Source organism: Neopsephotus bourkii, unplaced genomic scaffold (assembly GCF_033783945.1).
Source record: "Neopsephotus bourkii isolate Nb327-2 ecotype Australia unplaced genomic scaffold, CSIRO-AGI_Nbou_v1 NB_542, whole genome shotgun sequence".
Classification (NCBI taxonomy): Eukaryota; Metazoa; Chordata; class Aves; order Psittaciformes; family Psittacidae; genus Neopsephotus; species Neopsephotus bourkii.
In genome coordinates, this window is record NW_026901043.1 from 110529 (window position 1) to 249517 (window position 138989).

The 138989-nt window shown below is 46.1% G+C and overlaps 7 protein-coding genes and 1 long non-coding RNA gene across 17 annotated transcripts in view; 6 read left to right on the forward strand and 2 right to left on the reverse strand.

Moving 5' to 3' along the window:
- The first annotated feature begins 6742 nt into the window (after positions 1 to 6742).
- On the forward strand, positions 6743 to 11321 carry FTH1 (ferritin heavy chain 1). Its single transcript, XM_061350851.1, has 4 exons — positions 6743 to 7015; positions 8809 to 8955; positions 9894 to 10019; positions 10988 to 11321. Exons 1-4 carry the CDS (start codon positions 6905 to 6907, stop codon positions 11150 to 11152), a joined length of 549 nt encoding a protein of 182 aa, XP_061206835.1. The 5' UTR covers positions 6743 to 6904; the 3' UTR covers positions 11153 to 11321.
- Positions 11322 to 12830: 1509 nt separating this feature from the next.
- LOC133210954 (bestrophin-1-like) lies at positions 12831 to 21694 on the reverse strand. Its single transcript, XM_061350853.1, has 9 exons — positions 21412 to 21694; positions 20124 to 20218; positions 19302 to 19535; positions 18134 to 18288; positions 17334 to 17411; positions 15622 to 15774; positions 15349 to 15429; positions 14480 to 14631; positions 12831 to 14131 (listed from the first exon to the last, which is right to left on the reverse strand). Exons 1-9 carry the CDS (start codon positions 21618 to 21620, stop codon positions 12949 to 12951), a joined length of 2340 nt encoding a protein of 779 aa, XP_061206837.1. The 5' UTR covers positions 21621 to 21694; the 3' UTR covers positions 12831 to 12948.
- Positions 18286 to 26088, forward strand: LOC133210955 (uncharacterized). 2 transcript variants are annotated; one of them, XR_009725057.1, is made up of 3 exons: positions 18286 to 18839; positions 19451 to 19541; positions 26003 to 26088. It is a non-coding gene; the product is annotated as an uncharacterized LOC133210955 (long non-coding RNA). The 2 variants fall into 2 exon arrangements; XR_009725058.1 differs by lacking the exon at positions 26003 to 26088 and adding an exon at positions 20212 to 21129.
- A 5961-nt stretch (positions 26089 to 32049) lies between these two features.
- On the forward strand, positions 32050 to 49530 carry RAB3IL1 (RAB3A interacting protein like 1). Of its 7 annotated transcripts, XM_061350844.1 has the most exons (13): positions 32050 to 32114; positions 33885 to 33936; positions 36171 to 36405; positions 36892 to 36987; positions 38499 to 38576; positions 38888 to 39103; positions 40859 to 40978; positions 42184 to 42312; positions 42413 to 42525; positions 43580 to 43603; positions 45217 to 45316; positions 46460 to 46526; positions 46941 to 49530. In XM_061350844.1, exons 2-13 carry the CDS (start codon positions 33923 to 33925, stop codon positions 47021 to 47023), a joined length of 1275 nt encoding a protein of 424 aa, XP_061206828.1. In that variant the 5' UTR covers positions 32050 to 32114; positions 33885 to 33922; the 3' UTR covers positions 47024 to 49530. The 7 variants fall into 7 exon arrangements, with proteins under 7 accessions (XP_061206828.1, XP_061206829.1, XP_061206827.1 ...); XM_061350845.1 differs by lacking the exon at positions 33885 to 33936 and having other exon boundaries at positions 32089 to 32114; XM_061350843.1 differs by lacking the exons at positions 32050 to 32114; positions 43580 to 43603.
- Positions 49531 to 64438: 14908 nt separating this feature from the next.
- Positions 64439 to 85305, reverse strand: FADS2 (fatty acid desaturase 2). Its single transcript, XM_061350854.1, has 12 exons — positions 84853 to 85305; positions 78708 to 78818; positions 77131 to 77328; positions 76809 to 76910; positions 75818 to 75943; positions 74017 to 74077; positions 73461 to 73537; positions 73172 to 73269; positions 71724 to 71820; positions 69509 to 69588; positions 68450 to 68575; positions 64439 to 67065 (listed from the first exon to the last, which is right to left on the reverse strand). Exons 1-12 carry the CDS (start codon positions 85057 to 85059, stop codon positions 67014 to 67016), a joined length of 1335 nt encoding a protein of 444 aa, XP_061206838.1. The 5' UTR covers positions 85060 to 85305; the 3' UTR covers positions 64439 to 67013.
- Positions 85306 to 97931: 12626 nt separating this feature from the next.
- LOC133210957 (acyl-CoA (8-3)-desaturase-like) lies at positions 97932 to 110680 on the forward strand. 3 transcript variants are annotated; one of them, XM_061350855.1, is made up of 12 exons: positions 97932 to 98165; positions 102095 to 102205; positions 102493 to 102690; positions 103470 to 103571; positions 103732 to 103860; positions 105269 to 105329; positions 105452 to 105528; positions 106330 to 106427; positions 106753 to 106849; positions 107421 to 107500; positions 107919 to 108044; positions 108812 to 110680. In XM_061350855.1, exons 1-12 carry the CDS (start codon positions 97971 to 97973, stop codon positions 108861 to 108863), a joined length of 1326 nt encoding a protein of 441 aa, XP_061206839.1. In that variant the 5' UTR covers positions 97932 to 97970; the 3' UTR covers positions 108864 to 110680. The 3 variants fall into 3 exon arrangements, with proteins under 3 accessions (XP_061206839.1, XP_061206840.1, XP_061206841.1); XM_061350857.1 differs by lacking the exon at positions 97932 to 98165 and adding an exon at positions 98279 to 98446; XM_061350856.1 differs by lacking the exon at positions 107919 to 108044.
- Positions 110681 to 121244: 10564 nt separating this feature from the next.
- Positions 121245 to 127727, forward strand: LOC133210944 (acyl-CoA (8-3)-desaturase-like). Its single transcript, XM_061350836.1, has 12 exons — positions 121245 to 121463; positions 121733 to 121843; positions 122297 to 122494; positions 123570 to 123671; positions 123858 to 123986; positions 124336 to 124393; positions 124809 to 124885; positions 125346 to 125443; positions 125805 to 125901; positions 126899 to 126978; positions 127179 to 127304; positions 127610 to 127727. Exons 1-12 carry the CDS (start codon positions 121245 to 121247, stop codon positions 127659 to 127661), a joined length of 1347 nt encoding a protein of 448 aa, XP_061206820.1. The 3' UTR covers positions 127662 to 127727.
- Positions 127728 to 135944: 8217 nt separating this feature from the next.
- Positions 135945 to 138989, forward strand: part of LOC133210945 (acyl-CoA (8-3)-desaturase-like) — a 6943-nt gene continuing 3898 nt past the window's right edge. Inside the window, exons 1-6 of the mRNA XM_061350837.1 lie at positions 135945 to 136163; positions 136433 to 136543; positions 136972 to 137169; positions 138069 to 138170; positions 138357 to 138485; positions 138835 to 138892. Of these exons, the coding sequence (XP_061206821.1) occupies positions 135945 to 136163; positions 136433 to 136543; positions 136972 to 137169; positions 138069 to 138170; positions 138357 to 138485; positions 138835 to 138892 (817 nt within the window). The remainder of the gene's footprint in view (positions 136164 to 136432; positions 136544 to 136971; positions 137170 to 138068; positions 138171 to 138356; positions 138486 to 138834; positions 138893 to 138989) is intronic.

A 138989-nucleotide genomic window follows, 5' to 3' on the forward strand; every position in this document is an offset into this window, starting at 1 on the left:
ACAAGGGGTGATGGGTTCAGACTGAAACAGGGGAAGTTCAAGTTGCAGATAAGGAAGAAGTTTTTCCCTGTGAGGGTGCTGAGGCGCTGGCACAGGGTGCCCAGAGAAGCTGTGGCTGCCCCATCCCTGGCAGTGTTCAAGGCCAGGTTGGACACAGGGGCTTGGAGCAACCTGCTCTAGTGGAAGGTGTCCCTGCTCATTGCAGGGGGTTGGAACTGGGTGATCTTAAGGTCCCTTCCAACCCAACCCATTCTAGGATTCTATAAAAATTACATTTTGGCTGTGCATCCTGCTTGGAATGAAACTGCTCAATCATTCATGAAGGCTTGAACACCTACCAGTGTTTTGCAGGGGAATCCATAGAATCATAGGAAGGAGGTGATTTGTGGTGTATTGAGAAACTTCCCTGCGGTCGTTGCCTTTAGCTGGGTGGTTCTGTTTGCAAGCACTGGGGTTTTTCCCAGCTTTTTAATATCTGGAAAAAAATAAGTACAACAGAAACAGGGAATGGGAATGATGCCACCCCTTGTTTTTAAGACTCTGAATCTAAGAGGGGAAGGAAATGGGTCACACTACAAGAGACTGATGACAGTATAGCAAAGGCTGTGGATTGTGGAATGTCAATGCTGAACTGTGGCTTTTGCAGCTTAACAAAGCTTGTCTTGTGAAAGCTATGGTATGTTCACCTAGTGCACAGCTGTCATTGGATCAGAGCTTTGCAATCGCAGAGAGCAGAGTTAGGCCTGAAATTGGATTAAATGGGGCTGATACATGCTAGTAAATTCACCAAGTTCTCCTTCTGGCCATGCTGGGGAAATGGAGTTACTGTATTAACATGGTTCTTCCGCACTCTTCCCTCTAAACACATTTTTAGTGGCATGTTAAAGAAGAAAACTTGAATGCAAAATGTATCTTGAACAAACCATCTCCTGCAGCACCTCATTCAGACACACTGTGTGCAAAATGTTCCTGAGAGAACTGGAACACAGCTTAGAAACTGTCTAAAATGAGTTCTGTTTTACTTCTGTACAAACCCTTAGAGATTATTGTGTCTTCAGGGCTTACTTCCTTTAGAAGAACAGCTCAGCGTTCTAAGCATATTTCTTAGAGTAACTTCAAGTATCCTTTGTCTTTCCTAGGACTGTGTTTCCAGGAACCAGCAGTTCTGCGTAACCCAGGCATTTGTATTCTGTGCTGTTAAGTACCCAGAGCAAACCTATTGCCTAAACCCTGCATTTCCCTCATCTAGAAATCCAGGCACTGAAATGACTACAAAATGTTTCGCCCCAGGAGCTAGAGGGGGAATCTGCAGCTAATTGTGGTTCCATTTTCAGGGTATCTTAAAGCACAAGTGGAACCCAGATGTTTTCAACAAACTGGCTTTGGAAGCTCGCAGTTGAGATCGGTGTCAAGTTTCCAGACACATGACCAACCTCGGAGCCAAGTTTAGGGTTGCTTTTGTGCTTAGAGTCTGTGAGCTGAATTACACTGCGGTTTGTGGGTGGAGTGGGAGGTCTGCATAGCAAGTATTTGACTGGATGTGCAGTTTTATTTACAGGACTTTGAGCTTTGCAAAAAGGTTACTATATATTTGTTGATATAATATTCGAGGCATATCCAGCTTTCTCTTGCTCACTGGATGTGGAACAGTTGCTGTTTAACTCAGAGCTGTTATTATTCCAACTGTAAAACTAGCAATGGCAAAACCCAAGTGTTTTAAAGCTCGAGGAGAACCATTTCTATGGATGATCAATAAAACTTAGTGCATTCCTGAGCATTGCCCAACTGCAGCAAGCTCTCTCTGCTCGTATCAAGGGAGCCCTCTTGTTGAAGGTCCAGCTGGCTGCCTAAGTCACATGCTAAGTTTTAGTTCAAGGATGATCTCAGCAAAAATCCAGCTTGTGTTTTTCACAGAATCAGACTCAATGAGGTTGGAAAAGACCTTTAAGATCATCGGTCCAAGCTCAGAATTTACTTTGGGCAAATACTGTTCAGTATTTGTTTTAAAGTCATGTTTTCAGCTCACAGTAAGATCATTGCTGTTATTTGGTAAGATAGGCACAGGTAGAACGATACTAAAGAGAGTGTAAGAGTCATGGAAGCTTTCCCTTTTTTAATACCATACCCTACACTGTACCCACATTAAGATGCTCTGCTACATGGTGCTGTGCATGGCCATGTCTGTGGAAACTCACTGTAACCACGTCTTCACCTCTTAAACCCCAGTCCAGGCTCCCGAACTACTTATACTTGGCTGAGGCAGGGACTCTCACAGACAGACAGATGGATGCATACAGCAAGCATGTCAAGGGAGGGGATTCTCCCCCTCTACTCTACTGAGACCCCACCTTGAGTACTGCATGCAGCTTTGGGGGCAACAACACAAGTGCGACTTGGAGCTGTTGGAGCAAGTCTGGAGAAGGCCATGGAGCTGCTGCGAGGGCTGGAGCAGCTCTGCTCTGGAGCCAGACTGAGAGAGCTGCGCTGGGGCAGCCTGGAGAAGAGAAGGCTCCTGAAGGGGAGACCTTAGAGCAGCTCCAGTGCCTAAAGGGGCTGCAGGAAACCTGGAGAAGGGGCTTGGGACAAGGGCCTGTAGGGACAGGCCAAGGGGAATGGCTTGAACCTGCCTGAGGGGAGACTGAGCTGAGCTCTTAGGCAGAAGCTCTTCCCTGTGAGGGTGCTGAGGCGCTGGCACAGGGTGCCCAGAGAAGCTGTGGCTGCCCCATCCCTGGCGGTGTTCAAGGTCAAGTTGGACACAGGAGCTTGCAGCAACCTGCTCCAGTGGAAGGGGTCCCTGCCTGTGGCAGGGGTTGGGACTTTGATGAGCTTTAAGGTCCCTTCCAACACAAACCAGTTTGGGATTCTCATAAACACACACATGATACATGCTACTCTGCTGAGATACTCTGAGGTGTGTACAAGCAGAATCTTGGTGGATTTTTCTGCATCTAGGTATACCTTGTCCACTGACCACCAGTTCCCTGACTTAATAATCTTCTTTATATATATGGAAACATTCATCAGAGAAGCTGTGATGATTTTTGCACATTCCAGTTGTCCTCTCCAGCTGTCCTGTAAGGAAGCTAAACATTGCTGTCCCTAAATTGGCTGGTGTTAGGGTCTATGCTCTGTAAGTTGTAAACAAGAGAGCTTGCGCCATTGTCTCTAATGGGATCTTGTCCAAGGGAAAACAGAGATCGTCTTCAACAATTTGAAGCTTATGTAGGCAGACAATACGCTGCCTTTTGCCTGTGGGCAGCATGAAGGATGCCTCTACTTCAGACCAAGCAGCTGAGAGCCAACATGAGTTCAAAGCACTGCTGTGTGTGCAGCTGAGAGGATTGATCAGTCCCTGGGCAGCTGTGAGTTGGTATGTTAAAGTGTACTGAAAGAAGAATTTGAATTACCAGGCTCTTTTTCCTATCTTTAGTCTATTGGATTTCAATGAGAAAGGCCTGGATTTTCCCTCTAATTCCAATAGTTTAATAAGTAACAGTCAGGCATGCAATTAACTATTACCTACTGAAAATAATATGATTGAAAGTAGTGTGTGAAGTGTTTTAAGGTGCAACAAATGAGCTTTGCCATTAATGTGAATGTCATTTGATGTGCTGTTCAGCCTGAGTGTGGTAATGCTGTTAGCATTACTTCTTCCCAGGAATGCTTATAAAAGCATGAAAAGCATGAGATAAAAGGTGGCTTAAACCAAACCATAAGAAAACAGCATGAAATAAAGTCAAAATTAAAACACAATGTGACAGTAGTTTGAGAGAGTGAGTTGCACAGTTGATAGAAAAGGTCCGGCTATGGCTGAACATAAACTCTTGTAAGACCATCACACTGAGAACTCTTCACGTCGGTCACAAAGATACCATGACACATGGCTGCACAACCCAGTGTTTCCTCTTCTGGCCACATAAATCTGCTGTCTTCAAAGATAATGTGCATTGTGCAACTTGCAGCTGATCCAAAAAGCAGAATATAGGACTTCCCTAATCTTACTGACATTGAATCACGGGTGGCACAGGCTGTCCAAGCTACAGAGGAAATACCCCTATTATTAATGCAATTTCTGTTGTTTTGCTTACAAACTGTGCCATCGCACAGCCTTGTCATAAAACAATTTGTAGGTTCAAGGTTAGTCTTTCTGGAATACTGAGATGTACTCTGCAGTGAACCACCAATATCAACTAGGATGGAAAAACCTTTAAGATCATCAAGTTCAACTGTTATCTCAGGATTGCAGAGGCCACCACTAAACCATGTCAATAAGGACCTTGTCTACATAGTTTAACACTTCCATGGACAGTGATTCCACCACTGCCCTGGCAGCCTGTTCCAATGCCTGACCACCCTTTTGGGAAGGAATTGTTCCTAATCTCCAGTCTCAACCTCCCCTGGTGTAGCTTGAGGCCAGTTCCTCTTGTCCCATCCCTTGTTCCTTGGGAGCAGAGCCCAGCCCCTCCTGGCTCCATCCTCCTGTCAGGCAGTTGGAGGCAGCCATCAGGTCCCCCCTGAGCCTTCTCTTCTCCACACTGAACCCCCCAGGTCCCTCAGCCCTTCCCCATCACACTTGGGCTCCAGGCCCTGCTCCAGCACCTCAAGGTCTCTCTTGTAATAAGGGGCCCAGAACTGAACACAGGATTCTAGGTGCAGCCTCACCAGTGCCCAGTGTAGGGGCACAGTCCCTGCCCTGGCTCTGCTGCCACACTGGTGCTGGTGCAGGCCAAGATGCTGGTGGCTTCTTGGCTGCCTGGGCACAAGCTGCTAATGTTCAGCTCCATCAGTCAGCACCCACAAGTCCTTTTCCATGGGCAGCTTTCCAGCCACTCTTCCCCCAGCCTGTGTATACACACACACACACACACACACACACATATATATATAAAGTCAGGTTAAGCAAGAGTCTGTGCTTCAGGAGTACAACTCTAAGCTTCTGGCAAGCCTTTTCAGCCAAACACAAAGTTGGTTTGAAGTACCTGCAAGCTGGTAGAAATACTACAGTATGAAAACAGTAATGCAGGTCCGCCCAGCCATTAAGACTTTTTATCTTTACATAAGCATTTGTGTGGGAGGAGTACAGGAGATTTCAAATGTACCTGGCAGCCCGAAGCGATAGGTATGCCCCAAGTTAACATATAGATCTTAATTACTTCTGATGGTTAACTGACAGAAGCAACTGAAAACAGGAAGGCAAATGAAACCATTGCCTGCTGGTTCCTTCAGGCGTTCAGAGAACCTTGAGAAGTGCTGTTATGCTGACACAATCCTTGTGTTGCCCTTCACACGCAGACAGACGCCTGTGCAGTCACGCATAGGACACTATGCACTGCCAGGAAGGTTCAAACACCCAGTAATACCTTAAAGGAGGAACTGGTTACAAGAAACTCAATTCAAGTGTACAGGCTCAGTTAACTTGTAGTATTTCAGCATGAACGTTGGCTTAGTAAAAGCCAAGACCTTGTAAGCCTGATGTTACGAGATGATCTTGGTTTAAGTAGGATATTTCTAGCTCTCAAGGTTCCACTTTACAGAATCATACAATCATTGAATAGTTAGGGTTGGAAAGGACCTTAAGATCATCCAGTTCCAACCCCCCTGCCATGGGCAGGGACACCTTGCACTAAACCGTATCACCCAAGGCCTCGTCCAGTGTGGCCTTGAACACTGCCAGGGATGGAGAACTTACAGAACCATACAACTTACAGAATCAGAGTCAGCTAGGCTGGAAAAGACTTTTAAGATCATAAAGTCCAACCACTACCCCAGGATTCCCAAATTCAAATAATCTACTTGAAATTTCAGAAAGGAAAATAATCCAATGTTTATTGAAAATAAACCATACAAACTCGAGTGTCTGCAGTGGTAATAAAAGTGGCTGAAATAATCATTATCAGAAGGTTCATTTTTTTTCCATTTGACCTTTATCAATTACTTCTTTATTTGGTTACTCAGTTGTTCAGCTCCTTAAGGGGAGACCTTAGAGCAGCTCCAGTGCCTAAAGGGGTCCAGGAAACCTGGAGAGGGCTTGGGACAAGGGCCTGTAGGGACAGGCCAAAGGGAATGGCTTGAACCTGCCCAAGGAGAGACTGAGCTGAGCTCTTAGGCAGAAGCTCTTCCCTGTGACTGTGGCTGAGGCGCTGGCACAGGGTGCCCAGAGAAGCTGTGGCTGCCCCACCCCTGGCAATGTTCAAGGTCAAGTTGGACACAGGAGCTTGGAGCACCCTGCTGTACTGGAGGATGCCCCTGCCCATGGCAGGGGTTGGAGCTGTATGAGCTTTAAGGCCCCTCTGATGATGTATACCATTGTTTGAACTCACTATAACCTTCTCTGCCAAACCTCCCCATCAGGCCAACATCTTATCTGAAGGCAAGAAACGCTGCTTTCCCACCAGCCTTTGTGCCTGCAGCGGTGCTCGCACCCATGGCACTCCTCCCCAGGGCCACCAGCCAACCCCACACAACATGGCCGCAGGGCGCACCTCTGGGAGAGGCCTGCTCCCTCAGGTGGGGACCGAGCCCCGCGCTCTGGCGCACAGACACCCCGGGTCTCCACGCTTAGGCCGAGACGGGGGTCGCCTACACCGGCGGGGGATGGAGGCTGGGGACGCCGGCCTGCCCCGAGGCCGCGATGGCGGGCGCTGAAAGTGCTGAGTCACGCTAGGCCAGCAGAAGAGAGGCGGGAGGGCGGAGCGTGGCCGTGCGGGATGACGGCAGCGCCGGTATAAAAGCGTTCTCGCGGCGCGGTAGGCCCTTAGAGCTCGTCGGTGAGGCAGAGCGGAGCGGGTTCCTGCTTCAACAGTGCTTGGACGGAACCGGCCGCGCTCGGGCCCGCCGCCACCGCTAACCGCCTTCATCACCCAGCCGGATTTCACCGACACACACCCCACCGAAAGGCAGCGCCATGGCAGCTCCCACTTCTCAGGTGCGTCAGAACTACCACCAGGACTGCGAAGCCGCCATCAACCGCCAGATCAACCTGGAGCTCTACGCTTCCTATGTGTACCTTAGCATGGTGAGTGGATCGGCCGAGAGGAGCTCGGCCGGGGTGGGGTTAAAGGGAGAGGGGAGGTTAATGGGAAGAGGGGGGCTTCAGGCCTACTTGAGCGCCTCTGGTAGCGGCGCGGTAGGCTTAGGCCAGGCCCCATGCGGCCTCTCCCCCGGGGGACCGAGCCCGCCTTGTGCTTAGGCTCTGTTGGGGTGGGGGGAGGAACATCGCAACTTTAGTGCGAGGCCTCCCTGGGGAACGGGACGGGTATGAGGGAAGGGATAAAGGCTGCGGCTGTGGGCCTGCAGACCCCCGGCGCTGCCCGCTCTACACCAGGGTGCAGCCTGGGATCTCGCACGGTGCCCCGGTTGGCCGGCGGGGAGCGGGGTTCCGAGTGCCGGGTGGTGCCTGCAGGAGCAGCCACGCTCCTCCTCCCCCCATCGCCTGAGGGGCGTTCTTAGCCTGCCTTGGGGGTGGGGCGGCCGCTTGTTTCCTATAGGTGAGGCCTTTATCTCGGTGCCGGGCTGCAGTTACACGTTAACCGCGTTCCGTCCGTTGCCCTTGGCGGACTCGTTATCAGCACAGCTCAGCAGCTTCCAAGCGGCGCTGCCCTTGGGGCTGGGCTGGATAGCAGGAGTTGAGTAACGAAGCGATTGGCACCTTTCCCACAGGCGTTCTTGTCTCTTGAGGCGAGGTTTTTCATAGTCCATAGTGTTTTGAAATGAATCAGTAGGAATACGAGGCTTCCTTAGCTCTGTGCTCACATGCTTCACATGGTGTGCGATTCTCATTTTAGCTATAGCAGAGATGAGTAACTTTGGTGTAACCAGCAGGTCTGACATCTGTGCAGCAATCCTGGTGCTTTAGATGTTTAGGTAACTTGAGACTTTATGGTGATACGGTAGTATGTTCTGGCATGGAGTTGTAGGGCTTCACAGCTTGATTCTGTTACCATGAAGGTCTGAACCTCATGAGTTGAATGTAATTATGTTGGTGGATGATAGTGGTACATAAGTACCCAGTGTGTTTCCTCCAGCCTCCCAGGCAAGCTTCTGATTTAAGAGCAGAGATTTCTGCAGCAGCTTGGTTAAATAACTGGCATCCGATACAAAGCTTCTGATTGAACCCTGCCTAATGGCTCTGACCAAAGAACAAACAAGCAGTGTGATGTCTTCTAACTGCTGTTACAGGGTTTTGGCTTTAAAAAAAAAAAAATCAAGCAGTCTTGTACTTGCTGTTGAATGTATATTTTAGTTCTTTTTGTCTTTTATATGTGTTCCCCCCAAAAAAAATAGGAATTGTACTTCATATTCTAATCCGTCATAATCCTGGGGAACCACAGGAGTTTTATTACACAATTACCTTGAACTCGGTCACGTTTGGTATTGCAAGTCAGAGCATCAGTTTGTGATCATTGTAAACAAACTCAGGCAAACAAAAGGAGCAGGAACATTCTTCCTTCTTGAAAAAGGCTTTTCAAGTCTGCTGTATCTAAGGCATTTGATTGATGCTCAGAACAGTAATCTTATGGGGTGCGAGGTTTTTTTGTATCTTAAGAACTGAACCAGAAAGAACATTTATTTGTGTTCATGGTAGGCATACAAGTTAAAATTTAATCCTAGTTAGGAGAATGTAACTTTCCCTAAAGGAAGAGTTTTGCCAGCCTGCCTTGATGTCAGTGCTGCTGCTGGCCTTAGACTCCAGCCACCCTGAAAGCAGCGCTGACAGGGGACAGATCTGAAGTTGCAGTATGGATTTGACTTTGTGTGGTTGCTGGAGTGAGGCCTGGGGGCTTGACTGTATGAATTCTTATTTTTCAGTCCTACTACTTCGACCGGGATGATGTGGCTCTGAAAAACTTTGCCAAGTATTTCCTGCATCAGTCCCACGAGGAACGTGAGCATGCTGAGAAACTGATGAAGCTGCAGAATCAGAGGGGCGGGCGCATCTTCTTGCAGGACATCAAGGTAAGGAGTGGAGCTATGGGTTGTCCTAATGTGGAACTAGGCTTGTTGCCTGTCTCCATGCTAGAAGGGGATTAATTTCCCTGCGAGTCCTCTCCCAGAAGCAGCTGACTGTACCTAAACATACTGCATTGCTGTGATCCGTGTGGCACTCAGCCCAAAATCTAGAGATGGGTAGTAAGTTGATAATTGGCTGACTGGCCAATAGAAGGTACTCGTGTAAGAAGAGGATGCCTGGCCCTAGGTGGTTTGCTGTGGGGTGAGGGTAACTAGAACAGAACTGGTTCACCTACCTTAGATTTAGTGGTGTTAGCTATGCTTGTTTTGTAGAGAACTCAACTGCCTTGTCATAGGAACATAAAATGTCAAGTTTGCCATTGCTTCTTAAGCTCACTGCAAGGTTTTGTGAATTACTTTAAGGAAATAATTTGGAACAGCAGAAAGCAAGTAGTGTTGTAAAGCCAGTTTAGTGTAACATAACTCTTCATGGGGAAAACAGCAAACAAAGCAAGTGATGGGCTCGTGAGAAAGATTCCATTGCTTTACTAGTGAGTGAGTGCTTGGAAACACCAGACTACTAGGCAGTTCTGAGCTGAAAGTTAGACTTGCCTGCCCTGCTGTCTTAACTGCTTTTTTTCTGTGACTGTGGCTGCTGGCTAGTTACATAGGCAGATGTTTAAGCCATTAGGTTTTAACAGGAGGAGGAAAGCAGTAGCTCTGTTAGCTGTCTTGCTTACAAGAAGAGAACCTGGGGAATGGGAACAGGTCTGGGACATGCAGTCCTGTTCCCGAGTGTGCACTGTGTGCCTGCCAAATGTTTGAAGATGCCTAAATGCCTGAACTTGCTCTAAACAGGCTTTGAGACTGATCTGAAAGACTTCCCTCCCTACTGGTCTGTGGGTACTTAAGAGAAATTATGGTCATGTGCTTTCCCCTTCTAGAAGCCAGATCGCGATGACTGGGAGAATGGACTGACTGCAATGGAATGTGCCCTGCACCTGGAGAAGAATGTGAACCAGTCACTGTTGGAGCTGCACAAACTGGCAACTGAAAAGAATGATCCACACGTAAGTGGATGCTGGAGCTGAGAATGGAGCTCTGCAATTGTTTGTCTGATAGTGTGGGAATGGTGGCAAGTTTTGTTTCCCTGATGTTACTGAAGATGGAAAAAGTATGTGAACTGGTGATATAGCCTTTCCAAAGGGAAACGCTGAGGTGTTGGCTTGTACCTTAACCATTTGGTGTAGGATTGTTGCCATCTCCTTCAAGGACTGCTTGCAGTGTGTTAGGGTGCCTGGGCCCACCTTACAGAACAGTAGGTGCATGGCTTTGTGCAAGCCCCTCTGTTGCTCACAGAACAGAGAGCTCTTATATGAACAGCATCTTGAAGAGGAGAAATACATAAAGCTCTACAGAAAAAGTCTTGCTTTTGTGGGGGATGAGTTCTGGCTTTAAACCAGTGGATGCCTATAAAGGCTTTCTGTCATAAGGCTTTTTTGTCATCAAATTTTGGAGCTGCTTCTTCCAAATGTTAAAAGCCCTGACACTTCAGAACACAGTACCTGAAAACACAGCTTTCTTCACAGATGAAAGTTACTGGCAAGCCTGGATTGAGGCTTCTTAGTATCAGGAAGGGATTTGTCATAGTACTCGTAGGAGTGTCCTGCCTAAGTTTTTAGGGACTTTTAAAAAAGAAATAACATAGCTGAACCATTCTATATATATGTAAATCCTCATGTGACGAATTCAAGTGCTGTGCAGTGGGAGTTTCTAAATCCGTTTAGTGACTTTGCTATTGCCTCCCATGGGGAGGCTTCCTGAGCTGATGTACTGCAGAGTTCTGGAGCAAACGTGCTGGCTGAGCCTGCACACTTGGTTTGGTCTTGTTCTGGCATTGCCAAGGTACAACTAAAGGCTGCAGCTTTCAAATTGCCATTCTGTGTCTGTAGAGAGGATGGGTAGGATTTCAGATCCTGCTGCAGCAGGATAAGCTGTTCCCAGGGCTACATTCCAACTCTTTTTCTCTCCCTTTCAGTTGTGTGACTTCATTGAGACTCATTACCTGGATGAGCAGGTCAAAGCCATCAAGGAGCTGGGTGACCATGTGACCAATCTGAGGAAGATGGGGGCACCAAAGTATGGCATGGCGGAGTACCTCTTTGACAAGCATACCCTTGGGGACAGTGACCATGACAGTTGAAGTCATGGCAAGAGCTGCCCTTTGGGTTTCCGTGGGACTCCACTGTCCAGCTGTGCATGCATTTCCAACTGTCTAGATAAACAGTTCTTATACTCTGTACCAAATATCACCCCTCTTTTCTCTTGTGTTTTGTGTATTGCCCTCCATCCAATAAAGTGACTTGGTTCAAGTTGGATTTTGCTGTTTCTCTTGGTAGCAAGAGGCCTTCACTCGTGGGATTGTGCTCTGTAGTTTCTTTTGTGACAGTTAGCTTAAGCTGGTCATGAAGGAATCAAAATCATGGAGCAGTTAAAGCTGGGAAGGATCTTGTCATCATCTAGTTTCAACTCCCTGCCACAGGCAGGGATACCTCACCCTAGACCATATTGTCCAAAGCTCTTTCTGACCTGGTCATGAATACTGCCAGGGATGGAGCAGGGACGGAATAATACATTCCTTCCTACTTATTTTCTTACCTCTTATTAGAGGGATCAGGTTTTACTTGCTTTGTGCTCTTACAAAAATAACTGGATTTCCAATCTAGTGGGACCCACTGCAGGAGTTTCTTGGTGATGAAAGTGATCTAAATGCTTTATTCAAAGCTGTTGCCATAAAGCACAAGGAAAGCTTGAAAATCTGGCCTTCCTGAGCTTGTCCCTGTGAATTTAGATAAAGTAACTGAAGGGGGGAGGAGGGTGTTGGTGCCTCACTTGGCATTGTGCCTGCCTAACAAATGGTGCTATGCTTCTGAGTGGAGAAAATGTCCTGTGAATCCAGATTTGAGCTCTGCTGGCACCAGGCTGAACTGGAACAGCAGTGTTGGAGGAACTGCCTTGCTGACGATATCAGCAGTTGCAGCAGGAGGTGGTGGTGTTTGTGCCAGGGTCTGGCAGTACTGGGAAGGCAGTGAGTGGGCAGATGTTGGGGAGGGATGTGGGAAGTGAGTTTGTCACATGCCCCCTGTGAAATGGGATGCTTTCAGCTGTTTCTGAAGACAGAAGTAGAAAAATTTCGGTTTTTCTATTCTTAACTCCTATTGTTGCATGGAAACTAAAATGAGGAAATGAAGCAGATGGTCATGGGCTTCAGCCTTGCTTTTATTTTGTTAAGGAGGACGGTAAAACCCCAAAGCTGTATGCTTTCTGCTGCCGTCCAAACAACTTCTTCTCTGAGCATTGTCAAATCAGTGGCAGATGTGATGTGGAAAAGGAAGCAATGTGTAGGGCAAATCCTGTTGCCTGCAGCCATCTGGTCTGGTAGACACTTGCCTTGCCTTACTTTTCCAGAACTGGAAAACACTGCTGGGAATGACATCAAGGCCCTGTGAGTCTGCCTCACAAATGGTGAGTCTTGCTTCAGTCTGTTTCCCTGGAGTATCTTGTCAGTAGTGCAAGTCATGCCTGAGACTTGTAATGGGTGTTGTGACACACTAACATAAAGCTCACATTCCAATTCTTGCTGTGGTGAGGAGGGGGAGATGTCCTTATTAATACTCTGTTTTGAGCTACACTTGCACTCCAGGTTCTTCAGGCTGGTACCTGCTGAGACACTGCTCTGCTGTTGCGTACCTGCAATACTTTGTACTCAAAGGTCTTCTGCTACAGATGTAGAGGGGTTTTTGGTGGTTTTATTGGTACAGCACTGAAGTTGTGTCTGCTACTGTACCTGATGCCAGTAGCAGTGAGTCTTTAGTGCTGGGCTTTAGCTCTATGTTCCAGCAGTAGGTGGTTTGGCTGTGTTGCCCTGTTTGGGTGAGTGCCAGTGTGGCCAAGTGTAAAGATACTGCAGTATCTCAACAGAACTGTGCCTCTTGCTCTCTAGCTGTACTGGTCCATCTGCTCTTCACATGTGCTTTCACTGGTCTCCATGATCACCTCCATCAGCCCCACATAGTCACCTTCAGCTAGAGAGATGCCAGAGTCATTGGGGGATGGACTTTCAGCTCGTCTTGTCTCTTTTGTAGGGGGAGCATTAGTGCTTCCATTTCCAGTGTCTCTTGTGTTCCTGGAAACCTCTGCTGGCTGCTGGTCTGCAGCACTGGCTGCATCTTCTAAACTTAGGCTGCGAGCATCAGGACCCATATTCCCCATGTGGGACCTCTGCAGCACTGGGGATGTTACAGGGGTGAAGGAGAAGCAGAAAGAGGTGCTGCCTCCAGGGGTTTTGTTACTGGGGGTGTGAAAGTGCTCAGAATTGGGAGTAGGTGATGCTGTGCTCTCCAGTGATAGCCAGGGAGGGTGGGAAGATTTCAAGCTCTTCAGGCTCTTGAAGCTACCCTGCTTCTCATAGTCTGGGGACTCTGCCAAGAAGGGGAACTTAGGGCTATCCGATGCTGTGGACTGAGCTCCTGGGCTTCCTGTGGTGATGCCTTCTTTGCCTTTACCGTAAGGGTTGCTCTTTTCTTCTGCTGTTACAACCAGTGAGTCAGAACCTTTGCTTCGGTCTGTTGGCCAAATAAATGTTTCCTTTGCACCCGAGCCAATGGAGCTTTGGCTCTTATACACATCACTGACTCTGGAAGGGGAGGTACTGACAACATCCCTAAGAGAAGTCGAGCACGCAGCAATGCTGGAGAGTGCAGGAGGCTTCTTGCGACCTTGGCGTCTAGAAGGGAAAATCATAGGGATAGAGCTGATGGGTGTCTGTGGAGCGCTGTAGAAACCAGGTCTCTCATAGAATGGGGTTGTCATGAAGGCATCAAACTCTCTTAGTTTTCCATCTTCACTGTCCCACTGTTCCTGTGAGCTGGAGTCTCCTCTTGGCTGATTGATGCCGCAAGGGCTTCCAGCCTTGCCCATGTCCTGGTATGTGTAATGGGAGAAAGGGGATGTGGGTTCTCTCCTGCGCAGCAGGTTCATCCGGGAAGAGGACCTGGAGAAGCTGGGTGACTGCACACCGAGAAGGCGGCCCAGGTGCCCCAGTAATGGTGTGGAGTGGTTGGCCTCCTCATTCTCTTTAATTTGCTCCAGGGGCTGGAATTCCATCTCTTCTTTCTGCATGCTGGGGAGAGGCAGAACAGGCTGTTAGGTTGCCACAAAAAGAGATGGGTTTTGGGGGAGAGGCTGCATGCAGCGCCAGTGGCAAGCATCTCTTTCCTGTGCTGTTACTAGATGTGTGTCAGGCCCCCCACAATAGGGATGCTCATGGTAGAGAGTATGGAAAAGAGGTCAGAGGCATCCTTATAAGTGGAGGATGTTGGCTATTGTCTTTGGACAAGCCTAAAAGTCTCTTAGGGTGAGATTTCACAGACTATGGAGGAAAATACTATTGCTTGCTCTTACTCTCCTTCACAAGATCTGCTCTAAGGTGTAAAGGCAGAATGTTCTGACACCCCGTGGCTGTGCTCACCTGATATCAAAAGTTGAGCCAAGGAATGATGGGCGCTTGTACTCAGCAGTGGCTGCAGTGTAGGGGGGCTGGGGATCAGGCTCATTCCAGTATAGGTCCTTCTCCAGAATGGGTAAATCCTGGTGCATCTCGTCCACAGCCATAAGGGAGACCTGCAGGGGACAGCAGAAGTGTCATAATGGGGTAAGCAGCATTACACATAGAATCAGGGAATGGTTTGTGTTGGAAGGGACCTTCAAACTCATCCAGTCCCAACCCCTGCCACGGGGAGGGACACCTTCCACTGGAGCAGCTTGCTCCAAGCCCCTGTGTCCAACCTGGCCTTGAGCACTGCCAGGGATGGGGCAGCCACAGCTTCTCTGGGCACCTTGTGCCAGCGCCCCAGCACCCTCACAGGGAAGAGCTTCTGCCTAAGAGCTCAGCTCAGTCTCCCCTCCGGCAGGTTAAAGCCATTCTCCTTGGCCTGTCCCTACAGGCCCTTGTCCCAAGCACCTCTCCATGTTTCCTGCAGCCCCTTTAGGCACTGGAGCTGCTCTAAGGTCTCCCCTTAAGGAGCCTTCTCTTCTCCTGCTGAGGGGAAACACTGAGCTGTCCCCCATCACCCTCATATTTGTTGGGAAGCTTTACACTCTCCTGCTCTCCTTGACATCTCCGTTTGGAAATCCTAGGCCCCTTCTTAACATGCAGCCACCTCAGGAAAGCACAAGAGTAATGGGCACTGCTTCTCCACCCATTGAAGGCATGGGAAGTGGATAGTGAAGGTGTTGCAGAACTTTGCACTGATAGGGCTTGCTGAAGCCTTAGGTGCACTCCTGCCTTGGTGTTCCTCTACAGGTGAGGGTCATCAGAGGACCCTGCCTTCACTTTACCTGCAGGTTCCTGTCGATGAGCCAGTTGGTTTCAAAGTCATCATCATCCTCTCCAAAAGGGTTGATGAGCTGCTCAGCTACCTGCATATGGAGAGAACATAGCAAAGGTCACCATGGTCATCTCCACCACTTTCCCCACTGGAAGAAGGCCTGTTGGTCAGAGTCAAGCATGATGTACCTTGAACAGAGCAATGCTGTTCCTCCCAAAAGGGATGGTTTAAAGCAGGAGGCTGGGTCAGATTCGAGCTCCAGATGTAGTTTTCTTGGACTTACCTTTAACCAGCCAGCATAGAAGAAGAACTGCAGAAACGTAAAGACGGGCACAAAGAGATCTAGTTCATGGCCAGGATATGCTTTTTCTGGATCCAGGAACTGCCGCCCGATCAGACAAGCCAGGAAGAAGCTGTAAACAGCCACGGTCACCACCTGGGAAAGATGCCAGAGGAGCTTGTGTTCCCAGCCTTTCTCTTCAGTTCCACCCCACACATCTCCAAACAGCAACAAGCTGCTCCTGGATCTGTAGCCTTTTGAAAGCCTTGGATTCAGTGATCATAGCATCAGACTGGTTTGGGTTGGAGAGAACCTTAAAGAGCATCTGCTTATGACAGGCTTCTCCTCTGCTTTCTGCAGGAAGATGCATTTTGACTTTAAATATGCTCTTTGCCCTTTGGCTGTTACGTTGCTATGTAAATATGAAATACACATATGTAACATGAAATACACTGTATTTCATTCCATCCTGTCCTTGGAATGACATCTGTGTAGGCATCACAGAAAGAAAGCAAGTGACATCCTGGAGGGAAAGAGCTGAAATGACTGACACATGGCTGCCTGGTTGTTCTGCTGCCGAGGTAAGGGGTGCTGTGAACTCTTTTCATTCTTGTCCTTGCCTCTCCTGAAAGCTATCTCGAGCCCCTCGTGGCTCATCCCACACTGTCAGGGCTGCTCCTTCCTTCCTGGTCCTCAAGCTGGACCTTTTGTGTATTCACTTGCTTGCATGCCCAGATTTCACTGAGCTTTGTGCTTTTCTCTGCAGTCACGGGACTGGAAACTTCCCCTTTTCAGATTAAAAGCAGCTGAGGCTTTTGCATGGTCTCTACATGCAATGAGAAAGAGGGCTCAAAACAAAACCACCCAGCATCACGAGACTCTCAAGCTAGCCATGGAGTTCCTTGCAGGGATGTTGGTGATGGGCAGGATAGAGAGTGCGTGGAATGACAGTGTGGATGAACACCCATAAAAAGAATGGGTTGTGTACTGCAAAGATGTGCTATGATATTGCTTTTTGCTCCTAATGTGCAGAACAAAGGCCTGTACAGAAATAGTTTCCCAGCGTGCTCCCTATTTAACCTTCAGCACCATGTAAATGGAAGCTGTTCCCATTTCACTGTGCAGTGCATTAGTGTTATCTGAGCAGCTGGATCGTATCTGACAAAGGAGCCAAAGCGTCTGTCTGGGTTGGCATCCAGGGAGCTATTAGACACCTGAGAACATGCACGCAGCGCTCACACACGTGGCATGACTCCATCAGAGCTGCCCTGCCTGCTTGGAGCAGCTTTGCTTGGCAGATGCATCTCAGCTCTGCTGAGTGGAAAGAAACTGATTTAGGGATGTGATCCCTGCAGCATGGTGCAGGGAGTGGGTCTGTGTGTATCTGTGGTTTCCATGCACCCATGTGGCACACATCATGGTTGGGTACTCCTGGACAGTGGGTTGCTTTAAGTTAGGGAAATAAGGGCTAGGTGTGTGTTGCTGAGTTACATATGTGAGAGCACCAATGTGTGTAGGGGATGGTCCATGTGTGGGTGAGGTATGGGCGTAAATGGGGCAGTGTGTGCAAGCAGGCAGTGGAGCAATGATATGTGATATGGTTTAGTGATGGTTTTGGCAGTCCTGGGGTAATGGCTGGATGTGATGACCTTAAGGGTCTTTTCCAACCTGTTTGATTCTACGATTCTACAATAGGTGTGGGGATCCCTTCTCACCTGAGTGTAGACCAAGGGGATGCTGATCCAGTCATACCCATAGAGTCGCCCACACTGGCTGCGCAAGGTGTTGAGCTCCTGCAGTGTGGAAAAGGAAGAGCCTGTCATCTCCTTGCTGGGGACACTCAGCATCTCCAGCTTCACTGCCCTCCATTGCTCCAGCCCATTCCCTCCTACTCATACCTCCTCTGGAAGTTGGGGCTCAGCCTCACCCCAGCAGAGCACCAGGAGGGTCTCAGACCTGCCCTGGAGGAACTCATAGCAGAGATTATCTCCTCCCAAAATGAGCAGCCAACAGGTTAGGCAAAGAATAACTCAGGAGTGTCCATTTCTCTCTCCTGACTACACAGTGAGTCTGGATAAGTAGCCCAGAGGGAGACATCTCACTCCAGGTAACAGAAAGAATGTGGCCTTCTTTGCACATGAATACCAGGCAGGATGATCTCCTCTGGACCCTTTTCCTCTAAGGCTGTGCAGGGGTGGTTGCCAAGTCTTGTGGAGCACGCCCACACTATGTGGAGCATCCCAGGACTATCCAAGAGTTTTCAATAGTGAAGTTTTCCAAACAGACCTTGTTTTGGGGGATGTTTTTGACCTCTCCTGGTCTCTTCCAGATACGTGCTTCCTTGTGGCTTTCCATCTGTATCCTAGAGACCTCCAGTGTAATATCCTTAGGGGCAGGCTTGGCTCACTGTCCTACCTTACCATTCCTATTCCTTGCCTGACTCTGGAAATCCCTGCAGTTCCACAGAGGGTCCCAGGTGAGGATCCCAGATAGCTGCCTGTTGCCTGGCACTCACATTCAGGATGCCTTGGAGCAGCACGCTGTCCCGGATCCTCCCCTCATTCCTTGCCTTCACAGCCAGGTTGGAGAACCACACACACGGGATCCAAAACTTGTTGTGTGGGGAATTCAAGCTCTCAAACTTCTTGTGCTCTTCTGGTGTCATGAGGCCTGGATGGAAAAGAGTAGATGGGAGAAGGATGGCTGTAAAGGGCAGAAAGAAACGGATCCGGTCTGAAACAAAAACATCTAAATCTCAGGTGGTCACCTTGGCTCTCCTTAAAAATAACAGGGAATACTCAAGCACTCAGCTTTTGGGAGACACATAGAAGAGGATGAATCTTGTTAAAACCTTGAGTTATAGAAGTGTGAGGGGCAGGCTTTATCTCATTTCATTTCAGAAGTCTACAGCACATCTGACCAGATCACAGTCAACAGGGAGATAAAGTACTGCTGAGGGTGCAATTGCTTAGTGTACATAGATGTTTGTTGAGAATGGGGTAACTTGTGTCCTAAAAGTGCCTGTTTCTCTCTCTGAATTGCAAAGGGAAACCAGTTGAGTAGGGTTCTAATTGACATCTCCCTTTCGGGAGGGAAATGTCGTATCTTGAGAAGCATCTTCAGAGAGGATTCAGGGAGCCCAGCACTTGAGGTCCGAGGCTCCAATTCCTACCTGCCCAGTGGAAAACTGTTGCCCTGAGGGAGGATGAACATTCCACTTGGTAAGGTCTGCTTGTGCGCTGCTGTAGATCTGTGCACAGGGTCATTTACTACAGAGAGCTCTTCTCTTCCTGCTTCCAGAGCAGGGTGAGCAGCTCCTAGTGAAGTTGCTGCACCACGTTATCCTAATCTGACCAGCCGGGGCTACTCTGTGACCTGCAGCATATCTACATTGACAAACAGGAACTTGGCACTCTTCTTACATATAAAAGCTTGGATAGAGACACTTCATATTTCAAACAAACCTTCCAGCCACTCTTAGGAGCATGCTGTGAAATAGGGAAACATCAACCATTGATCATTTCAGTAGAGCAGAGTGAGCATCACTGCAGACATCAGCTGAGCGCAGTGCAGCACTATCCTATCTCCAGTCTGGAAGTCATGAAGCCCTTTCCAAGGCTCTTTGCCCCCAAACCAGCACCAAGGTGTTGCTGTGTGGTGCAGAAGGCAGGACCAGCACTGACCTGCCCTCACCACGTGCTCCATGCTGGGGAAGCGCTTGTAGACAGCGGTGCTGACTGAGCGCAGGATCAGGACACTGCACAGGTTGCTGTAGCGCATGAGGGTGCGACGCAGGAGCCGCCCATACTCATCCTCCCCATCCACATTGCAGGAAACCAAGTTCATGATCCGGTCAGGCCATGGGATGCTCTCATACTGAGCCCACCAGCGGGACACCACCAGAGCCACGTAGAAACCTAGAGGTGAGCTGAACACGTTAGCTGTTCTGAAGGGGTGGGAGATGTCAGTGCTTGTGTATAGGATGTCTGGTGCTGCTCATACAGGGATGGATGCAGGCATGATGGTGGTGGGATACTGGCACAGGTTACCCAGAGAAGCTGAGGCTCCCCCATCCGTGACCGTGTTCAACGGCAAGTTGGACAGGGCTTGGAGCAACCTGGTCTAGTGGAAGATGTCCCTGCCTGTGGCAGGGGTTGGAACTGGGTGAGCTTTAAGGTCCTTTCTAACCCAAACCATTCTCTGATTCTGTGCAATTCAGATCTCCAGGCTGAAGTCAGAGTCTGGATTTCATGGTTTATTTGGTGCTACTTAGTGCCTGCCCTCCTGGCAGAGCCTGGACCATGTCAGCACATCTGGCCAGTGCAAGCTGTGTACTGGGAGCATACCCCATAGTTGTGACATGAAATGATGCTTGGGGAGGTTTGCAAAGGCAGAGGGAGGGATCTGCTGAGTGAATCTTGCCTGCCTGCAGAGCTATAGCAAACCAGGGAGAAGAAATGCTGCCTCTTTCCCCTCCCTGTCTGTTCGCAGACAGAGCTCCTTACCCAGCACAAAGGACACAGGGATTAGCTCAGCATAGCTGTTGCAGTAGAGCGCCAGCTTCTCAAACATCAGCCTTTGGCTCTCATTCAGGATCAGCCTAAAAGGAAGAAACAGAAGCATCATTCTCAAAGAAGAGTCTATGCCTTGTTGGGCCTGCTGAGGTATAGGAGCCTGGCAAAGGAAGCCAAGGATGTGTAGTCAGAACACTGTCATGCCATGCCATGAGGATGCTGTGAGTGAACGCTGCTCATGAGCCCACCTCCCAAAATACCCTGCTGACCAGTCCAAAGGAGCCAGAATGGTCACTGACAGGTGTAAGTGATGCAGGTTGATGTCAGGGACTACCACTTTTTTCATACTCAGTGCTGTGTCGTACCAAGGGTTTGACACAGAGCTTGGGTGTGCACTGCAGTTCACTTAATACCCCACAAAATGTGAGCCCAAGCTCTGCTCTTACGTGAGCTCCTGTCTTTTTCTTAGAGCCACTTCCCTGCTTCTGTGCTGCATTTGTGATCAGCACAGAGCTCCCTCTTTCCTCATCAGATTTTCTTTTACAAGGGCCTGTAGGGACAGGCCAAGGGGAATGGCTTGAACCTGCCAGAGGGGAGACTGGGATGAGCTCTTAGGCAGAAGCTCTTCCCTGTGAGGGTGCTGAGGCGCTGGCACAGGGTGCCCAGAGAAGCTGTGGCTGCCCCATCCCTGACAGTGCTCAAGGCCAGGTTGGACACAGGGGCTTGGAGCAAGCTGCTCCAGTGGAAGGTGTCCCTGCCCGTGGCAGGGGTTGGAACTGGATGAGCTTGAAGGTCCCTTCCAACTCAAACCAGTCTGGGATTCTATGAAAATCAGAGTGGCCACAGTTGCCTCATTACAGATCTGTGGTCCCAGGGCTGATGTCAGCTCTCAGAAATGTACCCAAGGCATTGCCTGTTGTGTAACAAGGGAAACTCTTGCCTAAAGCTCCTGGCTGTGGGCCATCTCCAGGACCAGTTCAATCATGGTCTCCATTGATCTACACATTCTCATTCTGTAGGTAACCATCAAATGCACCTCTTAATCCCAGAGAAGAGAAACTGTGTTACTTCCCAGGACAGAAAAAGGAGATTTATCAGCTGCTAAGCAGCATTGGAGCCATGAGGAAGGACCTTTGCTCCTGTACATGGGGTTGGTGAGTGGCTGGCCAGCTCTTCTTCAGCAGCATCACTATCCCAGCCCTGCACTGCTCAGTTGTCCTACTCCAGGACAAGCTGAGAGTGAGGGATTGTGTTAGTGTTAATGTACAAGGAGGTTTACCTGTAGACAAGACTGATGGTGAAGTAGAGAGAGATGAAGATAAGGAACTCTGAGTAGAGCAGTTTGTAGATACTTCCTTTCCATTGGAGCAGGAGCTGTGAGAAGGTGCCTAGGCGGGCGTCAGCCACACGGTTGGTGTATGTCACTGTCATCACAGATCCTAGTGGACACAGAGTGAGCAGATGATGAAGCTGCCAGCAAGTTTGCATAGAGGGAGGAGACAGGGACACTGGCAAGCAAACCAGATCGAAGGAAGGAAGAAACAAGTTAGGATCAAAAGACAGGTAAGATAAAGTCAGTGACATAGAGAATCAGGAGGAACCTTATGGTATGTGATGGATTTGATGAGCTTGCCATCATTTTCCTTGTCTTTGAGCTGCATGTGAACTGGATATAGTGATGGAGAATATACTTTCTCGTGGATTCCTTGGTTCCTAGTGTTTGATGGTCAGCATTCAAGTGGGGGTGGGAGGTTGGAGGGGACAAAGCCCACACGTAACTCCCTCCCACAGATCCCACCCCCACAGTTGTTTAAGATTAATTCTCAGCATCACAAACTCCAACGTCTCTTACCCCATTTATTTATTTTTCTTAAAGTATTTGCTTCAAATACGTTGTTTCTGTAACTCTACTTGTTGGGGAAAAAAAATCACCCCCAGAAAAAAACACCAAATGAAAGCAAAAAATCCATAAAGGAGAGATTTCTTGGTACTGCTTCAGATGAAGGTACCCCTGGAGATCTGATAGGTTTTGTAGTTCTTGCCCAACAAGTATAGCTGCTAAATATAGGCTGAGGGCCATACCTGAACTATGCTGGTCCCATTCCCACAGGCAGAACAGCTCTCCCTGTTAGAGAGCTGAAAGATGGAGTTTGGCCACAGGTTCCAGGAGCTTCACCCCCCTTTTCCTTCAACCATCCTTTGTGCAGTAAATCACAGTGGATGAAAAAAGGCATTCAGGCTTGTGAAATGCTTCCCAATCCCCATTGTAGCATCCCCATTTCACTTCTAGTTTAACCTTAGATAAATAGAATAGAGTCATAGAATCAACTAGGCTGGAAAAGAGCTTTAAGATCAAGTCCAACCATTACACCAGGAGAGTAGCCAAATAATTCTTTATCAGCAATTAATAATCAGACCAGTTAATATAAATCACCAGTTTAATCCATGCCAGGCAGGGAGGTGAATGATCCCTTGGTTTAGAAATAATTATCCAGTGTGAAACTATTGGTATCTCTATTGGAATTTCTATTATCTTAATAGGTTACCAGGATGTTACGCAGACATTGCTATTTAACAGAAGCAATAATGTTAATAGTTATGGGACCTGAATGGTGGAGACAAAGAAGCACTATAAGGGACAAACCAGACCTTACTGCTCTGTAGGAACAGTTGAAGGCAAGTAAGTTTGTGTCCATGCTCCTTGTTTAAGCATCTTAGAGAAAGACCTACACTTAGCAGGGGGGAAACTCAGGTCCCAGTGAGCTGGTGCTGTGAAATAAGCCAGCAAAGCCTATATCAAATAGCATCTTTGTCCCGCCTTTGGCTTTTTGGTGCTGCTCCTCCTTTGGGATTCCCTGTCTTAACTCCCCCCAAGTCCCCTCTCATGGTTATATCGGAAGAGTAGAGCTGGTACCTGCCCTGCCTTGTTTCCATACATATTTCTGGCCAGAGCATGGGGCTTAGACCTAGAGATTGCACGTATGTATATGCTTAAAGAATGCTGGCTCTTCCCTCAACACTTTGGGTCTTGGAAGTGCTCAGGGAGACTCTTCATTGCGTAAGTCAAATACAGATTCACTTTTTACCAAACATGGAAAACTTCAGCTCCTGTCCATGTAAATAATGGATGTCACCCACCTCTCTGCTGTTCTGCTCCAGTATGGGATATGGGGCTTTTCCCAGTGCTTTTTCCTCCTGCTCTGAATGGTTAAGGCACTCCCCTGCCTGCCTGTCTCTGTGGGACTGCCCTGGAATGCCACTGGCACACTCAAAGCACCATTTGGGGTTGAGGTACGTGATGGGATGTGACTCACTGCAGCACCAGCACTGCCACACCAGCAAGCTGTGGGGAGGAAGCACCATCAAGAGCCATCCCCTGTGTGGTACCAGTACCCCAGGGAGCTGCTGCCTGCCACTGCCTGATCTGTCTGGACTAACCATTGCTCCTGAAGGTCAACTGACACTAATTAGACAATGGGAATCCTTCAACAACAAGCCTGCATCAGGTGCGTTACCCACCACATAAGACAGCAAATAGACATGAGCAGAGATGGGGAACAAGCAGATGAAGCAAGAGGAGGTCATGGGTAGGCAGAAGGATAGACCTTGAAGGAATCTACCTGCTCTCAGAAGGACAAAATACTCACAGTCATGGGCTCTTGAGCTGCACTGGAGCCTGTGGAGGTTTGGTCCCACACATGTCCTCGCTGGGTCCTTTGTGGCCCACGCCACGTCCCACCTCCTCATGCCCCCTTGGCTCATAGGGGGGATTGAACCTGACAGACACGGTGTGTTAAGGAGCCTGAAACCCACTTGGGAGCTGCAGCCGGTCACTTGATGCCATAATCCTTCCTCGTTACAAAAGAGACTCTGTTGTCTTTTGCCCTGTTCCTTTCTAATCTTCTGAGTAAGCTCTGAGTGTTTATAGAGGCGGCAGGAGCAGGGGGAGGCAGGGCTGGCTGCTCCGAGCCGCTGCTGCTAACTCCTGGCACAGCCATGGGGGCGGCCAAAAGAGAGGCATTTTACCTCTAATTCTTTCCTGTTTGGTCCCTTTCCCCAAGCCACAACCTTACAGGAGCCCCAGGAGATTAAGCAGGGATGGAATTTTCCACAAAGGCCATAAAACCTGTGCCTCTTGGGGGCTGCACAGCTCTCTCTTCCTTAGGGAAGCTCCTAGCTTCTTAGGTTGGTGGAACTCCTGGTCCGTGCTCTGCCTGGCTGCCAGTGGATGTATCTCTGTACCTCCTCACTGTCCCTGGATGAGTTTGCCATCTCTTCCAGCTGTGGTTCGGATGCTGGGGACTTCCACCCTGCCACTGGCTCCCTGAGGCTCTTCCCATGTGTTCACTTTGGTTTTTTACTTGCTTCTCCAGCAGTGCTGGGGAGATGTCACTGCTCTTTCCTGCACGCCATCCTGGGAAACGCTGCTCCTTGCCTTTGTCCTTAAGCATCCACCAAGCCAGGGAACTCCTTGCCTCTGTCTCTATGAGGTCTCAGTCCCTCTTCTGCTTTCAAGTTGCTGCTCTGAGCCTGAATCATAGAATGGTTTGGGTTAGAAGGGACCTTAAAACTCATCCAGTTCCAACCCCTGCTACAGACAGGGACAGCTTCCACTGGAGCAGCTTGCTCCAAGCCCCTCTGTCCAACCTGGCCTTGAACACTGCCAGGGATGGGGCAGCCACAGCTTCTCTGGGCACCCTGTGCCAGCGCCTCAGCACCCTCACAGGGCAGAACTTGTGCCTAAGAGCCCATCTAAACCTGTTAGCTTAAGGCAAGCCATGGCCCTGTCTCACCACCCAGATCCAACTTCATAAGCATGGTCCTGACCCCATCCCTTAGCCAGCTGTGACACTGTGGAGAGGAAGCTCAGGTCTGATCCATGCAGGTAAGACTCAGGCTCCTTTGAGAGGCTCTGTGGGCTTTTATCACATCTCTTTCCAGCAAGCAGGCAGCAGAGTCTCCAGTGAAATTAGGTGAAGAGCTAGGTCTTGTAACAGCCAGCTTTCCCTTGTGCTAGTCTACGTGCCTGTATCTTTGACGCTTGTTTAGCATTGGCAGCAGGGATCAGTTTGTGAAAACTGTAGGTTTCTCCTTTCTGTGTGGCTGAGTGCAGACGAGGGGAGGGTCTTTTTTCACTGCCTGGTATCTGTCTAATGTGGGTTTTCTGGTGCTGTCCTGAGGATTGCTTTCAGTGGTGGGGAGATCTTTGTTTAAAATGTGAGACTCAGTTTTACAGCAAGAGGAGGTCACACCAGTGACATCCAGTTTTAACTGTGCTGTAGGCTCTGGTATGTAGGGCTTCCTCTAGTCCTGATTCCTTTCTGACAAAAAGACCTATGGAGATCTGAATTCTGCTAGTCTCTGGGTAGAATCTGCTCTGTATTGGATCCCATGATATGCAGAAGGACATGGGCACACATCTGGTGGGAGTAAGCTATCACATCTGGCCATGCAACTGAGAGGTTGCCACACTATGCGTTAGGAGAATGGGTATAACTGCAAGGGGGAAGGATGGTCCTGGAGCACTTGGCCTTACCAAGATCCTTCCTGCAGGAAATCTCTTAATCCCTGGATGTGCTGCAGCTCCCTGGCCCTGGAGTCCCCCTACCATGAATGACTTGCTCTGGGTGGGTAGGATGGCAAAGCAGAAAAGGCAGCATGATGGTTATACCAGCATGAGATCCAGACCTGGTACAAGAAGCATCAGCACCTCATGAGAGAGCTCAGTGCCTGAGCCCTCATCTCTACACATAGCAGGGGACAAAAATGGTTCAGGTGACACAGTTGCTGGAGCTGTTGGGAACAGTTGGGGTGTTCCTGAGGCCTCCAACATGAAAAGACAAAACTTCGTATCTTGGTCTTTATGGCAGGATGCACTGGCATCTGGGGGACTCTGCTGCCCTCCTCTGAGAGCAGCTCAGCTGGCAGTTTGTGTGATTCAGAGCTGCCCTGAGGACAACATAGAATCATAGAATGGTTGGGGTTGGAAAGGACCTTAAGATCATCCAGTTCCAACCCCCCTGCCATGGGCAGGGACACCTCACACTAAACCATGTCACCCAAGGCTCTGGCCAACCTGGCCTTGAACACCGCTGAAGTATTTGTGGAATTTAATATGGAAGTGAACAACTGAGGGGCTTGGATCTCTTTTCACATCCTTTGGGGCCTCAGTCCTTGAGGAAGATGCTGATCTGAAAGCTTGCCTTGTGCAGAAGCAGGGGAGGAAGCAAGGAGGTGCTGACATCCATCCTTAGCCTCACAGCCCTGGAACCATTCTCATTTTCTCCATTTTCCAGATGAGTAGGGATGCTGGCACCAGAGGTGTCTCTCAAACTGACATTCCACCCCGGAATCTGGTGTAATTATAAAGAAAAGTGGGAAGTATCTGAGGAGGGGCTGTTTGACACAGACAGGATTTACTGAGCTTTGAGCTGGCCATGAATGTTTGAAGAGAATGCAGTGTAGTCGTTTCTTTCTTCAAGGGCTATGGGCTGTTCTGACACAAGGAGGGGATAACTTGCTGCTCTAGTGGGAGAAGCCACATCCCTGCCAGCCTCACTGCTTTTTACAAGTGTCTTTGAGGTATTTTTCCAGCTCTGTGGCTAATCTACAGCCATCTGGTAGCACTGGGCTCCCTACTCCTGTGGGGCGGAGTTGGCATATTCATGTATAAGCAGCCATGTGGGATGGCACAGACCAAGATGTGGGATGCCTGGGAATCCTGGACAAACCACTCAGTACACAGACAGACTAACTGTACCTCATAGCCTTTTACTTGCCATCACTCCCTGACACATCTAGTTATGTCTTTGCCCAGGAGAGATCAGTATATGAGCATGACATCCCTCTAGTGCTCTGAAGTTTCAGTGCCAAGCTCTGTATCTCCCTGCAAATCCAAGTCAGGGACCAATCAGGGGCCTGGAGGGTGATAAATCCTTCTACCTCTGATGTTCCATAGTTCAGTTTGTAAGACATGAAAAGAAGGAAGGAGTCCTTAGTAAGGTCCCCGTTTTCTTGCCTTAGCTACCATGGTGGGGATTAGGTTCCACATGTGTTAGTCCTGGGTGTCACTTGTAGGGACTGCCTGCTACCTCCTTGCTGATGCTGTGGGAAAGATGCAGGACTGAGAAGTTTCTGGCTGGATAAATCAGCCAGCAGAAGGGAATACCCTCCTAAAGAGCTACGGGGCAGTCCTCCTTTTGCTTTGAGCTTCCCAGCTGCTCTTCTTCCTTTTCCATCTGGTGTCTTTTCCCCTGGGTTCAGGCTGAACCCCTCCTTCAAAGGATGCTGCTGACCATGAGGTTGCTCTTTGTTAGTTGTGTGCAGCTGAGGAGCAGCAGTGGGTCTGCTCAGGGCCATGATGTGGCTGCCCTTAGCAGCACCTGATGCATCTGCTCTTAGCAGCGTGTGTCTGAGGAATACAGGACCTCTCTGCCCTGCTCTTCTGGCTTTGTTGCAAGCTGAGCATTGTGCTTTTTCCATCTTTTCTTTTCACCCTGTTTCCTGGAACAGGGGCTGCACTTTGCTGGGCGATCAAGGCAGATCCATGAAATTGGAGATCTTAGACCCAGAGATCCCAGAGGACTTTTGCTGAAGCCCTTCCAGGCAGTGGAGCAAACACTGCACAGCTGAGGCAGGCAAGAGGGAGGGGAGAGAGTGGGTGGATGAAGCCTGGAGCTTTAGGCCATTTGTTTTCATTCCCATTTTCATGGCAATAACATCCGGACTGGGTGTGCTGGGTCAGGGGTGTAGCCCTGCTTTCCAAGTCTGAGATAATCCCTGTTTCTCTTTCCCTTCCCACCCTGGGTCTGGTTTTTCCTTTATTCCTCCCTTCTTTTTTTGTTAGTTTAATGTAGTAGAATCTGAATCCATAAGCAGACAAGGCAGCCCTGAGGAAGCCTGAACACTCTCCTGTGACTGGGAAGCATCTGTGTTGGGCAGGGTGTCCCAGCCAAGAGCTGCTTCTGTTCTTCAGGGTGGTCTCTCACCTTGTCTGAACCAAACTCAGGACTTGGAGTCCTGCTTTTCATTTATGACTCATTCAGAGGAAGATGTGGGCACTCTGGGAGGGAATATGAAGGATCAGGATGATGTGGAGGCAGAGAGGTTGCTGTCCACAGGAGGCAATTAGGACAACCAGAAACAGAGCCCACCAAATGGGAGTCCCTGCTTTGCTCTGGGGGTCCCCTGGTTGCTCAGGGCATGTGTCTGCCTCCACACTGCCTGTGCTGAGAGGAATAATGTGGGGGGATTCCAGCAGTGACAGGGGCCTATCACTGCTCATGGTGCTGGAGGAGATGCAGAGCTGGGTCTGAGGACCCAATGGGGTGCCACAAGCATATCCCTGCATCTGAGAAACCCAGAGGAAGGACTTGGGGGGATCTTTCCTGCATGGAAAAGCTGTGGAGAGCAAGGGACTGGACCAGACTTGACTCTCAAAAAGATACAGAAAGCATTAGCAAGATGCTTCTTTGGCTGGAGATGTGAGGATGAGAAATGAAAGGTGAAGGTCAGGGAGGTGGGTAGCTTGGCTAGGTGGGTGGTGGATCTGCAGGAGGGATGTGAGAGAAGTGGGGGGTCAGTGGGTGCAAGTGATGGACTGAAGGTAATAGAAATGGGGAAGGTATGGGGGGGGGGGAAAGTATGGCTAAAAATGCCTGTGGAAGCGGGGAGGTACCATGTCAGGGCTTTCACAGCAGGTATGTGCCATGCTGGGAGACTTGCAGGAGGCAAAGTGGATTTCATGACACTTCATTACACACAGTGATTTGTTCAGCTTCCATGAAATGTAACTGGAAAATGATGTGGGTACATCCATGGTGTGAGATGAGGGTGCCGGGTTAGAGCTTCCAACTGCACTGAGACTTGAAGGTTGTCTGGTGGTTTGTTACCTCTTGGAAGGAGAGGTGAGAGATGGGTCTGTGTCTCACCAATTGCTGGGATGGACACTTTGGGATGCTTTGCAACACAGCCAGCCTTGTGCTGAGAGCATGGAGAAGGCAGCACTTTTCCTTCCTCGAGGCAGCTTGCATAACCCTCAGCTCAGGTTCTGCTCTGCAGGGCCAGCCCATTCATCTGGTTATGGAGAACTCTCACGTCTGTTCAGGCTTCCTCAGGAGCTCTGCCTGTCCTTTGGGGCTGGGAGTGAGGGGGAGCAGATCCGCTTTCACCTTGTGACAAGTTATTTTTGCCAGTGGCTGGCATTCGGCATCTCCAGCACATCCCCTCTTCACGCTTCCTGCCTGCACTATCACTTCGGGTTCTTCCTGCCTTTGTTGGATCCTGGAAGCAGCTCTACCTTTCTAATCTGAGGACCCTCCGTCCCTGCCAGCCAGGCCTTGGGAGTTAATCATTACAAAGATTAATTACTTCTGGTGCTGTCTTGCAAAGCTGAAGATCTTTCCCCTCCTCCCAAAAGTTCCCTGAAGATAACAAAGGTTACAGCCATTGACACAAACCTCTCAAACATTTAGTTCAGAGCATGGGGTTGGCTGGGACAGGGAATTGCTCCCCGCATGGTACTTTGCAATGGATACAAGGAGCTCCACGTCTAACTTGCCTGCCTTTGGCAGTGAGGCAGAGGATGGAGTAGCTGACTCCAGGCTGGGAGCTGCCCCTATGTGTGAAGGCCTGGAGGAGATACCTGGAGGAAAGCCCAAGGCAAGGTAGGACACAATGGGAAACCTGGGGAAGGACCAGTCAAACATATTCCATGGGTGGTTTGTATGGGACCAGGTTTTGGCCCATTGGAGGCACTGCCTCGTCAACTGCAGTGAATCCAGAGGTGATCGTGGGATCCACTGTGGGACTGGGGTAAGAGCAGGAGTGGTTTGCCTGGTTTGTTCCCAGCAGGCACACACGCCCTGGAGTGCTGGGGAGGTGGGAGCTGCTCAGTGCTGCAAGAGGCAGTTGTCTCTCTGCCTGTAGGTAATACTGTAGGTGAACTACCTAGAACTGTAGCTCCTCTTGACTTCAGCAACAGGCTGTGGAGTGGATCGGTCCTTTCCAAATGCCCCAGGAATCACCTGGAGCTGAGCCTTTTTGCCCCTCTGTGCTAGCAGAGCAGGGCAAGTGAGGAAAAAGCATTTTGGGATGAGTGTGCCCTGGGCAATGAGGCTCCTCCATGCGAGCTGGTGATGCAGGGGGTAAAATGGGTGGGCAGGGAATAGTGTGTTCGCACTGCTTTGCAGAGAGGGTGTAAATCAGTGAGGACACACGACTGCTCTCATCTGCTGGGAGAGCTGCCCTGCTCCCTCAGCCTCCTGGAAGGATGCACCAGCTGAAAATCAGAGCTGCAGTATCCAGTGTTCAAAGCTCAGTAACAAGGAGACTGAGTTGTCTCATTCACACCAGGTTATGGGAAGCCCAGTGCTTTCTGTGAATGGGGACTTTAAAAATCCTGGTCCCATCTTGCTGCTGCCCATCACTAACAAGCCTTTCTCCTCTTGGCCAGGTTTCTCCCATCCTTTCACCTTCCTGTGTATTATCACTTCTTTACATCCCAGATTCCCTCACTGTATTGGGTTTGAGTGGCAGTGATGTTGGTAGCACCTCTGGGATAACATAGTAAAGAAGTGGGGGTGAAGCTGCACAAAGCAATTGCAATGGGAGAGGAGAGTGAGAATATGTGAGAGAAACAGCTCTGCAGGCATCAAGGTCAGAGCAGAAGGAGGGGAGGAGGTGCTCCAGGTGCCAGAGCAGAGATTCCCCTGCAGCCTATGGTGCAGACCATGGTGAGGCAGGCCATGGAGGTCCACAGTGAAGCAGATGATGGAGGACTCTCCATGGGGATGGAGGTGGATGTCCAAAGGAGGCTGTAACCCTGTGGGAAGAAGCCCACATTGGAGCAGGTTTGCTGGCAGGCCTTGTGAGCCCGTGGTGGTGAAGAACTGTAGCCTGGGGGAAGAAGGGCTCATGTTGGAGCAGTCCATGGAAAACTGTCTCCTATGGAAGGGACCCAGTGTTGTGACAGGGGAAGAGTGTGAGGAGTGCTCCCCCTGAGCAGGAAGAAGAAGCAGAGACGGAGTGTGATGGACTGGCCGCAACCCTCATCTCCCTGTGCTGCTCCAGAGAAGGAGGCAGAGAAAATCAGGAGTGAAGTTGAGCCTAGGAGGAAGGGAAGGATGGGGGAAAGGTCTTTCTGGATTCAGTTTTTATTTCTTACTGTTCTCTGATTTGATTGGTAACAAATTAAGCTCCCTTCCCAAAGCTGAGGCTGTATTGCCCATGACAGTAACCGCTGAGCATTCTCATTGCCCTTATCTTGACCCAACAGCCTTTCATTATGCTTTCTCACCCCCGTCCAGCCACCCACTGAGCCCAGTGCGCTGTTTCAGCAGGAGCAAGAGGGTACGCTCTGTGCTGGGGAGGGGTGGTGTGTTTATGGGAGCTGGCTCTGTGTGAACGGCTGGCTGAGCACACACCTCCATCCACTTGCATACAGCTGCTTCAGCATCGCAGCGAGGGTGCCTCTCTATAGTGACAGCACAAGGATTAATGGGTTAAAACTGAAACAGGGGAGATTTCGGTTGGAGATAAGGCAGAAGCTCCCCCCTGTGAGGGTGCTGGGGCTCTGGCACAGGGTGCCCAGAGAAGCTGTGGCTGCCCCATCCCTGGCAGTGTTCAAGGCCAGGTTGGACACAGGGCCTTGGAGCAAGCTGCTCCAGTGGAAGGGGTCCCTGCCCGTGGCAGGGGTTGGAGCTGGAGGAGCTTTCGGCTCTTTTCCAACCACGACTCCACGTACCCCGGCCTCCCCCCGCTCCTCCCTCCCGGGCCCGCGGGGCAGCACTGCGCAGGCGCACCTCGATCACGGCTCCCCCCCCTCCCGGGAGCGCGTCCTTCAGGCGGTGCCTGAGCGCCGGGGCCGGCTCCGGGCATGGGGGGGACGGCGGCAGCGGTAACGGCAGCAGCAGCAGCGGCAGCGGCAGCGGCAGCAGCTCCTCCTCCACACTGAGCGGCGGCGGGACCCAGCATGCGTCGGGGGTAGGTCCGGGAGCCGGGCTGCCAGCGGAGGGGCGGCCGTTAGCGGTGGAGCCTGAGGGGGGAGCGGTTGGGCGCTGCGGGCCTGCGGTGTGTGGTACTCGGGCCTGCCGCCCCCCGAGCGGGGTAAGGGGGGGGCGCCGGTGGCTCCGCGGGGCCGTGCTGGGCACGCGGGTGTTGACACTGGCGTGTGTGAGGGTCCCCTCGGGCTTCCATTGGGTTTGCTGTGGTGGTTGTTAGCGCTTCATGCCCTTGCACAGCCCTAAACCCGACGGCTTCTCCGGTCTCGGTGCTCTGCAGCTATGGTTGTGCCTGTGGTTGTGTGGAAATCAAGAAGGGAGACGGGCTGCCCCATTCCTAGCAGCGTTCAAGGCCAGGCTGGACGGAGCAGCCTGCTCTAGTGGAAGGTGTCCCTGCCTATGGCAGGGGGTTGGAACTGGATGAGCTTTAAGGTTCCTTTTCACAATCACCAGTCTGGAATTCTGTGACAGAATAAGGACATGTCGTGTCCCTCAGCAGCCCTCAGGTGTAAGAACACAGTGGGTGATTGCTGAGGCAGATACAAGAAATAGAAGTTAAGTGTTAAGCTAAAATAAAATGCTACCATATGCTCTGCCTAAAGCTCCTGAGAGGCCCTTTACCGAGCTCTTAGTGGGGTGGTGAGAGATGCTGGTGCAGGGTGGCAGCAATCAGGGGTCTGTCCCCCCTGGATGGAGCACTCAAGTCCTCTTTGCAAGCTGGAGGGCAAGAGTTTAACCTGGAGACTTACGGGGCTGTTTGTAAGGGAAATAACCCCGTTGGATCAGCACTGCAGGAACATGTGGGGCCCGCTGGAAAAAGTGCAGATGCTGCACATTTTTTTGCCTTTTCTACAGAAATGAGTTTTAGAAGGTTGTTGGGGTTGTTTTAGGGTTTGTTTTTTGTACAAGTTTGCATTTCTTGTGTCAGTGTAGGACATTTAGGATATAAAACATTTTTCCATGAAAGACAGCCGACAGCAGCAGTAGCCAGAATGTGCCTGTACACGGTGGTCTTTTGGTCTCTGGAGCTTTGTAATTCAAAGCCCCAGCTGGATACTGGAGATGGGGCTTTGCTGGGCAGGAGCCAGCGTAGCCAAGGCCCTTGTGGGGATTCTGTTGGCAGAGAATGCACTATTCCGTCATAGAAATGATTTTTCAGGATAGGTTTTTAGGTCCCTTGTCATTACAGAGTGTGGGTGGGACTGGTCCAGTTTTCTTCCACAGTGCATGGAAATACACTGGAATACCTGTCTCCCAAGACAAACAATTTTCATCCGAGAACTTGAGAGTCATAATGAAACAACGAGGGGGTTTTTCTTCCTGTTATGTATGAGTTAGTTTGGCTGTCTTAGTAGTTTAGTGGAGTGTTAAAATGTCCCTTTTCCTTGCTGCTTGGTTTTGAATCTGGCTTTTCCTCCGTGCTCTGATTGTTGCTTCCTTCTGATCACAGAAGCTGGAGGTGCTAGGGCTGGCTGGGTCGCTTCTGGTGTATTTCCTTTCTAATGCAGGAGTACCTGGAGGGATGTGTTCTCTGCAGCTTACTCTGTATAATCTCAAAAGTCCACAGCAGAGCGAGCTTCCACTATGCCACCTGAGAGATGGTTTAAGTGTTGAATAGACCTCTCTGTTTGCCATGCTTCCCATGGCCCGTGGCAGATCCACTTCATGAATTGGTCTCATTAAATCTCCACGTTCCTGTAGTGTGTTTCATTCCTTCCTTTGGGTCATTCTTTTACTTACTCCCGTTTCCTAGTGTTTGGAGCCTTTGGAGACCTCCTCATCCTGCTAGCGATGTCACTGTTTAGGTAAGTGGTGCGTGTTAACTAATCTTGACCTTTCTAAGCCATTTCATTTCTTCTGTGGAGTTCTACTTTTCCTCTGATTAACCAGATGTGCCAACAGAACAGCCTGTCTGGATGGAGCAGGTACTGCATGTCTTGGACATCATGTAGTTCTCACTTCTGTGCTCTCTTGCACCTCAAACTGTAGATGCCTGCCCAGTTTGGGAGTTCCTGTTGGTCATGCTTGCTCAGTCAGCCTTAACCCTCCATGTTTGTGCCTATCGCTTTTTATCAAGCAGTGCCAGCATGCTGAATAGCTCAAGGTGAACTTTGCTTGGAGGAGCTGTCTGTCCTTTTTCCTCTGGCCAAAACCAATTTTATTTTCTTGCCTTTTCCCCAACACACCCTTTCATGTTATCTTCCATACTTCCAAAGTTAGTAGTATCACCCAAATGAGCCTCCTTTTCCAGATCTTCACAGTGAACGTTCAGTGAAAGCAGGTAAGGTCAATGGGACATTAGTTAGTTTCTGTCCTTTCCTATGTTCTGTCCTTTCCATATGCTGTATGACCATCCTTCTGGTGCATCAGTTGCATCACACTGCAGCAAGGGTCTTGTGCTCTTTGTCTTCCAAGAGTTCAAATAGTGTTCCATGCATGTTTTTCCACGTGCTTTCCTGTGGTACCTGAGTTGAATTAGCTGCAAGCTGCTTTTTCTTTCCCTCTTTGGAAGATGACTGGGAACAGCTTGCTCATGGACAGCTTTGGGGGGTAGAAAGGGAAATAAGGGAAAACAAGGCTCTTCTGTGCTGCCCATGGCCAAGCAGATAAGCCCAGTGTGGGGCTGGAGTCAAAGGGAGGAGGGAGGCCTGGCTGGAATACAAGACGGAGGGCAGGTTTAGGAGAGGAAAACAGATTGGGAAGAGGGGGAAGTGAACCAAACCAAAAGAAGGTGATAGCTTCTCTGCAGGAGAAGGTAGTGGAGAAGAAGCAGTATCCGGAAGGAGTGTGCAGGAGGAGGGGTTGGTGCTGTACATGAAAGAGGATAGCACCACAGCTCAGCTAAGGCTTGTGACCCAGAGATAACCAGCAGCAGGTTAATCTGTACTGCAGTGTGTGGGTCAAGCTGAGTGGCTGGGCATGATAGAAAACTTCCATGTGTGCAAGACTTGATCTCTGACTTCAAATGACAGGTGGCTGCATGAGGACATTTCATTGCATGAAGAAGGGGTGATGTACACGCTCAACACAACACTAAGATTGCACTGCCGTGTCATGCAGGAAATAAAGCCTATATTTTCCTCCCATAAGACCCCATCAACTACAAAGCATACTAAATTCATCAAGCTTCTTCCAGGGTCTGTGTTAGTCTGACAGTTGGCAAAGTCCTACTGAGCACTAGGGAAAAAGGTGTCCTGAGTGACTTTTCTGTTTTCTTCTTTCTATTTCATATCTACTTGGCAGTCACTGAAACTAAAAGAACAGGGCTTCATCTCAGCTCAGTGGAAATAACACTTGTTTAAAGAGCTCTGTGGAGGACTCTGGTGGGAAACCAATGGTTAAAAGTAGATTTCTGCAAAACAGGAGCAGGAGGGAGAAGAAGGTGGGTTTGTAGTGGGGGGATTAAGATCTGTACATTGATAGGGAATGGGAGAGTTGTACTCACTTTTTTTTACTACTCTGCTTCAGAGTGTCTCTGAACTTAGGTCTACTGAGCGTATAGTTGCATTCAAAACAAGCCAGCTGCAGAGGGTTGCTCTCCAAAGCAGGTGAGAATGGGATTCCTAGAGTAATTGTCTTTACTTCTCCTGCTTTATCCTGAGTTAATAGTATCTGAGACATGCTGGTTGAGGAGGATTATGCCAGGACTTACTAATAGCATTGTGTTGCCTGCTAAGTTTTGTGCGTCCAGTATTACTTGTGAGGGAGTACTCACTATTGAGAAACCAGCCCTCTTAAAAGGAATGCAGGCTGGCGTCTCAAACTAGACTTGGTGCGATTCTTAAAGATCCCAGGATAGGAGTGGAGGTTGCCCCCAAAGTCTTTATTTTAGATCATTTCTTCTGTTGCCAGGCTTGAAGCAATCCATGCCAAAAGGCTAAAGAAGTGGTGCAGCTGCTGCTGCCTTCTTCATCCACCATCACCTTCGCTGCCTCACCTGAGTGCCTGTGAGAGGCTGGAGGTGAAGACTGGTGTTGAGTGTTAGAGGAAGGCTATAAATCAACCCCATATAAAGTTTCACTGTGTTGGTAACCCACAGCCAGGCCAATTTTGAGGAAGACAGCCAGAAGCAACCAGCTATTGGACACTGGAAGCCACTAATGCCATCCAAAGGGAACAAGGAGGAGCCAGAGACTGGATGCCAGGATGCTGTAGGTGTGGATGGGACCCAGTCCACTGAGCAGCTCAACATGTCACGTCTACGTAGCTCTTCAGTGGAAATCCGTGAAAAAGGGTCTGAATTCCTGAAGGAAGAGCTGCACAAAGCACAAAAGGTAAGGCCTAGAATTAGTGAGAATACTGAGGATGGTGGCATAGATTTGAGCAGTGGGGATGTTCCTAGAGGTGATGCTGAAGGGAACAGGGTCCGAATGTGGCTGTGCCACTGTCTGGATCAGGCAGAAAAGGACAGAGATTATGCTGAGGTGGCCATAAAGTGCTTTGGAGCAAGGTCATGAGTTGCATGACCCAAAGCCTCTGTGCCAACATCCATATTTCCTCCTGGAAATCTGCTGCAGAAGGAAGTTGGAGGCAGGGAGTGCTTACTATGGAGCCTCCCTGCTAATGGCAGATAAGCAATTCCAGCCTGAAAAGCCTGCTAGAACTTGGGGGGAGACATGGAGTGGGGTACACATGAGTCTTAGACCAGGCATCCATGCTGTGGTGGAAGGAAAGGTTATGATTGACAAATGGGGGCAGGCAGACACAGCACTACTGGGGCTTGCTATGAGCTCATGTGTCTCTCTCCATTTCCTCAACAGGAGCTGAAGCTGAAGGACAAGGAATGTGAGAAATTATCAAAAGTCAGAGAACAACTGGAGCAGGAACTAGAGGAGTTAACAGCTAGCCTATTTGAGGTCCCACCCTCTTCCTTTTCCCATAATTTCTTAAACTAAGCTTATATCTAACTCCTTTAAGACAGGCTTTCCCTGAACTTCCAGCCATCTCCTCCCACAGCTTCCTCCTCCTGTTTTTCTTTTCCCACTTGGAGAAGTGGTGCTGGGCAGTGCTGCAGGCACAGCCTCAGAGCAGGGGCTTGTAACTTCTCCTAGGGAGTATTTACATGCATTTCTTTTCCCTTCTAGCAGCTGTGGGGTGGCATAAAGAGCACATTAGTTATAGGTCTCCATTTGGTAGCAAAAACAGATGTGGGGATGGTTATAGCTGGAGCTAAGCATAGCTCTCTGCCCCTCTCCTATGTGTGCTCATGAGTCTGGACAGCAGTTGCTGTGTAATAGAGATGATTCCCTGGCTCGTGTCAGCCCTTGCTTGGGGTGGGAACAAGCTGGATGTCCTCATGTACTCTGCTCCAGTGATTGTTCAGAAGGCCTGTTGGTTGGGTATTTCTCGTAACATGATTCTTACCAAGCTCTTGCCTGACAAGATCCCATTTACCATCAGCTCTAATGTCTGGATTTGACTGAGCAGCAAGGAAAAAGCCAGAGCACATCTGTACCTTTGAAACATAGGCTGGTGCTGAGTGTGAGGGCCAGGAGAGCATCCCCTTCCTGGAAGCTTGGTTTCCTGAGCTCAGGGTGAACATAGAGGTAATGTAGCTGAGGGCTGTTCACTTCCTTTGGTGGCCTTGGACAGCAGGGAGGCTCCAGCTGGGCTTCAGACCACTCCCCTCATCCTGTGAGAGATGCTTTTAAGCTGCCTCTGCCATTTGGTCTCCACCTGAGCTACAGCTCCTGCTGTGTTGCAGCCATGCACAGAGCAGTGAGGAGCTGGCTGGTCTGCAAGGGAAGTGGGAGCAAAGTGCAGTAACAAGCAAGAGCAGTGACCTCACCAGTGAGGAGCCAAGATGTGGAGCCGCAAGTCTGGATCAGGATTAGTGCCACAGACAGAAACCAAGGTCATAAAACAGTCCAGTGATCAACCAGCAAGTCTCCTGTGACTGCAGTGACAGCATAGGTCTGAGGTTGAGTCAAGAAGCCAAGCTGAGTCAAGTTCAGAGTTGCAGAGGTATTGGACTGGGTGCAGACACAACTGCTCCACAGCAGTGATGTAGCATAGGTGGGTGCTAATCTTGAAGCCTGAGCTTTAAAGTTGTTCCCAAGGGCAAGGAGGGGCAGGCACTTGCTTCTCCCTTTCTTCATAGCACCTCATATCGGTGAAAGAGATGACCTTGGATTTGGCCAGCTAAACTCTGTAGTTAAGTCAACTATGCACTCCAGACTCTGGCACTCAGAGCTTTCTCTGGGAAATCCTGGGAGAAGGCTGTTCACAGATAGCAGAGTAAAACCCTTGGATGTGGCAGTGATGTCTGTTCCCCTGCTTGCTTGCCCTGAGCATGTGATACAGCAGAGCTTTGGCCTGGCTTTGAGTTGGGGTTGCAACAAGCAGACTCAAATTCTCTTTGGTCCAGGAAGCACACAAGATGGTGAGAGAAGCAAACACTAAACAGGCGGCATCAGAGAAACAGCTGAGGGAGGCACGGGGGAAGGTAAGAATTCCACTCTCTAGGTCTTGATCTCTGTGCTAGGTTGGCGCCATCCCTGCCCAGCCTGGCCATGATGCTTTTTGGCTGGAGGAGATTAAAGTCTCTCTGAGATGCTTCATTTGCTCTGTTCCCTCTCCAGCAGATGCTGATTGAGGGGGGTAAATGCATCTTTGCAGCCTGCTGCTGATCCAGGTCCCCTTTGAGAGATGGATCAGGGGATTTTAGCTGGATCCCTGTAGCTTTAGTGTTTAGTGGGGTGCAGCAAGCTCAAGCTCAGGAGGTGCTGAAGGTGCTCTCTCGCCTTGTTTCCTCAGATTGACATGCTGCAGGCCGAGGTAACAGCTCTGAAGACATTGGTCATCACATCAACACCTTCTTCTCCAAATCGGGAGCTGCACCCTCAGCTGCAGAGCCCTTCTAAAGCTGGCTTCAGAAAGGGCCATGGGCGAAACAAAAGCACCAGCAGTGCAATGGTCTCAGCTGCCAGCCAGAATGTGACTCCAGAGCCTGTCAGCCGTGAATGCAAAGAGGTGGGTGAGGGCCATTCACTGCACTGGCCTTGGAGCCACTGTTGTCACTGTGCACAGGGAGCTGTGTGACTTTTGCTTTGGGCTTCCTGGAGAGCTCTGTGGTTTCAGTGTTGGGGAAAGCTGTTTGTGCAGTAATGTGGCTTGTTCCCTAAATTTGTGCTGAGGCAGGCTCTGGAGGGTTTCCATTTGTGGAGATTTCCTCTTCTGAGAAGCATGTTGAAGGCTGCGTCAGGACAACTGCTGGAGGAAGCAGCCAGGAGATCCCTGGAGGGCATGGACAGATTCAGGAGTTGCTGGGCAGAAGACAGTTGCTTGCTGCACCTTGGCAGTTGAGTCCACTGCCTGTTCTGGTGTGATTTGCTGTTGTTTCTTCTGTCTGCCTGTTTTGGCTTGGACACCAGGACACCTCCATCAACTTCTAGTCTCTGTCACTTGCTCTTTTCTTGGGCATTTCACTGTTCTTACTCTTCTTTGCAGAGCATGGTGGAATTATATTTAGTTCCTTCCTCACTGGAAGGAACTGTGCAGGAAAGTATACAGAGCATTTGTGAATATCTTTCAAACAAACCCTGTTTAATTCCCTTTGGTGATCCTTTGATAGTCCCCCACCTGCTGTGACCGTGGGTGTAAGTAATGCTTCTTCCTGCTAGCAGGACCTTTCCATCTGGGTACTTTCCATTAGCCAGATGTATTCACAGCTGTCCTGGGGAGCAAGAAAGAAAATGAATGAGAAGGTGGTGGGGGAGTATGTCTCCCTAGTGACTTTTTGGGTGCTGCAGCCTGAAGAATTGTTGAGGGAACACAAAGGCACCCAGTCATTTAGTTTGCGTGTGAACATATGCAGAGCGGCCACTTGTGAAATGAATGCTCTCACCAAACAAGACTGTGCTGGCAACACTGGTTAATGTCTGCTTTCGGCAGTGGATTCAGTGAATGTGCCTTGTCAGCTTCTGCACGGTGCTCTTGGTAGAGTTTTGCTGAAATGCTTCAGGCAACATTGGCTATAGCCATTGCCCTGAGACAGCAAAAGCCATGAGAGATGAAGATCCTTTAACTATTCACAGGCAGAGAGGAACAAAGGTTATATGAGAAAGAGAGCCAAAGGAAAATGAGTTTGATAACTGTGAAGGCTTGGTTTCTAGTGGTCAGATGTGGAACAGTCCAGGTATGCTGGAAGCTGCAGTCAAATGCAGTCAGTTAGAAGCTACTTTGAGGGATGGGATGAAAAAGGTTTTAATATTTTTAAGGACCTGTGAGCTCTCCCAGTGCTACCCATTCCTCCATTCAGAACAGATTTGGGCCTGTCATTTGTGTGGGCAACTTCCACATGGTGCAGATAACCTGAGCTTTAAAATGCCAATTCCAAAGTGACTACTAATTTTATGTGTCCAGGATGGGGTGCATGTGTTTTTTTGTTAACTTGTTAATTTCTGTCTCTCAAACTCCTTAATGGCCTATGTGAGGGTGATAAAAGGGAACCTGGCATTCAGAGAGTTGGTGCTCTGTGGAAAGCACAATGCCATATCTTAAACTGAGCCTAAAAATGTCAGAATTTGTTCCAGTTTTGCACCTCAAGCTGAAGACAAAAGGTGAGGCTTGTGACCCTGTGATTTCTTAAGCATTGTGCTTAGTTCCCTGGGAGAACTTGAGCCTTTTTTTGTATCTTCTGGTTTGTCTCATGTATGTTACTTCACTTTCTTGCCTGTCTCTCTAAACCTTTCCCTTCACTGTCTGTCTCTTCCTCTGCCCTCGAAGTCTGGGTTACCTGCTCTTCTCTCTCTGCTCCTCTGTTTCATCCCTGGGAAGGCAATCCACATCACCTATGAACCAAGCTGGCAGGCCTTGGGGGCAGATGCTTCCTCGTCCTTGCAGCAGGTAACCTTTCTGGTCAGCAGTGGCGATGGGTGGGATACATCTACCCCTCACACTTCCAGCCTTTCAGTTCCAGCTTCCTTTTATGCTAACCTCCATATTTTGTTTTCTTTTTGTTTTTCTCCATTTGTTTTTCCATCTTGTGGCTCTGAAGCTGTCTCCTGGTGCCAGGTGAGCAGTGTCCATAGCATAGAATGAATGTGCTAGAACCCAGACCTATTTTCAGCTTTCTTCACTCATGTTCTTTGTATTGCTCAGCAGGGTTTCTTTAGTTTGTTTTTCCTTTCACCAGCTTTAACAGGATTTGCTGGCCTTTTAAGGAGAAGCCCTGTCAGTCAGGTGGGTGGTTTGGCTGCTGATCCATCCGGTATTTAAATGCCAGGTCGCAGAGACTCTCTCCATCCAGACAGACATGGAGGAAACAACTTTCACAGGGGATGGGAGCAAGCTCTGTCCTGAGTCCCATGTCGCTGAGTAGTGATAATGCTTGCAAGCCCAAGGCAATGAGCAGATATTAGAATACGGAAAGCTGTTCCTGTTCTTTGAGTTCCCTTTGAGAGAGCTCTTTTCCTACACTCAGCTTGCCTCTGCAAGCCTGTATGGCTTCCCAGTGTTCCCATTACTTCTGCAAGTCCACAAACACCAGAGTTCTGGGCTTGAAGTGGTCTTTAAAGGGCTGGCATAGCCTGTGAGCTCATTCTTGGGCTCACTGACTGTAGTCCTGCTGATGGCTGTTTATTCATAGCTTTTTCCAATTCATCTTTTTCTGTAGCAGTCTTTCCTTTACAGAAGGGTTCTGCCTCCTGAGTCCTGGGTGCCACCGTGCTTTGTCATTCAGCTGCTCTCATCATTCCTGCCATGGGCTGAGTGAGCACTTGGTCTGTTTGGTGGTTGTGTTGTGCCTTTCTTGTAGCAGAGGTGCTGCCTCACCCTGGAGAAAGATGGGATAGAGAGGTGCCTGCAGGTTCCTGGCAGAATAAGCCCACTATGGCTGTGTCAGTCTGGCACAGAACTCCTTATGGGAGGGAGATGAAAGATGATTGGAGCAAACCATCTTCTCCTCAGACACTTCTGTGGTGTCTGAGCCTTTCTAGCTGCCAAAGCAGATGCTTTGTAGTTAGGTTACCTGCATAGTAAAAGAAACCTTTTGATACTATATCTCTCCACTCACTTGCCCTCTTCCCACTCCTCTTGGACACTTGCTGCAGGTCGACTCCATTTTATTTGCTGAGTTCCAGGCCTGGAAGGAATCTCCAACCTTGGATAAATCCTGCTCCTTCCTGGACAGAATTTATCGGGAAGATGTAGGACCTTGTCTGGACTTCACTAAGCATGAGGTGAGTGTTGGAAAAGCAGGACAAAAACTGCACAGCATCAAAGTTACACCTTTATGGAGGTGACCTTTGCACATTCCTATCTGCTTTCTCTTTGCTACAGCTGTCGGAACTGGTGCGAGTGGCTGTGGAGCAGAATACACTCACCATTGAGCCAGTTGCTTCTCAGACACTGCCTGTGGTGAAGGTGTCAGCAGAAGAGTGTAGTGGCCCAAAGTAAGGAACTATGTTTATGCTCTCTTGTCCTCTCTGCTACTCGTCTCTTTGTACCATCTAGTGGAGTTTGGCCAGGCCTTGGTCAGTCAGCTGAGGTGAACAGTTAAAAGGGCTCAGCTGAGTGTTCTAGCCTATGACCAGTGGTAGTTCAGCTCCATGAGAATGGGAATTAGCTCAGTTGATGTACTGTAGATGACTGTTTTGGGAGATAACCTAGTGATATGTTAATGCCCTTCGCTTGGGAGAGGTTTGGATTTTTTCCCCTTAAGGTAGCAATTTGTTTAATGTTCTCTTGAAGGTGTGTTTGTGCATAACTTAGGGTGAAAGAATTAAGTCAGAGCCACAGAGTGCTGAGGCACTGGCAAAGGGTGCCCAGGGAAGCTGTGGCTGCCCCATTCCTGGCAGTGTTCAAGGCCAGGTTGGACGGAGCTTGGAGCAACCTGCTGTAGTGGAACATGTCCCTGCCCATGGCAGGGGGTTGGAACTGGATGAGCTTAAGGTTCTTTCCAACACAAACCAGTCTATGATTCTATGATTATCTCATGTTCTTGCATCTTGTGAGGTTTGAACTCACCTTGTGCTCCTGACCTTGCTGGTGCACCAGGTGGGTTTGAATCTAGGTCAGAAGATACCTCCTCTTGCTGCATATCATCTTTCCCACTTTACCATCAGAACTGGAGCTATGGCTGCTTCAGAGCTTGTGTGACTGTATCTGATACGACAGACAACTTGAGATTTACTCAAAGAGGAGGAGCTTTAGCAGACATGACATGGTATTCCGTTGAAGACAGGGGATTTTATTCAGCTACTGCATTTAAGTTCAGTCAGGGCTCTCTCTTTGTTCTTCCCTCCCTTACCATCAAGCATGTTCTAAGCTAAGGTGTTTTCTGTAACAGTAAATGCTGCATGCAGGTTTCCTACTACTCTCCTCTGCATTTTCTGTCATCTCTAGGCAAACTGTTCCGTGAGTATGTGTCAGGCCTGTTCCAAGAACAACCCATCCTGTGTTTATCCTTATTGGTTTCCTTTGATTTCTTTTCTTATGTCTTCACAGTGGGTTCCGGTCACAAATTGTAACGTAAGTGAAGTATTTATTTTTCAGTGAGTGATCAAAGATCTCTAATCCATTAACAAGTTACTAATTTAGTGCCATTTAGAAGCTTTGAGGCTGGAGCTGAACTAAGCTAACTTTTTAACCCTGTTTAATTTCCACCCAGACACAGGCCAGTAAGGAATCTTGCTATTGGCAATAAATGCCCAAAAGGAATTTGTTCCCCTTTGTTTCCCAGTCGCAAAACACCAATTTTTATGACAACTTTGGACATGCTGTGGACCATGTCCAGGGGGCTGGAGCACCTCCCATATGAAAACAGCCTGAGACAGTTGGGGCTGTTCAGCCTGGAGAAGAGAAGCTGCATGGAGACCTCAGAACAGGTTCCAGTGTCTGAAGGGGGCTACAAGGATGCTGGAGAGGGACTCGTCATCAGGGACTGTAGTGGTAGGACAAGGGGTAACGGGTTCAAAGTGAAACGGGAAGTTCATGTTGGATATAAGGAAGTTCTTTACTGTGAGGGTGGCTTACAGCCCATGCTTCCACTCTTAGCTCAATATTGGCCTCACTAGCAGTGGAAAGCAACCACAGAAATGTGCTCCGAAGCTCTCTGAAACATTTGTCCCTGTGCTTTTTTCTCTTCCATGACCCACAGTGCAATTTTTTTGCAGCAGGAGAGTGATTGCTCACTTCTCCTGGTAGGGCCACTGAGTCTCTGAGGAATATGGTGATGACTGTGCAGCAGAGTGTTCTGCTTTACTGCTTTAAGTGGTAATAAAGGAAGGGCAACTGGCTGGTGCTGGGATCTATTTGACTTGCAAGTAAGGGAATGAAAGGGCAAGAAAATAAAGGTGTGCTGCAACCTTGGTGGTTACATCTCTTGGTGGTCTCCCTGGGAGCTGAGTTGTCTTGAAAAGACTTTTTTTCGCTGTCTGAAATCTCCTTACAGTTGTGAAGCCGAGCTTCTTCCGTGTCTGTGCAAGAAGGGGTTGCTTGTTCGTAGGAACTACAAGCCTAAGTGAAAGTCTCCATGAAGTCAGTAGAAAGTCACTTCATGTGGCTTCAGCTAGAGCAGGTTCAAATCAGGCCCAACTTAGTAAGAGGAGTCTGGCATAAAGACTGTAGTGTGGCTTGTTTTGAGCTCTCAGCATGAGCAATTCCTGCTCAAATGCTGGATTTACCTGTTTTGGGACTAGGTTTGGTCCTCAGCCAGCAAGTTTGTGCCCCATCAGGAAAGCTGAAGCACCTGAGTGGAACTCCTTCAGCAAAAGCCTTGCCTGGAACACAGAGATGTGCAGAGACTGGAAGACACTTGTTATACTCTGATGCAGCCTCATCTCATTAATGTTTTCTGTGGTTTTGTCTTGGGCTGTCTGCCAGGGAAAGGATACAGCCTTTGCTTGGGTGTGGAATGATTCATGGTTCCAGATATTTAGCCTAAGGCCTCCTAAACTTGCCATTTATGGAATCTTTCTAGGAGCCAAAAGCTTGTATCAACCATGGGATTTTATTTCTTCAGTTGACTGACACAGGTCTGGCTTCTGAACTCCCACTTCTTCCTCTTGTGGATAGTCTTGAGGCTGTTGAATTGCTGTGCAGTGGATTGGTGAAGGCTGAAGTGCTTCTTCCTTTGCTTGCAGGAAATGTGCTCTGAGTGGCCTTCCCAGGACCTGCAAGCACCGCATCATGCTGGGGGATTCTGGGAATTACTACTACATTTCACCATCCTGCAGGGCCAGGGTAAGTCCTTCACATTCCCAGTGTGCCGCAGCCCTTCAACAGTGTTCCAAGCACTGACATGAAGATGCTCTTGAGGGTCAGCCCTCAACCTGGCAGAGACCTGTGGGAATTGAGTTTGTTCCTGAAGTCGATGTGGATCTTGATCATTGACAAGGGTGCAGGTTTCAGCCCTGCCTCACACTCCGGTGCTCTGCCTTATGTTCCTTCAGGCAACCTGTTTCCAGTGTGCTCACTTTCCATGGTTTGATTCAGTACAGGGCTTTGATTGTTTTGCTTTATTATTATGTTTTAATTCTCCTTTATAAAACACGGTAATTTTCTGCTCTTTAAATGCTGGCCCTTGTTGCTGTTCCGGTACAGATCAGTGACTCAAATAGTTGGGAGAACAAGCTGTCCTTTCTTTGGAGGGAAGGGAGAAGATGATTTGTTAATATTACCATTGAGGCTCTGATTCAGTGGAGCATTTTGGAAGTTTATTCTTTCCTCAGCTACATATCAGAGATCCTGCAACATGTGATTATTTCTGAGTCAAAAAGTTGGGTTTTGTGCATGGACTTAGGATTTTTGTCACTTGCGTTAAGGTAACTAGCAGTCACAGAATCATAAAATCATGGAATGGTTTGGATTGGAAAGGGTCTTAAAGCTCGTCCAGTTCCAACCCACTGCCATGGTCAGGAACACCTTCCACGAGAGTGGGGTGCTCCAATCCCATCCAACTTGGCCTTGAACACTGCAGGAATGGGACATCCACGGTTTCCTTGGGCAGCCTGTACCAGTGCCTCACATAATGTATCACTAATGCCCTTACCTCCCTGCACAAACCTTTAGCTCCAAAGATTTTTCTTCAGTCAAATAAATCCTCTCTGAAGGAAGGTCATGGACTTTACTGCCACATTTAGGGATTACTGATGTTTTACATCAGTAGTAGTTTGGAGTTCTTCCACAGTGTGTCTCATGGATAGTGTAATATCTTGGCATGGGATTGCAGATGCCCAGAGTTTTGATTTTGGTTTGTTTAAAACCAGCGTTCTTCCTATCTCTTGCCATCTGCTGGTACATAGTACTATTTCTCAAGTGCTCAACACTTAAGAGCTCTCCTACTATAGCTGACTCTTCTTTCCCTTCTCTCCCTCTCTTCCTCAGATCACAGCGGTGTGCAACTTCTTCACATACATTCGCTATATCCAGCAGGGCTTGGTGAGGCAAGATGGTAAGAAGGGATAGTAGCTGGCTATGGTGGGGATGCCTTCTGTGGGCCATTGGGAAGAATTGGGTCCTATTATTAAGAGGTCCTATTCAGTGTGACAGGAACTCGGGCCACTTGGGCTGCCCTGAACTCCCTGTGTCTTTGGAAATGGTTAAATGATAAAAGCATGAGTGGGAATAGATTCACCTATTCCTTGCTCATCAGCTTGTTGGGAACTTTGCCCTGGGGTGCAGCTGGTGAGGGGTGATCTGATGGGCCTGTGCTGCTGGGTGTTTGCTTCCCTCAGTCTGGGATGAGCCTGACTGGGCTTCACTGTGAGCATAGCATAACATGAACTGTTATGTCCAGCTGTCCATTGCTTACCGATGTTTGGTGTTGATTTTTCCTTCTCTTCCTCACACTCTTTTTGCTTTGCAGTGGAGCTGATGTACTGGGAGGTCATGCGGCTCCGGAAGGAGATGTCTCTGGCCAAACTTGGGTTTTATCCCAGTGAGATGTAAGCAGAGGCCTAAGCATGGAAGAAAACTGGTCCTGTATGAACAGCTTGTCAAATGTAGTCTGCCAAACAGATGAATGCAGTGCCTCTCCTGCAACGGGCCTTACTTGCTCCTTGCCTTTCTCTGCATGAAGCTGATCAAGGAGCAAGAAGCACAAGTTCCACCTTCAGCTGTCCCACATCTCGAACTGTGAGCAGACTGCAGCTGCCATGCTACCTTCTCAGAGCTGGGCTGGGCCTGGCTGCTCTGGGGTGGCCGCCTATAGACTGTCCTCTATGGAGTCTCCTATATGCAGTGTATATCCATATGTTTGTTTTAATCTTTTGTTTTTATATGCAAGCTGCTTTGGCATAACCCGAGGCCAGCCCTGGGCAAAGCAGGAGTCCTGGACCTTCTTTGTAAGCAAATCTTTCAGGACAGATGCTGGCTGTCTGTCCATCTGATCCACTCATTCTTTGGGGTGGAGGGTGCTGTGCCCAGCCATACACTTAGGTCCTGCTGACAAATTACTCCCCTAATGGCCTTGTAAATGCCAGCAGCACACAATCTTATGGAGAGCCATGAACAGCCTGTTTCCAAGTACTTCCTGGCTTCTTTTAAAGGGGCTTGCAAGAGAAGCTTTCTGCCAACTGAGTCACAAAGAGGGATTTGTTTCTGGTTTTGGCTTGCGATTTGGCCCAGGGTGATCCAGGCTGGGGGAACAGGCAGAGCAGGGGCCAGAGCTGTGCACCTGAGGCCTTCAGCAGAAGAGAGTGAGCTTGGAAAGCCATAACTCTCAGCTTGGCTGCAGTCAGTGCAGGATCTTTTCTCCTGCTCTAGAAAATCTGCTGCAGTTGCCACAGGCAGATGCAGACCTTGATGTGTTGGTGCCAGTCCTTGGTGCAGAAGTACCCCCATGGTGCTCTTAGAAACCTCACTCACAAAGATGTCTTTGAGGTGTTCTGCTCTGAGGGATCTTTGGGCAGTGTTGTTCCCAGAGTTTAGATAAAACCTGTGGTCCCAGCCTGGGTTCTTCATGTCTCCAGAAGTAGCATGCCCAGGCTGGACAGTCCTGAGGCCTTCCTTGTATGGCTTTATACCTAGACATGCATGTCCACTGAGAAACCCAGCTTCTGGGCTCCCATCCCCAGTAAGGAAATCTGAGACATCTTTGTGTGCACATGAGGGATGTGGCTGTGGTTCCCATGTGCCTCAAAATGTTCAGGGAGGGATGTCATTAAAGGTGTTGGAGGCCCGCTACAGCTTGAGCTCAGACCCAGGCTTGGCTGTACAGGGATGTGTTAAAGCCATTACAATGTTTTGTAGCCAATTTAGCCTTTTTTTGTCAGCGACTCTGGAATCTGCTGAGCCACCACGTACCCTGGGGTTTTCATCTCCTGTGGCATTTCTGCAGTCTTGGCTGTCCCTCTGCCATCATCGTAACTCTCATCTTAGCAAGTTGGTGTCCAGAGCCACATCACCATCCTCAGCTCCAGTCAGTTTCATCCTCTCCTGAGAGATGCTTCAGTAGGAACTCTGTATCGTCAGTGGAAAAAAACCTGAGCTGCTGTGTTTCTGTTCAGTAGAGGGAGGAATAGACAGGGAAGGTGAAAGTTCTGGTTTGGAATCTAATACAAGGACAGATTCACAGCAGAGTTGAGAAAGCCTTCCTGTAGAAGACCCCCATGAGCACAAGCTTTGCTGTCACTGAGCACACTCCCAGGATGGTGCTGGGTTGCTCCTTATAGCTATACTGGCACATGGTATTGCTTGCCAAGGTTTAGTAGCCATGTGAAACTTGATATCCCCAGAGCTGAGAGGACACACTGCACAATACATGTGAGTATTGAATCCATCTCCTTCAGCTTGGAAAGGGCTGACCTCTAGGACTGAATTCTGAACATCTCAGTTCTGCTTTTGCTTCCCATAGCTGAGTGCCCTGACTCATGCTGCTCACCCTGGCTAGACGAGTGCATACATCTGCTACTCTTCACCAAAGGAGTATAATGTGGAGAAAAAGCCTGAAGGATATGTCTTTGGGTAAAAGTTTGGCTGGTTCTTGAGCTAGTGATAAGCCTGCATCTTTTGGTGGTGTCTGCAGACCTGTAGCACTTTAACATCACCTTTCCAGAGGAGAAAATCCTTCCCCAGCTGCAGATTCCAGCTCAGGTAAATCCTATCCCTGGCAGTTTTCTCCTTGTATCTGCTCCCCCTGACCTGATCTCTACATGTCCTGTGCCATTTGCTACGGCATTGCACAGCAGACATGGCTGCATTGCAGCACTGGGAATGAGATGATCTTTTTGTGTAGATGTTTTGGTTTGAGGGCTATTCCCCCTGCCTCGGTGTCACTTTGTAAAGCACTTTGAGGTGAAAGGAGCTGAAGAAAAGCATTGTGTAAGGTTGTCTTCCATTTGAAACAAAACAGAGCAATTTACAGATTAATATGAAGTCACTCCATTAACAGCGGGATGGTTGCACCCTGCTCTTTATTACAGGAAAATAAACTTTTGCTATTAACCTCTTTAAAAGTCTGGTTGCAGTTGTTGGGTTGGTTGGGACACCTGTGTTTGGTAGCCAAGAGAAGAATCAGGTTTGCTGGCATTGTGCTCTGTGCTTCTGCCACCATTTGATGGGACTGGGGTTTTAATGCTTCTCTTCATCAGGTTGCCCCTTTGGTAGCTGGTTGCTCCCTGACTTCACCCAGGGTCTAAGTGACTGTTTTGGTAGTGAGCAGAGTTCTTCCATGGGTATTTCTACATAGAATCATGGAATGGTTTAGGGTGGAAGTGACCTTAAAGCTCATCCGATTCCACCCCCCTGCAATGGGCAGGGACACCTTCCACTAGAGCAGGTTGCTCCAAGCCCTGTCCAGCCTGGCCTTGAGCACTGCAGGGATGGGGCAGCCAAGTCATTCAGACATAAAGGAGGAAACCAACTGGTGGTTGCGGAGCAGGGAGAACTCTGGTGGTGTCTGCACATCCCGCCTGTGAGCAGAGCTGCCAGGAGGGCCACAGCACCCTGTATGGATGAGGGGCTTCAGGGAGGAGGTGACAGCCACCAGGACCAGCAGCTGATAGGATGGAGTTATTGGAAGGGTTGTCTAGCCAAACTCTGATCTGTGCCTGCACATCCCTTCCCTGATGGGTCTAGAATGGGCTGCTGCTGTGCTTAGGTAACTAAAGTTGCTCTGTGCTTTTCAGCTCCTGGGCTGTACTGTGTTAAGCAGCTGGGTTGTAAATTGGGAGCTGTGTCCAGAAATGGATTTATTATATATTCTTATTGGTCTTATTTATTTTTATTTTTATTTATATATTATATTCTATTTTGGTTTTCTTTTATTTTAATCCTACAGAGTCTATTATTAACAAGTAATACAAGAATCTCCAGGATAAATTCCCTCACTACTCTGATGAAGAGGAACTGAGGAAAGCTGGGTAACTCCACCTTTGGTAGTCATGAACGGATACAGGAGGACCTCTGATGCTTCAAATAGCTGTTGCTAGAAAAACATCATTCACTGACGGTAGCATAGATGTTTACAGTGTTTAAATGATTCATTTGAGAGTGCTGGTGCGCTGGTACAGGGTGCCCAGAGAAGCTGTGGCTGCCCCATCCCTGGCAGTGTTCAAGGCCAGGTTGGACACAGGGGCTTGAAGCAACCTGCTCCAGTAGAAGGTGTCCCTGCCCGTGACAGGGGTTGGAGCTGGGTAAGCTTTAAGCTCCCTTTCACCACAAACCCGTCTGGGATTCTCTGATCCTTTACGGGGTGCAGCCTCTCTGGTTTGGTCCTACCCTGTGCAGCGTGGCCAGGCAGCCACAAGAGGGCGCAGGCAGACCAGGCAGGAACTGTCTTCCCTCCCTATCCACCCTGCAAGAATGGAGCAGCTCCGTGGTCCTGCTTCGCTTCTGCTCCTTCTGTAGAGGCATCAGACCCGCTGACCTGTCTTCTGCAGCCTCTTAATACGTGTGTTTCTGCAGCCTGCCTCCACTGCTGGCAAACGAAACTGATCTTAGATGGGCGCTGTTTTCCTTAGGTATCTGGACAATGTGTCTGTGATGTGGAAAGGATTTGGATTTCTTTAAGGGCTTCTTGGATAAGCCAGAGGAACATTAAAAAGCAATGGCCAGGTAAGGGATTGTGAATGTTTTCCTCTCTGAGTCTTTAGGTGTAGTGTCCTCACTGGAGTCAGTCGGGATTGCTGTTAGGAAACTTTCCTGTGGCTGGGAGCTGAACCATGAGGTTGGCTCCTAAGCTTCTATGGTCTAAGCAGACATCACCCTGTCACATATCCCTACTGCCCACCTCTTCCACCAGGGCCTCCCTGCTGTTTTACCTCTAGGAAATAAACCATGGTCCAGTTGCCAGACCCTCCTCATGTCCATTGAAGAGGGCCTTTGGGTCCTCTTGTATGTGCTGCTGTACGAGCAGCATTCCTCCTTGTGCCTGTTTCCCTCACAGTGTAGGGCCTGCCAGCCTGTCCTGAGCCAAAAAAGAGCTTCAAAGAGCTTCAAACAACATTGTAATGTGTTTAACTTGCTTGAAACACAACAAGCAAAACCTTTTGAGAAGAATTTGCTTCTCTTCCTCTCTTCTTCCTATATCCCTTTCTCTGCCATAAAGTCTAAAGGTGATTTTACATCACGTCTGGAGTTCTGTGCCCATAAACCAGCCTTTGTGCAATCCCCCTTGCGTTCTCAGGCTCTGTAAGCATAACAGCCTGTGTGTGTGACCTTGACCTCTTTTTGGAGCTGATAAGGGAAAGGGCAAATGAGAGCAGAGGGCCTGTTTGCCCTGGAGATGCTCTAGTAACTGCTAACTGTAGGGCCAGGCAAGGCTGTGCTGTGTAGGACAGTGCTCCTCAGGCATCCCTGTGATAATTCATGCAGAGAGGCTTGGCCAACTTGAGAAATGATGGTTTGCAGTAGTACTATAGGTGCACCAGGACAAATGTACTTACAGCTGGATTGTATATCCATTGTGCCACCAGCATCTTCATGAGCAGCTTCTGCTGCTTGTTAGTGTTGTCAGTAACCAAATTGGCAGGATATGAGGCATTTTGGCTTGGCACCAAAACACAAATAGCCTGGCAGTTAGAGCAAAAGGAACCAGAGATCTTCCTGTGGCTGTTTCCTGCACCAGTTCTAGTGTAAATTATTCTGGTGGGTGCCAGTTCAGCTGCCTGTCTTGGAGCTTCAATTCTCCTATCCATTAAACTGGGAGATGATTAGTTTCCACCATGAGATGGATATTTGGGGCCCACCACTTCAGCTCTAGTAGGACTGATAAGGTGTGTGTGTACCTGATATATTTGTTCTACCTGTATGTGGGGCTCTGAGCATTTGTGAGTGTATTCATAGCTGGGAGGATAAGGGTCTGCAGGTCCAGGATGAGGCTTCTTGACCTGGACTGCAAAGGAGTTTGCATTTGGAAGAGAAAAGGGGTGTTTCATATCTCTGGAGGTTAGTATTGTGCACAGTGAGGTGCTTTTAGATACTTAGATGTTAATACATGCTTAATGCAGAATCTAGGAGTTTTGAAAAGCAAGAAGAGAGAAACCAGCATAAGGGATGTAGAGATCTGGTAGCTCATGGCAATTCCTGGGTTTGCTGGTCCTGTCCTTTACCCTACCCTCAAAGTTACTCCAGGTTTGCACAGGTCTGTAAATCAGGCTGTCGTTGCACAGTTGGTCAGCCCGTCCCCACATGCAGAGAGATGGGTGTTTCCAGGAACCAGCAAGTGAAACACTTCTGTTTGCTTCAGGTGCAGTCAGGGAAAAGGTAAAATGTAAGCAGATGGCTTCAAAAGAGTCAGCTATTTCAAAGCTTTCATGATAACTAATAACCTTCCTTTATGGTGAATCTACCAAACCAGGGAGGATTACTGCAGCTCTGTGTCAGCTATGGGGAAATTCCATTCATTTCGGACATTCAAGGAGCATGGCCCTACCAGGAAGAAGTCAATGTCCTGGCACAACTATAAACATGCACGTGGCACTGAGGGCTTGTCAGCCCTGCCAAGGTAGACATTCCTTATAGGAGCAGTCCCTGTGGTGCCACCGGTGCTGGAAGCCAAGAGATCAGTATTGCTGTTTATCATGTCAATATGTCCATGTTTGTGCAAGGGTTATGGGGCTAAGATGGAAGCTTGACCTTAGCCAACCTGTTAAGGCAGATGGACTTTGTGCTGGTTTGCATAACATCTGCAGGACCGTCAGAAGCCAGAACAAGTCCCCAGTGGGAGTAATTCCTATTTGTAAGAGTGAAGTTGGATAGCAAGATGCCTTCCTGCATGCTCTGTGGCTGGAATCGAATCCGGTTCAGCAGTGTCAGGGGAGAGGCTGCTGCTCAAGCTTTCCATTTAATTCCAGATGTCCCTGCTCACTGCAGGGGGGTTGGACTAGAAGGTCCCTTCCAACCCAAGCTATTCCATGATTCAAGAAAGAAATCCCTGGGCAATTATACGCTTATACACCCATCCCTCACATATCTTTTAGTTCAACAGTGATTTTTTGGTCTGGGATCTCCTAACCCCTTCTTGGATTCTTTCTGTGTCTTCACACAGGCAGGCTGTTATCTGTTCTTACCATGTTGAGATGCAGCTTCTGCTGATGGCTGTAGCTTTCTTAGATTCTTGTTTGTGCTTCTTGTGCACTAGTTTATCACCAGAGCATGGGACACTGAAGTCTTAGACCTAGGATAAACACAATTTAGCAACAACTGAAACATCAGTGTGTTAACAACGTTCTTCTCCCACTGAAGACAAACAAGAGCACCTCAGTAGCTTATAGGAAAATTACTATGAAAACTAACTCTATTCCAGCCAAAAGCATGTCTGGGTGAAAGTCACAGCTTAGGGCCTAAGGCTTCAGTAGATTTAGCTGCTTATTCTAAGCAAGTAAAGCTGAGCAAACAGTACATTATACTGTAACTCTAAGTGACTCAAACTATTTAAACCTACTTATTTAAGCTAAATAACAAATATCTCTCAAGGAACAGTGAAATAGAATTATTTAAGTTAGAAAAGACTTTCAAGAACATCAAGTCCAACCATAAAGCTAACATTGCCAAGGCCACCACTAAGCCATGTCCCTAAGTGCCACATCTACGTGTCTTTTACAGATCTCCAGGGATGGTGACTCCACCACTTCCCAGGGCAGCCTGTTCCAGTGCTTGGTAACCAATGCTACAGCTACTGTTTGACCTAGCACTTGCTGCTGGAGTGACTAGATCAAGCAGAAGGTTCCAGTGTGTCGTTACTGACTTTGTGGTGAGGTTGACAGGGCTCAGTGGACAGTGAGGTCCCGTACAGAAGGGCTGATATATGCCACAGGGACATGTGGTAAAGCAGCTGCAAAGCCTGTGCACTCTGGAGCTTGGAAAGCAGAAAAGGATCTTCAGCATCCTCTTCACTGCAAGTGTACAAAGAGATCAACCCCTCCTTACTGATCAAGTAATAGTATATTCGATGTGTGAAATTATGCCTCTTGTAGGTGAAGATATGGGACTGAACTGCACAGGAAAAGCTGATTACTTGATACCTGTGTGGTTACTGAAGTTATCTGTAGGATGGAAGTGGTTCACAGCAATTTGTGCAGGAGTAGTAGTCAGCCCTAAAACAGATTTTTAGGTGGGACTCTTTCAGAGGGAGCTGTGAAAAGGAAGCTGAAATAGAAGCTGGAGGTGGTCCCTAGAAAGCTTGGCAGTGAGAACTCTAGCACTTGTTCCTGTGCTCCTTAGAGAGCTTTCAGTGATCTCCATGTGGGCACACAGAACCTCATGGGCTTTTTAACTCAATGTACAGCACTGGAGACTTTGTTATGCTTCTACTTGAGTTCTGGGCCTGCAGGTTTTCCTCTGGCAGATGTAGACATGGTATTTACTTAAGGACAGCTCTTTGCCCTTAATTCCCCTGGCTCACTGTGCTAATTCTGCTCTGTTAATCACCTTAGTAGCCAGTTAAGGTGCCTCATGCCAACAGACACGTAAGTTAGTCACGGTTGAAAGACACCTTTGCTCTTTCTGCATCAGAATTGCAGCGGGGGCTGGAAGAGGTGACTTGTCCATTGCCTTTGATGACCTTACCCTTTGTCAGGCCACCTCCTAAATGTCAGTGGGTGAGGATGATAAGGAATGAGGCATTAATCCAGCTTTCAGTGAAATTGGTGATGGTGCAGTGAGCTTGACAAATGTTTCAGGGGCAATTGCAGCAGGACCCACTGGTCTCAGAAGTGGATGACGGGAGTGCTTTTGGACAGGTAAAGTGTTAGGACTACCCAAAAAGCTTGACAGCTTGACATAGAACCGTAGAATGGGTTGGGTTGGAAAGGACCTTAAGATCATCCAGTTCCAACCCCTGCTATGGGCAGTGACACCTCGCAACTAGACCATGTCACCCAAGGCTCTGTCCAACCTGGACTTGAACACTGCCAGGGATGGAGCATTTACAGAAGCTTTGAGCAACCCATTCCAGTGCCTCATCACCCTCACAGTAAAGAACTTCTTCACTAAGTTAGCATCAAGCTTAAAGACTCTTTTACACTAGGAAAACTAACAGAAGAGACACGAGGACCAAATCTGTTCAATAACACTGAAATGATATACAAGGGCCTGAGAGAAGACATCATGTTTACTGGTTAGGTTGTCTTTTCAGCCCCCCTATTCTTCTGACCAGACCATTGTATATCCATGGGTTTAGTGATACTTCACTCCTGGTTTGCAAAGGGATTCCTGATGTGACAACTAATTTAGACATATCAGACACTACTACAAGCTCTTTAAACCCTCAGTGTCTCTGTGAAGTCTTGAAAGCTTCCCTGTGGCTCATAGTCCTCTGATTGTTTTGGCTTGGGCTGGTGCTGCTGGGTCCATGACTGAGCGATGCGATAAAGCTTCCTTCCTTGTAGCTGATGGTTCTTTCGTTTCACATGCAATGCAAACATCACAGGATGTTTGCACAGAGGGAAGAAAACTCCAGGGGTAATTGAGTCCTGCTCGTCGCTGGGTTACACTCGTGTTAGGTCAGGCTAGTCAATGCTTTATCCAACTGAGGTTTAAAAACCTAGGAGTAATGTTGATGTTGTCAGGGGCACTGTCACTACCTTCTCTTCATTATGCTGATTCTAAAGGGCTAGCTTTACACATTGAAAATACACACGTATCTTAAACCCTCTTTCTGCAGCATGTGCACTACCACTCTGTGATTTATCTTAGCACATCTGTGGGAACCTTTCTGAGGTGCATTTACAAAATATTTAATAGATACCTGAAAACTGTCCTTTTCTGTTTAGAGATGGTCCCAGAAACACTGCAGAAAGGAAATTGCTTCTTAAGCTCTATCCATTTGTGTGGATATTTGTGTGTGATTCATTTGTGCATCACAGAGCAGACTGATGCAACGTCTCTTTGCTTCTTATATATGGATAGAGACAGAAATGTTCATAGAACCATAGAATGGTTTGGCTTGGAAGGGTCCTTTAAAGATCATCTAGTTCCTGACTTGCCCAAGGTGAGAGACAGAATCTCATTCAAGCCCAGACATTTTGTTATGAGGCAAATCGTTGATTTTTTGCAAGGATGTGGAAGAAGTCATGGAGCTGGAATGCTGCAATGAACATTGGAGCTCTGAAGTCATCCTTGCCCTCTAGTGATGTTGGATTGCATTTCAGTTACGTACCTTTACCAAATCAGATGTTTAATTATAGCATGTTGTGAGCTTCAGCGTTTGTATCATATATCTCTCATCAGGAGACAAGAATGAGCAAGGGATTGGGATTGGGATTGGATTTGGGAGCAGCACCTTTATTTCTGTTCACGTTTTATTCCCCCCTCCGCAGATGATAGTGAAGAATAGGCTTTGCTGCTTAGGTTCATTTAGGATCATGAGTATGGCCTAAAGGTCTGTTGTCTTAAAGGGTGATCATATCAACTCAGAGTGATTTATCTTGAGATGCTTATAGGACCAGCCAGAAGAAACCACCTGAGATGCTGTTGGTTTCTCCAGCTGAGAAATCAACAGCATCTTTTGCAGATTCAAAAACCAAATTTTCAGGTTCATCAGGCATCCTTATGCAAGGATTATTATTTTTACATATACAGTTTTCCTAGACTAACCCTAATGGTAATATCAATATAATTACTCTGCTAAGCACATTCTGGTCTCACCTGATACTTTTACATCTTCATGAGTAGTGTCTCCCCAGCTCACTCACACATCTCTTCACCAGAGGTGCTTTCCTGATCTGGGATGATGTTTGGCACAGAAAGGACCTGAAACAATTTCAGAAGCTGCTATAGAAGACTTCTGTCAGAAGGGCAATGAAATGGCATAGACAAGGGCAGACATGAAACCCATGGAGGCTCCCAGTGAAGTAGGGTGATTTGGGTTGGACCCAAAGAATAGCAAGCATTCTTTATAATTAGAACCATGCATGTTGGCTTTGGCTTTGTACGGGTTGCTACAGAAATAAGGTGAGGGAGGGAATCACAGAAGAGAAAATGCAGTTTGGTTCCTATGTTTTACATAAAGGAGGTCACTGCTTAATGCAAGGAAGCTGAAGAAGAAGTGAATCAAATGAATGAGACAAGTCAAGAAGCCTCACCCATTTCAACTGGGCTGTGTGCAATCACAAGCAATTATTGAGATTCATCTTCTCATTGTCATATACTAACCCAGAACCTGGCCAGTAAGTTGCATAGCTGTCTAATTGTGCTAAAGAACTGATGCTTCAGGCAAGGGTGGCTCTTCCATGGGAGGGTCCTTCTCACTGACATTTTCCCACTCATTTCCTGAGGGCCTTGAACTTCTTTGACTTGATTGAGTAGCCTGTGCTTGACATTCAAGCATCAGTTGTTAGCAGTGGGTGGAAGAGCTCTGTTACAAAACCCAGGGTATTTAGGAAAACAGTCATCATTTGCAGCAGTGGAGCTCAGTTGCAACCAGGCAACTTCCACAGGGGTTAGAAAGCATCCTGAGCACTGGATGCCTTCATCTTTTGGTGGCTTGAAGGTAGCCCCACGCTATAAAACCCCACTTTCCTCCAAACTGACTGGCTATTTCTGATCAAGAAAAGCAGCAGAAGTTATTGTAAGCTTCTTGTAAGTATTTCTCCAACAAAACTGGGCTTCCCACCAGACAGCTGGAGCTGGGAACACGTGCTGTCTAATTCTGAAGCATGACGGATGGTTTTGTCTCTCTGGGGTGCTAGGAAAGGCATTTTGATAGAGATAAAAGCTGTAGTCCAGGACTTGTTCAGCAGCTAAAGAAGGCTTTGAGTCTAATGCCTATTTGCCTCCTCTCACAGAGACTAGAAAAAGCATTGATTGAAGGTAAAAAGTATACACATATTAATTTTATGATTTGATTTTACATAGCTGTCAACACATAGCCCTCATTATCGTAAAAGTCAATTTGTCATCAATAACCCATAATCCACAATCCATTTGCACCATGCTATTGCAGGAAACAACCTTAACATTGCATGCACATTACAAATTGGCTTGCATATCATAGGATAGTATCTCAGATACAAGGCTTTTCTTCATTTCATCTTGCTGGTCACAGCTGGGTGTTTCTGGTTTGCTTTTGCTGGAATGCATTTTAGGAGCTGTTTCCCTTGCCAACAGGCTTTCCATCCCTGTTCCCATTGCCAGTAGTCCTAACCCTAGTTCTTAGCAAAGGGTTGAATGTTCTTCTGTGAGCTGGAGTGGCTTCGTGAAGAGAACTCATTGAAGAAAATGCACTGTTTAATAATGAAGTGCTCACAACCAGGTTTTTGTTTGTTAATATAATAGATATGCCATGGCAATAATAATTGTACTGACACTTTGTGTTATATTTATAGGGAAAAGAGAAGTAGATGGTGAATATATTGAAGCTGCTCTTGTGGATCAGTGAACTTTTGGACTATTATCACTGCATTTTCCCACAAACCCACATCAAAATGGATTTATGCTTCTCTTGTGAGACCTCATTTGGAGTTCTGTGTACAGTGCTGGCGTCATCAACACAAGAAGGACATGGAGCTGTTGGAACAAGTCCAGAGGAGGCCACGAGGATGATCAGGGGCTGGAGCAGCTCCTGTATGAAGACAGACTGAGAAAGTTGGGGCTGTTCAACCTGGAGAAGAGAAGCTGCATGGAGACCTCAGAGCAGCCTTCCAGTATTTGAAGGGGGCCTATAGGGATGCTGGGGAAGGACTCTTCATTAGGACTGCAGTGATAGGACAAGGGGTGATGGGTTAAAACTCAAACAGGGGAAATTCAGGTTAGATATAAGGAAGAAGTTCTTTACTGTGAAGGTGGTGAGGCATTGGAATGGGTTGCCCAAGGAAGCTGTGAGTGCCCCATCCCTGGCAGTGTTCAAGTCCACGTTGGACAGAGCCTTGGGTGACATGGTTTAGTGTGAGGTGTGCCTGTCCATGGCAGGGGGGTTGGAACTGGATGATCTTAAGGTCTTTTCTAACCCAAACCATTCTGTGATTCTATTATTCTGTATCTTTATTAAGGATTGCAGAAGACTGGATGTAGATTAAACCTTTGTTATGAATCATATTATCAGAGTGCACTGCTGTTGCTCAAAGAAACAAGGTGAATTTAGGCAATTCAGGGACCAGTCCATAATCCATGGAGAAAAGATTCCTGTGTAGAAAAGATAAATCCCCTACACTGTAGCCCCAGTAGCATAGTTATACTCAGACTCAGTAGAATCCTCACTCTGAATCAGGAACTAAATGAGTTTATCCTGTAGCTCTCATTGGGGTAATGATTTTCATATTGTTTCTAGTCAGTGTTTAGGAAATAAAGCCCACACCTGTCCTAATTCTGTCAACAAATGAAACGTGAAAATTATGACTTCTGTACACAAGAGACCTCTTCATAATCGTCTCCTCCTCCCTGTCTCATTCATCAGCAAAAGGCTGAGCAGCAGCATAAACTTCATGCTCTTTGAAAGGCTTCTTACCACCTTTTTGAATGGGCTCTGTAATGTCCTTCTCTTCTTTTCCCTCTCTTCTTACCATCTCTTCTTTCCCCCCTCTTGTCTTCCTTTTGATAATGGCATAGTAAGAATCCCATAAAACATTCCTCATGTGTCTTGTTTGACATTCCTGGCTGAGCTCCTGGCTTTGATGGTGACTCCCCCCAGCTGAATCACTGCATTCTTGTCGTGGGGATGGTGGGGCTTCTAAAAACACACACTTTCAGTAGAAAGTGGCTGCAGATTGTCAACCCAGTGATGTATCTGGGGGTCATGGAGGATCTTAGTATCTTCTTTCCTGGGTTCAGAGGGAAATTAAACCTTACTATGCTTGAATGGTAAAATTTCCATGATGCTGAAAGTGCTGTGTTTCTTGCCACCCCTGTGTTTAATAGATCTATCCCAGGACAGTGCTAGGGTTGCTGTTGGGGGAATGGTTCACCTCCTGGCTTGCTTTTGAATTCTGGACTTCTGTATTATTCCCTTTATACTATTTATATCATTGTTTTCAAGCAGATGATGATTCTGTGTCTGGAAATGTGAATGGAATATTTGCCTTACAAGAGGCTCGCACCTTCACCCATGCCCTACCCTGTAGAAACTGCAGGAGAGAGGGACAATATAAGCAGGATGCACTATGGAAATGTTTCTCTGTTGTACTTGAGGTATTCAGACTGATTTTTCAAGCTGCCCAATAAGATATATGATAATAGAGCACAAATACTGAGCTAAAAGCTGAGGTTGCAAGGAGGGAGTTTGTGACAACATATTCTTGCACTACCTAGGTAAAAACTGCATGCATGATCACTGTGAGCATGTTTCATATCACATTGGTGCCACATACTAGGTATGCTGTGAAACATACAGTTTCCCAAGGCAACTGGAATTGGGCCATTGCAGGGTAAGTAAGACAGATGGGCTTCTTAAATCAATATTGCTCATGGATGAAGGCTTCTTTATAGATCTTGCCAATCATAAATCTCTATTTTTTAGGCCATTAACTAGCTTAAAATAGAGCTGGAACTGATCAGCTCAATGCTTGGCATATGATTAACATAAGAATATTTCGTGCATTTTATGTTGATTTCATGCCTTAGATTCCTTACTATACATCCATTTCCTTTCTTACATTCCTAGCATCTGTGTGCTAATTTCAAGGGAGGGAAGGAACTGAAAAGGCTTCATTTCAATTAGCCCATAAAAAGTTGCTCCTTGCTCCCCTTCAGGCCATGATGACTTTGGGATGCTCAGAGGTTCTGGGAAGAGCTGCACTTCCAGGGAAGGAGGCCAGGTGATATATCAACTTGTAACAGCTGATTTTTGTATAAGAGTTCCCCGTGTTTGTATTAGGAGAATGTATTTAGTCTGGGATCAAATGAAAGACCTCATAACAGGACCAGATAGGGTCATTTTCTGTTGAGTTCTATGACTTCTCATTGCATGCTTTCGGTGCAGGATGAGTTTACCTATGAAGCAATTAATGTGTACTCTGGGAAACTGTAGCATTGATTTAAATGACAGATAAGCACAGCTTGGCCTTTCCCCGACTATCATTCTGTCTCGTGACCTAGGAGAGCCTCCGTGCTTCCTACTCACAGCATCGCTCCGTTGTTGTTTGCTCCCCCAGTGATACGGTTCAAATGGGTTTATTTGCAAGAACTAACAGTCTCTCACTTGTGTTAAAGCCTCTGGGCTGACCTAAAGCCCTCTGGTGGTGGTGACCTAAAGCTCATTGATGCTGTTGACCTGGAGCCCACTGGAGATGTTGACCTAAAGCTGGCTGAAGCATTGGATCAAGTTGTTGGTTAGAAAAACTGCTTACCAAACCTCTGATAGAGCTAGGAATGGGCAGAAAATTGAGCTTTAGACAAATTGTAAGATGTTTCTATGGAAGGTTTCATATCAGTTTTGTTCTCAGTTGCCTCCCCAAATGGCCTGGAGACAGAGTGTGAATGGCTGAGCAGATCTTTTTATTACTGGGATCTCCTTTCCTTTGGTGCTTGTTCATACAAGATGAGGGTAAACAGTGTTATTGCTCCTGGGCTGTGTGAAGGCTGATAAAGAAATCTATCTGTGCTATAAAAGTCAGTGTTATAAAAGTAATATAATTAATTTCACCCTGTGAAGTAGAAAAAGGACTTTCCACAATCACTAACTGACAGCTCCTCAATAAAAACCCCTAGTTAGGAAACCAAGGGAAACCACAATCAGCAAATCTGATCCCAATTCCTTTTCTAGGGATTGCTTCCACAGTGTTCTTATAGTTCTTGGTCTGGGATCTGATTTTGAACTGATTAATATAGCAATTATAAGACTAGAGCTGAAACTCAGACTTGAATCACTCTTTATGCCAAATCCTACCTTGACCCTTTAAGAATTCTGAATTTGAGCATAGTATCTTGATCTCAGGGCCAGGCCTGCATGGTGAAAAACACCCTAGAGATGTCCTAGCTAGCTTAGTTGGCTTCTCCATGCTACCTTCTAGTGGGTTTATATTGCAGAAGGTGCTCCAAAAAGAAACAGGTTCTTAAAGCACTGCAGTGATGCTGGATGTGACTGGAAAAACCATGTAAATCATTTTTATGGTCAACAAATAGTTATGATTTTATTGAGCAGTAGAATACACAAGAAAAAAAATTGTTCTTTTTGAGTTACTTATTTCTTTTTAAGAATTAAATAATTAGGAGCTGTCCTATAAGGAATGTGGGGCTGATGTTTTAACAATTCATAGAACACATTTGAAATGTTAGGGCTTTGTTAGGAAGGCTTCCTTGGGAAGGCATCTACTAGAAGAGCCCATGGCTAGGATGTTGCAGCTTGTTACAGAAAGAAAACGATGTCTTTGTCTTTAATGATGACCTAAAATCCAGCTGGCGTGATCAGCCCCAGTAGAAAGGAGTGATGGTGCCTGGAGATACGTCCTGATGAGGCTCTGCTGGTGCTCTGAGCCTCCCAAGCCCTGTTTCAGTAAGTAAGTTGGGATCTCGGACTCCTCAAATCCATGCTTAAAGGAAATAAACTGTGAGTGCCCTCATTCCCATTGTGCCTCTGCCTGGAAACACAGGGCTAGATTTCTAGTTAGCTCACAAAGCTGGCACAGAGCCAGTGCTGAAAGTCAGGGCCACAGCTTTGACCTACCTCAGCCAGTGCAGGAGAAGCATGTGCTCTGTGGAGGACTGAAACCCTTTATTGAAGGGTGCTGTGTGTGTTACCCTCATCGAGGGTGAGCTCAATGCAGGATCCAGCTCACAACAAGGTGTCTAGTGATGTTGCCAGCCTCTGCCAGCTCCTTTGAGCCTGTGCTCTGTCTTTCTTGCCTTGTCTCTAGCATAAGCTGTTATCCAGGCAGATACTAGTGATGAATGGGAGAATATGGGACACCTGATTTCAAGTTGCTTTTTCCTCTCTCTCCAACCCCTTGGTATTTTTACTCCCACTCTATCCTGCATCCTTCCCCAGCCTGTTCCCTTCACATATCTCCATCTCTGTACTTTTTCCCCAAACACATGCCTATTTCTGTGCTTCCCAAAGCTTCTCTTGCCTTTACAGCACTTGCTTCAGTTAATGCCTTTCTCTTCCAACTCTCTTTGACCATCCTGGTCCTATAGCTTCTGCTCCAGTCCCCACTAACAAGAAGCAAAGCCAGTTCTTTCCTGCCTATTGTTTTATCTGCCCTGAAATAAGCTCTGTGTTTCCAGCTCATGGCCTCTCTCCATTGCCAAGTGCTCCTGTAGCCAATGATTTGGTTAAATAAAACCTGGCAGGCTCCCATGATTTCCAGCTTATTACTTTGTTGTTTGTGTCTCATTACAGTGCAAATGAATGACCTTTATCAAGAGAGAAAGGGTACAAGATTTCACCTTGTTATTTTCAGAGAAATTAGTTATAGTCCTCAGAAAGCTGGGAAAACTCGACTGAAATAGCTGTGTTTATATCATTTTGATGGCTAACTAACCTATAAAGGAACCTCATGTGTGATGGATTGCTGTATATTGCCCACATTGGAGACAAAGCCAAGCAAGCTTGTGGAACTTTATATCCATCTAAGTTTGCAGTTTTACTGACACTTCTGGAACATCTCCTGTAAGCCTGATGTCACTTTGGTGCTGCTTCAATACAACAAAGCAGATCAGGGCTCTTTGTCAGGGATCTGTTGGACCTGCTCCAGTTGAAGGATGGAAACTTGCACATCAAGGCATGTATGAAACAGCTCAAATTCCAAGATAGAGGCTGGGATATTTTGGAGGAAGGGGAGAAACTATCTGAGCCAGAGAGCTTTTGCCTGAAAAAGTAACCAGCATCTTCCATTTTCAGCAGGCACACTTTCTGCACATAGAAGTTCAATGAGTAAGAAAAAGACATGGATAGTTACAAAGGGTTGGTGACCTGTTCTTTGCAGAACAGACCTTTTTCCCTTGCAATAGCAAGGACACTGCATGACGCTTGGAAATCAGTTCTGACCATTACATTGCACAGCTTTTATTTCTGGATTTGAGCAACTGAACATTTTTCATGGGAAGGGAATTCTTCAAGAGTCTGAAAGAAGCAAATAGCTGGGGCGAAGTTAATACCAAGACCTTTCCTGTCCCCCCTTTCTTCCCTTTGGAATCTTCTGCTAAGGTCTAGGGAAAAAAATGCCCATTTAAGAGCTGGTCTTTCCTTCTGCAGATCCTTGCAGCATGGTTGCTCTCCTTGAAGGTTTCAAGTTCTTCCAGCCATCATCAGTAGCAGTTTCTGCCTTCTGTTCGGCCAGATGGTTGTGTTGGGAGTTCTGGGTTTATAGCAGAAAACCAGTCCTTACAGTAGACTGGTCAGTGGCAAGCAGCAAAGCCAAGCTGCTAAAGCAGGACTCTTTACCCAGGCTGAGCTACCAGTTTCTCTAGGTATAAAAAGCAGTTTCCCATGAAGAAAGGTAAGAAAGAGAAGAGGGGAGAGCGCTAAAGAGGAAGAGGCATCTGTATTAAGAAATAAGAACTGTAGGGGTGAAAAAGGATGAACTGTCAGAAAAATAAGCTGAATATTTAAAAGATTGCATGCTGATGCTACTGTGTGCTTATGGTCATCCTTGCTGGAGCAGAGACAGGGAGATACATTCAAGGAGTCAGAAAGAGATGCATATATTAAGGCAGTCTTCACGTTAGCCACAATTCCAGGCTAGCTTGTTATTGCCTGCCTGGGATATCACAGCATCCAGAAGGATGTTATTGTTTATGATATTAGAAATCAATTCTATAGTTTGCTCAAAGTCTGTTTGAGCTTCAGACACCCCGGGGACAGTAGCTTTTCATCCTAAGGATTCCTAGTTACCTTCAGGTATTGCCAGCTTAGGGGTGGGTGAGAACATCAGAACAATCCCTCTACAAACCTTAAGTATTGTTAGCTGAAGTTGCAGTCCTGCCTATGAATTTCCCATCTATAAGAAAATATATCATTTCATCTTATCCTCCAAAGAGGGCAGGGAGGGAATCCATTTATTGTTTGAATTGGCTAGCTCCAGTCTTGGGAGTTCTCTCTCTTCAAGAAGCATCTTGCTGATTCTGTGAGACTCTGTTAGCATTCAAGGATTTGCTAGAGAAGATCCAGTTTCAGAGCTGAGCAAAGCAATGAGGCGTGCAAACTCCTAACTTGAGTATCCCTATTGTGTATTTTGAGTGAGCAAGGAGGCAGCTGTTGGAACTGGAGACTGCTTTTGAAACCATGGCCCCTTAGCATGAGCTAACGGGTGTGTGTGTTCTGTTGTGTTACAGCTGAGTCTAAAGCCCTTGATTTACTTGGGATCAAGTTGCCTGTTAGAGAAGCACCTGGAAGCTGTTATACTGTATCTCCTGATAAGCCATGAATGGATTTTGGTAGTTAGGGGTTGGGCAGAAAACAGAGTTTTAGGCAGCATGTTAGAAGGTTCTCCAGAAGGTTTCATACCACCAGCACAGCCTGGTCAGTTCTGGTTTCAGAAGGGCCAGGTCAAAGGGTTGGGCAGCAACTCCCTTTGAAGGGAGAACTCCTTTTCTTGGCTGATTGTTCCCAAGAGAGGGGTAAACAAGTGCCACTGCTGCTGGCCTCTGACAAGCAGGAACAGGCATGGTCTGTGCCAGGCATGTGCAGGCAGGCGGAACCATGGGGCTCTGCAACACACTGAACTGCTCTGGTGTGAAAAGACCATTTGTGGTTACACTGGAGCCATCGCCTGCAATTAGTAAGTTTTCCTTCTATGACTTATGTTGGTCTTTTGTGTAATTTATTGACAACCATAATGCTATGCCAGAGCTGGTGCTCATTAAAGAGACAATGTCTCCTAAAAGAGACATTTTGCTGTTTAAGCCCCAAAATCTTCTGTGGACCCCTAGAAACAGGGGCTGGTTGTAAAAATACAGCTATATTAACCCTGCTGAGAGGTGATTAGACATTAGTTGTGCAGGGTCAGTATCACAGCTTTTACTAAAGTGATTAGAGAAAGGAAGGAGGGAGAGAAAGGAGGAAGCTGGGCTCTGGGCAGGGCTGATGGGCATCACAGCCCACCTGAGCTCCCTGTTGTGACGGTGGGCATGGATCCTAGATAACAAAATGAAACTCTCCGCTGAGCAATTCTTATACACAAAAGCAGGAAAAAGGAAAGAGGCAGAAGCTGACTGGGGTGTCCTTGGATTGCAAATGCTTACTGAAGCCTAACAACACTCGTAAGAGCGTCTGAATCATGGGCTTGTGTGGTTTAGGTAGAATTAGAATGAATTTGATGAACAGAAGGTGAAGGTTGGATATTAATGCCCCTTTTTAAACACTTCTTCTCTCCATCCTCTCCCAACCTTCCATTTTGTGCAATACTGGCATCATTTCCCCCTCTGAAGCACATTTTAGACCTGTCTGGATTAAACTGGTTGCCTGAGCCCGTCCCCAGCAGCAGCTGCCAAGACAGGAAAGTCCCCTCCAACTGTGCACACAGATTTAGACTGAGATCTGAGAGTAAAAGACATGTGTGTGATTTCCCCCCCATACACCCCCCATCCCTCCCTGTCACTCACACCTCCCCATTAAGATTCATGTTCATTTATGGAGGTAAGCATCCAGCCATAGATCTCCAGATTTCTTTAGGGACCTGTGGAAAGAAAATGAATAAAAGTTTTTCTGGTGTGTGAATCTTGCCTTTGTCCTTTTTTCCCTACAAAGAAGCCTGTAACTGAACTTGAATATGAGTCCATAAGACACCAGATGTCTTTCCCCAGCATAGCAAGAACAGCCAAAGTGAGCAAGAACTTCACCTGATGCCCACTCTGTTATTCATGGTCCCTCTGGCCCTGAATAAACAGCAGAGCAGAATTGCCTGTGCTTACCATGTTGCACCTCTGAAGGTGTTTCCCTGCTTCCCCCTGGGAATTCCCATCTGCATCAGTTCTGCAGGTATTATGTGACAGATCTGAGCTGATTAGTCCCCAAAAGTCATAGAATCATAGAATGGTTTGTGTTGGAAGGGACCTTAAAGCTCCTCCAGTTCCAATCCGCTGCCACAGGCAGGGACACCTTGCACTAGAGCAGGTTGCTCCAAGCCCCATCCAGCCTGGCCTTAAACATTTCCACTCTGATAAAAGCCTTCAATCAGGGCAAGTGATTGCTGAGGTGGTTTGTCAGAACTCTTGTAGGGAAGTGGGCACTATATGGGGGGATGCTGGACATCACCCTGCTGGGTCCCAGTGTTGCATCCATCGTCCTGTGCTAACTGGATGAGAAGAGCAAAGGAGGTTTTGAACCAGTTTTCAGCTCTTCTAAGTGGTGGGGCCAATCAGGTTAATGTGTGTTTGCTCAGAATGGTTTGCAAGTGGAGATCTGGACTGCAGAATACTTTCTCATGTTCCCTATCATGAATTACTCCTCTTGGAGTAACTGAGACAGAAACATTAACATAGTCTGCCTGGCAAGGGCTATTAGATTAGTCTTCAGCTGTGCCTATAGGGAATAGACCATTGCTGCCACAGGGCTTGGATGGGAAGTAGCATGGGCTGTAACACAACTCATTCCCCTTTGATTCCTCTCATTTTGCAGCCTGAAGCTATGCTGCCAGCTCCTAAAAGCAAGAGTCACCAGGTGTCAGAAGAGCATTTACAAAGAGTCTCTATTAGATCAGGTTAGCACTTATCTAAACACCAAGTATTTGGTACTTCGATAATAGTACTTTGGCTGCAAAAGCTGCTCTGGGGGGACAGTTTCTTCCCCCATCACCTATTGAAGCAGATTCCCTTCTGCTGTCACCTGATGTTAATCCACTAAATCAGTGGAGCTCTGTCATTTCTGCTGTGGGTCAACACTACTGTGGCTGTTCCTTGGACTATGATATGAAGGTTAGTAACCTCATGACACCAGATTACAACATACTGCCATGGTATTTCTGAAGGTTCTATAATGTCCTCAGTTCTCTGTTCTAGAAAACACAGGATGTCCACGGAACAATGAATTACAAGCTGCAGATGATACTAGAAGGACCTTACCCAACGACATCTACGAATGCTTTTCCAAGAGACTTCTCCTCATATTGGACTCCATACTTGGCACATAATGACTCCACCAAAGGTTTTACCTTCCAGAGATTGTGCCGTGGCATTGTTGGGAACAGGCTTGAATAGAGAAAAAAGAAAACAAACCTGAGAAGACACAAGAGACCGAACCCAAGGGATGTGGCTGCCTCCTCATAGAAGCTAATTATTAATGCCTTTTCCTTAGGCTGTATAAGCAGACAAGAGAGGCACAGAGATACCAATGCCTTACAGTCCTCTGTTTCAAGGAGGCTTGTGAAAACTGAATGCTTTGATTCTCCTGCCATGCCTCAGAACAAAGCTGTGCTCAAGAAAGACAATGAAAGGCAGTTTGTGCTGGAGAGGACACTCCAATTGCAATACAGGGGAAGCAGGAGTACGGAAACAGTGCCAGGTTACTGGGATCCTGCCCATTTCCTTGAGGAAGTCCTAGATGTTTCTTGCTGAATTGAATTCCCAGTGACCTCCTTTCCCACCTTTGGAAGCTCATGGAGCAGAGAAGCAGGTAAAGAAGGATTTGGGATCACCTTGCCCTGTGCTGTTCAATGCTCTTTTACATTCAATGTTGTCACTAGCAACAGACTGTCCCTATGGCCCTGGTTTTAATCTCTCTCCTGGAAGCTGGTGTCCAACAGCATGTGCACTCCCACACAGATGCCAGATGCTGTAAAACACTGAAGTGCTTTAGGGGAGAGGAAGCTGGATATTCAAATTCCAGCAGTTAGCTTAGAATTTGAGTCCATACCGTTGTAACTGGTAGATATGTACCACTGACTCTCATTTAAACCCCAAATTAAAAGCGTGAGAGTGAAAGCTGAAGTACTTGGTAGCAGGAAAAGATGTCACGTCTGTAGTAGCAGCAGACTATGACCCGCAGGATTCTTGGACTCTCTTTCCTTGGCATATGGTAGCACTCCAAAGATCCTGCCCCATCCCACACGTGTGTCTCCCTCCCCTCATGTCCTGTGTTATGACAACCTGGTAGTAGCCAAATGATGCTGGGTACATACTCACTGGTGCTCAATTTGGAAATTCAGGTGCCCAGTGAACCAGTCATTGAAGAAGGACTGCTCGATGTTGCAGGTGGCTGCCATCTGGGAAGGCAAGAAAGCAGCCGTGATGAGTAGTGAAGTCTCACCCTAAAATCAGAACAAGCTCCTCTCTGCCTGTGGCAGGGTGCTGATGTGGGTCTTACTGCACTGCCAAGCTGTCAGAGTGCACAAGACTGCTGCTGTGAGGTAGCTGGTTGCAGCAAAGGGAGCTTTAATCCTCCTTTCAGGGCTTACTGACAACTGTTGGGCTGGCCATGGTAAAAGGGGCAATATCAGGAGCCACTTCATGGACATTTGATGACAAGTAATTCAGCAGCCCAAGTATAGATTTATAAATCTCAGCCCCTTTCCTTTGAAAATCAGATGATTAACAACAGTACCAAGGTGGAAAACAGGAGGACAGTACATGGACACAGAAAGCTGCTTTCCAAATTCCATCTAGTTATTGCTCACTTTGCCCTAAGTACAAGGTCTGAATATTCTGGAAATCTTAACGACTCTTGCTATTAATGATGGTAAAATTACATAATCTTGCTTAAAATCCTCTTTTACTCAGAGTGGCTAAGCTGTGATTTTTACATCATAACCATAGGACATATATGCTCCTCACCCTTTCCAAGATGCATCTTAAAACCGTATCAAAGAGGCTTATCTCCCTCTATCACAAACACATTTTATCCTTCTTTCCCCATTTCTCTTTCTTTTATAAGCCCCCTCCCCAAATCTCTCACTCTCACAGCCTCTTTACCTACAAATTCCGGTTGCATAAGGTGCTTAAGCAAAAGCTTAAGGTGAACATCTGAATGCACCCAAGCCTTCAGTGAATCTATTCACATGCTTAATTTAAAACAAATGTGTAGGTGCTTTCCTAAATAGCTCTTTTAGCACCTTTTGTGTGTGTGTGTTTTAGCATATTTAGCAAAAGGGAGAGAAACTGACTTTGAAACTTGACCTTCAAGGCCCTGTTAACAACTAGGAATAGTAATTATATACTAGCCAAGAAAGATGATTTCTTCTCTCAACTCAGTTATACCGAATTCCTACTGCCAGTGCCAAAGTTGCTGTCATTATCCTCTAGGTCTGAATAGGACTTGGAGCACTGTAAATAAGAGGTATCCTTTCAGCAGGGTGGATTTATCTGCCCCTGAGGCATTAAAACCAGGTAGAAAGCATCTGGTTTTCATTTCAATCCTTATTGCTGAAATATAAACTTGAAGAATAATTTGAGCTCCCCTTCAGCTTTGATTTTTGTTGGGGCTCTTCTGTTTGCTCACATGTATCTGCTGAAATACACCACACAGGAAAGCCAGGTCATGCTTCTTGAACCTGGTACTGCCTCAAATATAAAGTAACATTTTGATTGCCAATTTAATTGCAGAATTTTGGATTTCAATGTCTTGATCAGTATTGCAGGCTCTGAGAAGAACATCTTTCTGGAAGGCACCATGGAGAGACACCATATACTAGTACCTGGCAATAAAGGTAACATATAGAATCATAGCATAGTTAGGGTTGGAAAGGACATTAAGATCACCCAGTTCCAACCCCCTGCCATGGGCAGGGACACCTCACACTAAAGCATGGCACCCAAGGTTCTGTCCAACCTGGCCTTGAACACTGCCAGGGATGGAGCATTCACAGCCTCCCTGGGCAACCCATTCCAGTGCCTCACTACCCTCACAGGAAAGAACTTCTTCCTTATATCCAATTTAAACTTCCCCTGTTTAAGTTTTAACCCATTACCCCTTGTCCTATCACTACAGTCCCTAATGAAGAGTCCCTCCCCAGCATCCCTATAGGCCCCATGCAGCCTTCTCTTCTCCAGGCTGAACAGCCCCAGCTTTCTCAGTCTGTCTCCATACTGGAGGTGCTCCAGCCCCTGATAATCCTCGTGGCCTCCTCTGGACTTGTTCCAACAGATCCATGTCCTTTTTATGTTGAGGACACCAGAACTGCACACAGTGCTCCAAGTGAGGTCTCACAAGAGCAGAGTAGAGGGGCAGGATCACCTCCTTGGACCTGCTAGTCACGCTCCTTTGGGTGCAGCCCAGGATACGGTTGGTTTCTGGGCTGTGAGCACACACTGCCAGCTCATGTTAAGCTTCTTGTCTGCTCTCTATATGAATCTCTAATCCATTTTGGGGTGAATCAGGGGTATCCTTTCCCTTCCCAGTTACCTGAGAGCTAAGCCAGTCTCTGTGCTTTTCGGAATCAATTTCCATTGGAATGTGATTCATCTGCGTGACCCACACAAACCAGTGACTCTCCAGAAACCTTCCAAACAAACAGGCAAAAAAGCAGAACAATTTATATTGCAGATGAGGATAAGAGGTAAATAGAGTGGGCTTAACAATGTATCGTTCCTGTGATGGGTTTCCCAGAACCTGGAATTCTCAGAACTGTTTTCATCTTTCCCATTGCTTGATGGATATTACCGTCATTTCAAAATCCACCTGCCCATTGGTGTTAGCTTTCTGAGTGCTGAGCTCAGCACACTGGAGCTCCCAGCTTCCCTTTGCTCTCTCAATACTTACAGTGTTAAGTCTTAACTTTGCCCTGGCCTGGGTACCACCTTAGAGCAGCTTGTTTATTGCTTATGGTATATAATTGCATTTTATGATCTGTATAGTCTACAGAAATGCCCTTTGTTCACTTTATCCAAAGCAGTTTCTCTATGCTGAGAATTAAATGTATGCTGACAAAGTAGTTGTGCAGAAGCATCCTTGTTCTAGTCTTTGGGCTTGTTTCTGACAGAGCATTTGATCTGAATTTGCAATTTTGCCTCTTGTACTTTTAGCTTAATAAAAATAAGGAAGTTTTGGGAATAATGGGTCAGTTGTAAGATTTTCAGCTTGATTTCAGACTGAAAAGGTTGGCTGGGCATTTCATGTGTGTCTTTTCCATCTCTTTTCCTTAGTTCCAAAGTGTTTTGAAACTGTGAAAACTGAAGGTACAGACATTAGATCTTGTGAAGGCAAAAGTTCTAATATTGTGAAGGGTTTTGTACATTTGTCGTAATTTCTTTTACTCAAAAAAGATACTTTAAATTTTGGCTTGAGAAAATGTTTTTCACTGTGATTAAATGTTCCCCTTAAAACTGGTGCTGACTGTGGGACTAAATGCTATCCCTTAGTACTAGCCAGTGTACAGGCCATGCAGTCTTCTACACTGGGAGAAGCAGTGAGCATTTCTTTCACAGGGGAAGCACATGCAGTGCTCAGGAGGGATCTTGAATCACCTTCCCAGTAAGCTGGGAAGAGAATGGCCTGAGGCATTCTGGAAGGGTCCAGATTTGACCAAAGTGGAAAAAAATGCATATGTGTGTCGGGAACAGGCAGCATGTGGGAACAGGGAACACGGAAAGAAGGGAGAATCCTGGCTAGACCATCACAAGGGAGAAGACGCAGGCAGGGAAAGATGCTGAGCACCAGAACCAGCTCTGCTGCAGGGAGGCAGAACTGGGAGATGATAAGAGGAAAGTGAAGCAGTGGGAATAGCAAGATAACACACAGTGAGGTCAATGACTGCAAATAACCTAAAAGGCCTGTGGGGTACAGCAGAGCTGAGCCAGTTCATCTGGCAATGGAGGGAGGGGAGAGCAGCAGGGATGCCCTTTATCTCCTACCTGACAAAAGTGAGGAGAAACAGGGATCCCAGAACACCATAGAATGGGATGTATGTGATGAAGTAGCGTATGTAGTAGCTCATGGCCCAGGCTAGGTCCTAGGGGAAGAGAGAAGACATTAGGCATCATTTTGCCTAACTCGTATAACGTCCTTGTTGGTGAGGTTAGGGACAATGGGTAATTAATGCACCAAAGTGTGATTCCTGCCCACTGGCCTCCCTCCCTACTGAAGTGTGATTTCTTATGAGCCAACCAGACCCCATGAAGATCTAAGGCACATTTCACTCACCGCCCAGAACCTGTGCTTGATCATGGTTGAGACGATTTGGATTTGGAAATACACAGGGATGAGCAGGGGTGGGAAGACTGCAAAGCAAAAGGAAAGGTTTTGGGCATCAGAGGGGTGGAAAGGTGTGTGACGTGAGTGAGCAGTGATATAGGACTGCGTCTAGGGAAACCTAGGATTTCCTAGGGTTAGGAACTAGTTCTGGTTCTGCCTAGCACTGGTGAGAGCAGTGAAAGGTTGCCTTTCTGTGAAGAAAGGAGGCTCTGCTGCACACCCGTTCATCTTGACTTATCAAAGAGCAATGGCAACATGCATTTTTCCCATGGAGCTTCTTGCACAGAAGTTATTTCCCAGTCTTAGCTGGGAATTGCCATGCTGGCAATGTTCAAGGTGCTTGGGTATCACTGAAGAATACACTGAACTGATTTTGGGATCTGCTCAGGGTATAGTGGTCCTGAGGATGAGTTGAGACTTTAGGAGTTGCTCTGCTAACATAGTAGGGGCTGGAAAGGTCCACTGGAATTCAGGGAAAAAGGAAGAGTGCAGGGCAGCTACTCACTGAGGAAGAAGTACTCGTGCTGGTGATTGTAAGGCAGGTACTTCAGCTTCTTCTTGCCATACTGCAGAACACAGAGAAGAAAACTCAGGCTTGGATTATGACACATGAAAGAGATGATTCTCTGCAATACTTCTTTATTTATCGAGTGGAGAGTTTTGCCTAAATTCCCATCACCACTTGTTTTTGTATGGTTAGATACATCAACTTTGTAATTGTGATAGGTGGAAATCTCTTTAAAAAGTCTTTTAGCTTGATATGAATATAATTTCCATTGTATTTTTGCAGGTTCCCGTTTCTTTTCAACGTCTGCTCTCCTAATCTCACCTCCATAGTGAAATACCTGCAGCTATACTTAAGTGTCTGCTTTGAGCTGCAGGAGTGATCACAAAAGGAGCTAATGCACGGAGAATCTGGATTGCTTTGAACCTGCATTTTTGCTTCCAGCGTAACAGCTTCTCCATGAAGGTAAGCCTTATAGCACCAATACATCAGGCACATTAGTCACTCTGGTCTGGACTCTGAAAGGCTGTTTTTTTAGCATTGTCTGAAAAAGGGGTATATGCAAGTATGAAGGAGTATTGGGATAGACTGATGCTGGCCTAATATTTCATATATTTTATAGGAAGAAGATCCAGTTTTCCTTGTCATAAATGTTTATATCCTTAGATTTCCTTTAAGTGCTGCAACCATGGTCTGCTTTTAAACCCAGTTATCAGACACAAAATTTACCAATGGGTTGTAACCACACATCTAAGAATGCGATATTGATTTACATCTTCCTGACAGGGGGCTTTTTTACACCCCAGGAGAAGGCTTTCATTTTAGTCACATAGAAAAGCCCTTCTGCCTCTTGAATATTCTGTATGCAAGACATTCTCTGTACCTGTCCATATACCAGTGTGTATGTCCCCTACATGTGTCTGGAGTTACTTTTGCAATAGTACAAAAGCTGGCTGAGAAACCCTTAACTTTTTATGTTGTATTCCCCTGTGTTGTCTTCGCTGCAAATGTTTCTGCGTTTTGTGTTCTTTGGTTTGTTTGTTGTTTTTAAAACCAGAGATCTTTGTTCCACTGTAAAAAAGACCATGGATGATACATGGTTTAAGTGCTTTGTGTAGTTTTTTATAGAGTAGGTAGTAAATATGTTGGCTCTAGAAGGACAGATTGAGTTGAAATCCCTTAAACAGCCTATTACTCCATGTGCACCATGTCAGTATGTAGTTAATGTAAGAAAGGAAGAAGTTATTGCTTATGAAGCAACATCCCTTTAACTGCATGGCAAAGGCTTCAGTGGGGAGGACCTTGTACAGATTGTTGGGGGCACAGCAGGGCTGACTAATATTGGAAGATATTTTCTGTGGAGATGGAAGATCAGTTTTGGAATGTTGTTGATGAAGTACTGAGGAGCACAATATTTTCCTCTTATGTTGGTATTTCAAACCAATGGGATGAAGTTGTCTTTAACAGCTTTCTACTTTCTTTCCAATCCCATCTTCACTGCTTTTCCCAAGCTATCCTATAAGGTGTTCTCCTGTGGTCAGTATAGGAAATGAATAGGGAATGATACAGTCAGTCTTGCTCTTCAGACCAAGGTTTGGGAGGGTGTGATGGCAAACTCCTATCGGACAACATTTCATCAGACAGACGAAATCCCTGGATGAAGCATTTCCCTTTCCAGCATTCCTGTAAGTCTTGACTGTAAGTCATGTCTACCAACACTAGCCAGCTCCTGGTTTTGCACAAGCATTGTATGAAGCCCTTTAGAACAATGGTTTTCCATGGTTTACCCCCTTTCCCTTACCTCAACAGGCTGTGTATCTCCAAGGACAAAAATATGCAGCATGTTCACATCTGGGTCCTTCTTGAATATGTTGGGCTTGGCGTGGTGTTGGAAGTGACGATGGTTCCACCAGTTTGCAGAGGCACCCTGGGCAGATACAAGACCATGGGAAACTACAGTTCCTCTAATGGTAGGATTACTCATTCATTAATATAAACTACAGTGGTGCAACTCAGATTATGGCCAAACTCTTACTCGTTTTTGAGACAGTAATAAGCAGTAAGTGGCCAAGGTGTCAGTTGCTGTGAGACTGATGGATTCAGAGGGCTGCCTTACCCTCACTAGGGATCATCCAGATTGAAAGACGAGGGAATAAATACACTCTGAGTTGCATGTCACCATAGCTTCCCACATGTGAAGTTGTTATTAATAGCTGTTATTAGTTGTGATTAGTATTCATGGAATCATTTAGGTTAGAAAAGTCCATTAAGATCATCAAGTCCAACCATTAACCTGACACCACCAAATCCACCATTAAACCCTCTTGCTGTCTTACTAATTATCGTTCTGGTTTCCCTCTACTGGAACCAGACAAAATGGAGTGGGTTTGAGAGAATGGGCAAAGCTGTGTCCCACCCTCTATAAGCTCCTCCTGAAGGCAGATGCTGAAAAGCCTGGAACGAGGATAGAAGTTCTGAAGACATCTTGAATGGATGGTGGAGAGCATGGTGAAAACATGACAGGATGTTAAAACAGGGGTTTATGCAATGTAATAAGCTTTGTCCTCAAATGCTATAAAGTGGTGCAGTTCCACTGAACCTTGTGGAACTACTGTGTTCTGTAATAGCTATGATTAGGATCCGTTATCTATTCTGCACAACAGCACCATGTGCAGTGGTCTGCTGGGCATCTCCTCACTATAGAAAGACTTAGAGCTGCCATTTCCTACGTTAACCTAGTCAAAGTGACTGCAGTTGTTTCCACAGTGCACTGGGTCCATAAAGTCCTTTACCTTCAGGTGTCCAATGACAAACTTGTGGAGGATGTGGTTCCAGGAAGACTTCTTAAAGACAGAGAGGTGTCCAAAATCATGTTGCAGCCACCCTGCCTGGGCCTAGGATGAAGGGAAATCAAGTGTTTGAAATCAGAGTTACGCACAAAAGGAAATTGAGATAGAAGACTAATTTTGAGTGTAACCTGGTACCAGTGTGCCTGGCACCACAGTGACAGGTATGTTGGGAATGGTTTTCACTGATGTGAATGTTCTGCTCTAGTAGCTGGCCTTCTCTGAATGATTTGAGGAGCCAATATGCTCGATGCCCACTATTTCTCACCTGGGAAGTTGTAAGGATGCAGGAGAGGATGAGAGTTGTGATCCAGCCATTACCAAAGTATGAAACCATTAACCAAGCCAACACTTCCATTACAATAATATGGCCCAAGTAAAGAGAGAAGAACAAAGGATTTGCTCTGAACAAGTCCATGTCCTCTACTGTCTTCCTCAGGGTCCGGAAATCCTCCACCAGCTGGGACTGCAAATAGACATGGAAGACACAGTGTGAAGCTTATAGGTAAATCTGAATGAGCCTAAGGAAGTCTAAGGCTAAATTCCATGCTAAGCATCCTGGCTGCTTTTTGTGTTGGTTGGCTTCTCCAGAAGTAAGGAAGAACATGCCTCCATATTCACCCTGTATTCTAGCTTTTCATAGCAATTCCCTATGAATAAACATCCTGGCTGGTCTGAGCCCATATCCTGACCTTTTGCACCTTGAGCTAAGAGAGTAATTCAAGCCTTCTGCTGTGAATCAGCAGCACTACCTGGCAGTGTTGAGAGTTACATCAGCTGATGACTCTCATCTGAATGAGCTTTACAAGTACTAAAGAGACCACTGGAGAAAGAAAGAATGTGGTCCTATTACTTATGCATAATTCCAGAGCTCTAATGATTAGCATTCAATATCAGAGCACCCATCATCTATTTAATATGTGGGTCAGGTACTACGCAATCATTCAAGAAGAGCATTCCTGGGTTAATGCACCATTGTCTCTTCTACTGTGAGTGGTACAGATATATCATAATCATGGCTAGTCACAAACAAGGGGACAGGATTGAATTTCACGGCAAGAGCTAATCATGCCATGCTCTGTGCCTGAATAATGGATGAACAGACTGTCTGGGAGGGATACAGAGCTGCCCTGAGGATGCTGAGTGGGAAAAAAAGGGTACTTGATGGGTTGCTGCTCCTTAAGCACAGCCACCAAAATGAGACATTGCTTCTCCTAACCCATAAGTGCCTACTGCTCATGCCATGCATGGCACAAATGTGGCCACTCTCCAGAGCTTTGCTGGTACTGGTCTCAGCAGGATAAACCAGTTTGAGTCTCAAATACGTGTTTTCCTAGGAGCTAATCTGTCAAGGGAGCTGCAGAGTGAACAGTGAAGAGATTCAAGTCTTGTTGAGGTGCTGAGCAATTTGTTTGGAAGCCTTTTCAGATTCCCCTGCCTACTCTCTTTTCCCCATAACAGGCAAGTGGTGATATGTGTTTTAGAGCTCAGTCATCAGGGAGGGAACAGCAGAAGGGACACCAGGAGGTGGTGCACATTTCCCAGTCCAATTGTCTCAGTTCCCATTTCCCTTCAGTATGAGATCAAGTCAGCCTGGACTCCTGGATTGGGCTACTAGAAAGGGAAAGGAAGGCTTGTACAGCCAGTCTGAATGTGTCACCTCCCTTCCACACACTTTTAATCTATGCTGGGATGTGCATATTGCTACATGGAGATGTTCAGTCATGGACCACTTTTCTCCCTCTCTGGAGCTTTATAATCCGCCTCTGACCTGGAGGACATCCCAAAAGGAACAAAACAGGGAACATGCCCATCAGAACCCCCAGCTCAGAAACAAATACTCACGTTTTTATCTCGGTCCTGGCTAGGTTCCCCTGGAGCAAGCTCTCCAATAAGTAACGGCTTGAGAAACTTCTGCACCAAGGTTGGGTTGATGTGGAAAGCCTGGAATGCATCCTGGAGTGGGAACAGGAGTAATTGTGTGAGATTCAGGAGTAAGCTGTTGCTTCCTACTTGCGTCATTCCCATCCATATCCAGCACTGTCCTCTGCAGTCATCCCCACTATGTTACTGTGAAAGAGGTGTGTCAGAGTGGCTTCCACCTCTGTTACCATTGTCAGCACAGCACTTCTACTAAAGGCTGACAAATTTGCCTATCTACTAGCAAGCAAATGGTGAGACCTGGGATGTTACCTAGCCATATGGTGAAAGGCACCACAAGAAATGTTTTCTAAGCAACTAAATACCTAAATCCTGTTAATTCCCTTAGAAGGCAGTAGGCAGAGAGGAATTTGTGCAAATCCCCACAAGGATATAAATACCTTTTCAAAGTCTGCTGCCTGGAGGAGGCAATTCAAGAGAGGGGGTGACTGAACCTGGACATGACTGCAGAGACATAAAGTATTGCTGGATGGTTTGGCCAGACCTGCAGAGGCACTAACACACCTAAGGAAAAAGTGGTGACTCCTCATTTGGAGAATGCCTTTCTCCCTTTGTTCTCTAAGATGAGTAACCAAATGCTACCTTAACTTTTCTTTATTCTAGAACCATATTCTCGATATACAGGCAGTTCCACCTCCATGCAAGTCCAAGTAAAACGTCTTAGAAAGGAATCAACCCCAAAACTCTGTTTTATACCAAGCTTTAAAGCAATTGCTTTAAAGTGCTTGTTATCAAGCTTTGCAGTGGCTAAGACCACATGCAAAAAGAGACCTACACCATAAAGCAACTTTCCTCATACTGTCAATAATGCTAAGCAGGTTGAAGAGATTACAGCTATCAATATGCATTATAAGACTTCTTGTCATTTCTACAGTGCTGTGGTATATGGCTGCTTGTCCCTATAAAAGGCTCATTAATCTTTTGCAAGGCTGCTTCTATATTTTCTATTCAGTGAATGCCTTGAATATTGGGTACATTTTACTGAAGCCCCTCCAACATGTGATAAGAGACATAAATAATGTGTTGAGTTTCAGCAACAGAATCTAATTGGGGGATGAAAGTTAAGGTTGAGGAAACTTGTAAAATAAATCCTGTGCCCATAGAATCCTGAGGCTGGAAAAGCAGGAAACACAGCTGGAGTATTATTTTCCTTACATATTTTCAAGACTTCTAATAGGGAAGGACAATGCTTTGGTTGCAGAGTCTTTTGGATCCTGGCATTCATGAGTTTGCCTGCCTCTTCTTTTTCTGTACTCCTTCCCCTTTCCACACGTTTTTTGCCTACCTATGTCCTTCAGATGCCTGATGGAAGCATTTATTTGATGCATCTGCTGCTAGTAGTGAGATCTTGCCTACCCTCCTTTCACATGGCTTGAATTCTAGTCGCAAATACAGTGGTAGGAACAGAAAGTTGACCAAGATCAGAAACTATTACTCTGTCCATGTCCTTTTCTTGACTATACAGAACTGGAGTTAACTCTAGAAATTCACCTAGGAGAGGTATAAAGATGTAATTCCATGTGATGCTGACTGGTACATCAAAATCAGCCATAAACAGAAGTAAGGAGTACCATGCTTCAAGCCTTTCCACCTTTATCTCACTGCCTAACAACTGCAGAGACCAACTGAAATCTCATTTCTGGCTCTAAACACAAACTGGTCAGTATTCAGTGTTTCCACCTTACCCTTCTGAGAGTTGACCTCCATCAAAAGTCTGGCTCTGGTGTTCAAAAACACCAGCCAACAACCTTGGTCCCAAAGTCCACCAAAATCAATAGGAACTTTCACCTCATTCCAAGACTCTGGATTGAGCTTTGGAATAATACCCTGACCATAGAACTTTTGCTGTGGGAGGCATATAAGGAGGGAGAGTGAAAGCTGATCTCAGCCATTTAACTTAAAGAAATGATATATGAGAAGTTAGAGCTGCAGCACTAACAGGCGGGGGGGGAGGGGAGGGAAGAGCTACTACAGGTGCAAGAGAGAAATAAAACCCTGGGGAATGGTTTAAAGATTAAAAAAGCCATAAAATGCCAGAGTTTGGGGGAAGAAGGACGGGGGGGGGGAGGGAATGTCATTTCAATGAGAGAGGCAAACTGAAATACCAGAAATGAAACTGAAGTGCACTTTTTCTGTAAAGCACCAGGTTTTCCTCATGCCAGTACCCAAACTATCCCCTTTGAGAACCAGTTTAATAGACAAAGTGATCCCTGTTGCCACAGGGAGATGTTTGGATCAGTTTGCCCATGTTCTCTCGTGAGGAGTGCGTCACTGGTAAAACTTAGCCTGGCACAAGTGAGACTTTTTGACTTCACTGGGTTAGCCTCTGGTGTTACTTCATTGGTGCCAAAATGAATGAGCAAAGCTGTTTCCAGAGCTGCAGGCAACTGGAATTTCCCATCCAAAGAAACGCTAGTCCCAAGTCACCATATTCCTTCTCTACTTTGAGAAACGTAACTTGCTTTACCATGATTTATGCATACTTTCCCCTCTCTGGTGCTACTATAACAGCCCATCTGAGGTTAAGGAACACCATCTTCTCCCTTCTACAGAGGGGATAATACACTAAAGGCCTGACTTGCACAAAGTTACGACTGATAGCAGACCAGCCTTAAGCCTTTCTCACTAGCCCTTCAGTTACTGCAGCATTTCAGCTCTCGGACCCATAAATGCCACTGAAATGTGTGAGCAGAATGAGTTGGAAAGAGCTGACTGTACCTGCTGCAAGGTTTTGCAAATTTAGGGCAAAAAAAGGGCAAGAAGGGGAAAGAGGGAGAGGGTGAACGCATAAGAAGCATTAAAGAATGTTGATTCAATATTATTTAAACTAAACAAAAAGCCTTTGGAGGTCTGGCCAGGTATTGCCTGGAGAGCTCACTGATTCATATTGTGTAAATTGGGGTTGACTCAGAACAGCAGCTTCTGCCTGACCACCTAGAAGGTATTTTTGTCTACCTGGGGCCTCCCTGCCAGTACCCATCTGTTTTCTAAACATGTTTATAAATGCTCTGACATGACTTTCCCAGGGGGAGTTCTGCCTCTGAACTCAATTCCTCACTTTTTATAGGTGGGATGAAAAGTAAAGGTTGGAACTGGTCAGAAATGCCATCATGCACATCAAAACACAGTTGTTACTCAAAACTACACTACTATCTTACACTTCCATCATAAGCTTGTGCCATGAAGGAAATGCTGGCAGCAGGAAAGTTTTACCTTCACTGACAAGTAATACACATATATGTCAGTGATACATGCAGAGAATGGGCTTTTCCAGTATAGCCTCCAAGCAGGAGAAAAACATCATCTGAATACTCTTACCATCATCACACAGGATTGCTTTTTACTAGCTATATCTCATGCACCTCCTTCACTAATAGGTCCCGAATATAAGATACTACCTGAATTTTGAAATTGTCTTCAGTTCTGTTCTAGAGGAGATAAAGAGCAAAAGGCATAAGATAGTCTTTGGGAAGTGTCACATGATATTTACACCTGACCTCCCAACTTTGTGGTCTACTGGCTAATAAGCTTTGTATTACTGAGGTATGAACTGTACATGAGCATTTGAAGTGCTTAGTGCACTCAGTACAAGGATGTTCTTTCACATCCTTGAACATCTCTGGAACAGAGAGACTGCAAGGTGCCTTTGCACACTCTTGACTTCATTTTCTGAAGGCAACTGTGCATGATGTGATACCACGACAGGTTGTCCCAGAGTAGTATGCTGTCTCAGGGTGTTAAAGTATGGCCAAAAATGAATAAACGCTCAGTGTTGTTAGTATGTGCAGGGGTAATTCATGCATAAGCTAGCATGGAAACCCCTAACCTGAGCTGAGCATGCAGAACATGACAGCTATCCTGGAAGCTTCTCGGTTAGCTTGTCCTGTGAGCATCCTGAGATGAAGTAGCTCATGTATCACCAAGAAAGACAGAGTGGCCAGGCACAGGTACCGAGCTCAGTGAGTGTTTCAGTGGGCAGCTTGTAGTAGATGGATACACCCTGTCCTCTAGGGGACTGGTAAATGGACAAGATGCTGAGGTTTTACCCTCCATTACCTAAAGGGAGCCTAGAAGAAAGCTGGAGAGAGGCTTTTTACAAGGGCATGTAGGGACAGGACAAGGGGGAAGGGCTTTAACCTGAAGAGCTCTGATATTAGGAAGAAATTCTTCAATATGAGGGTGCTGAGGCACTGGCACAGGGTGCCCAGAGAAGCTGTGGCTGCCCCATCCCTGGCAGTGTTCAAGGCCAGGTTGGACACAGGGGCTTGGAGCACCCTGCTCTAGTGGAAGGTGTCCCTGCCCGTGGCAGGGGGCTGGCACTGTGTGAGCTTTAAGCTCCCTTCCAAACCAAACCAAACCATTCTATGGTTCTATGTTTGCTGGACTAGAGGTCCTAACTGCACATGATGCTGAGGAGAATCTGAGAAAGATGGAAGCCACGTACGAACTAGGAACATAAACATGTTCAACTGAAGTTTTATCATTGCTTTTTCCTCCTCCTAAACTCCTCCAGTCGAGATATCTTGCAACACAGAATTAAACTTGTTAGTTAAGCCTTGACAGGGTCAAGGCCAAGGCTTTCTCACTCTGAATGAGAGACTTCTTTTTGGCAGTAAACTGTTATTCACCACAGGGAAGCTGGAAAACAGATGCCAACTTGGTTTCAGCACTCAGAGCTGTGATTAACGATTTCAGAGTACTCTTAAGACTATGCCTTCATAGAGTGTGCTCTTGAGTATAGTGGGATGCAGCCTACATTGGGAAGGTGGATCTGATGAGGGCCAGCAGTAAGCAGAATCAGAAACCTGTGATCCTTGCCTGGTAAGGATTGGAGACAAATGCAGTAGCAGATGCTTTTTGGTTTCAAGTGGAGATACTGGAGTTAAATTCTTGGGGATAGGAGTCAAACTCCTTTGGTTTCAGCAAGGCTGCATTTAAGCAGCTGAAAGTAAAACCTGGCCTATCTTTTTGAGGGAGAAAGCTATTCATTCACAGGATTTACTGGAAGAGGGACAGGAATACCAAAAGGCATCTCAGGAAATGAATGGAAATGAATGCTTCAAGGAAACGAATGGAAAATAGCCACAGATGACAGGCAAATGGAGACGGATGGAAAGGAAAGGTTAGTAAATCTTGCCAATTAATTCTGCCACACACAGAGCCTCCTCCTTGCTAAGGTGTTAAGAGCAGTGGGGGATGAACAATTAATGCTGCAGCTTGGCCTCTCCTGCCCTTACACAGGTATTGGAACAGCTCCCAGGCAGTAGGCATTTTATTAACTAGGGGCTAATAACACCCTGGGGAGAGAAGATGTTCCCGGATGCACTTCTGAACAGGGTGCAGACAACAATCTGAGGCAATTTGTTCCTTTTTCAAGGGGTTCTGTTTGGATGGGTTTGTTTGTTGGGGTTTTGAAGTTGCTAAAACATGAGGCAGCTGAACTCAGCTAGGAAGAGCATTAGCGAAAGGCTGGGTTTTTTTTGCCCTTTTCTGTAGAAACCTGTAGCTAAATTCTCCAGAGGATTCTCTCCTGGGGTAAAAAATAAAGCTAAAAAGCTCCTTCTTTTAAACCTCAAGCTCACTCTCCTCACAGAAACAACTTTGAAACACAGCCTAGCCTCTCCTTAACCCTTTCTTGTGCTTGGCTGCTGTGCATCTGCATGTCATAGGTTACACACTGAAGAAGGGGAGATTTGGGATGCTTCACTCCTGAATTTAGAGCTCCAGATACAGCACAAACAAGAGACAAAGACAAAACAGCGAGGCTTAAAGCAGAGCCGAGCAATCTCTACCGACCAGGTCTTGCAGATGCTGCGAATCGCCATGGCTCAAGCCAAGGAGCTGCATCCATTTGGACCAACCTTTGCGCTCCTAAAAGCAGCGAGGGAGATGAGCTGGGTGTAGAGCGAGTGTTAGAGAGGTGGGGGGGCAGAGAAGCAGGCGGCTGGCTCGCTCCTTGGGGAGCACCGGGAAGGCGGTGCCCTGGCAGGGGGGATGCTGCTGAGCGCCGGGATGCAGCCGCGGGAATGTCCGTGCGTTGGGTCCTTACCGTGGCATCTTCGCCGGCCCAGTGGCTGATCACTCGCTGACCCCCCGGGTGTCTGTTTGCCCACTTGGTGACATTATAAACCTTTCGCTCTATCACCAGCCACTTGTCCGTCCTCGCGTTGTGCTTCTGGATCTCCTCCCAGGTGTAGAAGCGGAGCTGCGCCTCCGGCTCCCCCGACCCCCCTCCTTTCTCCCCACCTTTCCCCATGGAGCCACTTGCTGCTTTGTCTTCTCGCCCAAAAAGGAAAGGGTGTAGAGGGGACACACGCAACCTGTCCCTGGCTCTAACCAGGAATGCGTTTGCTGCGCGGTTTAACTCAGCTGATCGCCTGCCGTCTCCCTTCGCTCATGTCCTCCCTCCTCTTTGTCTGTCGCTTTCCCGGCCCCCGCCGTCTCCCCGCTCCACCGCCTGCTCGGAAGTGCCCCCTACGCTGCTCCTCCCGCACTGATGCACTTTCTCCTCGCACATAGCCCCGTTTAGTGGGAAGCTCGGCCCCTTCCCCCCCCCCCCCTCGGCATTCCCCCCGGCACCCCCCCGCCCCGCTCGGTCCCGCCGGGGTTCCGCCGGGATCAGCAGAGCCCCGCCGCCAATCCCGCCGCTCCCGCCGCCGCGCCCGGCCCGGCCATTGGCCCGGCCCGATCTGTCGAAGGCTTCGCACCGGGGAGGGCGGCAGGGCTGGGGGGGGGGGGCACCCCTCTGCTGCTGCTGCTGCTCCTCCTCCTCCTCAGCTTCTCGGCCTCGGGATTTTGGCTCCTGCTTTGAAAAGCTTCCCCCCGCTTTTGTTTGTTACTTTTTTGTTTTCTTCTCTATCCCATCCCCCCCCAACCCCCGTTTTCCCGGTTTTTTCCTCTTTTTTTTTCTTTGATTTTTCTCCCCTTTTTCTCCCCCCTTTTTCCCCTTCCCCCCTTCTCCTCCGTTTTCTCCCTTTTTCTTCCTTTCACCCCTCTTTTTTCCCTTTCCTTTTTTCTCCCGTTTTCCTCCTTTCACCCCTTTTTTCCTTTTCCCGTTTTTCCCCTTTTTCTCTTCTTCCCCCCTTTTTCCCACTTTTCCTCCCTTTCTCCCCTTTTCCCTCTTTTTTCCTTTCCCCCATTTCCTCTTTTCCCCTCCCATCCCCCTTTTTTCTCTTTTTCTCTCATTTCCCCTTTCCCCCCTTTTTTCCTCTTTTACCCTTCCCCCTTTTTCACCCTTTTTCCGTTTTCCCTTTTATTCTTTTTATTTCTTTTTTTCCCCTTTTTCCTCTTTTCCCTGTATTCTTTTTTCCTTTTTCCCTTTTTATTTCTTTTTTTTCCCCTTTCCTTCTTTTCCTTTTCTCTCCCCCCCCCCCCTTTTTTTTTTTCCTCCCAGAACTGTCACCTCACCTCTTTGCTATTGACCTTAGGAAGCAGATTGTTGCTACTCCGCCTGGAATTAGCGCTGTTTTGCTCTGTTTTGTCATGCTGAATTACCCACCGGATGGCTGTCAGACCTGACAGCTTGCTTTTGTTAGAGGGAGAGCAGTTTGACAGCAGGCGAAGCTCGAGAGCTCCTGCTTAGGGCGATGCTCTCATTATCAGGTGGGACTGTGCCATCTTTTCCTTGCCTTGGGGCAACTTTATTATAAACCAATCTCTGTCATTAAGTTACACAAGGTGTTGTGGTGCAAGGGCAAAACCAATGGCACAGGATCTCCACTGCTGCCTTTTTTATGCCTGAAGGTACCTGTAGTTGCTCTCCAGGGCAAGGCAGTTGTGACCCAGAGCTCTCCTGGCCATAGGTGTCTTTTCTTGTGACCATTTTGCATTAATAAGTGGAGTTTTTATTAATCCTTTCTGCAATGGCTCTGGCTGAGTCTAAGCAGATTTAGTATACAAGATGTTAAAACGTTTTGGGGTACTGACTGCATCCCCTAAGATCATTCTGTTGTATGATCAAACCTTAGGATCAGAGCAACACTGCCTTCTGGTAGCTCAGACCTTTATTTAATCTCATCTTTCAACAGGACTATGTTTCGACCTGGAATGAAAATGCAGGGGAAGGAATTCACGTAGTCCAGGATCCAGTGTTTTAATTCACACTATTTGCTCTCTAGCCCACTATCATATCTTGTTGCTGAAGGACAGCATAGGATAAGAGACCACCTCCTCCAGTGAAACCAGAAGTGCCTCCGGTCCTGGTGCTGCCGTGCTTCTGTCCAGCCCCAGCCATAAACAGTCTTTTCCTGTGGCGCGGGGGTGAGGAAAGCCAGAAATGAAAGGAATGTTTTCCTAAGACTTGCTAGTTTTATTTACCTTGGTTCAAAATAGACCTCCAACAAGGACAACAATAAATGTCAGCAAGACACTACATTAAGGTGGACCTGAAGCTCATTGCTTGTGATGTGGGAAAAGTTTACCTGGGAAGTTTCTGTCCTGAGTTCTTTGAATTCTAGGATTTTAATCTTATAGGAGACTCTGCATAGCATGCTGGATGCTTTAACCTTTGTAATGCTAAACGTGTTCCCTCCGTAGCCTGCTTTTCCCTTGTAACCACACACCTGGACCAAGTTTTCCTCAGGGCCTTCCACAGATGCATTTGGATGTGTTTTTCTGCCTTGTTTCTCCTAAAAATTGATAACTATGGGTAAGAGAAACATCCTTTCTTACATTGTATTTTTACCCTTTGCTTCATAGCTTTTAGTTTATAACTTTAGAACATGCTAGATAATACCATAGATAAACAACTTACATATCCAGTATCATGTGTAGGTTACATGTGCACAGAACATGCAATTTTTGCCCCTTATGAATTCTGCTCCAGTGACTGCTAGCATCATCTCAGTAATGAGTTTAAGTGGGTTTGGATCAAAACTGTATTGTTACTATTGGAAAACTGCTCTGTGGATTCCCTGCTCCACTGTAGAGAACATCCAGAAGACAACAGTTTTCTGGAAGACCCCATTGTTTCTGTTCCTGGCTGGCCACTGGGAAGATGGTTTTCCTTCTCTCTCATTTTCTCTCCTTGTTTTGGCTGTGATTTTGTTTTCTTTCTGTTTGGTTTTATTTGTTCGGGTTTTTTCATTGAGGTTGGGTTTTTTGGTTGTTCTCCCCCTTCTTAAAACAGCTTTGAGGCCCATGTATGCCATGAATTCTGTATTCAGATATATATATATATATATATATATATGTTCAGAGCAGCCCTGTGGAAAAGCACTTAGGGGTGCTGGTTGATGAGAAACTGAACGTGAGCTGGCTTCAGTGTGTGCTCACAGCCCAGGAAGCCAACCATATCCTGGGCTGCATCAATGGCAGTGTGACCAGCAGGTCCAAGGAGGTGATCCTGCCCCTCTGCTCTTGCGAGACCTCACTTGGAGCATTGTGTGCAGTTCTGGTGTCCTCAACAGAAAAAGGACATGGAACTGTTGGAACAAGTCCAGAGGAGGCCACAAGGATGATCAGGGGACTGGAGCACCTCCCCTGTGAAGACAGACTGAGAAAGTTGGGGCTGTTCAGCCTGGAGAAGAGAAGGCTGCGTGGAGACCTCAGAGCAGCCTTCTAGTGTCTGAAGGGGAACTATAGGGATGCTGGGGAGGGACTCTTCATTAGGGACTGTAGTGATAGAACAAGGGGTGATGGGTTCAGACTGAAACAGGGGAAGTTTAGATTGGATATAAAGAAGAAGTTCTTTCCTGTTAGGGTGGTGAGGCCCTGGAATGGGTTGCCCAGGGAAGTTGTGAATGCTCCATCCCTGGTGGTGTTCAAGGCCAGGTTGGACAGAGCCTTGGGTAACATGATTTAGTGTGAGGTGTCTGTACCCATGGCAGGTGGGTTGGAATTTGATGATCTTAATGTCCTTTCCAACCCTAACTAGTCTATGATTCTATATATGTACATATATAGTTGTTTTAGGGAAAGATCTATGTTTAGTGAATTTAAACAACTGTACTGGAGATATATTTCTCAGTCATCCTTGTGGAACCCCTTTGCAGTGGCTTATGGACTCCGAGCAGTCTGCAGCCTCTGGTTGAGAATCAGTGCAGATAAAGATCTATCACTGTTTTTTTTTTTTTTTTCCAGCTGTAATTTATAGCATATCTATTGGATGATGTGGATTACTTTAATATTTCCACATCTGGCAGCATTTCAGAACAAGGCAACAACTCTTTCTCTGTTGTTCCTGCAAAGTAAAAGCATGTACATTTGTAAACTGGTGAATCCTGATGATTTTCCTGCTAAAGGCAGCTGGCTATCTGGTTTCTGTGACTATGCTGACAGGGACCACAGCTCTGCTTTGAGCCAGGAGGTTATACTGGTTGAGTTGCAGCGCTCTGGAGGTCCTTTGCAAGCTATATGACTGTATAATCCCATGTAGAATAAGACTGCAAAACTGAGGAATGTAGAGATTTTTAAGAAGATGGAGAGGGCTACTGGACAACATAGAGAAAGCACTAAGAAGCCATATAATTGATTATTTTAGGCTGCATTTCTTCAAGCTTCACTTATGGTATTTTACTGTATGAAAGTAGGGAGGATCCACTGCAAAGGCAGATATTTGGGAAGAAAATTAACTTGCAAATTCATGAACTAGTTTTATTTGTTCAATGTCCTCATTAAAGGTTGTGTCCTCTATGTCCACAGCTAGATTCAAAGCCATGACTTCTTTTAACTAGTAGAGATAATGGTACGTATGATTGGTAACTCACAGTGTTGTCTGATGGTCATAGTCCACCAGGTGACCGCTCCACAAGAGCAATGTAATAGTGTTATTGAAACTGGCACCTATTTTGTAGACAACAAGCTTTATCAATCAGTCTATGGAAGTTCATACTTCAGAGCTGGTTACTTTAGCTGTGGGTAATCTATACAGGGCTGGCTACATGTTGAAACACTGGGCTTGAGCAGTCTATTTGCCTGAGCAAATCCTCCCTCTTGAGAAATGAGTATGGAGATGGGTATATTTTGGAATTGGCTCATGTTAGACAGACACAGGTGTAAAATCTGCATGCAGAACTCCCCAGCTGGACATTTCACATCAATAACTGTGTAATAACTTAGTGCCAAGTCATCAAAAGGTGCTTATCAAACCCCCGCCGCTGCTATCATCTTCTTGCAGCACAGCCTGTAACGCTGTCAAGGCTTTCTGCAGCACTTATTCTAGGTTTTGTTTGGCTCCGGGGACACAAACCAGCCAAGGCAATGAGAGGAGAACAGACTCTCTTCTGTGGCCAAGTAGGTGAAAGGCTGCATTTGTTGCATGGTGTAGCTCTAACGGCACAAAGAGCTTGTGTAAGGGACATAAAAGCCCAGAGTTTCATCGGGTAGTCAAGAGATGGCAGGGAAAGAAGGTGAGAAACATAACAGGAAATAAAGTGTGGGAAAGGGGATATAGAGAAGTGTGAAGTGGAAGGATTTTTGTAGGGGGCACACATAGAAGGGGTATGTCTGCCTTCCAGGTTCATGTAGAAATACATAAACTAGTGAGGAAGTGAAGGACATAGAATCATAGAATCTTAGAACAGTTAGGGTTGGAAAGGACATTAAGATCATCAAGTTCCAATCCCCTGCCATGGGCAGGGACACCTCACACTAAACCATGGCACCCAAGGCTCTGTCCAACCTGGCCTTGAACACCACCAGGGATGGAGCATTCACAGCTTCCCTGGGCAACCCATTCCAGTGCCTCACCACCCTTTCAGTAAAGAATTTCTTCCTTATATCCAATCTAAACTTCCCCTATTTCAGTTTTAACCCATTACCCCTTGTCCTGTCACTACAGTCCCTAATGAAGAGTCCCTCCCCAGTATCCCTATAGCCCCCCTTCAGATACTGGAAGGCTGCTATGAGGTCTCCACGCAGCCTTCTCTTCTCCAGGCTGAACAGCTCCAACTTTCTCAGCCTGTCTCCATACAGGAGCTGCTCCAGCCCCTGATCATCCTCGTGGCCTCCTCTGGACTTGTTCCAACAGTTCCATGTCCTTTTTATGTTGAGGACATCAGAACTGCACACAATGCTCCAGGTCTCACAAGAGCAGAGTGGAGGGGCAGGATCACCCACTTTGACCTGCTGGTCACGCTCGTTTGGACGCAGACATCTTCCTGGTTAGTCTGGAATGGGCAAATTGGTATCTTTACATTGTGTAATGCATTGATTCATTAATGTCAAAGTAACTGAGATTCCGAGGAAAGTGTTTAGAAAATATAGTAGAAATCACAGGTTTTGTGTTTGTCATCTTAACCTTTTATTGAGTTTTATATACAAGTTGGTAAGACCACATAAGATTCTTTTCATCTTTTAGAAGTCTCCATTAACACCTAGAGGATGACTTTGATAGTGGCACCAGCCCATGACCAGCACATGGAAATGCACTACAGCTGTGCAGTAATCCGTTTGGATTCAGGGTAAATCATACGTTTTCTCCAGTTTAAGAAGTGTGAGATCCATCGTTGGCCGCTTGGTAAGGTCCAATGGTCCCATGGCAAGTGGTGGCAAAATGAGGCAGCAGGAGAGAGAAGTGAGCAACGAGTGCATGGGAGGGATGTGGAGTAGGTATGTGAAGGCAAAAAGAGATGGGCTAAAAAAGAAAGTGGGAACTGAGGATATTGGGAGAAAAATAGAGTGAAGATTAGATTTAGCTGCATCTTTAGTCTTTTAGCTACTTTTAGTTACTCTGCCAAGGAAAAATATACTTAAGCAGAGAAAGGACCCCCACTTTCCCTTCATATCACTAGAAGAAAAGACTGAGGAACTCTGAACTTGGGTTGAGCTGGGTGAATAAAATCAAACCTAGTAGGAGACAACAAAATGACATCCTGACTGGGCTGGAGAAAGGGATGCTAGAGCATGGAGGTGGGGGAACACAATGGTTAGGCAGGGATGCTATTGCAGTATCACTTTAACAGAAGTAAACTTCTTCCCCATCCCTTAAGGGCAGACAAACTCTTCCTTCCATCTCTGCCCTGAAGCAGATTTCTAGTGCTTGAGATGCAATCAGTTAATGGCTCTGAGGAGGAAACATTCTTGCTCATCACCGTATGGAGCAGATGGGTGCATGAAGGATGATGTAGTTCTGCATATCATCAGGATATATGATTCTGTGCCAGAGGAAGCTGACTCAAGCAGAAAGACACCCAAGGTGCTGAAGTAATGAGCACTAATTTACCCAAAGGTAAGCAATAACTACTGTGTATTTCACTGGATGAAAAATGGCTTGGGCCTTCAGGATGGTGTATTCTTCCCCTGAAGAAAGAAAAAACAATTATCAGTTCCATGAGGATATCATGGCTCTTCAGAAGAAGAAACTGCACCTTCTTCGAGCGTCTTGAAACATATGCGTGCCCAAAAGGAAAACTCCATTTGCCTTTTTCAAGAGAAGGGAAAGACCTTTTCCCTCATGTTAATATTTAAAACTGGGTTCTCAGGCTACAATAAAATATCTTGATCTCCTTTCTATGTGGAAAGTAGTTTGGGAATTGTGCTTCCATTTCAAAATGATTTAGGAATCTTAAACTACATTGTTTTCAGGTCAATATGAAGCCCCCAAGAAGGCTGGCTTGTTAATAATACTGTTTCTGAGTGACAGTGCTCCCAGTTTGGAGCTTAAATGTCCTTTCATAATACATCTGACTGCTATTGTGTCCTCATTGCCTTTTGTTCTTCTGCCAGCCAGCAAGAAAGGTTCTTAGGAGCAGATATTTATACAGCACTTGGTAAAACAGGGCTGTGACCAAGGCTTTAAGGTATTCAAATCTGAAATTAATAATTAGATAGCAAAGTGATAGTTTCATACAAACTTAACAGTCATCACCCTTGGAGTGCTGCTGTGCTTCCACATTAGCCCTGGTAAAACCATTTTACTGCCATTTGGGTCCTTGAGATTCCTTACTGGACAAAATGCTATTTGTGTAAACAGATTCCCACTGTTTATTAACATGTGCTGAGTCTATCTGCAACTTCCAGGATACAGAAAGAAAAATCAGGAAATCACTTGTTTCTGGACAACAAGTACTTGGGTACAGAGGAAATACCAGAACCAGTTTATTTTCAGTCTAGGAGAGACCTGTAAAACAAAAAGCGGTAAATATTTTCTAAGTCAAACCCAGACAAATTAAACTTTAAGACTCAACATTTCATTAGTTAAGCAGAATCAATGCTAAAATTAATGCAGAGCCTTGGGCTACATGGTCTAGTGTGAGATGTCCCTGTCCACGGCAGGGGGTTGGAACTGGATGACCTTAAGGTCCTTTCCAATCCAAACCATTCTATGATTCTAGCATTATGTTTAAGTCAAGGCTACATCCTTTTCTGAAGCACATTTCAATCAAATGCTGCTTACCCTGGTAAATGAATTAATTTCTGTTTCTTATCTTACGGAACATTAAACCATTAAAAGCCCTCTGACCTTTATAAATCTGTTAAAAGAAACATGAATGTCTTAGAGTCACTGTTCAATCTTTATATTTCAATGGCATTGGAGTGTAACTATGATCAGAAATATGTCTATTGAAAAACACAGTTTTTTATATAATTATGTTTTCATATATTCTGTATAGTATTGGTAATTTTTCTTCGTTCGCTCTGATAGATAGCTTATGATCATGTGTACTAGAGTTGGCTAATGAAGCTGATATATTTAAAGCAAAGACAAAAATGCTATATGGGATGTGTTTGATGGTTTTTTACTCAGACATATTCTATAATCTTGAGTTGGCAACACATTTTCTAGTCATAGGAGGGTGGCTGAGAGCTGTCTTAACTTCCCAAGGCAGCCAACCAACAAGCAAACAGAAATTTCCATTGTACTTCCATCACTAGAATGAGTTTCACATTCTGTCGTGGATCTTGTGTTGGCTGTGTGGGATTATCAGGCTCAAGGCACATAGTGGTCTGGATGCCAAGGAAGCAGAGTACATAATCACACTTGTTTAGTATAGAAAGCAGCAGGCATTGCAAGTACCCATCAGGACAATAAGAAGTGCTCTGTTCCTAATGCTGCCTTGTCAGTGTAATCTCATTTATAATGAAAAGTGCATTCTACTGATGTTCTCCTGTTATCACCAGCTTCTTTCCTTTTCTTTTTACTCCGATCTTGCTTTCAAACATGAAAAACTCTAAACAATTACTGCTTTATTTCCTCAGTTACTAATCTGAATTTACATCTTTTAGAGGACAAAAAATATACTTCTTTTTTTATCTCAGCAACCCCATCCATTACATATAGTGATTCATGGTTGCTTTTTCTGGCAGGATGTAAACTCCTCTCAAATCACAATCTTCCTCTGGTTGTCCACACTACAATATATTCATTCTTTCCCTCTATCATGTATATTTTTTGCAGCTAAATGTTAACAGTCAGTTGTTAGGGACGAGTACTGGAGAAAATACTCCATGCAGTTAAAAGAGGCTGAAGAAACACGGTTTGTATCCCAAACCTTATTGTTAGTATCAAGTGTTAGTAATCCAAACCAATAGTTCAGGGACAACACTAACTCATTTAGTCCAAATTATTCGACTATTACAGCTCATTCCCAAGAATGCAACAGTGGACAAGAAGAAAGGAAATATTTCTGCTATCTACTCCTTTTTTGGTGTTATCCTAATCCTTCCAATGCATGTGTGGATCCTAAGCCTAATGCTGGAGTAGTGTTATAGTGAGATACCAAGAGTTTCCAGCTCTTCCCTGCAAGGAATATGAAGCTAAAATTGGTGTCTTCCTCCTGCATTTGCTTCATCAATGTTGTTTAAATTGCACTGGGGACAGCCTGCATCTTGTAAATCTTCACACTGTAATTCCCATACACCCTGCATCTTAAGCTTTTCTTAGGCTGGGCAAAAGCCAAGAACTGATTCTTCTTTTAGACTTTGCTATTTTAAACTGATTTTCAGTATTTGCTGATTTTCTTTTAACATATCCTATTTTCTGTGGGTTCCTCCCTCCATTATTCTAACTCATTCTCCCCTGCTCAAGAAGGTAAAATAAAGACTGCCATCCTTTCAGTCCATCTCCTCCATTTCTCTGTATTACTAGTTTGGTCCCCAGATGTCCAGGGACTTCGTGATCCCTCACCCACCGGGTCACTCAGGTATTTTAAAGTATGCTACAGGCAAATCATGGTAGTGACATAAAGAGCTTTAGTACATTTTCATTGTCTTTTGGTGATCCCAGGTCATCTATGATGCTAAGAATGAACTGCAGCTTAGATCAGAAGACTGAATCAAAAAGCATCTCATATCTCCCCTTGGATTTTCAGTGATCCTTAATAGCTTAGGAAGCTGGGTCACAGCTGGATTGGTAGTAAGGAGAAATAGAGGTGGAAGAAGTGGAGGTAAAGCAAGGAGAACACTGAAAAGAAGAAATGCCATTGGAAAAGCAAAGGTTGACTCTGTTTATTCCAAGAGTGGCAGCTGAAGGCAGGGTGCTAGTGAGTGTATAATGGCAGCTGGGTTTCCCTTGCTGTCTTTATTACAATGATCTCATTCTTTGTAATAAAGTCATTCTCACTGGGCCTCTGTGAAACCCTGTGACACCCTGAACATGACAAGTACAGGAGAACCAACCAGTGCTGTCAACTGGAAGCCTGGAGCAGGACACAAAAACCTTCACTGCTTAGAGCTGGATGATTCAAGTAGGCTCCATGACATATTGGGCTGAATCACCTACTGAGGTGAAAAGAAACAGAGCCACAGATTTGATGTCAGAAGAAGCTTTGAAGATAATTCCAAGGGTTATTGTATAATTTAAGGGAAGATCTGTTAATAAGGTGTTAACAGCCCTTCTAGCTTCTGGTCCTGCTGAAATCAGAGGAGGTATATGAGGAGAGCAAGGCAGCAGCTTGCTCTTGTTTGTACTTGTTTGGAACAAGACTTGCAGACAAAACTCAGTGGTGCTTTTGGCTATTGTTAAGATCCCTCAAAGCAAGTTTCCAAAGGTTTAACTTGTTTAGGAAGATAGAGTTTGGTGGTTTTCAATGTGGTGTATAAGAAAAAGAAAACTGACCAGTGCCCCCTGTATTCATGATGAAAAGTCAAAATGAAAATATCCATTAGATTTAGGACAATGATTTCTTGTGTGTGATAGATAACAAAAAAATGCTAGAAAATGAAATTATTACTACACCATTCTGAATATAATGTTTGAATTTTAAATGATGCTAAATATTAATGTTTTCCATAGCGGTGTTTGTGAGATAGTCAGCAGTCAACAAACAAAGCAACTTCATTTTTGCTGAGATGGGGAGAGAACCTTTTCTTTCATGGAGGACAGTGCAAGTGTGTAGAAGCAGGGAAGCCTCACTGGATTCATTAACTGTGCCATTGCCGAAGGGAGGGAAATATAAGATGTTTTGCAGGCATAGAATTCCAAGCTAGAAAGAGGTGATGTAGCGATCAGGTGATGTTCAGAGCAAGAAGGGATGCAGTGTGGTGGTTCTTTGTTTCTATGGTTACATTCAACTGGAATTGCTCTAACTAGGTCAGATCGGAAGGTGTGAATGAAAACAAAGACATTTGGAATCAGTAATGAGAGTTCAGGGAGAAGGCTGTGGCTACTAGGGAAAGCAAGAAGGGAGCAGAATGTTTAGGGAGGCTCTTTAATGTACATTTGTAATATATAGGGATGAAGTTCCACAAGAATGGATCTATTTTATCTTCATTCACTCTTCTAGGATTATTCAGTAGTCTGTTGTATGAAGAATCATCTGCAAGTGTATTATGTGATATACCTGTGGTGACACCTTTCCCCCCTTTGGCTGCAAATGAAGCTGCTGTAGGAACAGAAGCAACCTGGCAGCTGAAAGGGAGAGGTAGGTCAGCTGGAAGAGTGTGTGTGTGGGGGGATTTGCTGGAAAGAGGAAATGAAACCAAGGGCAGGGAACATAAAGCATCCTCAGCCCACAAGTAAGGAGAAACAGGTTGTGGAAGTGGTCTAAAAAGCAAATTCAGCATGAATTGTGATGCAGAGTCTATGCATTGTTCCTCTGTTGCTGGCTTCGCTCCTTGGCTTTTCTCCTTGCCCCAGATCCTATATTGGGTTCATGATAGAATTTTCAGGCTGTGTCTTCACCTGCCATGTAACACTGACCACCAAGCCTCTCTCCTTTCCAACAGTGAAGTCATCAAGGACCAGCCACTTGATATTTTGGTCCCTTTTCCACATTTCTTGCCTTCTTATTTCTTATATTAAACTGCTTGATGTTCTTGTCAGCCTGCTCATCTTTCTTACCCTCCAGCGCTCCCCCGCCCCTGTTTGATACAATCAGTAAATGTATATAAAGGTGCATTTATCCCATTTCCTTGGTTGGAAGTGAAGGCATTGCAACAGCCTTGGCATCAGCATAGACACCCTTAGGAATGCATCTTGTAATGGGCTACTTTTTGAGGAAGGGAAGATGATGAGGTCTATAGGGTGCCCTCAGATTGGCTCAAATCATTCCCTCCAGTGCCTACAGCTGGATCAATGCTGTATTACAGCCTGTAACTATAGAATTATAGCATGGCTTGGGTTGGAAAGGACTTAAGATCACCCAATTACAACCCCCCTGCCGTGGGCAGGGACACCTTCCACTAGAGCAGGTTGCTCAAAGCCCCTGTGTCCAACCTGGCCTTGAACACTGCCAGGGATGGGGCAGCCACAGCTTCTCTGGGCACCCTGTGCCAGCGCCTCATCACCTTCACAGGGGAGAAATCCTTCCCTATCTCCAACCTAAACCTCCTCTGTTTCAGTCCGAAGCCGTCACCCCTTGTCCTATCCAGACCCTGATACCCAGTCTCCAGCACCCTTACAGACACCCCTGGGACACTGGAAGGCTGCAGACTGACAGCCGGGCAGCTGCCTGTTGCAAGGGGCCGAAGTTTCCTCCTTTTCCGAGGTTTCCATCACCAAGCTCCCCTCCGCCCCCATCTCCGGTCGCTGCGACTTAGTAGCACGGCGGGGCTGTCCTGGGGGCCCGGCAGCCGCCACAGCCCATTCCAGCCGGGGGGGCGGGCACAAGGCGAGCGGGGCCCAATGGGAGCGGGCGAATAGAGGGGAGGCGGGGATTGAGGGCGTGGGGGGCCAATGGGAGGCGGGCCAGCGGGCCGGTGTTCAAGAGGAGGTTGGGAGGGAGCGCGGGGGGGGTACTCGGGTGGCGGTGCCGAATCGGACCGAGCGGAGCCGAGTTCGCCGCAAGCATGGAGGACTCCGCAGCGGCCCCGGCTTTGCGGCGCTTCACCTGGGAGGAGATCGGGGAGCGGAACGGCCGCGGGCAGGCGCCGCAGGAGCGATGGCTGGTGATCGAGAGGAAGGTGTACGACATCAGCCGCTTCTGCCGGAGGCACCCGGGGGGCTCCCGGGTCATCAGCCATTACGCCGGGCAGGACGCCACGGTGAGGGCCGGCGGGGGGGGGGGAAGGCAGCGGTGCGGCGTGTCCGTGCTCTGGCTCTTGCAGGGCATCCCGGGGAGGGAGGAGGAAGAGGAAGGGGCAGAAGTGCCTCCGCCGGGCTGCCGGCTGCGAGGGACACGCGTGGCGGAGGGTCGGGATCGAAATCCGGTGGTGGAGCCGGGCCAGCCGCTGGTCTGTGGCCACCGGGGCATGGTCCGTAGTAGCCACCCGTAGCTCCGGTGTGCGGAGCTCCATACTGAGCCGTTTCTGACTGGTTTTACACGGTAGCGTTGTTGAAGAGAGTAACTAAACCGTGCACGAATACGGTGTCTGCAGCCTTCGGGGGGGGGAGCCTAATAGTTTTTGCATACTTACAGTAAATAACAGTACTGTGCTTTTATACACGTCCAGTCACAGGCCAGGGCGGAACAGAAACACCCGAGGTGTGACTTACGGTGTCACTCATGGTGACACTGTGGTGTGCAAGGATGGAGCTGTTGTTTGCAAGCGTACGAGCGTGTTCAGCCTCCCCTTAACTTAAAAAGCCCAGCGTAGTGTCTCCAAGGGGTGGCACTAGTGCGAAACGTGACTGAAAGTCGTATTGCAGCCTTTAAAACAAATCGTTCCTGTCTGAACACCAGTGAGTATTGTGAAGGGGAGGAAGCGGCGGTGCAATTGGCAGTGCTAATCTGTCAGTGTATTTCCTTCCTGTGTCTGCTTGTCTCTTTCACCAAAGAACATGCATTTCTCCTACTGGAACCAAAGGCAGGTATGGGATGTGAAGCTACCTCTGCAGTGGTTTTGATGGGCTATGGTTCAGTCCAGTGTTGTCCCTGACCAGAAAGGATGGAACTTGAGATGTAGTGCCTTCCTTTGCTGTGTATCATTTCAAGCCAAGGATAATAAGGGAATCTGAGCATACTTCATGAGGTCAGGATGGGCCACAGTGGCCACCACACGGGCCTGAATGAGCACAGTTAGATGGTGGGATTGCAGCCAGCTGCATTCTTTAGGCGTTATGTTCTGTGTCACTGCTGGGTGCAACTGAACTGCTGACCAGTGAGGAATCTGAGCCAAGTAAATTCCAAATTTTCCAATAGTTTTGTCTTGGAAATGAATAAAGTCAGGTTTATAAAAAAAAAACCCCAAACCAACCCACCTTCCCCAAAAAAAACCCTAAAGACAAAAAAAAAGAGGAAATTAAACACAGCCCAAAGCACACTTTTAGTTTGCTAAATGTCCCGGGGGTGTTCTGATTTCTGGAAGGTGCATCAGGTCCCTAACCTCCCTTTGGGAATGCGCTGCCAGGTTTTACAACCTGCATGGAAAGGATTGGTCTAAACGTGTGGTACCATCCTCCTCTGATCTGCCCACATACTCCTCCCCATTTTTTTTCACTCTTCCATTGAGAAAATGCAAATGTAGTTCCCCCTCTCCTCTTTCCCTCCTTTATTCACATAAGCCTGAGCAGAGAGGATGCTACATCTGAAATGCAACAGGGCTGACCCGGAGCTGGCAGCATCAGCCACTTTTTAACCTCTTTCTTGACCAGAAATCTTTTAAAAGGACAATTTACTCTAGGATCATGCAATAGTGACATAGTAATTGATAATGCTGAACAGTGCATGCGGCAGGAAGCTTGCAGACTGATGCACAGTGGGCAAATACTGCCTTAGGGAAGAAAAGCATCCATATAGGCTGAGAGAGATTGTAAAATGTACGCTAGTTTGGACACTGGGAGAGGAATATGCAAAAGGGAGGTTTCCATAGGAAGTAGATGCCAAACTGCCATGTGTGCTCAGGGGATTTGTAATCTAAATGTAGTGATAGAATCTACAGTGATAACAATCACTAATGAGTTTTTTCTTCACCTGGCTGCCTGGTTGAGGTTGACATCACATTTAAATGGTAAAAGTAACTGATTTCCCTAAGAGGGTCTTTTGAGTGGTAAGAATGAGAATGGCCTTGTGAAGGGAACCAGATGAGGAGCAGGAGGCAGGTAGCAAGAAAACAAATCTTTTCTAGGAAGGTGTAGCAGAGTGAGCATTGGACATTGCCAAGGAAGTGTGTTTGGAACAACATGGAGCTTTTGAGAGATTGATGTGGGTCACCATCACCTGTATGTGTCCTGCTTGCCCTGTTATTTTTCCCCGTTCAGCTACCTGACCCAGTTCTTGTGGCAAAATCTTGGAGCAGATTCTCCTGGAAGGCACGCTAAGGCACATGAAAAACAACAAGGTGCTTGGTGATAGCCAGCATGGGGGGAAATCCTGCCTGACCAATCTGGTGGCCTTTTATGATGGGGCTGCAGAACTGATGGACAGCGGTAGAGCAGTTGATGTCATCTGCCTGGACTTGTGTAAAGTGTTTGACACCGTCCCACACGACATCCTTGTCTCTAAATTGGAGAGACATCAATTTGATGGATGGACCACTCGATGGATAAAGAACCGGCTGGATGGCCGCACACAAAGTGTTGTGGTCAATGGCTCAATGTCTGGCTGGAGACCTGTAACGAGTGGTGTCCCTCAGGGATCAGTGTTGGGACCGGTCTTGTTCAACATCTTCGTCGCTGACATAGACAGTGGGATTGAGTGCGGCCTCAGCAAGTTTGCCGATGACACCAAGCTGTGTGGTTCGGTTGATACGCTGGAGGGAAGGAATGCCATCCAGAGGGACCTTGACACGCTTGGGAAGTGGGCTGATGCCAACCTCATGAAGTTTAACCATGCCAAGTGCAAGGTCCTACACCTGGGTCGGAGCAATCCCAGGCACAGCTACAGGCTGGGCAGAGAAGAGATTCAGAGCAGCCCAAGGAGAAGGACTTGGGGGTGCTGGTCGATGAGAAAATGAACATGAGCCGGCTTCAGTGTGCGCTTGCAGCCCAGAAACCAACCGTATCCTGGGCTGCATCAAAAGGAGTGTGACAACAGGTCGAAGGAGGTGATCCTGCCCCTCTACTCTGCTCTCGTGAGATCTCAGTTGGAGCATTGTGTGCAGTTCTGGTGTCCTCAACATAAAAAGGACATGGAACTGTTGGAACAAGTCCAGAGGAGGCCACGAGGATGATCAGAGGCTGGGGCACCTCATATATGAAAATAGGCTGAGAAAGTTGGAGTTCTGAGTTCAGCCTGGAGAAGAGAAGGCTGCGTGGAGACCTCATAGCAGCCTTCCAGTATCTGAAGGGGGCCTATAGGGATGCAGGGGAGGGACTCTTCATTAGGGACTGTAGTGACAGGACAAGGGGTAATGGGTTAAAACTGAAACAGGAGAAGTTTAGATTGGATATAAGGAGGAAATTCTTTCCTGTTAGGGTGGTGAGGCACCGGAATGGGTTGCCCAAGGAAGTTGTGAATGCTCCATCCCTGGCAGTGTTCAAGGGCAGATTGGATGAGGCCTTGGGTGGTATGGTTTAGAGTGAGGTGTCCCTGCCTATGGCAGGGGGGTTGGAACTTGATGATCTTGAGGTCCTTTCCAACCCTAACTATTCTCTGATTCTATGGTTCTGTGATTCTGTGATTCTATGATTCTATGAACAACTCACCCCTTCTTCCTAGTCACACTTCTGTTTCAGGATACAGGGCTTGAGGGAAACTAAGAAACTAAAGACAAAACAGAGGTAGAGGAATGTGTTATTGAGATGATCCATGCTGAAGTTCAACAGGATATGAGATTTCCAGATTCAGAAGCAATAGGGGTGTGATCCCATGTTTCTTGGTGACCTGTACTTAACAGCACCCAGTTAGAAAATGGTAACAGAGAATTCAGTTTTGTGCAATCATTTATGGTGTGAAGAAACAGTAAGGTTTGTGACAGTAAAACGTGGTTCAGCAAGCTCCATTAGTTAGGTTGCTTTCTGCTGAGTTCAGGGTATCTTTGGTGCCACTGGAACGATTGTTTTTCTTCACCCTTTTCCTCTATCTGTATTTCAGGATCCTTTCACAGCGTTTCATCTTGACAAGGCACTAGTACGAAAGTATATGCACCCACTCTTGATTGGGGAACTGGCACCAGATCAACCCAGCTTTGAGCCCAGCAAGAATGTAAGTAACTTAAAAACTTAGTATTTGGGTTGAAATAGTGCTATTTAACTTCTCCTTCTGGCAGCCAGAATTCCGTGTACGTAAACCAATAGTATTTCCTGGATTCATGTGTTGGTATGAAGCTTCCTCTTTATGTTACTATTTGTAGTGTTAGTGAAGATTTGTCTTCAGGCGACCCTCAGCTTTTCCCTATTGCCACAATAGCTCCTTGAAGAGGGCAAACTGAGCTCCTCTTTGCGTTCCTGAGGCATTTTCAGGCCACCAGATACTCTTGGGTCTCCCCACAGAAACAGCTGGTAGAAGATTTCCGTGAACTCCGTGCGACTGTTGAGAAGATGGGGCTTCTCAAACCCAACCACATGTTTTTCATCCTGTATCTCTGCCACATCTTGGCATTGGATGTTGCAGCCTGGCTCACCATCTGGTATTTTGGAGCATCTACAGTGCCTTTCCTCTTCTCTGCAGTGCTTCTAGGCACTGTCCAGGTAAGCAGCTAGGCAAAAAGAAGCCCTAGAAGGAGCAAAAGCCAACCGTTTGGGACTTCAGTGCGCATTGCCATAAGCACAGGAGAAATCTTTGTGGACTTCCCAAAATCCTGCTTCTCCCTGAAGGGGCAAAATTACAGTGCCACAAGATGCTTCTTCGTTAGAGCAGGCTTTACCCTGCTTTTTCCTTCCTGTAGTCCTTCAAAGCCCTCCTTATTCCCAGCCTTCTTCATACAATGAAAGCCACGCTACGCTTCTGAGGTCCCTTGTGCCCAGAACTCCAAGGCACTGTGTCAGGGCCAAGCCACAGTGTTCCCATGGGAACTTAGTGTGAGTTAGAGGAGAAGGCAGAGCAGCTCTCAAAGCCCCAGCTATTTTTCCAGTGGCCAGCTGATCCCCTTGGAATTACAAGTACTGGGAGGAGACAGCAGCAAACTGTCTTAAAGGAGACTTTGTTGCTGATTTCAGTGCAGTTTTGTAAGAGAATAAATGCTGTTTCTCAGCTCCATGTCTTCTATTTTGTTGTTTTTCCATGATATTTTCCCTTCCTCATGAAAACCACTATCTGGGACTAAAAGTCATCAGGCAAAGTTTGGACTGCACTGATACATAATAAAAGAGAAGTGTTTGGATTGGGTCCTAGAAGTGGAAATGCTCTTGCTATCCAGGGGTATGTTGCAAGGAGCGTGGGAGCAGGAGAAGAGAAAGCCCTTTTCAGATGCAGAGCCTTCTTTTCCCTCAGCAGCACCGTTTGTTTTGTTGTTGTTTTTGAATTCCAGGCCCAGGCTGGCTGGCTGCAGCATGATTTTGGACACCTTTCAGTCTTTAGCAAGTCCAGATGGAATCACTGGGTGCACAAGTTTGTGATCGGCCATCTGAAGGTGGGCATTCAGTGCTCAGAGGGGCTGTTAGAGCCTGGCCTGGGATGCTCTGCGGTCAAAACTAGTCTCAGTATAAGAAGAAAGCAAATGCAAATGGGGAGGGAGGAATAAGGACAGAAGATACAACTTTACAGCACTCTCTTCTCACCCCTTCCTACAGGGAGCACCAGCCAGCTGGTGGAACCATCTCCACTTCCAACACCACGCTAAACCCAACTGCTTCCGAAAGGACCCTGATGTTAACATGCACCCCTTATTTTTTGCTTTGGGAAAAACACTCTCTGTAGAGGTGAGACCTGGTGAAAGCTGGGGGGTTACAGGGTTACGATTCCAATTTGGAAAGCTGCAGAGAGCTTGGAGACTAGTGACTAGTTGGTTTGGTCTCTGTGACTGAGGTGCAGCTTGGCATTAATGGCCTTTGAAAACCAAGACATTAAAAGACCCTGGTGCATCTCTAGCTTCCGTAACATACTTAATGTTGCAACTTGGGTTGGTTTTTTTTTGTCCTTTTCCCTAATACAACCTTGCTATGGGTTGAAATCTTCCAAATTTATTCTGAAGGTTAAAAGAAATCATCAGAACTGCTTTTGTAAAATGAGAAGTACCATCCAGAAAATGGTTGGAGTTGCCCTCCTCTTTCATGGGATATTACTTTGCCTCCCACTAGTCCCTAATATCCCTTAATACTTCTTTAATACCTCTGAGATTTTTATACTCATAGAAATAGAAGTTATTTTGCTATGTTTTAAAATAAGAATGAAGTATTTGTCACAATTACAAGTTCATACTTCTCTGATGAGAGACTTGCAGCTGTATGAAGATAAGATTGCAGATAGTTCTCTTTATCAGGGCCAGCTTGACTAATTGTAGTGTTTGGGAAATGAAGCAGTGGATGACAAGCAAGGACTAGTCTCAGTCTGACAGTGGGTGTCAGACTGGATCCCATACGGAGTCCAACTCTGTTTCTGGTACAGCTCTGAAGTTAACTGAATGGCTTCAGTGTTTGCCAGTCCTTAAAAGAACTGGTTACATGAATTCATTGTGACACCTGCCTTAAATGCTCTGATTTGCACTGAAATTGAGGGTGGGCTGCTGTTTGGAGTTGTTTTGGACATGTACAGGGATGCAGTGGAATTCCTCAAGGAAGTCAGTGACATGATCTGTTATGTTTCTCCAGTGAGCACTGAAAAGTTAGCAGTCTCAGAGGGAGGATAATGTATCCACCCCTGTTCCTGTGGATACAGTTTAATGTCTAGATGCTCATTTCTATGCCTTAGAGATTAATTGCAAGTAAGTGTGAGTTCTGCACATGGTCATGTTTCATCTTCATTAATAATAGCATAGATTTTTCTTCTTTTATGAAGCTTTATATTGGCAGCAAACTGGTCCCAGGGCCTCGTAGTTTTCGATTTCAGCGTTGTTAGACAAGTGTGCCCTCTGTAGGGAAAGAGCTTCCAGTGCATGTTTCTGTCTGTGGTGCAAGGGGCTACCCAGCCTCTTGTGCATCTGAGGCAGGGACGGAAAATCATCACAGACTGAAGTTCCAGGGGATGATGAAGGCAGTGGCATGGTTTGATAGGACATCTCCTTTAAAGCTTAGGAAGTGTTTAAATATGCATTGCTTCAAAAGCATAGGTAGAAGTGTATGCACAAAAATCTTTAGCTGTCTTCACAGCCCAATTTGCTTATTTCAACAGCTTGGTGTACAAAAGAAGAAATTCATGCCTTATAACCACCAGCACAAGTACTTCTTCATCAGTGAGTAACCCTACCCTTTCACAGTTCTGTGGACAGCATTCACGCTACCCCTTCCATTTCCAGTCCGTTTCACTGGGATAAAAGGGCACAGTTAATGTCTGCGATCCATTTCTCCACTCTAGTTGGTCCCCCAGCTCTGGTGCCTCTCTATTTCCAGTGGTACATATTCTACTTTGTGGTGCAGCGGAAACAGTGGGTGGTAAGTTAGCTCCATGTTGCAGATGGTGCCTTCTCCTTGTTTTATAGGTACATTTCAGTGGAAGAAATTGGCCATTCTTTTTCTTTGTTTTCCCAAACCAATACAGTAAAAACTTATGGGCACAGAAAAAAAAGGGAAAAGTAGCAGAAATCAGGGATAGGGTGGAGGAGGATTCAGTGCAAAATGATCTATTAAAAATCAAGTAGCTTTCAGGTAGCCTAAAACTGAATCCTCACAGTTCAGTGTGAAGTGGAATAGGGGATGTGTAGTAGACTTTCAGAGCTGTTAGGGGGATAGTTTGTTAGGGGGAAATGTAGGGCTTTGAGGAATAGTATGGGTTTTAGAGACTTTGGTAAAAAAACGCAAGAAAAAGATGTCTCCTCTCTGAGATGTGGGGGTTAGAGACAAGGCATCTTCCTGGGAGGTGGGATGGTCACGAGAAAAGGGCCATGAAGGTAATAAGAGATTCCAAGACATACGAAGAGGAACAAAAAAGGACGAGACCTCTTTATTCTTTTAATTGTTGCATTTTGGTTTTCTCACTCCTTGCATCCTCTTTAGATTCAGAGGAAAACATGATGCTTTAGAGCATGCCCTCTCTAGTGTTTGCCCCAACCAGGATAATTCCCAGGCACAGGGATGCCTGGGGAGGTCCGTGGTGGCTGCGTGTCAGATTGCTTTGTGGTGGGGTCAGGAGATGGGGGGAGAGAAATCTTATCAGGAGAAGATGTTATGGAAGGTTTTAAAGGGAACAAGTAAGCCTTCCTCTTAATGAAGTTTTATCTGTTCCCTATGCTACAGGACCTGGCCTGGATGCTGACTTTCTACATCCGATTCTTTCTCACCTACTTTCCCTTGCTGGGGGTGAAGGGTATCCTGGGGCTTCATCTGTTAGTCAGGTATCATTCAACTTCTAATTCCTTCATTTTCTTTATCTGGTTTATATTGATCCTTTGTGTCAGCTTTTATTCAGCCTCCTCCTTATCTCTGCTCATTGGCTCTATTCTGTCTCTTTATGCCTTTTAGCATAAAGAGGTTGTTGTCTGTCAAGCACGTGTCTTTAGAAGGTGTGTGCAGGTCTCATCTGCTGATCAGATGTTTGGGGTTCCTAGTGTTCATCTTGTCAAACACTGACTAGCTTGTATGTGTACAAGTATTTTGCACTGAGTTGGTACAGCATAGGTGTGAGATCAGTAGTGGTTTTGTGTGTGTTTGTATGCCCAGGTTTATAGAGAGCAACTGGTTTGTCTGGATTACACAAATGAATCACATCCCGATGCACATCGATTATGATAAGAATGTGGACTGGTTCTCTACCCAGGTAAGACCTTTCCAAAGCCCTGTGTTTTCAAATGTGAGAGTTTATAGTTCTGGGTATGTAATGCCCAAGATCACAGAAATGATGGGAACTGAGAGAGGAAAACATGAGCAGCTTGTCCTCACCATATGAAGTGAGTGAGTAGTGCAAAAAAGAAGGTGCAGAGGTAGGATGGAGGCTTCAAATGCTGAGCACAGAAGCCTCAAGGAAAAGAATTAGGGTTACTGTAATGCTCTTCAGATAGAGAGCTTTTCATGTATGAAGGATCCACACCTCTCTCTGTACAGTTTTATTATAGTTCTGAAGCCATTACATAGGGGTTTTTAAGTGAGAAGGGTGAAAGTCAGGGTTGTTATGGCTTATCTCACTGACGTGGTGAATGTTGTTCTCCCAGATTATGTCCTTAACAATAAATACATCCTGTTGACTGGAGATAGCTTTTGGAGTTGCTGTATTCAGCCAGAAGGCATGTGATAATGAGGAACTTGTGCCTGTTTACCATTTGTTGGCACGTATAAGAGGAGGGACATTCCCAAAACAAGACTTAAGTGTTAACTGTACTTTTTCCTTTCAGCTCCAGGCAACCTGCAATGTTCATCAGTCCCTATTCAACGACTGGTTTAGCGGACATCTGAACTTCCAAATCGAGCACCAGTGAGTTGAAGCACAGGTTGGGAATGTGAGGGGATTTCAAGGAGTGCTAGTTCCACTGGATCTGAAAAGCCTATACGGGTCCTGTGTCTCTTATCAGCTAATACAAGAACAAAAGATGATGTGGGTAAATACTGGGCTGTTTATGCGGGGATGGAATGGGAACTCCAAGTGATGGGTCAGAATATTTTTGGATCACCAGTTAGCACCAACACTACTTCAGATAGGGCACAGGAGTGAGAATTACCAGCCTCCCAGGTAGTGCAGGTACTGCAGTGACATGAGAGGGACACTGCAGAGCACTGATGGTTGTGGGCACAAGGGGAGGTTGAAGCAATCCCAGGCTGAGGCACAGAAGAGGAACAGGAATTCTGTGGGATGATGGTGAATGCCATTGGATCACCATATTCTTTTCCCACAGCCTTTTTCCAACAATGCCTCGACACAACTACTGGAAGGTGGCTCCTCTGGTGAAGTCCCTGTGTGCCAAACATGGTATTGAATACAAGTGCAAGCCATTGCTCACCGCCTTTGCAGACATAGTATAGTATGTATCAACCCACTGCATTCCCTAGGGAAGGGTTTTCCAGTATTCCAGAGTGAATAAGTGAGGGACATGGGAAGAGGAGGGGCAGCCAGCTTGGATCACAGAAGTTCTGTGAAGAGCTGTAGACAGTATGACTATGAAAGGGCTGGAAAACTCTTCAGCTGTGGTGCTGGTTCCAGTAGCAGCAGATGGAAGGTGTCAGTTGGAGTGACCTAATGGAGAGCTCCTTTTCTTCAGTTCTGAAGGGTCAGTAGGATGCCAGGTCTGGTGCCTTTGTCTCCAAGTATGCTCCAGGTTAAAGAGGTGTTTTCATAAAGATGAGTTTGAATATTCATTCATTCATTCATTCATTCATTCTTCTTTTATTCCTTTGTTCCCCTCCTTGCCTCCCAGATATTTCTTACTCCCTTATGGAAAGTCATCTGCCTCTCTTGTGCCATACTCTCTCCTTTTATTTTCATATTGTTTGCTTCAGCCTTCCAGTCTTTGATGTAGCCCTAGTGCTTTAGTTCTTCATCTTTCCAAGGAGCTGTAGTCTGCATTGCCTTGCTGTGAAGATCTCTGAGCACCCTGATCTGGTTGTCCCTGCTCATTGCAGGAGGGTTGGACTAAATAACCTTTAAAGGTCCCTTCCAACCCAACCCATTCTATGGTTCTGTAAACTCCTTTGCTTAATCTGTAGATGGGAATACTTCCCTCAAGGCTCTGTTCTCTGGATGCTGTATTTCATTACCTGTTTCTAAGGAAATGTGGTTCTCTCTTGGCAGCTCTTTGAAAGATTCAGGGGAGCTCTGGCTTGATGCCTATCTACATAAATAAGAAGCAGTGTATCCCTGCAGAGGAATTCCCCTGCCCTGTTGCTTCCTGTGGTGGTCACCATGAAGATACTGAACAGAGGAGAGAGAACTGGCTAAGCCAGATGTGGGGAGGTGGCGCTGCTTAATTCCATTGATGAATGTGATTAATATGATTTTTTAAAATATGTGGTTTTAATTCTTCTTGTGCTTCTTTCATTCCACTTCTCTGGTGCTGAATTAGGGGGGAAAAGCTGAATGGAGGAGGTTATGTTCCACCAAGCTGGAGGCAGTTTTGGGACTGGGAACAGATTCCTTTTGGTTTGCTGATACTTCATTTGCTGAGTGTATAGGAGGGGTGTTTCTTATCTAACATAGGCTTTTGTGAGGTGGTTCTCATTATGAATGTAGTGGGAAAGTTGAGACAGGATAAAATCAAAGAACATGGGAGTTGGTGAAGTGTGGAAGCCATAAGGAATTGGGTAGGTACAGTATTTTCAGATACCTGGATGTAATTTAATGATGACAATAGAAGCGCCGAAACCAAGGGGCAGTGGGGAGCATGTGAGAGGCCAAACCAATTTGTATGTGTATGGGTGAGGAGGAAAAGGTGCAGGCAGCAGTTCTTTAGGAATAAGCATGAGGAAAAAGAGCTAATTAGAGCCCAAATTGAGGTAGAGAAATGGAAAAGTGGAGGTTATTCCACAGGCATGTTGATGTGCGAGCTCAGCATGCCACATCCTGTGGGAATGTTGCCCTCTGCATCTCTTCTGTGGTGAAAGCCTCTGGGTTATTTGCCCATTTCTGACCTCTCATGGTGTCTTTGCAAATGGTTTCCACAGTGCCATACTTCTGACTGGTATTGAACCCTTTACTGGAAGTCAGAACATACAGAAATATGGCATGTCCCTACAAGGGTGACTGAGGAAGAGAAGGGGTAATCGGTGTGTGGTCATCTGAAGCTTCACTCTTTTGAACCTCTGAACTGATGAGTGATTTAAATGGAGAGAACTCGTGACTTCTGGCCCATGGAACATGACGTGTTCCTATGCACTGCAGGCAAATTTAATGAAGTTGTGGAAGTGTTGGGGCTTGGGGTACTGTTTAAATGTGTTTTTCAGTCACAGAAGTCAGTGGGCTGCATACCCATAGGCACACAATAAGCCAATACATGGCTGGTGTTTCTCTTTTGGATGATGTGCCATCAAAACCCTGGCAGTGTTCCAGACCCGGCTGGACGGAGCCTTGGGTGGCATGGTTTAGTGTGTAGTGTCCCTGCCTATGGCAGGGGGTTGGAACTGGATGATCTTAAGGTCCTTTCCAACCCTAACTATTCTATGATTCTGAAACACACCCCAAGAGGGAATGTGCTGTGTGATTTACTGGAATGTGAATTAGCTTTACTGCATTTCCTGGTGTCTTCTCCTTTACTACACCCACGTTAGAGATGCCAACCCAGGATATAGCACTAGTGAAAACAGTTCCATCACCCTGTTGCCTCAGTAATAGGTGGCTTAGACTCCAGAAGGGGTGGGTTGATTTTGACAAAGATATGGTACCTTTTTCTGATTGTCATGGTTTCAACATCTAAAAAGAGGATGGCTTGTGAGGGAATGGAAGAAATGCATTTTCCCAGGCCAACAGTGTTAAGCACAGAATAAAATTGTACCAGAAATAGTAAAATAATCATTAAATCATTGATAACTGTTGATAAAAACCATAATGAAAGTGGGCCTTAGTTACTGTTTTACCTTGGTTTTTTCCTGCTCTGTTTCTTTCCCACTTACTATTAGAACTGTTGATGGAGGAAACATCTAATAATAAAATTCATTATCTTACCAATTGTTGCTGTCATCAGAGTGCAATATGTCTGTGTAAGAGCCTGTGCTGTCTAAAACATGGAACAAATGCCTGTCTACACCTGCAGAGAGAGAACTGTTGTAAACCTCGTGTTTGGTGAAATAAAGAGCTGTTCTGTAAGGTCTTAAATGCAGCAGGCAGTCGGCACTCAGGTGAAGCTTCAGTGGACTGCCAAGCATTCCCTCTAACCTTGGAGTGTTGACCCTCAGCCACAAAGGGCAGCAAGACTTGTTATGCTAGTCAGGAGAGCTGTTTAAAATCTCAGCTCCATAGGGAGCTCTGGTCCCAAAGGCTAGGCTCTTACAGGTGTATGGAGAAAGCTGCGCAGGTGGGGAGCTGTCTAAGGTAGGCAAGAGAAAACACTGAAGACAAGACGGTCTTCAAAAACCCTCTAGAGAGATTTCATCTCCTAACCCATGTTTCCCAACTCTGGATAAAACCATGCAGGCTGTCCTGGTAGCAAAAATGCTTCCATCTTGTGTTGTGGCCAGAATTGCTGGTTTTGAGATAAAGTTTAGTCCTTTCATTCTGGGGCTTGGTGAACCTTTAATTTGGACATGCAAATGGAATGGTTTCACCAGGCAGGGAAGGCACTTTCTTTGTCAGAACAGGTTTTCCATCGTCTGATAAGAGGGGAACAGCCTAAACTGTTTGGTTGCTGGATGCGAGTGCTGTAGCCATGAGGTGACTATAAAAGTAGAGTGTTCCCAGCGTGTTTTGAACAGAGACAGCAAGACTTCAGCTCAGTTCATGAAGCTTTGAGCGTACTTACCAGATGGATTGTTTCAAATAAGGTAAGTAGAAAAAGCACTGCTTGTAGTTTAGGTGAGCCATGAGTTTTAGCAATGCTGAAGTGCTTGATGTTGCCCAGCAAGTGGCTTTGGTTTAAATGCCCAGAGTCAGAACATTCAGTATCTGGGTGTTTAATTTTGAAAAGTCAAGTAAATTTGAGGTACCTCCAGGGCTGGGATGATCTAAGAGTTAAGTTTGGAAGAGAATGATGTGTCTTAAGTTCCACTTTGGTGCCTAAGACTTCAGAGACTTGTTTTCTCTGCTGCAATGAAGAGAAAGCATCCACAATACAATAAACCAATTGCATGACTAACCAGGAAAAATAGCACATATGAGCCAATCCACGGTCCTAAAGGGTAAGACCAAGAGGGGACCTGAATCAATGTAAGCAGATCTGCATATGCTGAGGGTGCCAGAAGTTGTCCAGGTATATGACAGCTTGAGAAATAAGCTGTATGCCAACTTCTGCAGTGTCTGAGAGTGCTCTGGGCTGTTTGTAGTGGCAGATTATCCTGACACTTGTAATATTGAAGTTTTACAACAATCATAGAATAGTTAGGGTTGGAAAGGACCTTAAGATCATCCAGTTCCAACCCCCTGCCATGGGCAGGGACACCTCACACTAAACCATGGCACCCAAACTCTGTCCAACCTGGCCTTGAATACCACCAGGGATGGAGCATTCACAACTTCCTTGGGCAACCCATTCCAGTGCCTCCCACCTTCTCAGTAAAGAACTTCCTCCTTTATAATATGAATATAATACAGTGTTCAAATAATGAATATATATGTAATAATATAATACAATATTCAAACAATGAATATATACTATAGAATATATATAATAATGATTATAATACAATATTCAAGTGCAAATCCCAAACTTGGAGCTCTGGACATACACCGAGATGCATCTTTCTGGAGCAACACCAGCCCCAAGTCTGGCATTTGATGGAAGCCAGCTGGCTTCACAGTTCAGCCTTAAAAAACATGGGACCTGAACGTAGAAATAGCCACAAGGTGGCAGTCAGGAGTTGGAAGGGAAGGAAGTCATCCAGCTTTCCTGGGAACCTGAAGTGTGAGTGTTTAAGGCTTCAGCCTTGCTATTAATCCTATTTTTCTATTCACTTAAAGAAAGTAAAGACGAAATGAATATATAGCTTAAAGTGACTTTTGGCTGGTATGAGAATGGAGCTCCTACAACTCACTAACCAAAGTTATATCCCCATCTCACCCTCCGCAATAAGTAAGACTATATTAAAAGGACCTGTGCATGTAAGCAGGAATAACTTGTTAGGCCTTTCGTTTTTGGGTCGTTATTTTAGTTCAGCCTAAGCACTAGGAAATGAAAGCATGGTAAGAGAGGCTGAGACAGCTGGGGCTGCTCAGCCTGGAGAAGAGAAGCTGCATGGAAACCTCATAGCAGCTTCCAGCGTCTGAAGGGGGCTACAGGGATGCTGGAGAGGGACTCTTCATCAGGGACTGCAGTGATAGGACAAGGGGTGATGGGTTCAGACTGAAACAGGGGAAGTTCAGATTGGATATAAGGAAGTTCTTTACTGTGAGAGTGGTGAGGCACTGGCAGAGGCTGCCCAAAGAAATGATAAATGCTGTATCCCTGGTGATGTTCAAGGCCAGGTTGGACAAAGCCTTGGGTGACATGGTTCAGCGTGAGGCACCTCTGCCCATGGCAAGGGGTTGGACTGGATGTTCTTAAAGTCCTTTCGAGCCCAAAACATTCTGTGGTTCTATATCAAGTACAGATTTAATAAACATGAAAATTCCTTCTCTCTGAAGATGTCTGTGGTCGATCAGATCATGAGGTAGGTCAGACTCATTCATCTGCTGTTGGGCACTGTTCAAAGCCAAGTGTCCACTAGAGTGGTAGTTCTGAGGTTTTGTGTGTTGTGCTCACATATCCTGTACTTACACACCACAGGTGTGGCAGGTTAGGCAACGAAGTGTTTGAATTACATGGTGTAATGAGAGATGTAATGAACAGGATGTTAAAAAACCAAAAGCAATTGGCACTGTAGCAAAGCTTATTTAGGAATGGAGACAGAACATTTACACTCAAGCTGAAGCCTGTTAGCCTTCAGCCTCTCCATGATTTAGATGCTGGGAGAAGATATCATTCCCAAAGATGATCAAAGGACAACAAATTCATCAGGCATTTGCATGGGGTCTTAAAAACGCAGTCTGAGGTTCATAAAGCTTTGAAGATTATTCAGTAAAGAGGAGCATCATTGCCCACAGAGGTGGCTCCAGCCCAGAATAAATGACTTTTTTCAACTCAGGGAGGAACATTTTCAACACTGGAATAGTTGGAATTATAAAAACATTTGGGTGATGTTAAAAGTGAAGGGTGATGGGCAACTGTAAGAGTAAAATGCTGGATTTTTCCCCTTCCTAACACCTGCTCATGTGCTGTTAATGATCTTGCAATCCTTGCCCAATCCACGTGTGTTTTCTTCCATTATCCTGAGTTTCCAAAGAGACGAACTGTGTGGTTTACAGAATTTCCTCCTTAATTTGGGAAATTAAGGTGAATGTAGATCCATATGGTATAGATAACGGATGCAGCTGAGAAACAGGATGAATTTGTTGCTTCCCAAGATAGGTTCTTTTATAATGAATGTAAAGAGATTTCTTAACAGGTCAGATATAGAAGACTGATGTATTAATGCAACACTACTGATGGGTGGCGAAAGAAGGAGGATTGCATTACACTGGGAGAGAGTTCATTGGCATGAATGTGGTTTCTATGTAATTTACATCTGTCCCTGCCCATGGCAGGGGGTTGGAACTGGATAATCCTGAGGTCCTTTCCAGCCCAAACCATACTATGGTTCTACGCTCCAGAGACTCACATTAAGTGTTCAGAAAATGGGCAGGAATTTCTATGGGGGAAGTTCTGAAACAGCAATAACAAAGAATGCAGCCATGACTGCTTATAAGAAAGGCTGATAATGGTGGTGTCCTTTAAGCAAAATAGTTTGCTTCTGTGAGAAGTAGCACTTGTAGAGTTGAAGGATCAAATGATACAATGCATTTTTCAGGAAAATCAGCTTATAAATATACCACAATAAATAAAATATCTAATGGTGCAAATTTAATATTTTAAATGCTTGTCTAAGGACAAAAGGTTGTTTTCACTAATACGTGTTTCTTGGTGTGTAAGAAACTCCTACAGCCACTGAAGGTGGCCTCTGAACAGCCCAAATATGTCCTGTATTAATGCCAAAGGCAGTAACTTTCTGGGCAGACAACAGGGCCTCAGGACCTTTGAATCACAGGATCATTGAGGTTAAAAGGGATATCATATATTTGTATGTCAGATATCGGGGTCATATGTTCTGACCTATAAGTACTAAGGTTAAAAAGGGGAATGTTTTACTCAGGTGTGGTGTTTGCAATACAAAATTACTATTGAAGATACAGGGCAGAGATACAGGAAAAGCTAAAGGTTTAGGAAAGTTCTTTATTGTAAAAGAATAAAACTGCCGGAGCTCCTTGACACCAATGAAAGAAGAGGCAAAGGGTGATGGGTTCAGACTTAAACACGGGAAGTTCAGGTTAGATATAAGGAAGAAGTTCTTTACTCTAAGGGTGGTGAGTCCCTGGCACAGCTTACCCAAAGAAGTGGTAAATGCTCCATCCCTGGCAGTGTTTGAGGCCAGCTTGTATGGAGACTTGGGTGACACGGTTTAGTGTGAGGTGTTCCTGCCCATGGCACAGGGTTGGAACTGGATGATATTAAAGTCCTTTCCAACCCTAACAATTCTAGGATTCCACACAGAAGGTACAAATTCATAGTACCAAGGTTCAATAATATTCTATATAGCAGGAGCAGTGATAGATTGTCCACAAAGGGAAATAGCAAAATTCAAGGATAACCTAATTTTCCATTAGACACTCCCTTGCAAACTGTAGCTGTTGTTTGCTTTGACTCAGGAAGAGATCAGGACAGTCTTGTGGGCAGTATTATCATAATTAGGTCACCTCCTCTTAACAGACCTTTGGGATGAACGTGAGTGCTTCTAAAGCAATCATTTTGATACACAGCCAGATAGAATGATAACTTCTGCTGGCAAAAGAAGATGCAAACGTCCTAACAAATGAGTCTGAATTCCTTTTCGGGATAATCTCACAATCAGTTATTAAAAAAAAACAAGATGAAGTAATAAATGCTGGGTGTAGCCGAAGTAAAAGAAGAGGCAGATGAAGAAGCTGCCAATGAGCTCAGGTTATGTCTTGGTCATTTTGAGGTTCTGTTTATTTTATTTCTTCTTCTCCTGTCATTGAAGAGGAAGACCAGAAACATGTGACTTCATTTGAAACTGTGGTTTGCAGTTCTGGTGTCCTCAACACAAGAAGGACATGGAGCTGTTGAAGCAAGTCCAGAAGAGGACATGAGGATGATGAGGGAACTGAAGCACCTTCCATATGGAGCCAGGCTGAGAAAGTTGGAGCTGTTCAGCCTGGAGAAGAGAAGCTGAGTGGAGACCTCATAGCAGCTTCCAGTGTCTGAAGGGGGCTACAGAGATTCTTGGGAGGGACTCTTCATCAGGGACTGGAGTGACAGGACAAGGGTGATAGGTCCAAAGTGAAACAGGCGAAGTTCAGGTTGGATATAAGGAAGAAGTTCTTTACTGTGAGGGGGGTGAGGTCCTGGCACAGGCTACCCAAAGAAGTGGTAAGTGCTCCATCCCTGGCAGTGTTCAAGGCCAGTTTGGATGGAGACTTGGGTGACATGGTCTTGTATGAGGCATCCCTGCCCATAGCAGGGGATTGTAATTGGATGACCTTAAGAACCTTTCCAACCAAAACCATTCTATGATTCTATGAAATATTTCTGTCTTGAGCAAGTATTCCAAAGTTACTAAAACAGAGAAATAAATAAAGGAAAAAGGCCTGCTGGAGTCTAATTCACATTCCAGGCCAGATATCAGCTGGTTCACATTGTGCTCTCTGTCTGATAGACAACTTAATCATGAGTTGTCTCTCTCTCTATATATAATAATAATTCTTGAAGAAAACTTTTCTTCTGAAAGAACAGCATCACTTTAGCAAAGACAGTCACCAGCCATAACATGTCAAGGCAGGGATAGACTGGGATATATCCTAAACCTGGTGTCATCAGATGCAAGACTGGAACCATAATGCAAAAAATATTTTTTCCTGAAAATAAAAAAAGAATTTGCAAAATTGCCAAAGTCACATTTGAGCAATAGACATCATCAGGATTAGCTTCTGTCTTAGTTTGTTGAAGTTTGCTCAAGAACTGAAGCCATAGTACACTCCATAGAATCATAGAATAGTTAGGGTTGGAAAGGACCTTAAGATCATCCAGTTCCAACTCCCCTGCCATGGGCAGGGACACCTCACAGCAAACCATGCCACCCAAGGTTCTGTCTAACTTGGCCTTGAACACTGCCAAGGATGGAGCATTCACAACTTCCCTGGACAACCCATTCCAGTGCCTCACCACCCACACAGTAAAGAACTTCTTCCTTATATCCAACCTAAACTTCCCCAGTTGAAGTTTTAACCCGTTACCCCTTGTCCTATCCCTACAGTCTCTAATGAAGAGTACCTCCCCAGCATCCTTATAAGCCCCCTTCAGATACTGGAGGGTATATCCAGATACCTTCAGCCTGTTGTACCTGGCAATGAAGAACCTGTTAGAGAGAACCAGAATGATGTCTGGCCCAGGAGTAGGAGGAGTTGGAACTTCTTGTAACAGGGGTTGGAACTAGATGATCTGAAGGTCCTTTCCAACCTTAACAATTCTATGATAAATTGGGTTGCCCAGGGAAACTGTGAATGCTCCATCCCTGGCGGTGTTCAAGGCTGGGTTGGGTCGAGTTTTGGGTGACATGGTTTAGTGTGAGGTGTCCCTGCCCATGGCAGGGGAGTTGCAACTGGATGATCTTAACGTCCTTTCAAATCCTAACTGTTCTATGATTCTATGATCATATGGAAGGAAAGCAGGATTGCCATAGGAGCGCCTCTCCTCAAAGGCTGTCTGAGTTGGGTAAAACTCTTACTCAGGCTTAGTAAGTAAGACTCATGCTGGCTCAGATCATTTGTAGATATAACTGTGCTTGGGAAGATGACTACCGGACAGATGGATGTTCTAGTCTCAGAGTTAAAATAGGATCTAGCATGATGCCTTCTTGATTAAAGTGGGTAGTGGCTGAATATCTTATCATAAGGCAGATTTGGACATACTTTATGATAATCTAAACGGCCACACAACTACTCCATTCTACCTCAAATTTTATTGTAGCAATAAAGCCTTGTTTTCTCAGGGATGAAGAGGTTTGGACAGTGATGTTCACTGAACATGGCATGCTACCCCAGGACACTGCATACTTTATGGGAAATGTGGATGGAGCAACTGGAAATAGATTGACATTGCACATGATCTGCCACCAGAGATAAAAGAACTGGCAGTACAGGAGTGTATGTGCATGCAAATCAGAGCTACGAGTCCCAGCTTAGCTACACTGGATTCAAGCTGCTGCTTTTGTTTAAGAGCAAGGTTTGACAAATGAAAGAAGCTCATCACTGCAATCAGTGAGATTAAGGAGCCCTCACATGATCTGGAGGACGCTTAGACTATGAGAACTTTATAAAACTTAAGCTGGGAGGGAGAAACAAACGCAGGACATAATTATGGATTGGTAAGGAGCTATTTGTGAGGCAGACTGGGAATGCAAAGAACAGGGAAAGGTCAGGGAAGAGCAAGTAGGAACTGCTAAAGTGTCTTCAGCCTTATAAATGAAAAATATCATCCGGGACTCGAGTAATAGGACAAGGAGCAATGGGTTTAAACTCCAACAGAGGAGGTTTGGGTTGGATAATAGGAAGAAATTTGTTACTGTGAAAGTTGTGAGGCACTGGCATAGGCTGCCCAAGGAAGTTGTGGCAGCTCCATCCCTGGCAGTGTTCAAGGTCAGGTTGGACGGGGTTTGGAGCAAGCTGCTGTAGTGGAAGGTGTCCTTGCCTGTGGCAGAGGACTGGAAGTGGATGAGCTTTAAGGTGCTTTCCAAGCCAAACCAGTCTGTGATTCTATGACTATGACTGACCTTGTGGAGAGGGGAAGATGTAGAAGTTTAAGGTTGATGCACATCTTGAAATGTGTATGTTTCCCTGCTAAGAATTTACACCACGATATGTGTCTGAGGAAAGACTGTAGAAAGTAGTGGTGAAGGCCAGAGAACTAAATGATGGTTGAGCCGTGCAGGAGGCAAGTTGATGCAGGACCCCTGTCTCATATGTTGCGTAACTGGGAGGCGATCCAAGACTCAGAGAAAGAACAGGTGAAGGAAGGTGCTCTCTCTGTAGGCTGTAGAGCCACTGTGGGTGTTTTAATCCCCCTTATCCCACATTGTTCCTAATTGGTGTTGCAGAAGCCATATATTAAAAATGTCTCTTACAAGCATGGTGAGCTTTTGTAGAGTTCTTGTGCGGATGCATGATTTGAGATAGGAAGAGCATTCAGAAGGGTATCTGTGTTGGTTGATGAGAAACTGAACATGAGCCGCTGAGTGTAAGCTCATAGCCCAGAAAGCCAACTGTACCCTGGGCTGCATCCAAAGGAGCATGACCAGCAGGTCGAAGGAGGTGATCCTGCCCTCTGCTCTCGTGAGACCTCACCTGGAGCACTGTGTGCAGTTCTGGTGTCCTCAACATAAAAAGGACATGGAACTGTTGGAACAAGTCCAGAGGAGGCCACGAGGATGATCAGGAACTGGAGCACCTCCTGTATGGAGACAGACTGAGAAAGTTGGGGCTGTTCAGCCTGGAGAAGAGAAGGCTGCGTGGAGACCTCAGAGCAGCCTTCTAGTGTCTGAAGGGGACAAAGATGCTGGAGAGGGACTCTTCGTTAGGGACTGTAGTGATAAGACAAGGGGTGATGGGTTCAGCCTGAAACAGGGGAAGTTCAGGTTAGATATAAGGAAGAAGTTCTTTGCCATGAGGATGGTGAGGCACTGGAATGGGTTGCCCAAAGAAGTGGTAAATACTCCACCCCTGGCAGTGTTCAAGGCCAGTTTGGATGGAATCTTGGGCTACATGGTCTATTGTGAGGCATCCCTGCCCATGACAATGGTTTGGAACTGGGTGATTTTAAGGTCCTTTCCAACCCCAAACCATTCCATGGTTCTCTGAATCAGTGGGTGCACTGCACTGAATGTATAAAATGCTATTATAATGCTGACTCTTCTGGAAAAAACAACAAACAAACCAATCAAAATGGGTTTGTTTTCCTTTTTAAATTTGCATTTAGCTTGAATCGCACTGTGTCTTATCTTCTCTTTGTAACAATATATAATGCTACTTGTGTGCTTGAGAAAGGGACTTTTTAACTCTTGTTATAGCTAGAATGTATCATTTTAGATCCATTAAATATAGATCTTAAACCGAAGAAGAGCCCCTGGAGTTCTCACATTTGGGAAGCTGGAGAATGTGAAGGGTGTATTTGATCAGAATTGCATAATTTATAAGAATTCTCTTAAATGAGTTACAGAAAACAGATTTGATTTCATCTTTCATTTTGCTTCTCTTTCCTGAAAGTACATGAGACTCCTGAAGAACAGCCCCATCTGAGATAGAGGATAGTGTCTCCTTAATTCACAATATCTAAAAACAAGAAAACCTCATATTTTCTCCTCCTGACTGACCTGGTGACTTTCAATGTTCTAATCAAGCAAGTAGTTGATGGATACTGTCTTTTCTTCCAAAACATTTCTGCTGTGAGCTCAGCACTCACACCACAGGCATACTGGAAATCTGAGGAAACAATGTCAAGTGTCTGTGCAAGGAGACTCTTGGTCACAAAAGCGGTGATGTAGAATAGTTCCATGCACATGCACTTGCTCCCAGGTGCAAGTGACATGGATTTTGGCAGGTGTGTGGGTAGTTGTTGCAGAACATTGCCTATGTTGTAAATTCAATTGAACTGATTCCTCAGCAGTTTCTCTGGATGAGCAGGACTGTGGCTTTCAGTACCTGCCTGGGCTTTTCAAGGTGGCTTTGACAGTTGTTTGGAGACCTGGATAATACAGAGAGAGACAGCTTCTGCTTTCAAACTGAGGAAGTCATGATTTGACTGTGTATGTATAGGCAGGGACATCTCATATTTGACAGGGCAAGGGGTAATGCCTTCAAGCTAAAAGAGGGGAGACTGAGATGAGCTCTTAGGCAGAAGCTCTTCCCTGTGAGGGTGCTGAGGCGCTGGCACAGGGTGCCCAGAGAAGCTGTGGCTGCCCCATCCCTGCCTGTGTTCAAGGCCAGGCTGGACACGGGGGCTTGGAGCAAGCTGCTCTAGTGGAAGGGGTCCATGCCCGTGGCAGGGTCTGGAACTGGATGAGCTTTAAGGTCCCTTTCCACCCAAACCAGTCTGGGATTCCATGATTTGACTGACTCCTAAACTGAATCTAGTAACATATGCTCTGAAGACAATTTTCTCCCTGAAAGAACCCACATGGCTTCTTGGAAGTACCAATTACTATTTGAAAACACACATAGATGTGTATCAAAGTGTCTAGTGTGAACGTGGAAGAGGAGGGAGCTATGGAAGGGTGTGTTTGGGCAAAAGGAGCCAACAAGCCCTGGAAACACAGGGAGTGGCTTGGAGAGGGACTTTATAGTGGGGAAGCTGAGATGGTTCATTCTCAGCCTGGAGACAGTGCTGCAAAACTGAGACCAGTGTGCCTCAGCACCAAGTGCACATCTACCAGTGCAGATGGCTCAACAGACTGGCTCCACTGAGAAGGAGACACGACCCGTTTCAGCCTTTCTGCAGCTTTTCACTTGGGAAGAGATCAGGATGCACAATGGCCATGGGCAAGGGCAGGAGCAATGGCTGGTGATTGACAGGAAAGTGTATGATGTCAGCAAGTTTTCCAAGCGACATCCTGGAGGCAGCCGAGTTCTAAGCCACTATGCTGGGCAAGATGCTATGGTAAGGTCTAGGAGGGCAGAGGAGGAAGCTTGCATTGTTGTCATGGTAGGAGGACATAGTGGGAAAGCAGTGGAGAGTTTGGTAGTTGATGCTGTGCTTGTTGCATGGATTTGCCTAAAGCCAGGGTCCAGGATTTTTTCCCAAATGCTGTTGACTACTCTGGAGCTCATAATTGTGTATCTGTGGTGAGAATTAGCTTCCTCTGGAGTTCAGCATCTGGTGTTCAGTCTCATGTCTTTTCTTAACCTTTTCATTTGTGTCTTGCTCAGGATGCCTTTATTGCATTTCATAATGATAAGTCCTTGGTTGAAAGATACTTGAAATCACTGCTGATTGGGGAGCTGGCACCAGATCAACCCAGCTGTGAGTCTAATAAAAATGTGAGTGTCTCTAATAGAAGTGAATGTGTCTAATAAAAACGTGAGTGTCCTAGAATCCAGCAGTGGGAATGGCTTGGGGTTTGGTATGGGAGGAGAAGGAAAACAAAAGAGCTAGCACTATTCTACGATTCTATGCCTGACACAGTACCATAGGCATGGGAGCATGCACTGTCCCAGAATCACTAAATCCACACCTGGGTGTGAGGAAAGGAGCCCAAGAGCCCCAGATTCTGCTTAGTTCTTCCCACTGCAATGTGTCAGTATCAAACTTGTTAGTAACTTGTTCTCCAGTGTCAAAAGAAAACCAAGATCTGTTGATCTGATGCTGATTTTTATACAGAGGACCCTCTGAGAGAATATCTCCTGTGATTTCCATGTCTACTTTGGGATTCTTGGGTGTGCTGTGTTTCATTTTCAATGTAGTCAGTGCATTAATACTCACTTTTCCCGCAGAAAGCACTTTTAGAGGATTTTCGTGAGCTGCGCTGCTCTGTTGAGAAGATGGGACTTCTAAGGCCAAATTACACCTATTTCTTTCTGATTTTCCTTCAACTTCTGGTACTGGATGTCGCATCCTGGCTCGTGGTCTGGCACTTTGGAATATCCTTTGTGCCTTTCGTGGTTGGCATGGCGTTCTTCGCCACTGCTCAGGTAAACTGCTGACAGCCTTTCAACACTGCAGACCTGTTTGGCTCTCCTGGGTAGATGATAATGAGATGCTGATATCCCAGTTGTTGTTTTACTTCCCCATCTTACATCCTGTTGTCTGGATGAAGACAAGCATGATCTACAGCACAGTTTTGGTTGACATGCAGCAAATCCCATTTTGCTGAGAAGCTGCTTGCCAGGGTTGGTGGGGTGCTGTGAAGCTGGCATTTCATAAGATGGGATAAGCTGATCTCCTCACTTACCCAAGCAAAAGAGGGAATATTTCATGCTCAACTCCACTGTTGAATGTCTGATAGCTCTGGTGCTTGTTGGGTCCTTTAGTAGACAGTTACACTCCCTAGTTCTGAATAATAGAAGGGTATGATACATGTCAGGGTTGGTGGAGGGAAGGAGGGAATAGGGACTTTGTGCCCCTTAGATGGGAAACATTGGAGGTTGAAGGAAGGAAGAAAGTGAGATTTTCTTAGTGGTGCTGAAACCTTAGGTTTGTTTAGACAGCTATGGGTAAAGTGTGAAGTAACTCATCTTTTTAAAACGATCTGTTCTATTTGCCCTGTATCTGCTAAGGCAGACACTCCTCAAAGAGCATTCTTGTATTTCCATAGGAAAAATTGAATGGAATCAAGTTGTGGATTTGTAAATGCTTACATTAGGTAGCTAGTTACTTGGAAATGATCAATTTGCAATGGGAGCAAAAGACTTCCATGCTGTAACAAAGTAATTACATTATAAATGAATTGTAATGCTATTTTGCTACTTTCCCCTCAGCTGCTACAATAAAATCAGTATCTGGTATCTGAAGAGTTGCACCAGATGATCCTTGTGATCTTTTCCAGCCTGGTATTTTATGATTCCCTGGTGATCTATGATGCTGAGCAGCTTTAGGAAAGTAGCATGGAAGGAAGTTCTTAGCAGTGAGCATCTAACAGAGCAGATGGGGTTTCTTCCCCAAACCAGGAGGAAGATGCACTCAGACTCTGAAGTTACAGGACTCCCAACGCAAATTAATGCAATGCCAATGTGACTCTTCTTATCCAGTGATTGTTTTGTCTTCCAGATCCAGATGGGCTTCTTCCAACATTATCTGGGGCACTGCTCTGTCTTCAAGAAGCCTAAATGGAATCGAAATCTGCAGATTGTGGTTATGAATGTTCTGAAGGTAGTTACCTCATGTTGGGAATATTCTCTGTGGTTAATATGGACTAAGCAATGAATGGGAGTGTCCCTATATTCAGATAATATTGCTTGTGAGGGAAGTGTAGTGCAGCTGTGAATAAGAGGTGGATAAATAGCAATTGTTGATACTGTTCAAGTCTGAATCCCTGGTCTTCATGTTTTTGTGCAGGGGTTACCAGCCAGCTGGTGGAATCACCTACACCACCAGCACCATGCCAAACCCAACTGCTTCCGTAAAGACCCTGACCTCAACATGCACCCTCTCCTCTTCAGCTTGGGAAAGACACTCTCTGTGGAGGTGAGCATGAGGATGTTTGGAGAAACACAGGTTTTAATGACAAGAAGCTATAGAGTGAGGAATAATATTGATTTCTGGGCATTTCTGCATGCTGTCATGAGTTTTGGAGATCTCTTAAAAAATGGCTTTGTTCTCACATTAACATAAGATTGATACCTAGATACAGAGGCTGAAATGAAACCTGCTTTTCGTTTTTGATTTGGAACTTCAGTACCTGATTTTCAAGAGGGGTTGAATTAGAGAAATTAAGAGGTAGTTCTCACTGTATTCATTAAGCAGAAATAAAAAATACCTCATGAAGGCTCCCTGGTCTGCAACTGGCCCATTGCAATGTCTTTTCATCTTTCAGCTTGGCAAAAAGAAGAAGAAGTTCATGCCTTACAATTATCAGCATATGTATTTCATCTGTGAGTATTTCATCCTTACTTCTTTGCAGTGCTGTAGAACTTCACCTAAATATCCATCTCCTTCCCAAAACAAAGGTTTTAAAGATAGTCCTGTTGAAGTCACAGCTCCCAGAAGTTTCCTTCACACCAAAGAAGGTTTAGATGAGGAGTTATTGCCCCTTATGTCTCTCTTAGGATTATGTGGCGTTAGGCACCATATAGGGGTGAATCAAGTGTATGGGTGAAAGGGTTGGGAAAGAAATCAAGTGGTGATGTGAAAAGAGGAAGAGAATATTCTGCTATGTGAAAGCTGGTGTAAATATAAGACAGCACTTTTATTTCCACTTGAAAGAGACTCTTCTTACAGATGAATATTCTGAAAGATTTATGATGCAGTGAATTGATAAAATGCTCTCTATTTTCGTTCTTTCTTCAGTATTGGCCCCACTTGCATTTGTACCCATCTCGCACCTGTCTATATTCTATTTTGCACTCAACAGGAAAAAGTGGTTGGTAAGCAGTACTTGCAATGTCTATAGAGAAGAATCTAAAACTGCCTCCACTCTGTGGCTATATTAAACTTCACCTCAAGCAATTGGGAGGGTTAAGAGAGAAAAGGCTGATTCTAGGCTTGCTGCAGCAGGAATGCTATCAATGGGAATGGGAAGTATTTTCTAGAAGCTATTTAGCCTTTTAGTAGCTCAATAAAAGTTAACAGAAGACTATCAAACGGAGTCCCAAAACAAGACTGTTTTTCTGTGGGTCTTTAGTTACTGAAGGTAATGTGACTGCTGCGGAATGTTTCAGGGATACAGTCAGCCTGAGACAGAATGGTGGTGTGGAGCCTCCCCTTGATAAATTAGAGACCAGTAACTAAGAACACTTTTAATACTGGAGTTCAAGTAAAGGGGAGAGGAGGGAGTGGAGGGGGTTCATCAACAAAGCCTTATTTTCATCTTGTTTTATTTCATAGGACCTCTTATTGACTGTCACTTTCTACATCCGAATCGGTCTCATGTATATTCCTTTAATGGGATTTAACAATTTTGTGATGTTCTTCTGGCTGTCCAGGTAACACACAGCACATCCAGAGTCCCCATGACTAATACTTGGAAACAACATAGAGTTTCAGTAGAAATAAATGCAAAATAACAATAGGAACTTCAATTTACTTATATTTATTTTCTAATAGACAGCCCAGAAGAAACAGTGAAATTCAGGGGAGGGCTGGTGGCTGCTCAGGGACATCTGCAGCCACAACCTGAGTGGTTCTCAAAAGAAACTGCAAAATGTAGGAAGCAAGGGGTGACACAGGAAATCCTAAATTGCATAAAAGTGCTCTTTCACTAAAGAGGAGATTCAGGAAGGGGTTTAATGGTAAATTTGGATGGGATTAAAGCTATGGTAAGTGTTTCTGTGTTTATCTGTGCAGGTGCCTGGAGAGTACCTGGTTTATTTGGGTGACACAGATGAATCACATTCCAATGCAGATTGATTATGATTCGAACAAAGACTGGGTATCTACTCAGGTGAGAATCTCTTTTATCTAGAAAGGGTCTGCGTTTCTGAATTGCAGGGCAAAGGCAATGTTCTTATTGTCATGGCTGTAATGCTGTGTTAATGAGGTTTGCTCTTGCTCTTTGTTAAATAGGCATTTCTGTGGCAGTAAAACACTTAAAACTTTAGTTGGAACAAAGGACATCAGGAGTAAAAAAATCCTACTTTTTCACTGAAACGTTTTCATGTATTTTTCACAATGCTTTTCCCTTTATTATGAAAAAAGATGCTCCAACAGACAATCTCCTTTTTAGGCTAACTAAAGAGAAGCAAAACGGGACTGTATTCCATTATTTTTTACCCTACTTGTTACAGCTGTAGTGCAGATAAGATAAATTTTTAGGTCTGATAAATTGAGTATGTTAATATAACTTTATTCCAGTCTTTGCTGCCTCCAGCAGCATTAAGCTATTCATTGGAGAGAAAGAGCCATTTCTAGAGCATGATTCACCTTCCTCTGAAAGGAGATCTGGTGAATGGCAACTGGTGTTCTCCCCTGACTGTAAGGTGATGAGCTCAGATGCAGATTTCAGACTAAAAGTGTCTAAATTTGGTGAGATGAAGCCTGTGTACACAAACCTTTCCCTCATCCTTTTGTGTCTGACTCCAATTGTACTAGTTGGAGGAGGCCAGAAGAATGGTTTTTGTTTCTCAACTGGGCATCTTTTCTTTCTTTCCATCCAAGTGAAAGATGTGAGAACCTCTTTAAAGAATCACAGTTGGGGTTGTGTGCATGACAGTCAAGTTGTTCTTTCTGAACAAAGAGCTATTTAAATTCACCTGTATGCTAACAACCCATTTAAATCTAGGCTTTGATTAATTCTTCAGGGCAATCATGGCTATAATCCCTGACTCTAACTTGTCCTTTATGATGGAGAGGGGTGGGTAATGATTGCTGATGTTCAGTTACCAGACTTGCAGAAAAATGAAATCTAAATCATCTGTTTCTTTGATGTCTTTTCCTCCCAGCTCCACGCAACGTGCAACGTGAAGCAATCTTTGTTCAATGACTGGTTCACTGGGCACCTCAACTTCCAAATTGAGCACCAGTGAGTATGATTCTGGGAAGAAGAGCGGGAATAATATGGGGAACTTAAAAGACAGCAAGGCCATGTAGTCTCAAATTAAACCATCTCAGGAGACCCTTTGCTCTCCTTCTGGGAGAGGGCAGGGAATTACTTTGGACAGAGGGAACAGAGAGTGGTGCAAGCCAAGTCCTACACTAACTGCCTCTCCTTCAATTCTGCAGCCTTTTCCCCACAATGCCTCGACACAACTACTGCGAAGTAGCTCCTCTGGTGAAAACCCTTTGTGATAAGCATGGCATTGAGTATAAAAGCAAGACTTTACTGACAGCATTTTCAGATATATTGCAGTAAGTATCATTTATCAAGATGGTTTTGCATTGTAATTGCTTGCAAGGAAGTGACATAGGCAAGCATTTCAAATCTATTTCCATGGAGAGATCAAACCTAGAGTTTATTTTGTTTTTTCTAAAGGCACTTAAATTTTCAAATTTGTTTTCTCTTATTAAATCCTCTCTACTCATTCCCTTTAGACAGGCTTTGCTATCCAGTTTTTAATCCATTTTTTCCATTTACTTCATTTTAATTCTAAATTGCATCCCATGAATTGAATGTTGTCTCCCCATAAGTGATTTTTTACTTTCTATTCCTGCAGTACACTGAAGGATTCTGGGGAGCACTGGCTTGAAGCTTATCTGCATGGGTAGAAACTGGCAAGTCTCAACTGGAATCTCCTCACCAGCCAACTGCTGTGGACTCAGCACAGACCAGCAGTGTGTGTTTGTGTCTCTGGTATAGAAACTCAGGAGCTGGGCAAAGCTAACTGCAGTAAGAATTGGTGTGGAAGTAGCTTCATGAGACATTTCTTTTCTTGTTCTCAACCATGAACCTCTATTCTTCCTGTTCTCAGTCTCATAACTTAGAGCCATGCTGAACTGGGCCTTTAAACTGGGGAGAAGTGGCTCCTGAGTCAGCTTGGTCAGTTGACTTCATTGAGGTGTGAGCTCATTGCTTATGGAAATGTTTGATAGGAAATTCTTCAGAGAATCATAGTATAGTTTGGGTTAGAAGGACCCTTTAAAGATCATCGTTAAAGGATTTGAAAGGACCTTAAGATCATCTCGTTCCAACCCTCTTGCCATGGGCAGGGAGACCTCACACTCGACCATGTCACCCAAGGCTCTGTTCAACCTGGCCTTTAAAACAACCAGGGATGGAGCATTTGCAGAGTCCCTGGGCAGCCCATTCCAGTGCTTCAGAACCCTCACATTAAAGAACTTCTTCCTTATATCCAATCTAAACTTCTCCTGTTTTAGTTTGAACCCATTACCCCTTGTCCTATCACTACAGTCCCTAATGAAGTGTCCATCCCCTGCATCCTTATAGCCCCCCTTCAGATACTGGAAGGCTGCTATGGGGTCTCCACCCATCCTTCTCTTCTCCAGGCTGAACAGCCCGAACTATCTTCATACGGGAGGAGCTCCAGTGCCCTGATCATCCTCATGGCCTCCTCTGGACTTGTTCCAAGAGGTCTGTGTCCTTTTCTGTTGAGGATGCCATAACTGCACACAGTGCTCCAGGTGAGGTCTCACGAGAACAGAGTAGAGGGGCAGGATCACCTCCTTGGACCTGCTGGTCACGCTCCTTTTGATGCAGCCCAGGATATGGTTGCCTTTCTGGGCTCTGAGCGTACACGGAAGCCGGCTCATGTTCATTTTCTCATCGACCAACACCCCTAAGTCTCTCTCTGCAGGGCTGCTCTGGTTCTCTTCTCTGCCCAGCCTGTAGCTGTGCCTAGGATTGCTCCAACCCAGGTGTAGGACCTTGCACTTGGCATGGTTAAACTTCATGAGGTTGGCATCAGCCCACCTCACAAGCGTGTCAAGGTCCCTCTGAATGGCATTCCTTCCCTCCAGCGTATCAACCAAACCACACAGCTTGTTGTCATCGGCAAACTTGCTGAGGGCACACTCAATCACACTGTCCATGTCGGTGATGAAGATGTTAAACAAGACGTGTCCCAGCAGGATCCCTGAGGGACACCACTCGTTACTGGTCTCCAGCCAGACATTGAGCCATTGACCAGAACTCTTTGTGTGCGGTCATCCAGACAGTTCTTTATCCACCGAGTGGTCCATCCATCAAATTGATATCTCTCCAATTTAGAGACAAGGATGTTGTGTGGGACAGTGTCGAAAGCTTTACACATGTCCAGGTAAATGACATCAACTGCTCTATCGCTGTCCCTCAGTTCCGTAGCACCATCATAGAAGGCCACCAGATTGGTCAGGCAGGATTTCCCTCTTGTGAAGCCATGCTGGCTGTCACCAAGCACCTTGTTGATTTTCATATGCCTTAGCGTGCCTTCCAGGTGAATCTGCTCCAAGATTTTGCCAGGCACAGAGGTGAGCCTGACTGGTCTGTAATTCCCCGGGTCATCCATATCTACTTTCTTGACAATGGGGTTTATATTTCCCTTTTTCCAGTCGTCAGGAACTTCACCTGACTGCCATGATTTTTCAAATATGATGGTCAGTGGCTTAGCAACTTCATTTGCCAGCTCCTTCGGGACCCGCGGATGGATTTCATCTGGTCACATGGACCTGTGCATATTCGGGTTCTTAAGATGGCCTCGAACCAGATCCTCTCCTACAGTGGACCTAGGGTCTTCATTCTCACAGTCTCTGCGTCTGCCTTCCAAGACTTGGGTTATGTTGTCAGAGCTTTTGCCAATGAAGACCAAGGCAAAGAAGTCATCCAGAACCTCAGCCTTCTCCAAATCCAGGGCAGCCAGTTCTCCTGATAGCTTCCGGAGGGGGCCTACATTGTCCCTAGTCTGTCTTTTATTCTCTACATACCTATAGAATCTCTTCCTGTTATCTTTAATACCCCTAGCCAAGTTTAATTCTAACTGGGCCTTAGCTTTCCTAACCTGGTCCCTAGCTTCCTGGACAACATCCCTGTATTCTTCCCAGGCCGCCTGTCCTTGCTTCCACCTTTTATAAGCCTCTTTTTTCCTCTGAATTTTCCTCAGCAGCTCCTTATCCATCCTAGGAGGTCTCCTGGCCCTCCTGCTGTACTTCCTTCTAGTTGGGACACAACACTCCTGAGTTTGTAGCAGGTGATTCTAGAATATCAACCAACAGTCTTGGGCCCCCCTGCCCTCTAGGGCTGTATTCCACAGAACCTTACTAAGCAGGTTCCTGAAGAGGCCAAAGTCTGCTCTCTTGAAGTCCAGGGCAGTGAGCTTGCTGCACGCTTTTCTCACTGTCCTGAGGATCTCGAATTTGACCATCTCATGATCGCTGCAACCAAGGCTTTTCTGGAGCGTCACATTTCCAACAAGCTCTTCCCTGTTGGTGAGCAGGAGGTCAAACATGCTACCTCTTCTTGTTGGCTCCTCTGTTACTAGCAATACATTTGTATGTAATATATCAGGGCCATAAGTTCTGACCTGTATGTACTAAGGTTAAAAAGAGGCATGTTTTACTCAGGTGTGGCGTCTGCAATACAAAATTATTATTGAAGATACAGGGCAGAGATACAGGGAAAGCCAAAGGTTTAGGAAAGTTCCTTATTGCAAAAGAATAAAACTGCCGGAGCTCCTTGACACCAATGAAAGAAGAGGCAAAGGGTGATGGGTTCAGACTTAAACACGGGAAGTTCAGGTTAGATATAAGGAAGAAGTTCTTTACTGTAAGGGTGGTGAGTCCCTGGCACAGCTTACCCAAAGAAGTGGTAAATGCTTCATCCCTGGCAGTGTTTGAGGCCAGCTTGTATGGAGACTTGGGTGACACGGTTTAGTGTGAGATATTCCTGCCCATGGCACAGGGTTGGAACTGGATGATCTTAAGGTCCTTTCCAACCCTAACAATTCTAGGATTCTACACAGAAGGTACAAATTCATAGTACCAAGGTTCAATAATATTCCATATAGCAGGAGCAGTGATAGATTGTCCACAAACGGAAATAGCAAAATTCAAGGATAACCTAATTTTCCATTAGACACTCCCTTGCAAACTGTAGCTGTTGTTTGCTTTGACTCAGAAAGAGATCAGGACAGACTTGTGGGCAGTATTATCATAATTGGGCCACCTCCTCAAAACAGACCTTTGGGATGAACGTGAATGCTTCTAAAGCAATCATTTTGATACACAGCCAGGTAGAATGATAACTTCTGCTGGCAAAAAAAAGGGTGCAAATGTCCTAACAAATGAGTCTGAATTCCTTTCCGGGATCATCTCACAACTAGTTATGGAAAATAAACAAGATGAAGTAATAAATGCTGGGTGTAACCCAAGTAAAAGAAGAGGCGAATGATGATGCTGCCAATGAGCTCAGGTTATGTCTTGGTCATTTTGAGGTTCTGTTTATTTTATTTCTTCTTCTCCTGTCATTGAAGAGGAAGATCAGGAACATGTGACTTCATTTGAAACTGTGGTTTGCAGTTCTGGTGTCCTCAACACAAGAAGGACATGGAGCTGTTGAAGCAAGTCCAGAAGAGGACATGAGGATGATGAGGGAACTGAAGCACCTCCTGTATGGAGCCAGGCTGAGAAAGTTGGAGCTGTTCAGCCTGGAGAAGAGAAGCTGAGTGGAGACCTCATAGCAGCTTCCAGTGTCTGAAGGGGGCTACAGAGATTCTTGGGAGGGACTCTTCATCAGGGACTGGAGTGACAGGACAAGGGTGATAGGTCCAAAGTGAAACAGGCGAAGTTCAGGTTGGATATAAGGAAGAAGTTCTTTACTGTGAGGGGGGTGAGGTCCTGGCACAGGCTACCCAAAGAAGTGGTAAGTGCTCCATCCCTGGCAGTGTTCAAGGCCAGTTTGGATGGAGACTTGGGTGACATGGTCTTGTATGAGGCATCCCTGCCCATAGCAGGGGATTGTAATTGGATGACCTTAAGAACCTTTCCAACCAAAACCATTCTATGATTCTATGAAATATTTCTGTCTTGAGCAAGTATTCCAAAGTTACTAAAACAGAGAAATAAATAAAGGAAAAAGGCCTGCTGGAGTCTAATTCACATTCCAGGCCAGATATCAGCTGGTTCACATTGTGCTCTCTGTCTGATAGACAACTTAATCATGAGTTGTCTCTCTCTCTATATATAATAATAATTCTTGAAGAAAACTTTTCTTCTGAAAGAACAGCATCACTTTAGCAAAGACAGTCACCAGCCATAACATGTCAAGGCAGGGATAGACTGGGATATATCCTAAACCTGGTGTCATCAGATGCAAGACTGGAACCATAATGCAAAAAATATTTTTTCCTGAAAATAAAAAAAGAATTTGCAAAATTGCCAAAGTCACATTTGAGCAATAGACATCATCAGGATTAGCTTCTGTCTTAGTTTGTTGAAGTTTGCTCAAGAACTGAAGCCATAGTGCACTCCATAGAATCATAGAATAGTTAGGATTGGAAAGTCATCCAAAGCTCTATGAAACCTGGCCTTGAACACCGCCAAGGATGGAGCATTCACAACTTCCCTGGACAACCCATTCCAGTGCCTCACCACCCACACAGTAAAGAACTTCTTCCTTATATCCAACCTAAACGTCCCCAGTTAAAGTTTTAACCCGTTACCCCTTGTCCTATCCCTACAGTCTCTAATGAAGAGTACCTCCCCAGCATCCTTATAAGCCCCCTTCAGATACTGGAGGGTATATCCAGATACCTTCAGCCTGTTGTACCTGGCAATGAAGAACCTGTTAGAGAGAACCAGAATGATGTCTGGCCCAGGAGTAGGAGTTGGAACTTCTTGTAACAGGGGTTGGAACTAGATGATCCGAAGGTCCTTTCCAACCTTAACTATTCTATGATAAAATGGGTTGCCCAGGGAAGCTGTGAATGCTCCATCCCTGGCGGTGTTCAAGGCTGGGTTGGGTCGAGTTTTGGGTGACATGGTTTAGTGTGAGGTGTCCCTGCCCATGGCAGGGGAGTTGCAACTGGATGATCTTAACGTCCTTTCAAATCCTAAGTGTTCTATGATTCTATGATCATATGGAAGGAAAGCAGGATTGCCATAGGAATGCCTGTTCTCAAAGTCTGTCTGAGTTGGGTAAAACTCTTACTCAGGCTTAGTAAGTAAGACTCATGCTGGCTCAGATCATTTGTAGATATAACTGTGCTTGGGAAGATGACTACCTGACAGATGGATGTTCTATTCTCAGAGTTAAAATAGGATCTAGCATGATGCCTTCTTGATTAAAGTGAGTAGTGGCTGAACTTCTTGTCATAAGGCAGATTTGGACATACTTTATGATAATCTAAAAGGCCACACAACTACTCCATTCTACCTCAAATTTTATTGTAGCAATAAAGCTTTAGTATCTCCAGGGATGAAGAGGTTTGGACAGTGATGTTCACTGAACATGGCATGCTACCCCAGGACACTGCATACTTTATGGGAAATGTGGATGGAGCAACTGGAAATAGATTGACATTGCACATGATCTGCCACCAGAGATAAAAGAACTGACAGTACAGGAGTGTATGTGCATGCAAATCAGAGCTACGAGTCCCAGCTTAGCTACACTGGATTCAAGCTGCTGCTTTTGTTTAAGAGCAAGGTTTGAGAAATGAAAGAAGCTCATCACTGCAATCAGTGAGATTAAGGAGCCCTCACATGATCTGGAGGACGCTTAGACTATAAGAACTTTATAAAACTTAAGCTGGGAGGGAGAAACAAATGCAGGACATAATTATGGATTGGTAAGGAGCTATTTGTGAGGCAGACTGGGAATGCAAAGAACAGGGAAAGGTCAGGGAAGAGCAAGTAGGAACTGCTAAAGTGTCTTCAGCCTTATAAATGAAAAATATCATCCGGGACTCGAGTAATAGGACAAGGAGCAATGGGTTTAAACTCCAACAGAGGAGGTTTGGGTTGGATAATAGGAAGAAATTTGTTACTGTGAAAGTTGTGAGGCACTGGCATAGGCTGCCCAAGGAAGTTGTGGCAGCTCCATCCCTGGCAGTGGATGATCAGGAACTGGAGCACGTCCTGTATGGAGACAGACTGAGAAAGTTGGGGCTGTTCAGCCTGGAGAAGAGAAGGCTGCGTGGAGACCTCAGAGCAGCCTTCTAGTGTCTGAAGGGGACAAAGATGCTGGAGAGGGACTCTTCGTTAGGGACTGTAGTGATAGGACAAGGGGTGATGGGTTCAGCCTGAAACAGGGGAAGTTCAGGTTAGATATAAGGAAGAAGTTCTTTGCCATGAGGATGATGTGGCACTGGAATGGGTTGCCCAAAGAAGTGGTAAATACTCCACCCCTGGCAGTGTTCAAGGCCAATTTGGATGGAATCTTGGGCTACATGGTCTATTGTGAGGCATCCCTGCCCATGACAATGGTTTGGAACTGGGTGATTTTAAGGTCCTTTCCAACCCCAAACCATTCCATGGTTCTATGAATCAGTGGGTGCACTGCACTGAACGTATAAAATGCTATTATAATGCTGACTCTTCTGGAAAAAACAACAAACAAACCAATCAAAATGGGTTTGTTTTCCTTTTTAAATTTGCATTTAGCTTGAATCGCACTGTGTCTTTTCTTCTCTTTGTAACAATATATAATGCTACTTGTGTGCTTGAGAAAGGGACTTTTTAACTCTTGTTATAGCTAGAATGTATCATTTTAGATCCATTAAATATAGATCTTAAACCGAAGAAGAGCCCCTGGAGTTCTCACATTTGGGAAGCTGGAGAATGTGAAGGGTGTATTTGATCAGAATTGCATAATTTATAAGAACTCTCTTAAATGAGATACAGAAAACAGATTTGATTTCATCTTTCATTTTGCTTCTCTTTCCTGAAAGTACATGAGACTCCTGAAGAACAGCCCCATCTGAGATAGAGGATAGTGTCTCCTTAATTCACAATATCTAAAAACAGGAAAACCTCATATTTTCTCCTCCTGACTGACCTGGTGACTTTCAATGTTCTAATCAAGCAAGTAGTTGATGGATACTGTCTTTTCTTCCAAAACATTTCTGCTGTGAGCTCAGCACTCACACCACAGGCATACTGGAAATCTGAGGAAACAATGTCAAGTGTCTGTGCAAGGAGACTCTTGGTCACAAAAGCGGTGATGTAGAATAGTTCCATGCACATGCACTTGCTCCCAGATGCAAGTGACATGGATTTTGGCAGGTGTGTGGGTAGTTGTTGCAGAACATTGCCTATGTTGTAAATTCAGTTGAACTGCTTTCTCAGCAGTTTCTCTGGATGAGCAGGACTGTGGCTTTCAATACCTACTTGGGCGTTTCAAGATGGCTTTGACATTTGTTTGGAGACCTGGATAATACAGAGAGAGACAGCTTCTGCTTTCAAACTGAGGAAGTCATGATTTGACTGTGTATGTATAGGCAGGGACATCTCATATTTGACAGGGCAAGGGGTAATGCCTTCAAGCTAAAAGAGGGGAGACTGAGATGAGCTCTTAGGCAGAACCTCTTCCCTGTGAGGGTGCTGAGGCGCTGGCACAGGGTGCCCAGAGAAGCTGTGGCTGTCCCATCCCTGCCAGTGCTCAAGGCAAGGTTGGACACGGGGGCTTGGAGCAAGATGCTCTAGTGGAAGGGGTCCCTGCCCGTGGCAGGGGCTGGAACTGGATGAGCTTTAAGGTCCCTTTCCACCCAAACCAGTCTGGGATTCCATGATTTGACTGACTCCTAAACTGAATCTAGTAACATACGCTCTGAAGACAATTTTCTCCCTGAAAGCACCCACATGGCTTCTTGGAAGTACCAATTACTATTTGAAAACACACATAGATGTGTATCAAAGTGTCTAGTGTGAACGTGGAAGAGGAGGGATCTATGGAAGGGTGTGTTTGGGCAAAAGGAGCCAACAAGCCCTGGAAACACAGGGAGTGGCTTGGAGAGGGACTTTATAGTGGGGAAGCTGAGATGGTTCATTCTCAGCCTGGAGACAGTGCTGCAAAACTGAGACCAGTGTGCCTCAGCACCAAGTGCACATCTACCAGTGCAGATGGCTCAACAGACTGGCTCCACTGAAAAGGAGACACGACCCGTTTCAGCCTTTCTGCAGCTTTTCACTTGGGAAGAGATCAGGATGCACAACGGCCATGGGCAAGGGCAGGAGCAATGGCTGGTGATTGACAGGAAAGTGTATGATGTCAGCAAGTTTTCCAAGCGACATCCTGGAGGCAGACAAGTTTTAAGCCACTATGCTGGGCAAGATGCTACGGTAAGGTCTAGAAGGGCAGAGGAGGAAGCTTGTATCATTGCCATGGTAGGAGGACATAGTGGGAAAGCAGTGGAGAGTTTGGTAGTTGATGCTGTGCTTGGGGCATGGATTTGGCTAAAGCTGGGATCTAGGATTTTTTCCCAAATGCTGTTGACTACTCTGGAGCTCATAATTGTATATCTGTGGTGAGAATTAGCTTCCTCTGGAGTTCAGCATCTGGTGTTCAGTCTCATGTCTTTTCTTAACCTTTTCATTTGTGTCTTTTTCAGGATGCCTTTATTGCATTTCATAATGATAAGTCCTTGGTGGAAAGATACTTGAAAACACTGCTGATTGGGGAGCTGGCACCAGATCAACCCAGCTGTGAGTCTAATAAAGATGTGAGTGTCTCTAATAGAAAGTGAATATCTCTAACGAAAATGTGAGTGTACTAGAATCCAGCAGTGGGAATGGCTTGGGGTTTGGTATGGGAGGAGAAGGAAAACAAGAGAGCTAGCAGCATGCCTGACACAGTACCATAGGCATGGGAGCATGTACTGTCCCAGATGACCTGGGTGTGAGGAAGGTGCTCCAGAGCCCCAGATTCTGCTCGGTTCATCCCACTGCAATGTGTCAGTATCAAACTTGTCAGTAACTTGTTTTCCAGTGTCAAAAGAAAACCAAGATCTGTTGATCTGATGCTGATTTTTATACAGAGGACCCTCTGAGAGAATATCTCCTGTGACTTCCATGTCTACTTTGGGATTCTTGGGTCTGCCGTGTTTCTTTTTCAATGTAGTCAGTGCATTAATACTCACTTTTCCCGCAGAAAGCACTTTTAGAGGATTTTCGTGAGCTGCGCTGCTCTGTTGAGAAGATGGGACTTCTGAGGCCAAATTACACCTTTTTCTTCCTGATTTTCCTTCACCTCCTGGTACTGGATGTCGCATCCTGGCTCGTGGTCTGGCACTTTGGAATATCCTTTGTGCCTTTCGTGGTTGGCATGGCGTTCTTCACCACTGCCCAGGTAAACTGCTGACAGCCTTTCAACACTGCAGACCTGTTTGGCTCTCCTGGGTAGATGATAATGAGATGCTGATATCCCAGTTGTTGTTTTACTTCCCCATCTTACATCCTGTTGTCTGGCTGAAGACAAGCATGATCTGCAGCACAGTTTTGGTTGCCTGCAGCAAATCCCATTTTGCTGAGAAGCTGCTTGCCAGGGTTGGTGGGGTGCTGTGAAGCTGGCATTTCATAAGATGGGATGAGCTGATCTCCTCACTTACCCAAGCAAAAGAGGGAATATTTCATGCTCAAGGAAGGAAGAAAGCAAGATTTTCTTAGTGTCACTGAATCCTTAGGTTTGTTCAGACATGTATGGACACAGTGTGAAGTAACTCATCTTTTTAAAACAATCTGTTCCATTTGCCCTCTATCTGCTAAGGCAGACACTCCTCAGAGAGCACTCTTATATTTCCATAGGAATATGGAATGTAATCAAGTTGTGAATTTGTAAATGCTTACATTATGTAGATAGTTACTTGGAAATCATCAATTTGCAATGGGAGAAAAAGATTTCCATGCTGTAAAAAAGTCATTATATTACAAATGAATTGTAATGCTATTTTGCTACTTTCCCCTCAGCTGCTACAATAAAATCAGTATCTGGTATCTGAAGAGTTGCACCACATGATCCTTGAAGTCTCTTCTAACCTAGTATTTTATGATTCCATGGTGTTCTATGATGCTGAGCAGCTTTAGGAAAATAGCCTGGAAGGAAGTTCTCAGCATCTAAGATAGCAGATGGGGTTTCTTCCCCAAACCAGGAGTAAGATGCACTCAGACTCTGAAGTTACAGGACTCCCAAGGCAAATGAATGCAATGCCACCATGACTTTTCTTCCTCAGTGACCCTTTTGTCTTCCAGATCCAGATGGGCTTCTTCCAACATGATCTGGGGCACTGCTCTGTCTTCAGGAAGCCTAAATGGAATCGACTTCTGCAGATTGTGGTGATAAATGTTCTGAAGGTAGTTGCCTCCTATTGGGAATATTCTCTGTGGTTAATATGGACTAAGCAATGAATGGGAGTGTCCCTATGTTCAGATAATATTGCTTGTGAGGGAAGTGTAGTGCAGCTGTGAATAAGAGGTGGATAAATAGCAATTGTTGATACTGTTCTAGTTTGAATCCCTGGTCTTCATGTTTTTGTGCAGGGGTTTCCAGCCAGCTGGTGGAATCACCGACACCACCAGCACCATGCCAAACCCAACTGCTTCCGCAAAGACCCTGACGTCAGCATACACCCTCTCCTCTTCAGCTTGGGAAAGACACTCTCTGTGGAGGTGAGCATGAGGATGTTTGGAGAAACACAGGTTTTAATGACAGGAAGCTATAGAGTGAGGAATAATACTGATTTCTGGATATTTTTGTATCCTGCCATGAGTTTTGGAGCACTCTTAAAAAAAGGCTTTATTCTCACATTGACATAAGATTGATACCTAGATACAGAGGCTGAAATGAAACCTGCTTTTCGTTTTTGATTTGGAGCTTCAGTACCTGCTTTTCAAGAGGGATTTTATTAGAGAAATTAAGAGGTAGTTCTCACTGTATTCATTAGGCAGGAATGAAAAATACCTCATGAAGGCTCCCTGGTCTGCAACTGGCCCATTGCAATGTCTTTTCATCTTTCAGCTTGGCAAAAAGAAGAAGAAGTTCTTGCCTTACAATTATCAGCATATGTATTTCATCTGTGAGTATTTCATCCTTACTTCTTTGCAGTGCTGTAGAATTTCACCTAAATATCCATCTCCTTCCCAAAACAAAGGTTTAAAAGATATTCCTGTTGA

What these genes read in the sequence shown, in the direction of transcription:
- FTH1 (XM_061350851.1), top strand. Translation starts at nt 6,905, where the DNA reads ATGGCAGCTCCCACTTCTCAGGTGCGTCAGAACTACCACCAGGACTGC. An exon ending in TCTTCTTGCAGGACATCAAG is followed by an intron (nt 8,956 to 9,893) that starts GTAAGGAGTGGA and finishes TTCCCCTTCTAG; the next exon opens with AAGCCAGATCGCGATGACTG. An exon ending in CTGAAAAGAATGATCCACAC is followed by an intron (nt 10,020 to 10,987) that starts GTAAGTGGATGC and finishes TCTCCCTTTCAG; the next exon opens with TTGTGTGACTTCATTGAGAC.
- LOC133210954 (XM_061350853.1), bottom strand. Translation starts at nt 21,620, where the DNA reads ATGCAAACTTGCTGGCAGCTTCATCATCTGCTCACTCTGTGTCCACTA. An exon ending in ACCATCAGTCTTGTCTACAG is followed by an intron (nt 20,219 to 21,411) that starts GTAAACCTCCTT and finishes TCTTCCTTTTAG; the next exon opens with GCTGATCCTGAATGAGAGCC. An exon ending in TCTATGCTGGCTGGTTAAAG is followed by an intron (nt 15,430 to 15,621) that starts GTAAGTCCAAGA and finishes CTCCATATGCAG; the next exon opens with GTAGCTGAGCAGCTCATCAA.
- RAB3IL1 (XM_061350844.1), top strand. An exon ending in CTTCCTCGTCCTTGCAGCAG is followed by an intron (nt 40,979 to 42,183) that starts GTAACCTTTCTG and finishes CACTTGCTGCAG; the next exon opens with GTCGACTCCATTTTATTTGC. An exon ending in TGGACTTCACTAAGCATGAG is followed by an intron (nt 42,313 to 42,412) that starts GTGAGTGTTGGA and finishes TCTTTGCTACAG; the next exon opens with CTGTCGGAACTGGTGCGAGT.
- FADS2 (XM_061350854.1), bottom strand. Translation starts at nt 85,059, where the DNA reads ATGGGGAAAGGTGGGGAGAAAGGAGGGGGGTCGGGGGAGCCGGAGGCG. An exon ending in GGGCCGGCGAAGATGCCACG is followed by an intron (nt 78,819 to 84,852) that starts GTAAGGACCCAA and finishes TTCCCACTCCAG; the next exon opens with GATGCATTCCAGGCTTTCCA. An exon ending in GCCAGGACCGAGATAAAAAC is followed by an intron (nt 77,329 to 78,707) that starts GTGAGTATTTGT and finishes GTCTATTTGCAG; the next exon opens with TCCCAGCTGGTGGAGGATTT.
- LOC133210957 (XM_061350855.1), top strand. Translation starts at nt 97,971, where the DNA reads ATGGAGGACTCCGCAGCGGCCCCGGCTTTGCGGCGCTTCACCTGGGAG. An exon ending in GAAAAACACTCTCTGTAGAG is followed by an intron (nt 103,861 to 105,268) that starts GTGAGACCTGGT and finishes TTATTTCAACAG; the next exon opens with CTTGGTGTACAAAAGAAGAA. An exon ending in TGCAGCGGAAACAGTGGGTG is followed by an intron (nt 105,529 to 106,329) that starts GTAAGTTAGCTC and finishes CCTATGCTACAG; the next exon opens with GACCTGGCCTGGATGCTGAC.
- LOC133210944 (XM_061350836.1), top strand. Translation starts at nt 121,245, where the DNA reads ATGGCTCAACAGACTGGCTCCACTGAGAAGGAGACACGACCCGTTTCA. An exon ending in GCTGTGAGTCTAATAAAAAT is followed by an intron (nt 121,844 to 122,296) that starts GTGAGTGTCTCT and finishes CTTTTCCCGCAG; the next exon opens with AAAGCACTTTTAGAGGATTT. An exon ending in TCAGCATATGTATTTCATCT is followed by an intron (nt 124,394 to 124,808) that starts GTGAGTATTTCA and finishes TTCTTTCTTCAG; the next exon opens with TATTGGCCCCACTTGCATTT.